Source organism: Acinonyx jubatus, chromosome B2, assembly GCF_027475565.1.
Source record: "Acinonyx jubatus isolate Ajub_Pintada_27869175 chromosome B2, VMU_Ajub_asm_v1.0, whole genome shotgun sequence".
In the NCBI taxonomy this organism is placed as follows: domain Eukaryota; kingdom Metazoa; phylum Chordata; class Mammalia; order Carnivora; family Felidae; genus Acinonyx; species Acinonyx jubatus.
The window spans coordinates 105,550,380-105,683,019 of record NC_069385.1 but is presented as its reverse complement, the minus strand read 5'-3'; the positions used below and the strand labels follow the sequence as shown (position 1 = coordinate 105,683,019).

Genomic DNA, 132,640 nt, shown 5'->3' with positions numbered 1-132,640 from the left:
GTCAGTGTCCCTGGGGACCTGGTCAAAGCACAGATTGAGGGCACCACTGCCAGAGTTTCTGACTCAGTAAGTCAAAGGTGGGTCTAAGAATCTGCACTTCTAGCACATTCCCAGGTGACATTACTGTTACTGGTCCCTGGACGGCACTCGGAACCGCGGCTCTGATGGAAAACGGGTCTGGACGTCAGATACCTTAGACACATCTAACCAGCCGTGCAATTTCAGTAAAGTCACGTAAGCTCTGGGTCTTAATTTCCTCATTTGTCAAACGGAAGTAATAGTGGACCACCTCCTCTCACCCCACTTTAACACATCCCGGGGTGCAGAGTAATAAAGTGGGATCATGGGTCAGAACGTATTTTAGAGTTGAATGCGTGCAGATGTTACCTTTTAGTTTTCAGACCAGATGAGACCCTATCCAGCCACCAGCCTAGACTTCTATCTCCAAAAACCAAATTGAAAATAAACAACTTCCCTATGGGCTTTGCAGCCTACGAACCCACACTGCCTTTCCAGCTAGGCCTGGAGGTCGTTCCCTCCACAACCTTCCAGTGTCTCACCTCAGAAGGGAGCTCCGCGGGGCACCTGGGTGGCGCAGGAGGTTAAGCATCCTACTCTTTATTTCGTCACGATCTCACCTTTGGTGGGTTTGAGCCCTACACTGGGCTCTGTGTTGACAGAGGGGAGCCTGCTTGGGATCCTGCCTCCCTCTCTCTCTCCCCTTACCCACTCACACTCTCTCTATGGCTGTCTCTCAAAAATAAATAAGTAAACATTTTAAAATAACCTCGTCAAAACGACGGTAAGAAGGTACCAGAGTGAGGGTCAAATATTTTGATATTTCTCTGTAGGTTCTCACAACCAGTAGCACACCTACTATATAGGTGCATCTCCATTGATGATTGATGGTCATTTCTATCGGTTAAGAATTGAGTACCTCATGGACTGGACGCGGCATTTAGCTTTTCTTTGAGCCTGAAGTTTTCAATCATTCCAGGAGGGTTGGAAGATATCTTATTCTTCTGAGGTGTTGGGGTGGTGATGGAAAAAATAGGCATTCGTGACAGGCGAGAGAAATGCACATTTCATCACCTCTGGGCAGGATGGGATTTAGACGGGCAAGGTGAGAAGGCAGGAAATTCTCTGTATCTGGGTGCTTGGTTCCTTGGTCTTAGTGGGAAGGAGGCAGAGTAGTTTGAACATCTGAAAATGTCTCGTGCTTCCCCTGGCTTCTCCCATCCCTGGTCCTTTCCCCTTCCCCCAACCGGCTCATTTCCTTCTGTGAAGTGGCCTGGGCCGATCTGGCCATCCACCAATGTCAAGTTCTTCGGTTATATCTGGAGCATGTGGGTGGGAGAAGGGCTCGGGACCTACATGCCTTTACTTCAAATGTTACAATGAAACACGATTCTAAATTCTGTCACACATTAACATATTTGTCATCCATCAAGCCCCACAAAGGTCATCTAACTTGTTTTGTAAATGTAGTGAAGTGTCTGCTCTGTGAAGTTGCTCTCCAACGAGCATCTTAGATTAAAGGTTCATTCTAGGAACGTGCAACCAAATAATTTGAAGGCCAGGAACAGAATCGTCCAGCTCACGATCTCTCACCTGGGCACTACTGACATTTTAAGCTAGATATTCTTTGCTGGGGGCTGTTCCGTGCATTGTAGGATGTCAGCCGTGTCCTAGCCTCTGCTCACTAGACATCGATGCACCACCTTCCCGGTTACAAAGACTGAAAATGTGTCTAGATGTTGCCCAATGTCCCATGGGGGCTAAAATCATCCTGGTGGAGAACCACGGATCTAACTGGATCAGCCAATGGAATATTCCCTCAAGTGAGGAAAATCAGAACCAAATATAGTTGTAATCCGAGATTCTACTCCACATTTAGTTCACTGGGCCTGGCAGAATTTTGTACCTATAAGTGTTTGATAATTCCATTTTATTGATGCAAAGACGAGTTCATCCTTTATACTACACCACCCTCTGGTGTGGTTTGCGATAGCAATATTTAAAAGTTTTTGCCATAGAGGGGCGCCTGGGTGGCTCAGTCGGTTGAGCATCCGACTTTGGCTCAGGTCATGATCTCGTGGTTCGTGAGTTCGAGCCCCACGTCGGGCTCTGGGCTGATGGCTCAGAGCCTGGAGTCTGCTTCCGATTCTGTGTCTCCCTCTCTCTGCGCCCCTCCCCTGCTCGTGCTCTCTCTCTCTCTCAAAAATAAATAAACATTCAAAAATTTAAAAGGAGAAAAGTTTCTACCATATGTATTTCTGCAGTACAGTCTTTTGGTTAGGGCCCTTCAAGGCTAACTACCATGGTAACGTTGCAAAGTACTTTGACAAGCGTCTCACCCCCTCCAGCTGGGGATCACAGGTGACCCGAATACTGTATCCTGTGTAATATGATATCGATGCAGCCCTGCATGCAGGCAAATTACAATCTAACACCTCTTCTCCAGGTCCTCCTTTCTGATGAATTATGTCATCCACTTTACGGCTTGGGGGAAACCTAGGGATCCTGAGGTTCCATTCAGATATGTGAGTAAAGTGGGCCGATTCTAGAGAGAATGAGTGCTCTCGTCGGGTCAAAGATCCCTTTAATCTATTTGTCCCCTTTGGGCTACCAGGGAAACTTAATAAGACCAGTAGTTTGGGGAGGGGTGATGTGTGTGTGTGTGTGTGTGTGTACATGCGTATTAGAGTCTGTAAGAGATACAGCTAAAAGTCAGATGGGAGAAGACAGTGAAGACAAAACCCATCTTTCTCCACCTTTCACAATTTGGCCAAAGGCTGGTTCTGCAGTCCCAGAATGGATTGAGACACGGCCTTGTGTTGGGCACAGATTCCCCTGGGCCTAGACAAATTTAGGACAGTTATAACCAAGTGTGACTCAACAGCTCAGTGGAAATCATCAGGAACATTTAAAGCTTTCTGTCCGGTCAAGAGAGTAAAAGGAGAGTGGAAGCATGGGATCACCACCCTCTATTCCCTAAACTGGCTGTCAATCAGAGCTGAAGACAGCCCAGTGCTCTCACAAATGAATCGGAGAATCCAAATAATTCACTTAGCAAATCAGCAGCTGCTTCAGTCTGCATATCACAGGGGAAATCACGACATAGCCAAGTTTATTCGGACAAATGTCTCAATTCTTCACTTGTGTTTAAACGCCACCTTAAAGTACCTGGGTGGCTCAGTCGGTTAGGCGTCAGACTTCAGCTCGGGTCATGATCGCGTGGTTCGTGAGTTCAAGCCCCGCGTCAGGCTCTGTGCTGACAGCTCAGAGCCTGGAGCCTGCTTCGGATTCTGTGTCTCCCTCTCTCTGTGCCCCCCTCTCAAAAATAAATAAACATTAAAAAAATTTAAACACCACCTTAGAAACATACTTCATTTCTGAGAAATCCTTTTCTTCTGTGTGTTTAAATGGCACCCAACACTCCGAAAGTGCTCGATGGATCTCTGGCAAGAGTAAAACAGCATCGCTGGTGACAGGAACCTCATGGAAGTTTGTCTGAATGAAGCCCAAGATTGAAATGGCTGCTCCATTTGGGAAGTCAACTAGGTGGCTAATGTGAGATCTGCTTTCAATAAAGCAACACGGTGGGAATCCTTTTATGGTCCATCAGAGGCCAAAGAAGGAAGTGGACCAACTCCCAAGTTTGCCAGAACACTGGTCATTGTGTCCTGGGCTGGCTCTGTGTGAAATCATAAGGTAAGATTAAGGTTGGAGACGCCTTCCCTTCTCCAAGCTTTCCATCACTACTGCTCTCTCTCTCTCCCATCTTGTGTACTCGGAACTCTCCCTGCTATTGGACTGTACATGCATCGGGTTGCATGAAGAAGCAACAGAGAGAGGTGGCCAAGTGCACATATTCCAGGTCAGACCCTCTGCATTCGGTACCTGGCTCCACCATTCTTGAGCTGTGTGACCTTGGGCGTTATTAACTTCCCTGTACTTAGTTCATTCATCTGCAGAATAAAAAGAATGTCTACTCAACCCAAGGTTACTGTAGGGCTTAAATGAGATTATATGCATTAAAAGCTCAGGACGGGCACCAAACATGTGCTGAGAACTCAATAAATATTGGCATAGATGGATACTTATCAGCCAATTGCATTGGAGGGTAAATTTTATTTCATTTGCTGTGTACTTCTCTCCCAGAGGTTTTTGCACGGTAAGCCTCATGTCTCCTTGAGATTTGGTTTTCGGTTAGAAGGATGTCCCATAAGGGAGAAGGTGGCAGAGTTATTCTGGAAGGGGGGTGGGGTGGGGGCTGTGTAAGCAACATCCCAAAGCATATGACATTGTCCCATGTTCAGAAGTTGCCTGCTCCCTTACACAAGGCCGGGTCAGCATGTTCCTTTGTGCCAAGGATTAGCCTTCGTAGCAATTGGTACTGTTTACTTCTTCTGGGTTTTCTTGGATCACACTCTGGTTGGCCAAGCCAGCAGCCTCCTCTTGAATGAGTGTCCAGAAACTAGACCAAAACTCACCAGCTGGCCTCAGCAGTGGGCTGCGTGTCAGAAAGCCCTGGGACAGCTGTGGGTCCAGCGTGGGTGGAAAATGAAAACCCAGCTTGGCAGTAATTTCCCATGGATGGAGTAGAATAGGGAATCAGGTCTACCCTAGTTCATCCTTTTGAAGGTGTATTTGTGGGAACAGCGTGAAGGCCCTGTAAAAAACGGAAGGCATCCGTCTGGCTTCCTCAAACTACCTTCCAGACAGACTGCTGTCTGAAAGGGGAAACCAGGTGATTTCTGGGCTTGCCTTTTGGCTTTGGCTTTGCCTTTGCTTGGGTGCAGAAGATTCGGTCAGTAAGGCGGCGCCCCCTCCGAGGACCACAAGGTGGCGATCGAGCCTCAGCAGAAGCCTGTGGGCCCCGCGAGGAAACCCCCGAGCAGGAGGCCAGCTGTCTGTCAACTGCGGAGCCCAGCTGGAGATTCCTGTCGGTTCCGCTTTGACTCGGACAGACAGCTGCGGGAGAGCGCCTCCGGGCCTGGGCCTGGGAACCGCTCACTGTTCCAGAAAAACATTCCTCCTCGGGAAAGCAAAATCGAACACCTCCTTCCACCGCAACCGGGGGGTGTGGAGGCTGGTTGGCAGGATAGAGGAGGAGGACACGGGATGGCACAAAATGGAAATTGCTTCCCAGAAGGCGGGGCCCGCGACGCTCTTGGAGGTGCTGTTCAACGGAGGAAGTGAGCTGCGAGGACCGTCTTCCCGTGACTTGCCCCATCAGTTCCTGTTGCTTTTCGTGCTGAGAAAAAGCCTCTTTTTTTTTTTTTCCTGGGCTCCTGGGTGTGTTATGTGTGGTTTGTAACAGTCTGCGGCCTGCCTCCCTGGGACTTGGCTCTGCATTAAAGAATGAAACCCTGGGGCATGATCCGTCTCACCTCTCCCCTACCCCACCGCCCATTTGTGCAGAGGGGACCCTGGTGACCTTGCAACTCTCTCTCTCTTTTTTAATATAAAGTTTTTTTACTTATTTTAATTTTTTTAAATGTTTGTTCATTTTGAGAGAGAGAGAGAGAGAGGGAGAAAGAGGGGCAGAGAGAGAGGGAGACACAGAATCCGAAGCAGGCTCCAGGCTCTGAGCTCAGCACAGAGCCTGAAGTCAGGCGCCAGCCCACCAACTGTAAGATCGTGACCTGAGCTGGGGTCGGATGCTTTAACCCACTGAGCCACCCAGGTGCCCCATAAAGTTTATTTATTTATTTTTGAGAGACAGAAAGAGAGCGAACGGCGAAGGAGCAGGGAGAAAGAGAGAGAGAGAACTCCAGGCAGGTTCCACACTGGCAGCGCTCCACGTGCGGGGCTCGAATTCACATGACCTGAGCGGGAATCAACGGTGGTCGGACCCTTAACCCCCACAACTGACTGAGGCAGCCAGGCGCCCCGCCCTTGCAAGCCTTCATCCCAGAGTTTAAAGGTCAAAGGTTAAGAACGGGTAGCTAGAAAATCACTTAGAAAGCAGCAAAGGTGATGATAGCTACGTTGTGGGGGACCATGTGTCCCCCCCCCCCCCCCCCCCCCCGCCCCACGGGAAATTGGTGTCTGGAGATAAATGACAGGGGCCTGCTGTGGGATAGGCTTCAGGGGTTGTGCCTTCTCGTTCTGTGTGCTCCACAGTCACTGAGCATAGAAAACTTGTGAAGATGGTTTCCTCTCTAGAAGGTGCTAGAAGATAAACTTAGGTATCTGTACTGGACATAAGGAGAGATGGGGTGGGGCTGCGGGGGAGGCGGCGGGTGAGTGGATAGAACCCTAACCCTTGAGGTTGGTAAATGGGAAGCAATCAGGTGCTTTCTCGCTGCCCCACTCCTTCAGAATCGCTGAGGGGGACCAGAGAGAAGGGGCGGATGCATCACAGGCGTGGCCCAGGGGGCCAGTTCCACTCTCTCAAAGTCCACACTGCTGGGCATCTGGATCCCCGAGGGGTCATTTGATAGGAGCCTCCCCCCGGGGGTCAGGCTGTATTTGGATTTTGCTGCTGCTGCTGGCTGGCCTGGAGGTCTGCCGCGTGGACCCATTTGATGCTGGAAAGCGTTACTCAAAGCAGGCCTTCCCTGGGAACCCACTAATCACACTTAAAAAGCTTTCCCGCTTCCCCAAACTTTCATCCTCCTGGACCATCCGGTCTCCAGGCCCCGGCTCAAGGGCCCAGAAGGAGTTGCAGGGGGAAGTTGATCCACAGGGGAGCCCGGTCCTCAGAGTTCTGAAGGCCCCTGGGGTGGTGGGACAGGCCTGGGCCTCCGGCCATCTTCCCTGTACCGTGGGCGCCTTCTGGGCTGTGTGTGCTGGGGACTGAGCCCTGACCTGTGACCCAGATTCTGAGGCAAGGAAGAGGGCCGGACTCTTCCGGGAAGTGTGGACGGTCTATGTGGAGGTACGTCTGCATATGTGCTTTGGGGCCTCCTAGGAAAAGTCATCTTGTTATGTACAGGATTAGCTTGCAGGAGATCTTTGGAGCCAGTAATTTGTTCAGGACTCATTTCCTCATAGGTACCTCACGAACTGTGACCTAACCTTCCTGATCCAGGGTCCTCCTGATAACCCCCTAGATGCCCAGGGCTTAGAATGCCCCTGGAACCCCATTGGAATCACCAGAACTTAATGCCACTCCTTACAGCTGTCTGTGGGCAGCCTCTATCTGCCTTTCAAAGAGATATTGGGAGTAGTCTTTTGTTTGAATGCTTGACAGGCTTAAGAAATCTGTTTTTATGTAAACGGTGCTTTGTAAGCCTGACCACAGCCTTGGGAGGTAATTAGAATGATCTCCAGGTTTTAGGTGAGCGAACCAAAGACCAGAGAGGTTTAGGGAAGGCTCGGGTGAGCGAGGAATCGTGTGTTTCTGTTCTAGGAGCTGTGTTCTTTCTGCTACATCATACTGACGAGACGGCAAGCTCCTTCCCCAAGAAAGAAGGCTGATGGAGGTTCCAGACACTTCCTCCTTCCTAAGGAAGAGGTGTAACTGTGATTTGTTTTTTCTTTTTTTTTAGTTTATTTATTTATTTATTTGGAGAGACAGGAGTGGGGGAGGGCAGAGAGAGAGAGGGAGAGAGAGAGAGAATCCCAAGCAGCCTCCAAGCTGTCAGTGTGGAGCCTGATCCAGGGCTTGCACTCATGAACCATGGGATCATGACCGGAGCGGAAATCAGGAGTCGGGCACTTAACCGCCTGAGCCGCCCAGGCACCCCAGAGCTGTGATTTTCGGAGGCAAATGCCCCATGCTTGTCACAAGTCTTGGAGGAGAGTTTTGAACGGTGTGGCTTTCAGGCCAACTTGGAGGGGCAGGGGTGGGTGTTTGGGGCCTTATGGAGCTCTGCCCCCTCCCCGCTGCCCCAATGTGTGCCGGGTCTCTGCACAGACCAGCACGGGTGGTGTGGTACAGGTTTTCTTTAAATTCATTCTGCTGCCTTCCTGTTGGCATACACAAGGCAGAATAGCAGAAAGCCTTTGTCTCTGGTTTATGCTCTAAAGCTGCGTTGTCCAATGCAGTAGCCTCTAGAGACGGGTGGCTGTTGAACACTTGAAATATGGCTGAGCCATTTGGTTAGTGTGAGATGCACACTGGCATTTCAACACTTAGTACAAAAAAGAGAGAAAGGAATGTAAAATGTCTCATTAACACATTCACATCAATGGCATCTGGAAACGACAGCGTTTGGGATATACTCAGTAACATAACAGCATTATCGCAGTTAATTTTACCTACTCCCCTTTTGGTAACTGGGCCGCTAAAAGTTCAAAATTCTCACGTTCTAGTTCCTCGAGACAACGCAGCTTACAAGGTGTTGCCGAATAGTTCAAAGGAAGCTGCGTTCATGTTCACATAAGGTGTTCATAGGAAGCCTGCTTTTCTTCCTGTTTATATGAAGAAAGTATAAACGTCGTAAAGCTGGGGTGGGGGGAAATCTTCAAAACACAAAAATAAACAATCTTCCTTCTGAAAGATGTATACATTTTCGTACAAAGGAAAAAACTCGGTGCAAAAGAGCAGGAAACTCCAGACAAGTTGCTGTGACCCGTAAGAGCATATGAGAGATCTGTGGGTTTATGGAGGATGAGATGTTCCCAGTCCTGGGTGTGAACGACAGGCTCCCAGTGTCATCACTGCACGGGGAGCCTTGAAGGACGAGAAAGTGCCCAGCACAGGAGGAGCACTTCGGCTTTATTTTAATTTTTAAAAAATTTTTATGTTGATTTTTGAGAGAGAGAGAGAATGAGTAGGGGAGGGGCAGAGAGAGAGGGAGACACAGAATCTGAAGCAGGCTCCAGGCTCTGAGCTGGCAGCACAGAGTCCGACGCGGGGCTCGAACCCACGAACTGTGAGACCGTGACCTGAGCTGAAGTCAGATGCTCAATTGACTGAGCCACCCAGGTGCCCCGGCATTGAAATACTTGAGTCACAAGAGCCTTATTACTGACACTGCCTGAGAGACCCTTTAAAGTGTGATTACTGTTATGGATAAAGAAACATTTTCAGGTCACGGATCCACAGCTAATGCCTCAGAGAGAATCTACAGGGTGGTGTTGGGTCCTTAATGTTGTTTGCTTGTTTAAACAATCTGATGAAATATCTCGTGTGATACTCCCCCATTAACTGTGAGCAGGACCTGTAAATATGATATCACTCCCACGAGTAGATTCCATTATGTGGCAAAGGTGAAGGGATTTTGCAGAGGTAATCAAGGCCCCTAATCACCTGACTTTGAATTAATCACGAGGGTGATTATCGCGGGTGGGCCTGACCTAATCAGGTGAGTCCTTTAAAAGAGGGTCTAGGATCAGAAACTGAAGGAGGCAGGGAGATTCGAAGCAGTACAGAAGTCCTCCTGCTGACTTTACAGAAGCAAACGACCATGTTGTGGAGAAGGCCATATAGCAGGGAATGGCAGGACACCTCTAGATGCCGAAGGCCTCAATCCTATAACTGTAAAGAACGAATTCCACCGAACAACCGATGAGCTTGGAGGAGAAGCCCAGCTTTCAGATGAATCCACAGCCCCGGCTGACAGCTTGAGGTCAGCCTGGGAAGACCCTGAACAGAGGACCTAGTTAAGCCGTGCCCAGACTTCTGACCCACAGAAACCATGCGATAACAAGGCAAGTGCTGTTTTAAGCCTCTAAGTTTACGGTAACATGTTACACCCCAATAGAATATTAATACAGGGCATATGGACCCATGTTGCAGAAATACCTGTTGCTAACAGAACTCATGGGACGCTGTTTTCAGCTGTCGGTGAAAATTCCAACCAAGCCACACACAACTGGTAGAATAGATATTTGTTTAGTTGGGTGCTGAGAGCTTTTACTTCAAGGTCCCGTGTTTAAGCCCTCTGTAAGCCTCCAGGATTCACACGCTGCATCAGGGTATGGCTGGTGTGATGGGAGACGTCAGGGCTGTCAGCCAATGGAGCTCTGCTGGGAGCTTCTGGGAGCCCCCCACCCCAAGCCTGGAGAATGGAGTTAAATTCTGGTTGGATTTCCGGTGGGGGAGCCTGAGACCGCAGCACTGACCTACTGCAAAAGAGCAGACAATCTGTATAAAGAGAGTTCCAGGAGACCTCGCTGGGTATTTTCCTGTTACAAGCATGGAAAGCCCACATAGAGTTTGCCGACACACTATTGTGACCCGATTTAATATCCCCAGTCATAATATTGGAAACCTATAGCATCTCGTTTCAGAGCTAACGGTTTTCAAATGATGAGACACGATTTCCATGGCCTTTTAAACAATAACACAAGGAAGATAAATCTCCACCGTAAGCCCCTCCTTTATTTTGGACACTCAGGGAATCAGCCTTCCCCTGGCCTGTGTCACCGATGCTCTTTGGGATGCAGAGTGCCCTTTGACATCAACTTCCCACGCCACAGATAAAATGCATTTCACCTACACGGGATTTCTGTGACTAGACTTGTTTCCTTTTTGTCTCCTCAAAATCGGTTGTGACTTTCCTTTCCTCTCACCTCAGAATAACTCCCTCCCCCACTTCTGCATTTACTGGTCACTGTCGGCTTCCTCCTCTCCACGTCACTTTTTTTTTTTTTTTTTAGCCTTCCAACCCTGATCTCTCTGCCGTTCTCTACACAAACCACAAAACGTTCTCTACACAAACCACAAAACGCTATCACTTGCCAGTGTTTCTTTTTTTAAAATTCATTCATTCATTCATTCATTATTGATTTAGAAAGGGAAAGCAGGCATGCACAGGGGAGAGGGAGGGAGAGCATCCCAAGCAGACTCCACACTGTCAGCACAGAGCCCGACATGGGGCTCGATCTCACAAACTGTGAGATCACGACCTGAGCTCAATATCAAGAGTCAGGCACTTAACCGACCAGGCCACCCAGGTGTCCCACTTTGCAGCGTTTCTCACTTTCTTAGCAACTTCTATCCTGAAAACCCCATGGATGTTTATTTACCTCTTTCTCCATATATAAGAGATGGGCGGGGCGGGAAGGGGGGGAGGAGAGTAGCCACATGGGTCATTCAAGGCATGATGTGTTACCAATATTCCCAGAGAATATTTCCATAGTTTATTTTAATTTCTCATTCGCCTTTTTTTTTTTTAAGTTTATTTATTCATTTTGAGAGCGAAGAAGAGAGAGAGAGGCAAAGAGAGAAGGGGAGAGAGAATCCCAAGCAGGCTTTGCACTGTCAGCAGGGCTCGATCTCACACATTGTGAGATCATGACCTGCGTTAGACGCTTAACCAACTGAGCCACGTAGGTGCCCGAATTATTCACAAATAATTGCTATTTGTGACTGCTCTGACCTCACGACCTCTGAAGTATTAGCACAGATCCCTTTGCAAGAAACTGACTTACCAGAAGGCCCTTAATGCAAGCAAGTCCTGGCCCATGGAACTTTACCCACTGAGGGAGGTCAGGAACATGGGAAACACTAGACACTATGGGAGCTGAGTGGACCACACATCCCACTTTGCCCCATCAGAGCCAACATTCCTTCTCCCTCGTCCTCAGAAATCTGCTGCCAAACCCTTGCAATCCTTGCTGACTGAAAACTAGTGAACGCAGGGCCTGGCGGGGCTCCCGCTTCCATAGGCCTTCCAGATTCATGGGCTGCTCTCTCTCACAATTTTGAATTCTATTATTTATTTTAGGATAATCTTGGCAAACCGCAGCGGTTGAACTATGTATCTTGCAGTTGGGCAGAAAACCAGCAAGTATCGCTCTAATTTTTTTTTTATTTTTCATAGGCTTTCTGGAATTTGGATCTGGTACTGTGGCTTGAAAGGTGGAAAGTGCACGCACACACACGTGTGTGTGTTGGGGGTAAGGGAACGTGCTCCAGTGAATGCACGTGGGCAAAGGGACAAAGCCACATCCTATGGAACTCTGCAAAGGTTCCTGCCATTATGGAGGATCCCCCCCATGAACACAATGATTCCCAAGGTTATCCCTGCTGACGTGGGGGGAAGTTCTATGTTTCTTGTCCCGTTGTGTTTTTGAACGCCCCCTGAGTGCTACGCTTTCCTTGGCTGATCATGTCACGATGGCCATGCTCACATGTTGTACTATATAACCAAGCCTCCATCATCCCTGCCATTACTACAGGAACCAGCTCCGGCAAAGCCATTACGATCTCTAATTCTCCTTCCATCCATCCTGGAGCCTAGCCTCCGGCTCTGTCTCCTCAGGACTGAGCTCTGCCCAAAGGTGACCATTCCTGGAGAACTGTATAGCTGAATCATTTCCTTTGTGACCATTTCCAGGCAAGCATGGGAGTAGAGGTCTACACCATTTGGGAACACGTAGAAATGAAGAGCTCATTTACCTGAAACGTGATTGGGACTTCTATTTGTCCCACCTCCTTCTCCCCATGAAGAACAGAGAGGCAGAAGTAAGAGTTTTAAACTACAAATAAGAAGAAGGGATGTCAAAGAGTTAAAATATTAAAAAGAAACCCTCGCAACCCTTGAGTTCCTTTCGGAACTCAATAAATAAACGGTTTCTGTGTCACAGCCTCTTGGTTCCTACCTTCCTGATGGTGAGGCCTGTTTTGGTTCTCAGCCCTTACGAAGACCACGCAGCCCACATTTCCCGAGGAGCCTCACGTTTTTATCGTGTTTTGCTCTCTCTCTGCGATCAGACTTCACTTTGGAACGTATGGTTGCTGTGGCTACAGCCGACTTTAATATGGAGGCGATTTTAATAATAGTTGTATTTTTATGAAATGCACACAGCACGAGAAACACACACACCTGCACCTAATTCATAAACAGTCACCTCCTTGGGAAAAGCTCCACCATCTGCTCATTGAGGTAAAGGGTCATTAGGAGCGTAGACTGAGCCAGCTGTAAAATTTCTTTCCAGAAGATTGCCAAGTGGTCGGAATAAACACAAGTTAGACAATGCAAAACTCTTAACGTATATTGGTCTCGGAACTCAAGCACTTAAAGAGCTAATGCATAGGGAGCTACACAACACACCAAGGGCCACGAAATCCACGGTAGCAACAACAGGAACAATAAACCGTGCCATACGATTATTAAAATCTATTCTATTGTGCCCAGAGAAGTACCTGGTTAAAGCTGTTAAATACAGTATATGACAGGTGGGATCTGTTTTCAGTGCAATATATCACACTTATATCACATTATATCACATTTGGCAAGTGATGGATATAAAAAAATATATTTTTGGCCTTCAAAAAAGTGGAATAAACCAACATGTAAGGCTTTTCCCGATAAACTTTAGAAGATGCAATTAGCCGTTGGGTCTGCTGGGATCTAATAAAGAGCCTCAATCACGCTTCCTCTGCCTACTCGGTCCACTGAGCTCAAACCTTAGCACAAACTAATAGCATCTGTGTGTGTGTTTAGCATCAGGAGAATTACATCTCCTTCCATGCATTTCTTATAAATATTATTATCCACTTGAAAGCATCTTCATGTTACAATTTCCTCCCTGTCTTTTCCCACTGTCCTTTTTTTTTTTTTTTCCTCTCTCTCTGTCCCTCTCTCGTAGCTAAGAAAATACCAGGAAGATACCAGACTTTCCCCCTGGCTTCAGTTTCCGTTTTGAGCCATTTTTGCATTCTCCATGTGGCAGTGTCTGAATAATTACATTAACATGGAAGTAATGTAGTTTTTAATGTTTTTCTCTATCTTTTTCTTTTTTCCTGTTTCCTTCCTTCCTTCCTTCCTTCCTTCCTTCCTTCCTTCCTTCCTTAGAATTCACTGAAGTAGTTCCTAGGTATTAGCCTTGTACCTAGGAAAGCTTATTTTTGTGACCAACGTGTGAAAAGGAACAATGCCTCTTTGAAATTCTATTTTACAATACAGACAGGGAAATTGGGCCTCGGGGGACTTGAGTTTCACTTAAATACTATACACATTTAGTATCACACAAGAGGTGGGGGTGGGGCAGCAAATAAACTTAACAATGACTTTGAGTCCGTCCTTATGAAAGAAAGCTTCTTCCCCTAATGAAACAGTCTCTTCAGCATCCGCTCCAGGAAGCCTGTGGAGAAAACAGTTCACCCGTGGCTTTGGAAGGACTTTTTTCAGAGCGCATCCACTGTCCTTTAAGAAGTCGTATGGGTGGATTTTCCTGTTGTTAGTTGAGCAACGAGTAAGCACTGGATGTATTTTCCAGGGATGAGCTGGTTGTTTCTGGGGTGGAGACATTGTACGTGCCTGAAAAACAGAGCAGCAGCTCGGCCTTAAGGACAAGACTTCCTGATCACTGCGGTGTGAGCCTCTCCTAATGGCCCAGGGGGAGCTCTAGCCCGAGAGCCAGGGAAGCTCGGCCATGCCTGGAAACACACCCATGCCTGCCCTCCTCCCAGGACCCAGAAGTGCCAGAGAACAAAGCTGTTGTTCTCAAGCATGCGCGGCAGCCCACGAGACAAGCGCTAACTGCTTCACATCAAACCAGCAGCCAGATTTCTACAAAGGCCAGGGAGATACGAACTCTGGGCAGCCCTCCACATGCCACCACATGCACGGGCCTGGGGACATCTGTGTGAGGGAACCTCCCTGGCCCCCTGGGGTTGGAGTGACTTGGGAAGGTCTTGGTGGGGGGAGCCAGAGGCTGAGCTGAAAGGTGAGGGCGGCGGTTGGGGGGGGGGGGGGAAGGGGAACAAGAAATGAAAGGAGAAAATTACAAGGGAAGGAAAGACAGGACTGGGAAAGAAGCAGAAGTCAGGGGATGCTAATGAAAGTGTAGCTGAGGGGGCAGCCACGGAGCAACCACAGGGGCTGGTGTCAGCGGGAGGCGGGGACTGAGCACAGGGCGAGTGAGGGTGGTGTTGGGCAAGGAGGGGACACGGTGCCCACCCTACCATCAGACTGGTGAGCTGCCACTGCTAACAAGGTTCCCATCACTGCCTGGGGGGCCCTGCGGGGCTGCCAACAACATAAACCAAAGTTACAGTGATTACGGGACCCTCAGGTAGGCCAGTAGGGCGCTTGCGTTAATGACCTTCGAGGGGTCATTGAATGGCAGTGACTGGAAATCTCAGGCCCTGGGACCTCAGGAGCAGAGCCCCAACTCCACCTTTGAGCGGACTGGTTCAAAATCAAAGAGCACATTTTATCGGCCTTGCATATTGTGTCATTCTGATTCAGTAGAATCATTTCGCAGAGTTTTAACCCGAGCGGGAATGGTCAACACGTTCCAGCGACAGTGCCGGCCAAGTGCAGTGGTTGTACTACAACCCTGAAGATTTGATAATTTCACACCAGCTGCCATCGGTGACTTGCCAGATCGCAAGTGAAGGTCCTCCGGTTTCATGAGTAACGCATCAGGTCGAAGCAAAAAAACACCAAGTCCTCCGGAGTTTTAACAAATGGTAGGCATTCTCAATTGATTTTATAGGAAGAGCCTTAGTCTGGAATAATGACGCTTTTCTAGATGCGGCATTTGTGAGATCTGTTCAGTTTCAAGAAGCTGGAGGGAGTTTTGGTGCTTATTTTCCTGGGGGTAGGGGCATAGCGGGCAGAGGTTTCAACTTGCCCGACTAGCTGAGACCCATTGCTTAAAGTCATTCACATTATTGATTTTATACCTCCAAGGTAGCAATTTAACTGTGCATGTTCCTAACAGAACAGCTAACTTGGGTGATTCCTCCTCTATGCATGCACGGTTTTATACATGCCCATGTGTAAAACAAGCACACTCCCCCCACCCCCCCAAAAAAAGAAAAAAAAGGGAAAAGAAATCCACAGCATGTGATCCTGTAGTAGTTTTCTAAATATATTTTTTTGCCGTACCTTAACCCATAAACATGACCTGCCTATTGTTATTTAACGCGAATAGCAATGAACTCCGCATTTGACAAGGCTAGCAATTTACAGTTCCCACTTTTGTGGTGGATACAGTTTTGACAGCTCTCCACAGGCTTATCTAGATTCTCCAAATCTTATCCATTTTAAGTTATTATCAGTTGCCCGCTGAAGGCAGTTGCTCTCTCTACAACCTGCTGATGGTTTGGGAAATAGAAGCGAGTTCCTGTATTTAACCTCTGGCCCAAATGAGGCTGTTCATGGTAAACGCCACGAAGTGGGCAAGTAGGGGTGTGAGAGTCTGCATCAGGGCAAATTTGCTCAAGTCAACCCAAACTAAGTACCCCAGGGAGTGAGCTAGAGGTCACTACGTACCTGTTTTACCAAACAAATTGTTAAATCTTCTTGATATCGGAGAACTCATAGAAAATACTGGTGTAGATGAACCGAGGGATGTTGACTGAAAAAGAAAAAAAGACAACTAGCAAGCAAATGTTAAACCAAAGCCCTGTTTTGATTCCTCTTTTTTTTAATTTTTTTTTTCTAACGTTTATTTATTCCTGAGAGAGAAAGAGGCAGAACATGAGTTGGGGAGAGTGAGGGAGGCACAGACTCGGAAGCAGGCTCCAGGCTCCGCGCTGTCAGCAAGGAGCCGGACGCGGGGCTCAAACTCACAAACTGTGAGATCATGACTTGAGCCAAAGCCTGACACTCAACTGACTGGGCCACCCAGGTGCTCCACCAAAGCCCTCTTTTGATCTCTCTGATGGTTTGTTTGCTGCCCTCTAGTGGTCACTGCCTGCATCTCTCATTCCGCTTGAAAGTGAGCCTGAAAGAGCATGAATTTCAAGTTCAAACAAATCAAGTAGGAGGGCCACCTTGAAACATCGGACTCTCACCAGAATTAGGAAAATAACTTTCAAATATGTGTTTTACTGTTCTATAGGGTTTAGTGTTTTCTGATGTGTGAAAACAGTCAACTCTGTTTGAGCGCAATCGTTCTTTTCCAAACAGAACTACCAACAATCTCTGCATTATTCCTCACATTCTGTTCTCTATTGTCTTCAATGTCCCCAGAAAACTTCTTGTTTCTCACTGAACTTGGATTTTTGACCTCCAGCTGGTATTGTCTGTGCTACCTGATCCCTACTTAAAGATGTGGGACAGCATCTTAGTGAAAGCTCCGTGGCTGACTTTAATAGGCAGAATCAGGTGAGATGCACAAGCAGTGGAATGATCTATGGTGAATCAGGCTGTGGAGAGGGAAGGGTTTGCCAAAGTCCCTGCAAAGGAAGGACTTGCCTTTGAGTGCTGTGAAGACCATCTTGACAGTGAAAACTTCTTCAGCAAGGCTTCCTGCACCTGCAGTTGTTTAAAGGAAGCCCTCGTAAGTTCAACATGCCACGAACACTGGGCTTTTCTGGGAGCACGAAACTGTGATTGTTCTTACCTTCTGATCCCAGAGGCACCCAAAGAGTAAAATGAATAGCCCCTGAAAAAAGAATTGGCAGGAAGTACATTTTAATCTTATGATTTTATGGTTTAAAATTATGATTATAATTCAATACGATTTTAATCATGTTCTATTGTCCGGCAACATAGGAAGTATTGTTACCCCGGCAATGAATTCGTACTACATCTTCCCACTTCTGTGTTTGTGGAATGGGTCTGGTAGATAATAATGTTCAAAGGGATTCAGTAGGTCCACACCAAGAGACCTTAAATGTTATAATGTTATAAGGATATCATTCTATTTCCTTATCCCCGCCCCTTTGTGAACTGGAGGTCCTATTGGCTATGCTGTTAAGTACATCTCTTACGTTTCCGTAGGGTTCACATAATTGTGATGAGGACCTGGGGCATGGGGTGACATTACCAGTCCCTTGTAGTCAAGCCATACTATAAACTTCATTAGATATGAGCCATATAGTTTGAGGCCGCGGGCCTAGCAGAAGTTAGGATCTGGCATGAGCATCGGGGCAATGTCTCAACTTCACCTCCAGACCCACTGACCCCTCACCAGCTCGTGAGGACCTATGCTTACCACCCACCTACTGGTTGAATCAGAATTAAGCATTCCCTTCCCTGTGCTCCAAACGCTTGTTGTCTGTACCTCTACTAAAGTTCTTCTAACAATTGGACTTATTTTATAGTTATTTATGTGCTATGTGCTATGTGCTATGGGAGAGCAAAGAGTGTGTCTTTTTTTTTTTTTTAAAGTTTATTTATTTATTTTGGGAGAGACAGAGACAGCACGAGTGGGGGGAGGGGCAGAGAGAGAGGGAGACAGAGAATCCTAAGCGGGCTCTGCTCTCAATGTGGGGCTCAAACTTACGAAACTGTGAGATCGTGACCTGAGCTGAAACCAAGAGTTGGACGTCTAACTGACTGAGCCACCCAGGCACCCCAAGAGTGTGTCTTTTTCATTTTAGTATAATACAGCAGAATGTCTACCTTACATAGGACATTCATTCTTCCTTCTTTAGCAAATGTTTCTAGGGAACTTACTATGTGGTACATAGCACTCATTTTATTTAGCAGATGGTTATCGAGCACCTACTCTGGGTCAAGTTCTTTTTTAGGTACTACTAGGGATACAGCGATAAGTGAGATAGATGTTATCCCTGACCCCACAAAGATAGAGTTCATTTAATGCTTGTAGAAATTTAACTGGAGAGATTACTTGGTTTTATAGTGGTATTTTCAATTAGGAGATAATAGGTGGCATCCTGATAATGTTGGATAAATAGCAAAATCCTGTGTAGGGAAGGGACTTTCCTCTTACGTGTATTATCAGGGCTTTTCAAAGAGAGTCATGCATGCAACTAAGTTATAATACCAGTGATAAGAGGTATGAGGTTCCATGGGAGCTGAGGAATGTGTCCATTCTATATCACCGAGTGCTTGTAATTACTTCTCTTTAGGGCTCTGAACTAAAATCCTTCCCCATTCCTACCCTTGTTTGTGTTGCTATCATTAATTTGTCCCACCAGTACAGATACTTCCTGAGAGCCCTGTAGAGTGGAACTTACCTGAAAGGCATTGAGGAGAGTGAATATGATATGGAACACAGCATTGCTTCCTTGGAACACAGTGGCAAGACCAAATCCCCAGGTGAGCCCCAAGAGCGGCGTGAGGACCCCAATGCTCTTGCTGATCTGAAACAGACTACTCTTCTCCTGCTTGCTTGGCTTGTCCCCGATGGAAGGTCTCAGGATCTTGGAGATGACCACAATCATGATGGTCATGTTCACCACCACGATGATCAGTGCTGGGATGACGAAGGCCAGCAGGGCCTTGGTATCCTCCCAGTTGAGCCAGCAGGCATTCTTCCTCGTGTAGACTTCTTGGGGCTGGGTGGCCCCCACTGTGATGACCGAGATGACCAGAGGGCAGCCATAGCCAAGAGAAAAGGCAATAGTCTTCTGAATGGACTTGCTTGCGTCATGCAGGATGAAAACCAGGCGGTAAAAGAGCATGAGGCCCAGAGTCAGCATCCAGAAAAAGACACTGAGGTAGAAGAAATGGATAAAGAAGGTGGCGGCCACACAGGCTGTCTTGTTGAGTGGGTGATAATGGTTATGAATGGCAGCGGCTACAATGAACCAGCTGTCAGCCACCAGAAGGGAGGCGGCGATGTTCACTATGCAGATGTGGCGCATATAGGAAGTCCGGTTCTTGGTCACTGATTTCCACACCACGGCTTCCACGACTAGACAGGCTGCCAAGCTCAAGATGGAAAAGCACAACCCAATGTAGGAAATGATGTCCAGTAGTATTTCCAGGAGAGAACCAGGGTACGGAGAGTCAGGGGACATGAGGATGGAGAACGACGTTAGGTGGTCACAGACGCAGGAGACGCTGTCCTCATCGACTTTGTTCACGTAACACCCACTGCTGTCCCACCCCCCTGTGTGGTTGGCGAGGTCGAAATTCCAGAAGACACATCGCGGTACCGCACCTGAAGGGTTGATGTTCTTAAAAGTCATTGAGATACTGAATGGCAAGGTTATATTGTGGCTGACGGTGGTTGTCATCACTAAGCTGTTGGCAAAATTCTTTCCTGGAACATCTTGGGCGAGGATGGTTTTGAGAGTTGGAAAAGCCACAGTGACAATAGATGAATCTCGCTGCAGGTTTCCCAGCTGGCAGTTTTCAATGGCCACATTACCCCACAGGTCTGAGTCTGAGAAAACAAAGCTCTGTTTGTAGGCTTTTGGATGGCCAGGTTTTATCACCATGCTCCTCATCTGCACATTAGTTTGGTTGATGGACAAAACAGTGCTATCTTCTGGCCGTAATGCTCGGGAAAATCTTTCCACTGAATCCAGTAGCTGTGAGCTCTGGTTGGTCTGTTGCTGTTGTACCACCTTCCATGTACTCAAGACGGGCTTGCTGAGAATGGTGTTAACCGTAGACAGAACGTGCTGTAATTGACATGGCATGGGGTCAGACCAATCAAATTCTTTCAATCATAAAAGGGAGAAAAAAGAACATCTCCCTGGAAACTGGTTGCATGGGTACAGGTAAGAGGAAAAGAGAAGAGAAAAATGAGGCCTCGCAGGCTGTAGGGACCTGTGTCCCACCTTCTTACGGCAGGGAGTTAGCAGAGGATGTGTCCCCAAAGCTATGCGACTTTGTTAAATATTTACCAAGAGTCAGCCCCAACACACACCCACTGAGACCAATTTAGCAGGCTGGGAGAGATTTATTAGTGGTTTTATTTTCCTTTAAATCCCAAGCCTGTAAAGGGTGATAGTTTACCGGCAAGGGCAAAGTAGTTTCAAAAAACCCTCTCCAATGCTGAGCACCAAATTGTTGGCAGAGGCATCATTCTTTTTTTTTTTTTCCTGAACATTTTGATGTTCTCTCCTATGAACTCGGGCTTGTCATTTTCCATTTGTGCTTTCTCTCAATATAATTTCTTTGCCCTTCTTTGCCTCGTTCTGTTCAATCTGAAACTATGAGCCTTGTAGTTCGTCGAATGGTGGCTGCCCGAATAATCTGTCCCAATACCCAGACCCTGTGAATGTGACTTTCTTTGGGGGAAGGGTCTTTGCAGATGTAATTAAGGATCTTGAGAGGAAATCATCCCAGATTAGCTAGGTGGGCCCTAACTCCAAGGTCAAGTATCCTTTTGAGAGACAGAAGAGGAGAAGACAAATGGGGAAGAGGAGAAGGCCATGTGAAGACAAACTCGGAGGGTGTAATGAGGCAGCTGCAAGCCAAAGAATGCTGGAACTACTCGGAGCTGGAGGAGGCAGGGAAAGACTCCCCACTGGAGACTTCAGAAAGAACGTGGTCTGGCAGACAACTTGATTTCGGACTGCTAGCTTTGAGATCTGTGAGAGAATAAGTTCCTGTTCATGGTGAGCCACCCAGTTTTTGGCTACAAGGAGCCCCAGGAGGTCCACATAACCTCCTTGGACCCTTGTTACCCAAGCTGCTTTCTAGATGCCTCTGGCTGGGTTGCACATCACGGAGCACTGGCAGGAGATGGGATGGTGGGAGAAGAAAGAGGCGGAAATATATTTTCCCACTACCCACCGCAGCCACTCCCTCGCCCCTACACACATGCTGTCCTCAATGCGTCTGTGGTGCTGGTTCTGTTGCTACCGCTCGTGATCCCTCCTCTAAGGCTTAGTTTTTCCTCTGCTGTAGCTACACTCTTTCCCCTCCTTTCCCCTTTAGTCCTCAGGGTAGTACTGTCTTCCATTCTTTTTGTATCCCCGGTTTTACCTCTTTAAGTATTTTTTTTCATTAAAGCCTCTTCATTTGAACTCTTCACTTGAATCCTGGGTGAATTTTCTTTCCTCTCGGAACCTTGACTGCTTCAAAGTTCATGTTCAGTGCTAGACCGCTGAGACGCCCACTTTGTACATAGTCTGAAAACCTTTAATGACTGGTTTTCTTAGGAAGCAGATACGGATTCATTCTATTTTCATGAAGAAACTAAGATGGGGATTCACTAAAGAAATCTTCTTAAGTGCCCCAAATGAATACTAGAAACACTCCCTGTGACCCTAACAGCCACGGCTGGCAGAGCATGCTACCTGACCCTAATATCCAGTGTATGTCTCCGGAGAAGACAAAGAAGGGGCTGCAGTGGGGGAGGGGTAGTTATGTTTCTTGACTACACGTCCCAGGGGGTGAAAAGATGAGACTCAAAGCTCCTGTAAGGCCCCAAACAAACTCACCGTCATCATTTCTGAATTCACTTGGGTTGGAACCGTTGAGAGCAAATCAAGGATGTTAATGATGGCTCCCAGGCTCCCAGGAAATGAGCTGACTTCGTGTTTCACCTTGCCTGTGCTAACAGAAAGATCCTTTAGGTACGTCGGGAGTTTCGCATCCTGATAGGGGCTCTTGATCAAAGCCTAGTAAAACAAAAGCCAACACAGACAAAGGGAAAACTTGCCGGTTGGTCTGGTCATCAAATCCTGCTGATCTATCATCCATGATGAAAATCTCTTACACCCGTGGTTTCCTTTTCTCCATTCCTAGAAGTACATCCTATAAGGTAATTTACTTATCTCTTAATTTAATCTGTGTGCCATTCAGACTAGAATATTACGTAAGTCCTCACACATAGAAAGGGAACAGTAAAGTGCATGTTAACCTGATGACTAGTTTTTTTTTTTTTTTTTTTTTAAAGGAGAGTAGATGTGATTGCTAGACAACTAGATTAAAATTGAGTAAATCGTCACTTGGTGGTCTGTATGGAAGCCACGTTGCCACTCTGCTTTTTCTCATCGCTTACCTTGCTGGCCATTGGAGGGGTGACTGTCCATCCCAATTTTCCTGGGACAGTTCTGTTTTATATCTGCTGTCCCGGTGTAATGATTACTAGTGCCCTCTTTTGTTTTCAAAATGCATCCTGGTTTGGATGATAAATTATATGGTCACCCTATCTATAATGATCACACTTCTGTTTTCTAATTAGCTAACTACCTATATTATAATGACACAATTAATTAAACTACTTATAATTAAAGATTTCAAATTCTACCTCCTCCACAAAGAACTTTGATGAGTATTCCAACGTAAGGGAGTTTCTTCCTCTGAATGCATAAGTGTTTGTTATTTTACATACTTCACATTTGTGACATTTCTGTTTGTGACAATGTCATCTTGTGTTTTAATTTCAATATCTCTCCAATTAAATTATAAGCTCCTTAATATTATGAAATGTGTTATATTCCTTCTGATATCCTATAATGCTTCACATAGCATAAGCCATATAGGTTGGTGCATAGTAGGTATTCCATAAATATATATGGAATGGATAAATCAAATAAAGCATGATAGACCAACATGCCCCTTTTCCATTGAAAATGTATCTAGGTATCTAGAATTGGGACCAGGGCCCAACAGGGAGTTCAAGTTATAATATGTCTATCTTTCTTGATTAGGAAAATTTATATCACTGATGTATCCTTCATCAAGGCCCAAATCAGATGCCAAGTTTTTCAAGCAGACCTTTCCCGATTATCCTAAGCAAAATTAGTGTGTATATAACTACTCAACTGGATTATGTTCTCTAGAAAATCAGAGACCAAGTTCTGATTTGGTCTCTTTACCCTGATAGCACCTACAATAATGCTTTGCACCTAGTAGGTATTTTAATGAATTTAGTGTCAGACAAGAAAAGAGACAGAAGATGATCAGAGGAGACACAAATCAATATTACCCCTTTTCCTTAATTCGTCTTCCAATGGTGAGAGCATTTGGAACCAATTGGTTAATGATATCATTAATTATAACCACTAAGTATAACTCTACTAGTTGCCTCATCAATGTTGACTTATTGTAATTCATTAGGATTTGCATTTTAGGAGTCTCTACTCTAAGCAACTTCAGTATGAGGTCACATTTATTTTGATGAAAAGAAATTTTTCCCTACCATATGGCAGTAACCTCTCTTCTAGTTAAGAGAGGCAGGCTAGTTACATCTCCCATTACTATAGGGTTACCTCTAAGATTGAGGAAATCTCAGACCTGTAAAAACATAAAGCCCAAGTATATATATTTTTTGCACCAATGAACCTTATTTTTTAAGTTTCTCCTTTTTCTGAAAAGATTAGAGCTACTTGCTTGATATCAAGATTATTCAAAGGGGATCGATAAGAGAGGATAATTCTACCTGCACCTTCAAGGTAATAGAAACAAGGCACTGAGAAGTCAAGGTAAAAAAGTATACAGCTGGTCCTAGGGCAGAATGCATATTTTGTTGTCTCCATATTTGTATGTAAGAAAAATGTAAAGCATTTCTAGGTTTGTATCTTCTTTGGAAATAAACAAGTAAAAGTCACTTTGGGAGCAACACAAACCAGCCCAAGGCCCATTTGCTGAGAAATGAGATAAGCTAGAAATATCTCCCCAACAAGAGCTCGGAGTCAAATATTTAAGGATCACCTTGGCCAGCTGGAGAAGACTATTTATTGGGGCAGAGATGCAGTCATTCTTCTTCACCTTCCACTGGGAGCCTACACATTTGTATGTTATGATCCCACCAGTGGGACTTCCAGGGCTGCTGGGAACACTTGAGAACTGGCACAGTTTCTGGATGACTTTCCCAGGCTCCCCAACACCTATTATGGGATCTTGGCACATGATGTTCTCTCCTGCATTAGGAACATGGAAATAAAAGGGACTGTTTGAAAAGGAGGAGAAAAGGTAGTCGAAAATAGGGTCAGGCCTAGGTAGAATATTGATGTTTGAATTCATTTTTTTCTTTGCTTTCAATGACCTTTCCAGAGTTACCCACTTTTTTTATTTTGCACCTGACTTTTCAAAACCCCTCTTTGTGCTTTCAACACAAATCCGACTTTAATCTGCGCTTGCTTTTCCTAACAGAACTTATTTCCTCTATGCCTCATCACCATCTCCAGTCTGCAGGAATCTTCTCTCCGCTGCCTGTAAAATCTAAAGCATGGAAAAATGAGAGCTTAATGTGTGCTCATCTAGATAAGAGATAATCAAGTTACTAGGAATCTTCAGGAACATAATGCCTAATCCAAGGGATTCTCAACTTTGGCATATTAGAATCACCTGGGGATCTTGGAAAATACCAATGTCCAGTCTCACTCCTGCTCAAATATAGGAAACTCTTGGGCTGGGATTTAGACATTGGCAGTTTTTTAACTTTCCCCGGTGATTCCAGTGTGCAGTCAAGGTTGAGAGGCACTGCCTTCATTCAAATATGTAATTAATGGTCGGAATTCCAGGCACCCATGACCTAAATATTCTAAGCAATATTTGTAAACATTTGTTCCTTCTGGCTTCCCTTAGTGGTGACTCCATTTCACGTCTACTCAAGACCAGACTTGCATGGGAAAATGACATTTGTTGAAGAACCTCTAATCTCCAGGGGACCTTGATTCTCTGATGAGCAGATCCCTTTCTCACGAACTTACAAATTTAGCATTAAGTTCTCAGTCATTGTATAAAGTCTTGAAATACTAAGTAGTTTCTACTAGGAAAAGGAAGTGGAATCACACCTGGGATGAGGAAAGAGGAGAAGAACAAGGATAAGTCAATAAAACATGTCAATGCCTGGGTGAAGATGCGGCATGGGGGACAGTGAAGAAGTGGCCTTGGTTACCCCCCCAAGAAGAGGTGTGCTTAGTAGGGTCAGGGGACAGTGACTCAGAGAGATGGGGAATTCTAAATTCCTACTTTGATGTCCAGGGCTCAGTCACCAATACACGTGAAAATGACCACAAATCACTAAGTAAACCCAAACATGATTTGTGATAGAGCTATGAATCCCTTGGATATCAGAGGTGCTGTTACAGAGAAGGGTTCTGGGGGAGGGGATTGCTTCTTGCAGAAGCCCAGGACCATCCTTTATTCACTTGCCTCTCTGCTGCTCCTGAGGAGAGCTGTTGGTCATGGGCCATTACAGAAATGGCCACAACCCATGACCTTCAACCTTGAAAATATGTGGGGTGATATTGGCCCAGTGATGACAAAGGATGACAAAGATGGTTGCCTATTTTTTAGATTGATTCTTTTCATGTAGCCCTAATAGGGACACTTTTCCTTTGCTGAAAGTTCAAAGATACTGTGCACTTCCCAGTACAGTGCTTAGCCTCCCAGACTCCACTGAAATAGGGCTTCGTCCACAAGGTTTTCTTGATTGTTTGCTCCCTACCATCACTAGGAGAGTTAAACCTGGAAGCCTCTTTGGACTGCCCACAGCATCTGGAGTTCAGCCCTTACTGCATTAGATGTAATAACATTTTTTATCACATCCATCTTTTCCCTATGCCTGAGGCTAGTCAACATGGCTTAGTTCTTTTCAAATCCCCCACCCTTAGCCCAAGGCCTGCCCCATGAAGGTGCTTAATACATATTTATTGAATGGATGAATGAAGGAATGAATGACTAAATGAATACCTTGCTCATGACTATAATATTTTAAAATAATTTAAAATGCTCTTACCAGGAACCAGGTTAAGCTTCATAGAGGGGCTCTGGACTGAATTATTAGCAGCATTGGTAAAGTGACAAAATATGTTGAGCTTTTTTGGACACCAGGAAACTGAGCTTGCCATGAAATTATATTTGTAGCACACTTGCTTTCCATTAACTTCTTTTTCTGAGATAGAATTATAGAAAGAATTAAGTCACAAGATGAGTCTCCAAAGCACACATTTTTTTTCAGATAATCCAATATGGATATGTGTGTCCAGACTTTTCCAAGGAATGTGCCACATTCATTTTTTGATATGGGTTTAAAAATGGTCCTAGCGTAGAAGTAAGTCAGCCCACATTTACACTGTGCTCACCTCACCTTTACCTCTACCATTCATGACTCCAAATCTGTGCCCGTACAGTTTGGACAATCAGAATGCCTTTCAGCTTCTCTCTCCTCCTTCTGCCTGTCCAAATCCCAGCATGTCCTGTGCATTTATTCTGTCTTGCCTTCACCACATTGGTTTAGAGTCACCTCTTTATGGACCTGTCTCCTCCATTAGACCATAAAGTCTTGGAGAGAAGGTATCTGGTCTTACTTATTGCATCTCCCAATGTCTAGCTGAGTATTTGGCACACAGAGAGCCTTGAATGCACGCATGTTAAACATAGAATGTTGAAATGTTTAAATACTTCAGTATCCAGATTGATTCTAGACCCTCCTACCATACAACCTTCTCTAAATTCTCATCTTAATTGGGTCCTGCTTTTCTGAACTTCCAGTGTTCTTTTGATCTGAGTTGCTCATTTTAGAAATGTATTGCTATACCCATTGTCTTTTTTGACATGAACACTTCCAGCTAGATATTAATATATGTGCCCCACCTTCTTTTGTCTTCTTTTAATTGACTACTATAGTGTTTTGCATTGGGCATGTCTCTATGAATTGTTGTTTAATGAATGAATGAATGAGCTTGTAAGTCCTTCAAGAAGGTGTCTGTGTTTTGAGATTTGGGGTTGTGAGCTCATATTTGGTTGACCTTAATCTGTAGGAATCCTGAGGTCCATGGATTGAGGGTACATCCTACCTTAGAGGATTTGAATTTTTTTGGCAGGTACCATTGGGTGCTACCAGTAGGCCACTTTAAATTAGTCACTCTTCAGTGTGGAGTTCCTGGACCCCATAGGTAGTATAAATTCAAACCCCAAACCTGAGTGGGGGCAAGACAGTTATAATTCTTAGGGGAAATTTTTGCCCACCCAGAAATGAGGCTAAGCTCTTAACTCTGGCAGACAAATTTTGTTTTTCTGCTTGTCCTCTTACTGAGTGAGCATCTCACCCTTTGAGGGTTCTGACTTTGTGCTGGTGATGTAGGGTGCCTTAAGTTACTGCCTAGAGAGTAAGGCCTTTTCTGGAATGTCCTTCAGAGCCTTAAAACCCAAGGTGCTGTGTTTCTGACACTGGCAGATGCCTTCAGAGAAGGCCCAGCAGTACTAAAACATTTCTATTTTTTTTTTCTTTATGCTCTTGGCCTCTTACTTTCTTGAATGCTCAACTGTGCATAGTTAAAAGGATTTTTGAGGTACTTTTGAAGCATGCTGATTCATAGCGTGGGGGGAGGGACTACCAGAATTTCTAGTCTGATGTACTGAGGAAGTAGAAGGCCTGTGAAAGTATTCTAGCACTGTCCTCGACAGCTCCCAGTAAAACCAATGGGCTTCCTTCACCCTCACAGACCCTCAAGATTTTGCCACAAACCAACAAGCCATGGGTCACACAGCAAAACAGAAGGTATTAAGGTTTCGTGGGGTTCTCTCTGTTACGTTCTGTCTCTGATGCAGTCTTCATATCTCTTTACCTCTCTTTTTTTTTTTTTAATTTTTTTTTCAACGTTTTTTATTTATTTTTGGGACAGAGAGAGACAGAGCATGAATGGGGGAGGGGCAGAGAGCGAGGGAGACACAGAATCGGAAACAGGCTCCAGGCTCCGAGCCATCAGCCCAGAGCCTGACACGGGGCTCGAACTCACGGACCGCGAGATCGTGACCTGGCTGAAGTCAGACGCTTAACCCACTGAGCCACCCAGGCGCCCCTCTTTACCTCTCTTTTAAGATGAGATGTTTAGACTCCACATGAAGGAGGTGTGCCTCACAATGCAGCAATTACTGTCTTACCTGCAAGAAAGGATAGGGAGTCCATTTGGAAAGTGACTTTGTAGTCTTCATTCTCCTCAATGCAACACTTGAAGTGATGGGAACCTTTACACGGAATTGTAGCTTCCAAGGGATCAACCATGATGTTTGGCTCCAGAGGCAGCGGGTAAACAGTCACATCTTTTGTAGCGACACTGTATGAATTCTTATATCTAAATATGCAGTGATAGGTTCCTGAGTAGAAGGAAACAAAAATGAGATGGAGTGTAGTCACTGCTCCAAAATAGCGTTTGCTGGGAAGGTTAAGAAGAGGATTAAATTTCCCTGTCAAGCACGGGCAAGGGCACATCATACCTTCCTCTGGACATTGGACAAGGGAATGTTTGATCACCTCTCCTCCTGGGTTCTCTATGTATTTGAAGGACCAACCAATAGCCTACATAAAACTCCAAATAAAATTAAGTGGCTTATCCAAAGTTATACAGCCTGTTGGCTGTGGAATTGCATTTGAAGCCAGGTTCTTTCCCAATACCTACTCCCAAAGTTATTTTATTAACCCAAGGGGAAAGATGGGAGTTTTGGTGTGTGCTGAGATGGGGTGTTCTTTGAGGGGAGTTGTCAGCCAGATGGAGCACTGAGGTGTTGTGATGTCTCCTCTCCCCATCTCTGAGTGAGTGGTTTCCTTAGGTTCCAGGGCACCATGACGCCACTAAAGAGTGTGGAAGGGGCAGGGTAGGCTAAAATTCTTGAGAGAGCTTCATCTGTGGGCTCTGGAGTTAGATGTATGATGCCTGACTCCTATCTAGAAAAGTCTAAAGATGAGAGGCTGGCTGGCTTTGCCAGAGTACAGAAGGAAGGCTACAGCGGGAGTAGCCTGTGACCCTGTGCTTGGTGAGGCAGAATAGACTGTGCACAGTACTTGGGTTGAGCTTCTGGAGAGGATCTTTTCCCAGTGGACTTTATGGCAGAGCCCATCAGAGGATGAACCACCACCTGAACAGGTGCCATGAAGACAGTGCAGGAAGATTATAACAGTACCTATAGCTCAGCGAGACCCTTTGATTTTCTTTACATTCCCTCTCTTTGCCCCAACTCTGGGGTGGCCAGAGCAGCAACTAGCCAGAGGAAAAACAGCTAGAACAAAGACCGAGAACAAAGCCCTTTCAATTTCTGTTGGGAGGAAGGGAAGCTTAAACTCAACATAAAATAAAAGTGTAGTCAGTTCAGACGACAATAGATTTTTTTTTTTTAGTACCTGAGTATAGGACTGCTAAATAGTTTATGTGACTGGAAAAGCTATAACTTCTTCTCAGTTATGGCTTCTCAGTAGGAACGAGCAGTTGGACAGAGTAGATATAAGTCCAGCGTGGGAGAAAAATACTCCCATTTCCTGACTGTATTCTACCAAGGCCAGCCAAACAATGACTAGCTCTTTCTACGATGTTGCCCAGGCCTTCTATGGACAAATAGAGATGACCTGGGACTTGGAGGACCTGGACTGATTATGGTTAAGGAAAGGCTTCAGAGTAGAGCGGTCAGTCGAGAGTTGACCACTGGAGCCAGTCAGTCTCAGTTTCACCCTGGATCTGCCATTTATCAGAGGTATAACCTTGGGTATTTTACTTATACTCACTGGGCCTCAGTTCCTTCATTTTTAAAGTGGGGACACTAATACCACTATCCTCTAGGTTTATTGTTTTAATTTAACTAACCCACTTAAATACTTAGCACTGTGCCTATCACATACTAAGGACTCATTAAATGTCAGCTCTTATTACAACCATTCTATCAAATTCTCTTTTTTCCCCTCCAAATATTTGCATTTCTTTCCAACATGAATAATGTGTAGCGATAAATAGGAAATAATGCTCCCTTCTTTGGAACCAGGCATATAAATCCTTTACCTAGATTTTTTTTTTTTTACATCACGATTGGGTGAAAAACTCTAAAAGTCTGGTGAAACTACTTTTAAAAGCAGTCCTCTTAACTTCATGGCAAGAGCACAGGCTCTTGAATTGGAGACGAGTTCCAATCCTGTCTCTGCAACTTAAGATGTAGAAGCCTAGGTGTATTTGTTAATCTCTCTGAGCCTCAGTTTCCACATCTGTAAAATGGAGATAGTGACATCTTCCCCTAAAAGGCTCTTGCATGAAACGTGATGACATAGGCCCTCCAGGGGCCTCTCATAGGGTGTTTCCGGGGGTCCCGGCAGCAGAGTGGGGTCCAGGGTCTTTCACTCACCATTCCACTCCCGGGTCACGGTCTTCACTGTGAGTACTGACTCTGCTCCATCAGCATACCTCTTCGTGGTATAAAACTTTGGGTATATTTTAATTCCAGCAGAAGTGTTCCAGTATACCTCATCATAGTTACTCACATCGCTGATGCACTTTATGGAAAAGTTTTGCCCCTCAGAAACAGAAATTGGGTCCCGGGTTATTGTTAGGTTGGCTGAAAGAATGCAAACAAAACAGACAAAAGAAAAACCAACAACAGGCACAATGTTTAGTCTTGCTGGTGACATTGACACGCGAGTGAAATTTCAGACAGAGACAGAAAGTGTGGGCCGTCCTCACTCTACTTGTGTCAATGCGGGACTGGTACCTTGCCGTTCCTGGGCTTTACTGGTTTCTAGGCTGTTCCCGTTGGTGCTCTGAACTGTACTCATTTCCATCACATGCCTTAGGAGCTCGTGCACTTTCCCATTGTGGCTGGAATTATTTCCTGATGATCAGCAGGGCAAAAGGTTGCAAACTTAGGGGTGTTGACTTAACCCATGTGTTCATGAGGAATTCTTCAACAAAAATGTTAACCGGACCCTTAACAAATGTAAGAGCTTACATGAACATTCCACTGTGTTTGCCCCTGCTTCTCTCTTTCCATTCCTCTTTGAGCGTGTCATTGACATTTCAAAATGCCATTCACTTTGATCTTCTATAAGCGAACTGTTTCATGCCTTGAGCCCACTGATGCCAGCTTGCTTTTTCAATCAGTGTAAAATCATACTCTTGGTCACAATCAAAAGAAATCAGGGCTCCCCATTGTGCCCTTTAGAAGCTGGGATCCCAACGTTCAGATACAGTCCCTCAGTTCCATAAGCATGGATTGCTGTGTCCCTCCCCCTGCCCTGATTGGCTGTAGGGATCTCAGGTAGAGATGCCTTTCTACAGTTTGGTGGTTTCTGAGAATGGAAAGGTAGGAACCATGGATCCACGGAACCATGAATCTGTTCCTCTTGATTCTCAGGTGAGCTCCAAACTACCGGACCAGTGGTTTTCCGTGAAGTCTAAATACGTTTCTAAGACAGCCTGAACCGCACATGATCAATACAACTCAGAGTCAGAACTGGAAGTGTATAACTGCTCCCACTATAGACAATTGCAAATCATTGCTCAAAAGACCCCCGAACTCATCCATGGCAGTAATGTTTTCAGATAAACATAGTCTTGATCTTTGTAAAAATGCTAAGTCATAAGAGCAGAAAATGTGAATGAGACTAATAAGTATTGTTCATATGAACCTTTCTCCAAATTGTTCAAAGGGGTCTGATGATTGACCTAAGTAGTTTTTCGGGTTTTTTTTGTGTGTGTGTGTTTTTTGTTTTTGTGAGATGGGTGGAAAAACAAGTTTGACCGCCCCTTTTTTTGCCGATAGGGGTGAAGTTATCATGTTTTATTGTATGGGGAGAAGAAATGACACTTTTAAGAGGCCTAACTCAGTCAAAAGGCTAAAAACGACTCATGACGACTGTAAAATAACCACAAAGTATCAGATTTTTAAAGCTTTCTGCAGCATCCTCTCTAGAACAGGTGGAGTGGGAGAGAAGGATGCCAGAGCAGGCGAAGGGTGGTAGGCAGTGAGCCAGGCTACTGGAAGGGAGGGAGGATAGGATTATGGGGGGAAAGGGGAAAATTAGGGGCGCTACCCTCATTAGAAATTCAGGGATTAAACAGAACTAATCCACTCCTGAAACTGTATTTCCCAGTTCACACTCTGCTTTATCAGCACGATGCAGGCCTTGGCCTTCCCTGCAGCCATGTCTTCACAGCCCCATCCTCCTTTCTTTTAAAGACTCCATCTGAATTTAGTTTTTATTTTTTTTAAATATAACTTATTGTCAAGTTAGCTAACATACGGTGTATACAGTGTGCTCTTGGTTTCGGGAGGAGATTCCCATGACTCATCGCTTACATACGACACCCAGTGCTCATCCCAACAAGGTGCCCTCCCCAGCACCCATCACCCATTTTCCCTTCTCCCCATACCCGCCCCCCCCATCAACCCTCAGTTTGTTCTCTGTATTTAAGAATCTCTTATGGTTTGCCTCCCTCCCTCTCTGTTTGAAACTGTTTTTTCCCCTTCCCTTCCCTTCCCCCATGGTCTTTGTTAAGTTTCGCAAGTTTCACGTAAGAGTGGAAACATGACTTCATCTGCATTTAAATGGTAGACAGGGAAATCCTCTTCTGTCTCCCGTTAGTGATTTACCCCTACCACACCCCCACTACCAGGGGAGGCCCTGTTTGATTGCTCCTCGATATTCCCAGGGGATTCATGGCCCTTGGCTTGAGGGGCAAAGCCAAAGATCCCAGTGAAGGAGTCCTTACCCACAGAGGTGAACGTCACTTCTATGCTCTTACTGCCTCTGGCTCCGTGCTCGCTGATGAACTCACACACATAGGTGACCCTCATGCCACCCAGGCTGCTTGGACACTGTCTCCCGTCGGCCTTGAGGGTGTATCTGCTGCAGCCGGAATCTGTGTCTGTTTCAGGGTTTCCTGCAACGACACAAGCATTTTGTTTGTTTGTTTGTTTGTTTTGCTATCATCGCTGGGTGACTATTTGATTTAGGAGCAAAGAGGCCAAATCAGTGCCGAGGAGTTATTATTTAAGTCAGCTTTCTTCTTTTTGGAGAAGGAGGATTGTTACGATGGTGACCACTTACAAGCAGGGTAGTGTTGAGAAAGTCACTAGACTGCTCTGGGCAGAGAGAGAGAGAAGCAAGGTGTTTGGATATGATTTCAACGGCAAGGAAAAAAGATGTCAGATTATTTAGACTATTATTATTGAAAGGAGAAAGAAGCCTGGAGCCTGTGATATTTGTCTCGTTGGAGAAATGTTTCATCATGACGTGTACCCTCTTACTAGTCTGTATGTTTCCGTGGAAGTTGCAACTTCATGCTTTCTCAGGTTACCAGCTGTTTCCCCTTCAAAATACCTCCCCTGCCTGAGGCATCTGGGTGGCTCTGTTGGTTAAGCGTCTGACTTCAGCTCAGGTCACGATCTCATGGTTTGTGGGTTCGAGCCCTGTGTCCAGCTGACAGGTCCGAACCTGCTTCGGATTCCGTGTCTCCTCTCTCTGTCCCTCCCTGGTTTGCACTCTCTCTCTCTCAAATATAAATAAGCATTAAAAAAAATACCTCCTCTTTCACATTTTCCTTTCCGTTCCCAAGTTGCCATCCCCGCCATCTTTACTTCCTGTTAACGACTCTCTAACTCCCTCCCTCCTTCCATCCCTCTCCTCCCACCCTGCCTGCCACCACATCCTCATCAGGCTTCTTCAAATACTGTCCAATCTTCCAACAACCAAGGAAAACGATAAGCTTTCTGATAAGCTCCAGCATAAATGCATCTTTTCCAGCCTTGATTGGATGACCACTGATGTTTGAAATGCTCTGATTAATACATAACCAGCTTTCATCCCCAGTCCCCCAAATGTTCCGAACTCCAAATCGATCTCCATCTTCCCCCACTTGATTGGATGAGCTCCAAGCTCAGAGGCACAAGCGTCAGCTCTAAGGCTCACCTCTCCACTTGGCCCTTGAAAACCCACTTCTCCCAACTCTCCCAGGACCTCATCCTATCCTTTATCTTTTTCCCCCTCCCTTGTGACTTGAATTTTCCCTCCTGTTCTTTCACATCAACCAACAGATCTATGTAAGCCCACGATTCCTATTTTAGATTCTATATGTGGATGGCTCTCGACTCTATCTGTAAGAGAAACGCTCTTGTTGGAAACTCTAGAAACAGATTCCCAAGCATCGATTTCACATCTTAGGTACCTCCAACTCAACATGTTCAGTTAAGAGCTGACCTTTCTTCTCCTGGACAAAACCTGCACATATTCTGTTTCTTCTCTTGCCATTGGCAGCTCCCAGAATTAAAGGTCTTAAAGCCATCTTTAATTACTTGCATTTCCTCACATTCCACTCCCACTCACTTGTAAACATCTTCTGGCTTATTCCTCTGAAACATCTCAGAACTGTCTTACATACTCCAAACATGGTCACTTGCCCAGGCCCCATTTTCTGTTATCTGCCAATGACATCTGATTATAACTGGATCTCCATTTTCAGTTATTTGCCCCTTCAATCCATTGGCTACACTACCTTAAAATTGTTTTTCTTTTTTTTTTTTTAATTTTTTTAATGTTTATTTATTTTTGAGAGAGAGACAGACAGACCACAAGTAGGGGAGGGGCAGAGAGAGAGGGAGACCGAGAATCTGAAGCAGGCTCCAGGCTCTGAGCTGTCACCACAGAGCCCGATGCACGGCTCGAACTCACGGACCGCGAGATCATGACCTGAGCCGAAGCCAGACGCTTAACTGACTGAGCCCCCAGGCGCCCCCAGAGACAGGTTTGATTGTTACAACTGGGGGCGCTACTGGTATCTAGTGAGTGGCGGCCAAGGATGCTGATAAACACAGTACAATGCACAGAACAGCTCCCCTCAGCAAAGAATTATCCGGCCTCCAATGTCACGAGTGCCGTGGTTGAGAAATCCTGCGTCACGCAACCAAACAAGATTTTCCTTGAAGAAAGATTCTACCGTTAACTCAGAAAACCACTGCTGTCAACCAAAAACCCAAAAGCAGCTGCTTGCTGTTCAGGGGGTGGGGAGGAGCAGGGAGAGACACAGCATTCGTGAGGCTGACACAAGTAGGTACAGAGAGAGCAGAGACAAGGCTCCGAGGAGATGGTAAACCCAGAAAACACAAGCAGGACCTCTGACCAGCAGCCTTCATGCTGTGTGTCATCCAATACCCCGAGCTCTGCCCCTCAGGGTCCTGCTCGGAAGGTACTGAATGCGGCAAGTTGGTGCTGGGTTTTCTGGAGAACCGATGGCATCCAATTACAAGTTAGCATCTCAAGGCTAGCTGCTTCCCACCGAAGAATCCCGCCGCACGGAGGAAAAGTGAGGGCCTGGGTTTTAGAGCGATCGTTGTTATCAGACCATAGCTCTTGTGGCAGATTCGGTGTATTCGACTCTGTTTTAAATATTTACATTTATCATCTGGGTTTTTCTCCCCACAAAGTTTTGTAAAAATGGGTAGCGTCATCACTATTTAACAGATGAAAGTGTGATCAGTGAGGTGACCTGACTTGCCTGGCGTCAGGAAGAGGGCACGCGGCAGAGACGGGATTGCAGCTTTCTGGGAGTAGGTTATAATCGTCCTGGAAAGCACGGGTCATAAGGAGGATTTTTTCAGGACAGACGACTTGGCTCAAGTTCTCTCTTTTTCTTGTACTCAATTCTGTGGGCGTTCCCACAAGCAGAGGAATCACTATTGAAAATCGGATTTGAGGGGCTCAGTCGGTTAAGCGTCCGACTTCGGCTCAGGCCATGATCTCACGGTTTGTGATTTTGAGCCCCACGTCGGGCTCTGTGCTGACAGCTCGGAGCCCGGAGCCTGCTTTGGACTCTGTGTCTCCCTCTCTCTCTCTGCCCCTCTCCTGCTCACGCTCTGTCTCTCTCTGTCTCAAAAATAAATTTTAAAAACATGAAAAAAATTAAAAATAAAATAAAATCGGATTTGTCCATGGCATCTGTAGGAACACATAGAGAAACACAGAGGAGGAGAAAGAGTAGTTGCTGAGATGGGGCATCCCTTGCTACTCTTGGGGAGACACGGGGCAGCACACAGAAAGCCTCCGTTTCTCATGTGCAAAATGAGGAACTAGGCTAAAGACACGGTCCTCACTCCCCTATGCCCAACAAAAGTTCCTGCAAAATTCAAGAAAATATGCCACTGCCTGGATCCCAAACCCAGAGATCCTGACACGATTGCTCTAGGGTAGAGCCCTGACAGCTGGTCTTTTTCATAGACACCTGGGGTGACCCCACGTGCAGAGGAACGGAGAACACAGCCACCCATGATGCTATCTGCTACTTCCAGCTGCTTCTCTACATAGGTCTTGCCTCAGACCCTGAAGCCAGCCTACCTCCAGTGGCACGTCATGAAGGGACTCCAAAGCCACAAGACTGATTTCTACTCAGTAAAGAAAAACAACCAGCCTCCCTTCTTTCTCTCTCACTGATGCCCTGTTTGGGTGCGAAAACAAAACAACACAAACAAAACACACAACCCCAAATAAAATCCATTTGGGGCAGCACACAAGCACACAGAATAATACATGCTTAAACATTTCAGCAGAGCAATCAGAAGAAAAGACACAAGGAAGGGGACTGTGGAGTTTAAAGCTGTTCCCTCTAACGTCATCCAATGTCTGTCAGCCAAGAGGGAGCTGGCTCTTATAAAGATTCAGTTTTTTTCTGAATACTCCGCATGGTGATGGGCCACTGGATGTGGCAGGCAAGGCCATGAAGAAGTTTATGAACTCATTTGGGAACGGCTGTAACTTGTGAGCCAGGAGGGAATTAAGGCTCCCATTTTTTTTTAATGTTCATTTATTTTTGCGAGACGGAGAGACAGAGTGCGAGCAGGGGAGGGGCAGAGACAGAGGGAGACACAGAATCGGAAGGGCGGCTCCAGGCTCCGAGCTGTCAGCACAGAGTCCGACGCGGGGCTCGAACTCACAAGCGGCGAGATCATGAATGAGCCAAGGTTGGACGCTCAACCGACTGAGCCACCCACGTGCCCCATGGCTCCATTATTTTTTTATCATCACACCACATAAGAGCCACAGTGAGGCTACCAGGTCTGTTGCTCGTCACTTCCCCCAGCCTGTCAATCCGTTTCCATGCAGGCCATACAGGCCGCCTAGACGCTGCACTAATAACAATAACTGTGAGTACCTTTACTATTACCAGCGGCAGGAGCAGTATTGATGCTCTTACCTCTGTACCGTTACCATTTATATCATCAGTTGCTGCCTGATGAGTTGAAAAGCTCCAAAAAGCCCTCCGCATTCTACGAAGACCCCCTTCTTAACGCTAGAAATTCTACCAGGCTGATCACTGTCTTGCTGTCTTATCCCTTGGGTTTTGAAAATGAAATGCACCTGTTTCTGACATGAGGCAGTACTTTCAGTCCCACCTGCGTTCCAGTGAATTATTTTGCTTGACTGTTTCCTACTGACCTTGACAGATGGGTGCTGACGACCTCGTGGAATTTGGAGACAGAGAGAGAGAGAGAGAGGGAGAACTTCAGGAGCGGGGCACGGGGAGGGAGGCAAGGTGCTGAGGGCAGAGGCTAAGTTCATCAGAGAACAGACAGTACAGGTCCCCAGGTGGCCAGCCCCGTGGCAGGAAAGCCATTGTTCTGCAGTCGGACCGGCACTGGGTATCAGGAATGTCTGAAGCAGTGGCGGCCACAGAGAGGTCCCTGTGCATCTGTACCACAGGCTTCCTGGTTCCTCTGCCAGAGGGCAAGGTTTTTCACCTCTCAGAGTTGAAAGCTTATGAAGTCAGCACCAAGGGAACTTTGCAAGGTCTTTCTCCCATCTGGCAATTCCTCCAGGGTGCCTGCCTGCACCTCCTCTTCCTGAAAAATCAAGGAAGTGACTAAACGTATCATGTGTCAACATTTTCAGCAGTCACCAGATGCCTTTCCCATTCTTGGGAGTATTTAAAGTGAAATACAAATGGGGCAGGTGAAATGTGCTTTGCAAATAGATGTGCTCAGGAAAAGGTGCATGGAAATTCATCATCGTTTTGTCTTTTTTTTTTTATAACTTAATATCGTCTGGTAGCAAAGGCTTTGTAAAATAGAGCCTTGCCATGCTGATGGGTAAAACCACATTTTACTTTAATGATTTTTTTTAGTTTAAAAAGGAACACATAAAACTGTCATTTCTTAAGGGAAGGACTGGATCTTGTTACATGAAGTTTCTAGACCAAAAGCAATCTTCTGCTTCAGAACAAACTCTGCCAGATCAGCCGACTCCAGCACTGGCTCATCAGGCATGGGAAAAATAGTTTTGCCAAGGTAAACACTGGTCTTGTGAAATCAGACCTGAGGTGAATCTTTTCCTTCTTTCTTTCTTTCTTTCTCTTTCTTTCTTTCTTTCTTTCTTTCTTTCTTCCTTCCTTCCTTCCTTCCTTCCTTCCTTCTTTCTTTCTTTCTTTCTTTCTCTTTCTTTCTTTCTTTCTTTCTTTTCTTTCTTTCTTTCTTTCTTTCTCTTTCTTTCTTTCTTTCTTCCTTTTCTTTCTCTTTCTTTTCTTTCTTTCTTCCTTTTATTCCTTTTCTTTCTTTCTTTCTTTCCTTTTTCTTTCTTTCTTCCTTTTCTTTCTCTTTCTTTCTTTCTTTCTTCCTTTTCTTTCTCTTTCTTTCTTTCTTTTCTTTCTTTCTTTCTTTCCTTTTTCTTTCTTCCTTTTCTTTCTCTTTCTTTCTTTCTTTCTTTCTTTCTTTCTTCCTTTTCTTTCTTTTCTTTCTTTCTTTCTTTCTTTCTTTCTTTCTTTCTTTCCTTTTTCTTTCTTTCTTCCTTTTCTTTCTCTTTCTTTTCTTTCTTTCTTTCTTTCTTTCTTTCTTTCTTTCTTTCTTCCTTTTCTTTCTTCTTTCTTTCTTTCTTTCTTTCTTTCTTTCTTTCTTTCTTTCTTTCCTATTGTGACAAACTTGAATAAGTCATTGTAGACCTCAATTTCCTTATTTGCAAAGTGGAGGCAAAAAAAGCCAGCGTCAAGTGTGTGATCAAGGTTAAATACGATTAAAAGTGATAACAGATTTTCAAAACTGGTTAATCATAAAGTGTTATACAAAACAGAGTCTGTGTAGGGTATCAGAAATTGACGTGGAACAATTGACAGACACACAGGTCTACACAGAGAGATTTTAAAAAGAGAGAGAGAGAGAGAGAGAATTAGGTAATACTGAAGGATCTGAATACAGAGGTGGAGGCATGAGAAGGACAGACACCAGGAGAAGAGACACAGAAAAGAGAAATTCCAAGTCAGGCTCCAAAGCAAAGCCAGTGACCTCATCCTAAGGTCTTTGCTGAAGATGAAGAGGAGAAAAAGGTGGGGCAAACTTTTGTACAAGTGGGAGATACTATGGTCCAAAGTCATCAGGTCTTCTCTGCCAGGATCTTGTCTACAACCCAAGCATGACAGTTATATGCATATATTTTTGGAATGTTCTAGAATAGCGAAGCTGGAGCTGGCATCAAGCCTAGTACTTTTTCACAGTGTGAAGTTTGGGAAAAAACAGCCGTCTGACATTTCCTCTTCTACCCAGTGCCTCTCCCATTTTTACTTGGCCAAGAGGCAAAAATGTATATGCACAAGGGCATCTAACATCCTTACCTGGAATGTTTATTTTCCCCTGCTGCTTCCATTCTACCGTGCTCCAATTAACGTTAATCTCGCTGCAGCAGTTCAAAGATACAGGATTGTTATCACACGTCACCTTCATTTCTTCAGTTGCCAAAATTCGGATGGGTGTAACATCCATTTTTTTTCTGGACTCATATTCAAAAATATCTAATGTCAGCTTGCAAATATATTCACCTGCATAGAATATACAAATGCATTTTTTAGGGCCATGTATATGTATTTCCTTAGAAGAATGATAGCCTCGTCTCGTGTGTCATGACAGTATTTCGCCAAACATCGTTTGCAAAAGCATCCAAGGCTTGCTCTAAACAACCCTGAAGACACATTCAGGAAGTGCAGAAAGTCAATGCAGATCATTTCTGATGCCGCAAGTTAAATGAGTAGAGAGATATTCTAAGGAAGGAGCAGAAATCTCAGTCTTTGCTGGTAAGAAAAAAAATGTGTGGGGATGGAAGAGGTAGCAAGGAGAGTTAGAAGACTGTGGATGATTTGGGTGTTCTATTTAACTCTGCGGCAAAATCAGAATCAATAAAGATGAACAGGACCCGTGGGTCTGCAACCCAACTTCTCAGTCAGCGAAAAAGAGGTGCCCGCCCCCACTGCCCCATTCACATCTGGGTTACAACGGGGTTATTAAATTCTAGAATGTCAGGTTTCAGACTTCTGCTTCTGTTGTTTTGGGGGAAGGAGAGATTACAACAGAATGCAAGAAAACTGGGCAGGGGGTGATGGAGGGCGATGGTCCTGACGAGGGTGGTAGTTTCACAGGTCTATACATATGTCAAAACTTGTTAAACTGTTAAACTGTACAAGTTTTGAGTATGTACAGCTTATTGTATGTCTCAACAAAGCTCTTTAAAAGTTTTTGAAAATTAAAAACAAAAGTCAGCTTTTCCTCTCACTTTCTAACTCATAAGCCCTTGGTAAATGTGGAAACCGGTTTTTGTCTCCAATGCTATCTATATTCGCTTACGCATATGCCATGGGATTCATTTTTAATTTTGAAAAGTTGAGCCTGGTGACTTCTTTCCAGAGAGGAAAACACCATATACACATTCCACGCCTTGTTTCTTTATGAGTTTTTTTTTCCTTTCCCTGCACCAGTTATTGGATGAAATCCCACCTGCGTCCCCCTGAGTGATGTTGTAAATAGTGAGGCGCGATATCGAGGTCATGTTGTTGAGCACGAAGGTGTAAACCGAGAATCTGCTGTTGTTCTGGATGTCGGAGTGCCTTTCGACATGGTGCCAGGACACGTTAGAGGACAAAACTTCAGTTTCACACATCAGAGTTACCGTGTCCCCTTCAAAAATGATTTCTGGCACGATGGTGAACTTAGTTTCATCTGGAAACCCAAAGAAAAGGTAGTAAGATGCCAAGGCAAATGAATGTAATTCACGCTACCCACCGGACGCCCCCACCACATGGGTCCGTAGTGCTGTCTGGAATGAGGCAACACATCTTCCTCATTCCATGCCCGGATAGCTGGTGTCTGAGGCCCAGAGACTTACCAGCTGCCAGATACCGGGGACATGGCTTCCAGTTTGGAATCTTTGCACAATGGTAGTAATGGAAATGGTAGTAAGAACCCTCAATGGTAGTAACAGGAATTTCAAAGCTCTTTTCAAAATTTCAAAGAGTCTGGTGGAAAATTGCTCGTTTGCTGCTAAAAAAGCCACCCCAGCTAATTTAAACATCAAGCTTCTTTGCTACTGACTCAATAATATCAACAGCTTCCTGCTGATAACAAATACCCCACACCACTGAATGCTCTGTCCTATGTCTTTGATGAATTATAAACAGGGAAAAAATAATTTCTTGCAATAGTCTGTTAAGTTTTTTTTTTTTTTTTTTAAAGACTCAATACCCACAAGCCCGTAAGAAAGAGAGCTTGTTAGACATACAGGTCCAGATTTGAATTTTGGTTCTGTGCCACACATAGCTGTGTGGCCCTAGGGAATTTACTAAGCCTCTCTGAGCCGCAGCTCCCTTGTCTGGGAAACGGTAGCAGCAAAAGCTATCATGGGAGGTGATCTGGGGGAATGGTACCTATTACTGTTTTCACAGTAAAATTCTGGAGAACGATGGCATGAAGTCATTTTACGGGTAGAAATAAAACACAACATTTACTATTTTTGTGCGTGTGTTTTATGGCTGTCCTTTGCTCACACAACATGCAGTTTATGCCCTGTAAGCCGTGTTTCTTATTCTATGTCCTTCATGAATTCCACGTGTTGAGGGAATCAGAGGGGCTGGATAAAGAAGCTGTATGAGGCCTCTTTTACACAGGCGTCAGGCTCAGGCCAGACCCTTTCCATATTGTAAACATGGGACCAAAACACCGTAAAATTAATTTGGGGAGCTATGATGTTCCAGTCAAAATGTCAAGGTATCTAAATATTTCTTATCTCTTTTTTTAGGCTCCTGAATTAAATAAGATTTTAAAATATCACATTGAACTGTTAAGAAGCCAGGCCTTCTGTGAATATTGAATGTAGTGAACGGACTCTGAAGTCATACAAACTTATGTTACTTACTCTGTGTTCTTGAGCACATTCTTTACCCTCTCTCAGCTTCCATTTCCTCACCTATAAAATGGAGATAATAGTACCTGTCTCACAGGATATATGAAGACAAAATATGTGTAACCCTCTGGGCTTAACACAGGAAAGACACAATAACAATGTCTCTCTTCATTATCATTGTCGCCAATAATAATGATTAGTAAGACTGCTAGTGGAATGTGGTTATGTGGAATTGACCATAAATCTATCGGCAGTGATTAAAGGAGCATTCTGGTTAAGTAATTAACCAAACATTAATTATATTGAAGATTAATATACCACCAAATAAATGGAAATGTTCTGAACATTGCCCTGTGCCCTTTGTAGTTCATAAAGGTTTAAAATAAGTTCCTGATACTCATTCGTTTGGCTCTTTTTCTTTCTGGTTCTGTTCCTCTCCTCTGCCTCCAAATATAACTATAAGTTAAAAACAAACACCCAGTCACTTGACCTTCTGGATATTTGTATTCTAGGTAAATACCACCAACACTATGGAAAGCAGGATGATGTCTGAGCTCTCCCGTGGAATTGCACATGACATAAGTTCGTGTTTCTTGGTCTGAGTCCGTGCACATCCCAGGATCATCCTGGATGTAAACCCTCTGTAGAAGCAGGGTCAAGTGCCGTTCACAATGGCTTCATTGCTCTTTGGAAGAATAAGGCACAAACTCCAAAGTGCCTTTGTGAACTGCATTGTCAACACCATGTTTCTGGACTGGCAGTCAGCCACCAACCAGTAAAACTCATTTAAGTGGCTGACTAACCTCAACACAACTGAAATTTGGAGGAGAGAGTAATCATAACCAAAGCTTACCTCTGCGAGAGGCCGATATTGTCCTCGGCCCTCAGAACCATAAATACAGGGACTTGTTCAAGGCAAAACCTGTGTGGGTTGGGGGGGTGGTGTTGGGAGTCAGGCAGGGGTGGCATGGCTGGCTGCCTTCCATGGGAGTCTGAATTTTAGGCCACTCACTCCCCTTCCTTCAGTTTTCCAGTTTTCACCTGTGTCGTTGCCGCCTTATTTATTCCAATTGCTATTTTTCTTTTCTCCTTGCTTAGGTTGCAGCACTTTCTTACCACTGTGCATATCTCTTTTAACATTTTGTTTTTGAAAATGACCTGGCATCTAAAACTACCGGAGAATGTAAAGACGAGCAGTGTAAATCTGTTGTGGGGATGGCCTAACCCCTGTGCCCTGTCTCCCAGAGGCGCCTGCAACTGACCTTTCAGAGTCCTCCCCGAATGGACCCAGCGTGGTTCTGAAGAGGCATAGACTTTATTCTGGAACCATGTACCAGAATTATCTAGAACATCTGCCTCCAAATTCCTGCCTGTCGAATCTCTGCCCAGCTGGCTCTCTCCTTTCTATTTCCCAAGTGACAATAGGTCCACCCACCTGGTAACACACCAGAACACAACTCTGTACCCATTTGTAAAATGGGGGAAAGCATCTGAAAATCCCAGGATTTTCACCACTGCTCTATGGGATCCAAAGCAGAGGTTCTCAAACTTTCCCACACGTTAGAATCACTTGAAGGGCTTGTGGAAACACAGATCACCCTGGTTGGTTGCGGTGGCCCTAGGAATTTGTATTTCTAACAAGTTCCAGGGGATGTTGATGCTGCTGGTTTGGGGGGGGGGGCATACTTTAAGAACTACTTCTCTAAAATAACAGTAGCAATTGTTTAATATCAATGCATTTCATGAATGTCCCAACCCCACTCCAATGTTCGTTTTGGGATGTTTTGGGACTTTTTTTTTTTTTTTTGAGAGCAAGAGAGAGAGTGGGGGAGGAGCAGAGAGAGAGAGAGAGAGAGAGAGAGAGAATCCCAAGCAGGCTCCATGCTTTCAGGGCTCTGTCCTGATTACATGAACCACGAGATCATAACCTGAGCCTAAATCAAGAGTTGGCTGCTTAACCGACTGAGCCACGCAGGCGCCCAGATGATGTGGGACTTCCGATTATGTGTTTATTTTTTTATTTTTAATTTTTTTTAACATTTATTTATTTTTGAGAGACAGAGCATTTTTGAGTAGGGGAGGGGCAGAGAGAGAGAGGGAGAGACAGCATCTCAAGCAGGCTCTGGGCTCCGAGCTGTCAGCACAGAGCCCAACGCAGGGCTCGAACTCACAGACTGTGAGATCATGACCTGAGCTGAAGTGGGACGCCCAACCGACTGAGCCACCCAGGCGCCCCCAGACTTCTGACTAAAAACGAAATGAAACAAAACAAAGCCCTCCATCGACCCGGATGGCTCTGGGACCCTCCTGCAAAATCTCTCCCCACTGCAACCCCTTTCCCAACTGCAGTGACATTAGCCTGGTTGGCAGGATCTGTAACGGTGCCTCAGACGGGAAGCCTCTGTGCCAGGAACCAGACAGCCTCTCCCCATGGAGACACTGTAATGTAATTTCCTGGTTTTAAGCATAATGATAAATACCATTGCTATAGCTAAATAGAATCCATGTATAGGAAAAACGTGGAGATGTCCTACTTACTGCTAGTAACTACTTGAAAGGAATTGTAGTCCATTTTGTAGGTCTGATTAAGGTTCCGCATTACTTGATCATTTGCTTTACGCATCAATTCAGGTGATGGTGTTGTAGTCTTGACCTCGTATGTCACAACCACACTTCCGGGCCTGCATGGAGACCACTCAGTTCAGTAAGGCAGTAACTGACCTGGAAGAGTCTAGATCCTTATGGTTTATTTACATGGGAAAACAAAATGGCAAGCACAGCCTGGGTACTTTTTATCTTCAAAGGTTCACTCAAATCAACCCGGTTTCAGGCTCTAGCTGAAAGCCTGCGACAAAGGCTTGCACACTCAAATGTCTGCAGACAGGTAACATAAGTGAGCAAAACGGCTGGATGGGAATGAGTGAAGTGAATCACACAAGTTGGTCATAGGGTCACAGCCACAGTGCAGAGACTGTTGTCACACAGCCATGCTGGCCCGAGGTTACCAGATATGCTGAATGTCAACTGAAGCAGAATCCCGAATGTTTCTGTGAACATTCTTCGTTGTTAAAATTGGCATCTAACTTTTTGAAACACTGTGCATACCTCCTTAGGGCTGCCGTGGAGCCCAACTCCAGGCGGAGCCATTTACATAGCAGCGTGCAACTCTGTGCCCGTGGCTGGCTGGACAACTTTTCTTGAATAAAGGCATCATGCATGACATTCTTTCACTTTTATATTTTGGAACTCCCTAGTCTGTGGACTTATCCCTTATCTGTTTGCAAAACCCCTGCAGGCACAGAATAAACACAAGTCTTGGGCTCATTTTCCATTTAAGCAGGTATATCTGTGAGGAGCGAGTTTCCGTTCTCAGTATTGCCTCCCTCTTTGCGCCCTACCAATCGAGCATTGTCTCCACCTCTACCAAACTGCTCTAGATGATGCCCCTCTAATGGGTTGTTTCTTCTTCACTAATGTAGTGGTCTCTGCCGTTGGGTAGGAATGACCCGATTACAGCTTCTTACCTGAACCCTGTCACAGTCACCAATTTGAAGCCTGGTAAAATACTGTAACCTTTCCAGAACTGGAAAACAAAGAAAGACAAGTGTCATGTATCAAGGTCCAGTGAGAGATAAGTCAAAAGGTTGAAAGCAGAGTAAAAAGCACATATTTTTTTCTTATTATCCCAGGTAAAACTTTCTCCTGTATATTTTGTTAAGGCTAACACTGACAGAACTTTGAAGAAGTAATTCCTCTTGACCTATGTCAGCCTGGGTTCTCCAAGAAGCAAACAAACACCAGATTTAACGTGCCAAAAATTTTGCTCAGGGAAATGCCTGGCAGAGAAAATGGGGAGGTTTCTCTGAACACCCATCCCAGGGAATTCATTTTGATTCAAGTCACATTTACGAGTAGATGCAACATGCAAAGCACTGTGGGTGCAGAGCACCGTGCCAGGAAGCTGAGTTGGTAGGATCCAAAGATGAATATGCAACTCTCTCTTCCCTCAAAAGCATATAATTGAGGGCGCAGTGTGTGCGGAAGGTTCTCACGCTGTGTAGTGCTATCACATGCCAGATATGCACATCGGCTGTCCCAGAGCCCTTTGGCGCTTCAGCATGGCACCCACAGAAAACGAAACCTCATTCATGTGGTTTCCAAGGGTAAGCTGAGGCTGCTCCTGGACTGAGGCAGGGGCTTGGCTGCCCAGAGAGTTAAGGGAAGTCATTATCTCAGCCCCCCTGTAATAATTTGTACCACACCAACTGGGACGCTCTATCGCAAATGAGTTCGCTCAACCAAAGCCTTTAGGTTCAGATGAATTAATCCAGTGTAAATCACTTAGAGTAGTGTCTGGCACTCAGTTAATACTACGGGAATATTCTCTATTTTTATATGAGTAAATTGAAATCTGTCTTAAGTGAGAATGCCTCATGACCTTTAATGTGGAATGATTTGAAATCACGGTGCCAGCCTTGGGCTGATCTACCCAAAAGACGTTAGGGCTTCATCCGTGAAGTGTGGGAAGACAAATAGAAATGCGCTTCTAGACCTGAATTGGATTCAGTGGGTTGATGACACCAAGTCTTCTCTGAATCAATTCTACCCTGGGTGGAAGTTCCACCTATAGGTCGAGATGACGTAAAATCATCCCCTGCACACTGTTGGGTTTGAACACTCCGTAATTCATCATCCCAGATATCTAGAAATATTTTTGATGCCCATATTCATAAACTCTGACAGAATTTATCCTTGGTGAATGCAACAGATTCAGTCCAGCCCAAAGAACTTGTTGGCTAAGACGTTCTTGGGGTCAAAACCTACCGCTGTTTCCAAGTCAGTCTTGTAGGACCTATAGAGAGCAGAGGAACAGTTCTTGAGGTCTTGTTGAAAGCCTACATTGAGTCGGACTGACATTCTCAGGGTAACATCTGCTGAAAGAATCACAGGGCAGTATTTCAAAATCTCATGTTAGCGTTTGAATACACACAGGACCGAGAAACATTTGCTTGAGTTGATATCGGTCACTCAACAAACAAACAAACAAACAAACAAACAAACACTTAATCAACAGTTACTTACCTCCCTGGAGCTGGCAAAAAGGTCCCTTGGGAGGTAGTCCTTTAAGGCAACTGCAACGATGCCCTGCAGGGAAGCCATCATGCTCTTGACAAGTGAGATTGTGGAGACACCTTTCTTGAGGCCACCTATAGCCTGTCTCACACGAGCACCAGATTTCATTTCCGGTAGGTCTGCAGACTATCAACAACCAGAACAGTGAGGAGAGAGAAGGTGCTCGCCACCTTTACATGTATAGACTGTAAGTATTTATACTCTGTAGAAAATTCTAACTTGACTCCACATTGCCCTTTGGGAAGTTCGACAGTACTATGTTGAGATTCGTGTGATTCCCGTACACATCACCACGCTATTAGGTATGGCTGTCTGAAGGATGACTGCTCCGACTGTTACAGCGGATGCCTACAATAATAATGTGATAGACAGATTTCTGGGCACAAAGTGTATGGTAGCCAGCTTCCAAGGCAGCCCCTGACCACCTCTGTTTCTGGATATTAACACTGTTTTGTCACTCACTCTCATGTTGCCCTAGACTTAGTCTGTGTGACCAACAGAATATGGCAGAAGTGATGATATATCACTCGTGAGATTAGGATATGAGATGCTGTGGCTTCCTTCGGTGATGTCTGTCTCTCACCGCTTGCTCCGGGGGGGAAGCCAGCTGCCATTGCATGAGGACGTGTCATGGAGAGGCCAACATGGTGAGAAGCAAGTCTCCGGTCAACAGCTAGTGAGGAGCTGAGTCCTGCCAACAACCATGTGAGTGGGCTTCAGAGGATTTTCTAGCTGCAGTGGAGCCTTCACAGAACTGCTGCCCGAAGCTTGACTGCGCCCTTATAAGAGACCCTGAGCCAGGGTCACCCAGCTAAGCTCCTTCTGAATTCTTAGCCCTCAGAAGCTGTACGGTACGATAAATGTGTGTTGTTTTAGGATGCTAAGTTTTGGGGTAATTTGTTAAACAGCAAATACAGAGTACAAATAAAATTGTGCCTGTTACATTTCTAGTCACACGTAAACAAACCAAATACTTTCTAATCCCCCTGGGGACACTGGAAAATGCTCTGAAAACAGAGGGCTTTGAATTTATTTCTAAAACTCGATCAAAGTCATGTCATGGGGAGCTGTCTATTCTAAGAGTGACTACCCAAAGGAAAGTCATCAGATCACTGCTCCTGAAATAGGAGAGGCACCCAAGCTCTAGTGAATCTGTGGACACTGATGCAGTCCTTTACTACAGCATAGGTGGGAAGGGCATCCAGAGGGAGCTAGGAAGCAGCCATTTCGGGTTCAGCTAGCATATATTAAGAATAAAAAATTGGATTGGGGTGCTTGGTGGCTCAGTTGGTGACCTGGGTGGCTCCACCGAGTGTGGAGCCTGCTTAAGACTCTCTCTCTCCCTCTCTGCCTCTCTCCCCCATTCACATGCTCTTTCTCTCTCTCTCAAAATCAAAGGAATAAACATTGGAATGCATAGACTGATGCTGATGAACTATTTGAAATATAATTCAAAAAATTCTTGAAAGACAAGAATTTTATTCTTGCCTCCATTTTAGAATCATGAAACCCCAAATCTGTTAGTGTTTGCAAGGCAATACCTTTGTTTGGGACAAGGGGGACTCCCATATCATAGCTTCCCAGGTGATGGTGCCTGAGAAATAGGACAGCTCGCATAACCTCAAAAAGGAGGCAGCGACCAGAAAATCCCGTCGCACGGCCTTAGAGTTTCTGTATTATGTCTTGCTTCCAAATCCAGGTGTGTACCTGGTTCCCATTTCCTGACCTATGCTCCCAAAATGAAGGGAACTTGCTCCTTATTAATACCTGAACCAGCCCTTGCCATACCCACTGACTACCCAGACGGATGGGACCAAGTAGCCTGTTGTGAAGGACCTGGAAGTATCTTGGGACCATTTTGTGACAACCAATACACAAACCACCAAGCAAACATTTGGCTCCCATTTGAGATAAGGAACTGGCTTATGGAGTCTGCCAAGAGGGGCTGCATTCTGGAAGGCCGTGAAGTCATAAAATCACACATCAGGCCTTTTTGAGTCACGTCACTTGCCTACGAATTGCAATTTGCTGTGACAGTAAGGAGCTCGGACAGCTTCTCTCCTGATATTCCCAACCCTCCATTCTATAGCAACGGGCCTTTGACTCACCTGTGGTCACCTCAATGCTTAAAATGGTGGTGGTGGCTTGGTCAGTGCTGTTCCCTTGAATTGGGAAACTGAGGCTGTTCAAGTAAGTTTTGATAGGCTCCAGGAAGGAGGCGCTTTCAAAACTGATCTCAACATCAACAGTGTACTCTTCAGCCGCAACTCTGCTTGAGGCAACTGAAAGGAAAGCATAGGAACCTGTGAGAATTCACCACGGGGCGGGGGGGGGGGTGGGGGGTGGGGGGGGTGGGGGCGGGGGGTTGGAGGGCAGAGAGGGAGCATGGCGGACAGTTCCACATTTAAAGGCAATAACAGGACTATGTGGATGCTGGCACATCAGCCTTGCCCCCTTCATGGTGCTCCCTGTCTATGACTTTACCATTTAAAGAAGGAAGGCAACTGATTTTTCTGGTCTAAGTGTAGTGGCCTCTGGCCATTTGAGAGATTCACAGGCTAAGCTCAGGACCTGTCTAGAACAGAAGCAGGGAGATCTAGCAGGGGGCCTTGGCAACATCCAGACAATAAAGCCACGGTCCTGACTCAGAGAAATGAGTCAGGGTGTTTCCAACACCATTCAACTGACATGTGTATATTTTGAGATCTGAACTATGCATAGCTTGAAGGCCTCCAGGAAGAGTCATCCTGTTAATTCCCTTTGCCCTTAGCCTACACACATAGCATGGGCTCTTAGTTCTCGCTGTGTACCTCTGGTGTCCTGAACATGATGGGTACTCAACAAAAGTAAAATTTGCCCAGGAGAACGTAAAATCAGAGATATCTCCAGCTCTTCATCGCCCTTCCAAATGGCCTCCAGGCTGTTTCTGTGTCTGGCATCCTAGATGCATTTGGTCCAACACATACCCACCCACCAGCAAGCCAGACAATATATAAACTGGAATGTCCTTTCATAATTTCCTGTATTACAGCATGTCTGGTTCACTAGTTGTAAGCTTCTCAAGGGCAGGAACTGTTTCTTTCACTTCGCATGGCTTGACTCCATCTGGCATGGAGCTCACCCCATAATAAACATGTGCCCAATTAGCTCTTATTAAAATTGTGACCCTCTAAGAGAGCCACACATTCACCTCCCCATCACTGCCCGAATCTTTGGCTCATTCTTGGCTGAAATACATAAGAGGAGCAGAAGCCAAGGGCAAGTTTCATAGCTAATGATGAACCTTCAAAGATTAGGAGAAATTTTTACACAGATGCGTTGAGAAGACAAATTGTGGCTTATTTGATCTTGTCAGTCAAAGAAGGAAAAGGTTAGAGAATACTTGCAAAAGTATTACTTGAAAATTTAAGTCAAATCTGATGTATATTTTGCATGATGTATATTTTGCCAAAAAAATCAATTCTATGTTTTCTAAAAGGGCAAAAATTTTTCCCATAATATTGCCAGATTTGTTTAAAACTTTCCAAGGAATATTGATGTGAAGGACTAAAAATGAGTTAAGTTCATTGTGGGAAACTCCAGTAAATAAGTTTTTATTACAGAAAGCTGTAATATTTGTAAACTGATAGTTATAAACTATGCCTTGGAAGGTTGATTGTAGAATCACTCACTAAATTCTACTCCTAAAACCAATGCTACACTACATGTAACTAATTTGAATTTACACAAAATCTTGGAAGAAAATAGGCAAACAAACAAACAAACAAATAAGAAGAAGTTGGGTTTTACTCATCAGCCTTGTTGAGAAGTATTTCATTTTGGCATCCGTCCTGCAACTTGCTGTAATTAACTCAAACTGTGAAAAAAGTCTTTGTCTATCTCTCAAAATTAAGACTGCATCTTAAGGTATATTTCCTCCTTATAAAAATGTATTTACAAGCAGAGCAAAAAGGCTTTTAAAACCCGACGCAGAGTCACAGGCTGTCATGATACCACAGCGATGCCTAAAATTTCCTGTTTTCTGTCTGATTCTCTGATGGTTCTGTGATGAAAACAGGCTTCCCGGAAGAGTTGCTAACCTTAATCTGTGTGAGCCTAACTCTAGACACGGTGGGTTGCCCACAGGGAACATTTGAGAGGAGGGCGGCTGCATAATATTTATAAAGTCTGCCTTGGAGCATATTCTTTTTCCTGAAAAGTAATGCAATGTTTATACCCTCCAGCGCATTCCTAGCTCCAGGATTCTCTTTGTCCGTGGGCAGTCTATCTCCTCCCTTGAATGTAAACAGGATATCCTAGACGGTAGGGTTTTTTAGCGGAGTGAAGTCAATAACAATCCCACATCCCCCACTTCCTCATCTGCGTTGTTGTACCCCAGGGTCTGACCCCCACCATAGCCTCAATGCCTGCCGGCTCACCATTCCTCCCGCTCATCCCTGAGCCCACCTCTCTGTGCCCTTTCCAGACACAGTTGCAGAACAAGCGAATGCCTGGAAAGCACATGGTGATTCATCAATGGCATCATTCCCCACTGAAACCAAGGTGGTCCTTCCAGTGAGATCTTGCAGGGAACTGAGCCACAAGCTTAGAATATGAAGAGGAAAGTTCCTATGGTTTTAGCAAATTCTCGTCCATGGGATTTGTGCAACTGTAATTAAAGCACTAGCCTCTAAGTTCCTCTCCCCTCATCTGCTTTTTATGTTCTTCAACAACTTCTAAAGGAGTTTCAGAACTCCTGAGTGCCACTTCTCCCTAGAGGCTGATAAAGATGGGGACCTCTACTAGAGAAGGAAATGCCATCAGCATGGAAATAATTCTTTAAAACAAGCTCAGCAACCCAATAGTAACTCAAAAAGCTAGGGGCTTGCCCTTGGAAGTCGTCTATTCCAGTGGTCTGCACTTGACTGATGATTATGTACATCTAGGGAATTCAACACACATGAATACTTTGGAGTCTCAACCCAGGTGAGTCAAAGTAAAATCTTCATGGATTAGGTCCAGAAATGTGTGTGTGTGTGTGTGTGTGTATGTGTGTGTGTGTGTGTTTCAATTCCCACTGGTGATTCTGGATCAGGCAGGTTTAGGATTTAATGTTCTAATCCAAGTGAGGAAACCAAGAAAGTAATCCTGGAGAGCCAATATTAGCGCCTAAACTTGTTTTTTTTACATGTGTGTGTTTTGTTGTTTGTTTGTTTTGTTTTTGCTTTTGCTTTGTTTGTTGTTGTTGTTGTTGTTTTCAGACACCCCCTGCTTCTGGTCCCATGGAGACAGTCAGGTGGCCTCCAAGTGCATTTATGCACATCTTTCTTCAGTCATACCAGATGGATCAAAAGTGATCATAACAAAAGTAACAATAATAATAGCAGCTGCCATTTATTCATTGGCCAGCAGGGTCTGAGGTCATGAGGAGAGTATGCATATACCCATTTTGCAGATGATAAAACTGAGGCTTGATGGGTTAAAGCCACATAAATAGCAAATGTTAAAGCTGGGATTTGAAACCATATTTTCTTAACTCCAAAGTTCATTTTACTTTTTTTCCCTTAAATGTTTTATTTAATTTTGAGAGAGAGAGAGAGAGAGAGAGAGAACATGAGTGGGGGAGGGGCAGGGAGAGAGAGAGACAGAGGATCTGAAGCGGGCTAAGCACTGACAGCAGAGAGCCTGTTGTGGGGCTGAAACTCACAAACTGTGAGATCATGGCCTGAGCTGAAGTCAGACGATCAACCCACTGAGTCATCCAGGCGCCCCAAAGTCTATTTTTTCTTTTTAAAAAATTTTTTTATGTTTATTTATTTTTGAGAGGGAGAGAGACAGTGCAAAGAGGGGAGGGTCAGAGACAGAGGGAGACACAGAATCTGCAGCAGGCTCCAGTCTCCAAGCTGTCAGCACAGAGCCCGATGCACGGTTGAACTCATGGACCACGAGCTGAAGTCTGATAGTTAACTGACTGAGCCACCCAGGCACCCCAAGTCCATTTTCTTTTAACCACTCCTTGTCACAACTCTAATGGAAGAAGATAATGAAAGTGACCACTTTGTAAACCCTAATGTACTCTAAAAGACAAAGAAGGCATTATTATGAAATGTGTCTTTAGAACTAGTGTGCAATTCTCAAAGTCAATTTCAAAATAAAAGCATATCCAAGAGCAAAATTATTAATAATAAATGGAAGAATTATCTAAAACATTGTTCTATTTGTTTCAGCATCATAAATGTCTTAGAAATCCACACTGAGGAAAAACACACTGTGACCCCTCATTGACACTCATGGATTTTGATCTTAAGTCTAGCTAGGTTTATTCATTTGTGCCCTAGTTTTTTGACTTATCAATTCATAAGTAACTTTACTGTTGGCTGAGTGCCTACTTCCCAGGCACGACGCTAGGTGCTGGGGACCTGGCGTAAATAAGAGAGGCAAAGCTCTACCTACTTCCATGGGTCTCCTGCACCCGTGCGGGAGGTAAAAGTAGGCTGAAACTTCAGTGTCAGGCAGTTCTGGAGGGCAAGGAGATACTAAAGCAGGGTCAAAAAACAGAGTGGCAGGCAGAGTGAGGGCAGAGTGGCATTTTAACCATCTAGAATGGTTAGAAAAGACCTTTCTAAAGCCATAAACGTTGAGCAAAGATGCAAGTGAGAGGAGGAGATTGCCATGTGCATATTCGGGGCTTCTTACTCCAGGAAGAAAAAATCAGGACCAAAGCCCCGAGAGTGATTTCCATGGCCTGCCTGAGGAACAGAAGATGCCCTCGGGATCTGGGTCATTCCTGTCCCTGTATGGCCCTGGGGGAGTGAGTGTCTGATTTGATGTGCAGGTGTCATTGTGACCCACAGGTGGGTGGGACCAGAGGCACACTGTACTCACAGCCCTGAGGCAGACCCACAGTTTGGGATGGAAATGCCAACTCCTGCTTGCCTCGCCTCTCCCAAATCTGAGGACTTTGGAGCTGGGGAGAGTGATGTTCCTTGATCTGCCCCAGGCTACAAGGGGGCTCAGGAGGAACAGGGGATGGTTTTCCCACCTCTGTGTCATTGTGTGTCCTTTTAGAGCCCCTTAAGCTCTTCTCTGCTGCCTCTGGACCATCTGATTCCAGAGTTTAATGTGTTTGCTTTTTCTTGGGCTCCTGTGGCCTCCTGCCGTTTGCCTGAACTTTCCTGACTCAACCGATGCCCCAAGTGGAAGGTAGCACATTCCAGGTGTCATCAGTGTCACAGATGGAGGCCTATCGGGCAGGCCCAGAGGTACGACACCACCAGGATTTCCCTTCTCCTTTCCCATAAATCGCTGCCCGACACGCAGCACTTAAAGAGACATTTCTGGAAAGTTGGCCACAAAGTGCGACAAGTAGTTCTGGGTCTTAATCTCAGCTGTTTAAACAAACAATATTATTTTTGCCTGGCAACTCTAATGGGAATTGTGGCTTCTCAGAAGGTGGAGACTTGAGTATGCCTAAATCAATCTCCCAAGAGAAAGGAGGTTGGTGTAATCTTTCTCTTGACCAAAAAGGGACGATGCTTTGTGATCACTGAAGACTTGGCTCCCTTGTTTCTCACCCTGGAGCAGGTAAATATTAACAAACGCCTGTCTTTCTGCTTGTTTCTTACTATGTTCTAATAGGTAGCAATTTGGCTACACATCTGTCTCTGATTGCACCATTGTCAACAGATAGACCAAGGATCCTGTTCTCCATTTGGATTTTAGAAAGGTTTGTTCACGCAGGGGAAAACCACCAGAGCCCCAGGCTATGGCTCACTGGCAGGTGTGGATGGGAGAGAGGGTGAGCATCCCCGCATGTCATAGAACGCTGGGCTGTAAAGTCTGGAGAAATGAATCGTTTCTACTAGTTTGTCACATACCCAGGTCAGACCCGTAGAAAGCTCTTTTCCCACTAAGTTGAAGACGGTGCTCTGTACTCCTTACCCTGTGAAGCTGCTCTAATAACCATGGAATGGAATCTAATGGGCAGGAGCCAGAAACACATGTTGAAAATTATTAACTCTGCACTATGAGCATGGACTGTGGAGCCAGCGAGAGGGGCAGCGGAATACCTTCCAAAAAAATTTTTTTTAATGTTTTATTTATTTCTGAGACAGAGAGAGACAGAGCGTGAGCAGGGGAGGGGCAGAGAGAGAGGGAGACACAGAATCCAAAGCAGGCTCCGGGCTCCGAGCTGTCAGCACAGAGCCCGATGCGGGGCTCGAACTCACGAACCGTGAGATCGTGACCTGAGCCAAAGTTGGACACTTAACCAACTGACCCACTCAGGCGCCCCCGGAATACCTTCTTACCTGGACAGGCCATTTAGCCTCTGTGAGTCACACTTTGCCATGTGTAAAAAAGGAGTGATGTCTTCTCTGCAGAATTGCTAAGAAGTTGGTATGAGGGCCCCTAGCAAATTGTCTGGCCTATAGTAGCCCTTTTGAAACAGCAGGTAGAAAGAATAATATTAATGATAGTAAGTGTGATGATGATATTATAGGCAGATGCCCCCTGGTAGGTCAAGAAAAGCTAATGCTACTCCGATGGTCTCACCTTTGAGACTGTTACACAAACAAACGACACTAATCAGAGATTAAAAGGGGGGTGCCTGGGTGGCTCAGTCAGTTAAGCGTCTGACTCTTGATTTTGGTTCAGGTTATGATGAGATCGAGCCGTGCATCGGGCTCCATGCTGAGTGTAGTGTGGAGCCTGTTCAAGATTCTCTCTCCCTCTCTCTTTGCTCTTCTCCCCTGCTCATGCTCTTTCTCTTTCTCTCTCTCTCAAAAAAATTATTTTAATTAAAAAAAAAAAAAAAAGAAATTGGGGCACCTGGATGGCTCAGTTGGTTGAGCGTCCGACTTCGGCTCAGGTCATGATCTCACAGTTCGTGGGTTCGAGCCCCGTGTCGGGCTCTGTGCTGACAGCTCGGAGCCTAGAGCCTGCTTCGGATTCTGTGTCTCCTTCTCTCTGCCCCCACCCCCCCTGCTCACGCTTTGTCTCACTCCGTTTCTCAAAAATAAATAAATGTAGGGGCGCCTGGGTGGCGCAGTCAGTTGAGCGTCCGACTTCAGCTGGGTCACGATCTTGCGGTCCATGGGTTCGAGCCCCGTGTCGGGCTCGCTCTGGGCTGATGGCTCAGAGCCTGGAGCCTGTTTCCGATTCTGTGTCTCCCTCTCTCTCTGCCCCTCCCCCGTTCATGCTCTGTCTCTCTCTGTCCCAAAAATAAATAAAAAACGTTGAAAAAAAAAATAAATGTAAAATAAAAAGAAAAGAAATTAAAAGGAAAAAGCATTCCCAACACATGGAACAATCAACCCTAAAACCAACCCCAGACCTTGGGCTGAGAGTGCTTCATTCTTGCCATCTCACTCTGCCACCACCTCCACTTGCTCAGTGCACTAAATGCCGTGTGTTATCCTAAGAAAGACAAAAACATAACCCCCGCTCCCCGAAATACGTTCCTCATCCTAGACAATGCACAGCATTTCCTGGACCCAGATGAAGGGCGAGCACACACTGGGGCCGCCAGGTCTGCAGAAAGATTGAGATTCCCACACCAGCAGTCAACAGCCCAATTTCCTCACTAGGTAGGTACTTAAATGTGAGCCCTTCCTGCACGGGGCTAGGACACCCTGGGTCTCCTTTTCTTGAAAAGGTGTCTATTCTCAGTCATTCCTTCTGAAACCAAAGAAGAACCCACGAGGACTTTTCAGCCCAGGACCCAAGAACATTCCCCAATCGGGCTCAGAAACCTGGCAGAGAGCACTTCCACACTGACACGGAGAACACATGCGTGTTACTTCTAACCAATAAAGACACGGCCACTCGCACTCCCCTGAGAAGATTGCCCTTAAGAGTAACTTTGGAGCTTCTTGGCAAACCTCCGAGACAAGATTCCCATTCCAGCTGTGGTTCTCCCTGTGGCCTCCACATCCCTCAGACACCCAGGTCTGTGTGCTCCTACCGTATCACGTGGATCACCGCTACCCTTCACCCTATGTCAAGTCTGTCTCCACGTCTTCTTGACCCGCTCTTTGTAAGGTCTTTCACAAATGTTCCCCTTTCTCCTTCCCCATTTCACTCGAGGAACCAGGACCAGTGATGATCCATGCTGCTGAGCCTCCTCGCTGGTCTCCCGAGCACTGACTTCTTCCTCTAATTCGTTCAGCCATAACCATCTGGCTAATTTTCACTTCAGGTGGCTTCCATCGGTCCCTTCTGTGTGCCAGCCTCTCAGCCGATCTAGAATCCACTTCCTGGTTTCATCGGGACGTAACTCTGGATGCTCTGTCCTATTCTGATTTTCCCCCTGCCCCCCAGTAGCCTCTCTGCTCTAACTGGCAGATCCACCCTTCTTCTGATCCTCTGGCCTCTAAGTGTTTGTGCAGACTCCTCTTCCCCAACAGGGCTCTGAATTCGTTTTCCTAAAACACTACTTTATGCCATGGCTTCCCTTCTCCTGCCTTCAGTGGTTATACGGGAACTTCTTTGCACCAGGGATTTCAGGCTCTTTCAAATGCAATATTATTTCTATAAATAAATCTTTGTTTTTAATGAAAAAAACACACAAATAAATCCCTAGATAATACTAGTAACATTTAAATAAAATGTACATAATATTATTTAATCGTCTCAACAACTCTGAAATGTAATAACTCATATATATACTTGCATGCAATTATATGTCTGTGTTTGTATGATGTATGTAATATACATACACATACACATATATGTACCTGTGTGTGCATATCAGGGTCCAGTGAAGAGATATAACTGACCAGAGTAACTGAGGAAGAAGCCCAGAGTGCTCTGAGCATAAAAGTGAGTGCTGATCCTACTTTTAAAGATGATTCTATCTATCCCAAACCCTAAAGCTTTGATCCAGTGCCTCAAAAGGAAATGCCTGTCGACAATTCTCTTTTCTTGGAAACTTTGTTTGCCTCCTGTTGGTTTCTTTCATTGTTTTCCTCGAGAATGGTGCTCTCCATCGCAATTTATATTTCAGCTCTCTGAGGTCTAGCCCCTGAGTCTTTCCATAGCCACTCCTTACATTGGTGATTTTGTAGAAGCCCCAAGGTCAAACTGTCTTCTGCAGATGATGGGTTGAGTCCTTATCACCTTCCAAAACGACTCTAAAAGCCTAAGCGCACAGAGGATCATGTATAATAAACGGAAAATATATTTTTATGGTAATTTATTATCATCATGATTGTTTTCAATGAAAGCACATCTGGAAAATTTTGGAATGTCAAATCCTTAGACGCAGACGTGGCTTCCTTCCAAAAGGCTAACCTCTCACGATGTCACCATGGGTCACAGACAGCCAGGCCCGGAAGCGCAGGAAGACGCTACTTTTACAGCTGTATGGTCACCGACTGTCCCCGAGGAGGCTGGCAGCCTGGGCCTTACAGGAACCTGGGAGAAACCTGGAGCTGGAACTCACCCGCAAGTACTTTGGTTCTTAAAAAGAAAATCGTTCAAAGTACCGAATGGGGACATCTCCAGCTCCGCTCCTGTCACAGGGTGCCAGGGGGCTCAGGGGATGGGAGTGCCTGCACTGATGCTTTGTTTAAACGCACAGAAAGTGCCACTTGTGTGCTTCGGACTGCTTCAGGGAAGGAGGGGAGTGGGAGAGTGAGGGTGTATAAGGATATAAAACAAAGCCGAAACAGAAAAGGAAGGAAAGAAAGGCAAAGGAAGAAAAAATGAAGGTATGACCTTCCAGCGAACATTTTGAGTCCTTAATAAAATATGATCGAATTGTCATTTCAAGCACTGGGCAGAGGTCGATCTGGTTGGTGCTCTGAGAAGCTCCAACAGACACCTTTATCCTGGCCCCCGCGAAAGCCCACCCCCTTTGGTGGCTTTATGACTCCTGCAGATGACAAGGCCAAACAGACCAAACCACGGCATGTCTGGGTGTGATTCAGTCATAATCCTGAAGGTTAAGAAGTTCTACCTTCTCCAGAATTGGTACAGACACTGGGCCAGCAGCTTTGGCGGTAGGAACCCACCCTCGACTCACAAAGGGGCAGCTGCGACAGGGACATACGCTCTCTATTTGTTCACTCATTTACTGAGAAACTGGGCTCAGTGCCAGGCTACAGAGATGAGGAGGGTTCAAGGGAACTCATGTCTACTGGGGATGACAAACGGGAAGTAAAGTTATTACAAAGCATTGGGACGCATCTTGTGCTATGGGAATGTGACAAGAGCAGTGGGAACCCAGGAAAACGGCCCCTCCCTGTCTGGGGAATCAATGGAAAGCCTTCCGTGGCAGGAGCCCATGTGAATGGAGTCTCTCCGACAAACAAAGGAGGGTGGTGGGTGGGCAGCGACCATGTGAAAGGAAACAGAAGGAGAATAAGTGGGAAAATCACATGGGGTCTGCTAAGAATCCAGCAGGTGATTGGATTTGAGAAAATCCTTGGAGAGATCCAAGGCATTTGGGAGCCCATGAAAGATTTTATATGGGGAATCAGTTTGGTGTTTTTGAAAGGCAAGGAAGTGGGAGTTGAGGAGAGAGCCACTGGGGACAGACTCTTCAGGATCTCGGGAGCAGAGAGGGGGGAGGTGAGGGGCTTGTAACGTGCTGCTAAAATCCATTTAATATCATTAGGTAGAGGAGGGAATGGAGTTCCCTTGTAATTGCTTCTAGAAATTGAACCCTGATACACTCGGAGACTGCATTATAGGGATCACAGGGTTTGAAAAGTTACAGCAAATGTCATTTGATCGGGCTTACTAGAAGAGGCTGCCAAGCAAAGGCTTTACGTACCTGCTCGTTTTTGCCTTAGTGGCTCCTTCCCCGCTAGTTCATGTTCACGGAGAATCTGAAAGAACATTTTAGGAGACTGTCAGTGAGGGTTACAGACGTCTTATCTCCTTGGCTTCCTGCTCATGTGCTCTGAAACGTAGGAGCTGAGCGTAGGGCTGCGGATTCCGGGTGAGCACCTTGTACCCCGCGGATGGTGGGAACTCTATGAATGTGAGCTGGCGCTCACTTTTCATAGACCAGTCTCTGGGCCCAGGAGCGGAACCAATCACCACATCTGAGTTTCTCCGAGTCCCCGTAGTTTGAGTCGGGTCAAGAAATACAAATTATGGTGTTTTTAACTTGTGCCCTCTGCCTAAGACTTGAACCCTGAGTCATTCCGGTGATGAGTCTTAGACAAGTCTGAGACATGACCTCTCCTCAGCACTCAGCTTGTCCCCACCCCAATCTTTCTGCTGCGTTAGGGCTGTTTACATTATGCATGCTTAGAAATCATCTTCTCCTCCTTTGTTCCTTTTTCTCCTGGATGGTTCTATTGTTGCTTTCTGTGGCAGGGGCTGTGAGAGCTAGCTCTGGAGTCAGGCTGCCCGGGCACAAGGTTGTGCTGCTTACTAGTTATGTGACCTGGGGGAACTTACTTACCCTCTCTGAGCCTCAGTCTTCTTTTCTGTAAAATGGAATAATAATATTTCCGACCTCATAGAACTGTTATAAGAATTACATCAACTGCATGTGACACATAGTAAGCCCTTAATAAAGTTGAATTATACCATAGACTATAATAGTTAAGAGCAAAGACCCTACGGACATTGAGTTCAAATCCTAGCTCTGCTGTTAAGTGGCTGTGTGAACTTGGGCAAGTTATTTAACCTCTCTGTGCCTCCGTACTCATCTATAGTATAGGAATAAAAATAGTCTGCCTCGTGAGGTTGTCATAAGGATCAAATGATTACCAAATGTAAGGCACCGAGAATAGTTTGGTGACGTTGTAAGAGCTATTCTGGGACAAAGCGTCACGCTCTTCTAGAAGCACCATTGCCATGGACCCTTTCATCCACACATTGACACTCACTTCGTCTCTATAAAGCTCTTCTCCTGTCGTCATGCAGCTTTCTTTAAGAGTTGACTTTGATTGGCTTTGTTGGGATCACTGCCAATTCTGCGGCTGGTAACCACACCTTGACCTGACCTGGGTTTCCTAGTTCATCCCTGCTAGGCTGTGCTTCCCAATCCAGACTCCCTTCAAGGCTCAACAGGAGAGCCATACGGCCCCTACCCTCTGTGGTGTGTCCTTTCCCATGAGCTCAACACATCCATGAACGCCACCCCAGGCAAAGCTCATTATACCATCTATGGTATCTCTCATTATTTTCTAGTTATCTCCCGTCATAACAATTATAAAAATATGAATGCCTAAGATATATCCAACACTCCTGTGTCGGGCACTGTTGAGTACTTGATGCGTGCTTAGGTATTTAATCCCCACGACAATCTAAGGCATAGGTACTATGATTATTCACATTTCCCTGATGAGAAAGCACAGGTGCAGAGAGGTCAAATGACTTGCCTAAGGTCACACAGCCTTTAAAGGGCAGAACCAGGACTCCAACCGGGCTAGCCTGGCTCCAGAGTCTGCACGTGTCCATACGGGCATTGAATGATTTTATCAGGAGATACCCCGGGAAACTGTGGGTCTGTCTCCGTGACCTCGGCTCTCTTACCTAGCACCCTTTCTTTCTCTGTCACCTCCTCCTATCCCCTCCTTCTTTTCGATGACAGTGTTAACAGCCATGAGGATCTGTACAGGAGTGGTGTGCCTGACAGTTCATAAATGTTCTTGAAGAAACAAGTAGAGGAACGATGCATGACGATTGGAATGTCAGAAGCCCAAATGCTCTTTTGTTTGCAGCGGGCTTATCTTAGCTGTACCTAAATGCACAGCAACCAAGAGGGAGCAAAGTCAGTGCATAGGGCTGGTTCCTGTCTAGCTTCTCCCGGAGACTGCTTTGGCTCTGTGCCCAGGCAGAAGGGAAGGGGCTTCTGCTGTATTCCTGCCTGCATCCTCTCTGGGGGGCTAGGGGTAGGGAGTGGGGAGCCACCAGGAAGGCTTCTCCATCCACTCTTCATGGGCTGTGGTTGGGGGACTCGGCCCAGGAGAAGGTGATCCCTGGCAATCACCTTCGGGAAGCTCTCCAAGGTCTCGATTTCATTTGCTCCATTTTCTGGAGGGGCTAAAGGCTTGAGGTTAAAACAATTCAGGTGCAGTCAATTCCCTCGTAGATAGCATTTCAATCTGTGACCGTAAGGATCACTTCCCTTGGCTCCCCCCAGTCCAGGTTAGCAGGTCTGGGGTGCGGTGACAAAAACTGTCTTTTTAATGGGCACATCTCTGGACATGAGGCCATCTTTTGAGAAACACTACTTTTGAACTATTTCCTGCATTCTTATGGTGAGTATCGGGAACTGTCAGGGGACATCTCTGCAAAGCACCGCCTCTGTAGCTCTGTCACCTACTGCCTCTGTCGTCCTTCCAGCGAGGATGCACAGCCTCTTGTGAGAATAACCCATTTTTTGTTTTAAGTCCCGCAATCATTGGGGCAAATGCGGCAAAAATACTGAAAGCAATAAAGTCTTTGAGGAGTCCCCTGCGGGGGTGGTGGTGAATACCCTTGGCTCTCCCAGATTTGAGAAGGTACAAAGAGATGGGTTGCAAGGTCAGGAAAGGGTTGCAAGAGATGGGTTGCAAGGTCAGGGGGGCCTGGATTTCAACAAGGCAAACGTTAGAATCGCACCAAGCGAATCCCACCACCTCCCCCTCTTCCTGGTTGGAAAAGTCACTCACTCATTCTGAGGCTCAGTTTCTCATGTCGTGGAAAGCAATGTTCTCAGGCACACCAGCTGCTCGTACGGTTTCTGTCAGTGGAATGTGTCTGTGTGTCAGGCTGGCTTGGGACTCACCAGAGGCCATCCTTGCCCTCCTGAGTCCTCGTGTCACCCCCATTCAGGGACCACTGTGACTCTGGCACTTGCCTTTTCTCTTAAACATTGGGTACTGAGGAGAACTCTTAGGGGAGCATAGATCTTCTCAGATGAGTCTTTACTTCGGAGAAGAAAACAGAACCTCCAGAGGACTTCCTCCTGCTTGTCCATGTAGAGGTACCCAGATGAGTCTCTGAGGACAATGGCCATCCCCATCCAAAGGGGATTTCCTGATGGCCAAGTCTCAGCCAGAAGACACAAGGTCACCAAATCCAGGAAATGCCCCACCTCTTGGACATGATGACTTTAAAATAATTGTGTATGGGTTTGGGTGGGGGAAGGGGTGGCCTGGAGTGATCATGGGCGATCAGTCAGGAATGAGAGGTGGCATTTTATGTGGGAAAAAAAAAAAAATCCCAGGGAACAGGATGATAAATAAGGTGGTGACTAAAGGCTCCAGGGTCGTCAGATCTCTCTTCTCGCCAAGGCCCTGTCCCTCACTCCTCTTTTTCTTGAGCTGGACTCCCCAGCTTGACATCTTTGCCTCCAGTTAGATAATTATCACCTCGCAAAGGCATCCTAGCACGGGTTTACGTGTGCTAGCAAAGTAAAAGTAAATAACTCTGTACCAAATCTTAAGTGTTGGCCCTGTGCTGGTATGAGAGCGTCTGACCCTCACAACAAAGCAATGGAGGAGATGCTATTTATTCTCATGCTATGTAGAGGAAACAGGTTCAGGGAGACGGAGAAAAGATGAAATTTCCCAGGCTGACCAGAGCTGGGTTTCACACTCAGCGATGATGCGGGCGGGGGCTGTGTGTCTACAGTCTTGAGGCTCAAAGCACAGCCACCGGAGCAGGCACGACGTCAACTTGTCAGAAATGCAACATCCGGGCCCCACCCCAGACTTCCTGAGTTGAGATCTGCACTTTAATCAGGTGCGCCGGTGGGTTCATATGCACGTTGAAGTTTGAGGGGCTCCGTTGCCACACTTTGAAAGCCCACCACCCCACTTTGCACACGCAGGCTCGCTGTGGCATTACTCAGAATAGCCTAGACATAAAAGCAGCCCAAGTGTCCATGAATGGGTAGACGGATAAAGAAAATGTGGGATATACGTCCAACGGATCATTATTCAGACTTAAGCAAGGAAGGAAATTCTGACGCATGTCACAACGTAGGTAAATTTTGAGGACATTATGCTAAGTGAAATAAGTTAGTCACGAAAAGGCAAATACTGGATGACTCCACTTATGTGAGGTACCTAAAGTAGTGGAAATCATAAAAAGAGAGTAATAATAGTCATTGCCAGGAGCTGGACGAAAGGGGGGAATGGGAAGTTCTTGTTTAACGGGGTTAGGTCTTCAGTTTTGCAAGGTGAAAAATTCTGCACACTTGTTGCATGGCAATGTGGATCTACTTAACGCCACTGAACTTAAAAATGGTTAAGGTAGAGCGCCTGGGTGGCTCAGTCGGTTGAGCGTCTGACTTGGCCCGGGTCATAATTTCGCAGTTCGTGAGTTCGAGCCCCACGTCGGGCTCTGTGCTGAGAGCTCAGGGCCTGGAGCCTGCTTGGGATTCTGTGTCTCCCTCTCTTTCTGCCCCTCCCCCTCTTGTGCTCTGTCTTTCTCTCAAAAATAAACATCATGGGCGCCTGGGTGGCTCAGTTGGTTGGGCGTCCGACTTCGGCTCAAGTCATGATCTCACGGTCTGTGGGTTTGAGCCCCGCGTGGGGCTCTGTGCTGACAGCTCAGAGCCTGGAGCCTGCTTCGGATTCTGTGTCTCCCTCTCTCTCTGCCCCTCCCCCACTCAAGCTCTGTCTCTGTCTCTCTCAAAAATACATAAACATTAAAAAAATTAAAAAAAAATAAACATTAGATTTTTTTAAATGGTTAAGATGGTAAATGGTATGTATGTTACCACAATATTTTTTTAAAGCTCATCAGCACAGGGCTGCATTTGAAATGGTAGAAGGTCAGCCTTGGGAACGGATGAGCATCTTAGGGCAGTACAGGCTGATGAGGCAGGTTCAGGTGTATCTCTCCAATGAGATGGTCTTTGGCCTTTGGGTTGTGTGAAGATATTATATCTCAAAGGCAGATCTAGAGAGGAAAAGTGGAGACCTCTGGGATAGTGGTGGGAGTTTCTAGAAAGATGGAATTTGAACACAACCAGAAGCCTTGGGAAGTCACTGGCTTATCCTCCGACCAGCCAATGCCCCCAGATGGATGGAGGGGCATTGTTGGGGCCACAGCAACGGAGGCCATCCTGGTCTAGGGGGAGGACACAGCTGAAGCCAGGAGGCCAGGAGTGCTAGGAAATTCTGGAATAAAGGTCAAGCTGACTGTATTGCTGAGATCACTTCAGCCTCGGGCTTTCTGCCCACACGTCTGAGTAACTAGAGCTCTGCACTGACCCCGTGAAGTCACAGGAGGTGTGAATGTTTGTCTCCCATTTACCTGGGCAAACTGCTGCCTATGATCACACAAGGGGAACCTCACACTGGAGTTTGGGAGAAGAGACACATAATGCACACCTCCCAAGTCATGACAGAAATAATGAAAAAGACAAAACAAACCTAGGTCAAATGAAAGACACAAAAACAGAAAAGAGGAATTAAGTGTATCAAGTTCTAAAACACAACCCTGAAAGTAAGATCAAGCATCTTCTATATGACATTAAATGTGAATAAACTATGCTCCCCCAAGCAAAGTCAGATTTACTCAGATTATGTTGAAAAGAAAAAACAAGACGAAACTTCAAACACATGTTGTTTATAACAGGACTTCCAACACAAAGTGGTCCGTTAAAGGCTAAACAAAAAACAAAGAACAAAGATTGGGCAAACATGAATATAAAAACAAATTTGATAACGGAAACAGGGGACAAAGAATTGAAATTAAAAAGTACCAAGCAGAGGGGCGCCTGGGTGGCTCAACTGGTTGAGTGCCTGACTCTCAATCTCGGCTCAGGTCATGATCTCACAGTTTGTGGGGTCAAGCCCCGTGTCAGGCTTGTGCTGACAGCACGGAGCCTGCTTGGGACTCTTTCTCTCCCTCTCTCTCTGTCCCTTCCCTGGTTATGCTGTCTCTGTCTTTCTCAAAAATAAATACATAATTTTTTTTAAGTACTAAGAAGACCGAAAGAGACCGTCTATAATGCCACAAAGTACCAGTGAAACTCTAACAGTAGTGACAGACTGAATACAACAGTGCTAAAATACCTTTTAAAAAAATCAGTAGCAAAAAATGCCATTACAGTAGAGAAATAGCAGCAGAAACAACACCACAGCTTTTATTATGTGCCAGGCACTGTTCTAAGGCATCTCACACATATTAACTGACCTAATTCTCGTAGCAAGCAGGAAATTGGTACTATTCTCATTATGAGACAGGTGAAGAAATTGAACCACAGAGAGAATTACATCGGTTTCCCAAGGTTTCAAAACCAGTAATGTTCCCTGTCTCTGGTGCACAAAGTGGCCTAAGGAAGGAATAACTAATAATTTCCATAAGGAAGGAGGGAGTATTTATTATCCTCTGTCTTGTCTTCCCAAAGACAAGACAAAACCACCTGGATAATTTGTGAGCAAAGAGTTTAAATGACGTCGACAGCCCTTTCAGCTATATCAATCTGTGATTCTCACACACACACACACACACACACACACACACATTTTGAAATGTGTTCTAGTCTGATGCTCACGTTAAAATAAATGCTTTGAGAACGTATCCTGCCCCCAGTCCTCAAAATCTGCCTTCTGGTCATTGTTGTCAGTTTCAGAGTAGAGTTTCAGGCCTCAAAGTGGCCATTTACTTAGGGAGGGAAGCCTGAGGGATGTTCCCTTGACCACCACTAATGGCGGAGTATGGTAAGTTGTAGCCAGGTAGACAAACGAACATCCACGTATGTCTACCACCCCCTCCTCGCATTTGCAACATTTTTTCAAAGGCCCAAAAAAACATTTTTTAAAGCAATTTCCATCTGCAAAAGTCCCAGGAAGTCAGAAAAATTTGACAGGGAAAAATATAGCACACATGGATGTACTCACCAAGGGATGAACAATAGACTCTAAATTCAAGTTCGGTGTAGCTTGGGAAAAATAAATCACAATAATCATACAGCACAGCGTGGTTCTCCTTGGGGATTTCATTTCTTTACGTTTGAGGTGCTTTGCCTGAAATGTAAATATGATGGTTTAGAAATGGGAGAATTTGTTTATTACACATAGAAAGAACTAGCAAACCCTGTTTCGAGCGTCACACTACCAAAGGACCTTTGCAAACAGACAGGAGAACAGAAGGAGCATGAAAATATCAACTATAGAGGACAGTCCTTGCTTCAGACCCAGGGATGAGGATATGATCATATCAGGATGGATGAGGGTTGGGGCGGGTTGTGGAGGGACCTGTACATAGGACAGGTAGCGGATGTTTGGGTACCCTTCCTATATACATAGAGAAGGAGACAGAGAATAAAGGAGAAAGGAGAAAGGGGGGAGGGAGGGAACAAAGCAAGAAAAAAGGAAAGAAAAAATTTCTTCTTCTCAGCAAGAAATACTTTAAACATTGTGATCCAGTATACCTAACATACGAACAAAAGGATTCAGAGAACATTACTTGCCTTTGTTACATACAACACACTGTGATATTTCCAATTGTATTCTATCCTATCTTACCTTATTTTTCCTTTTAATTCTGGTAGCAACCCATTAAATTGACTTCATGATGCATAATAATGGGCGAGGGACCCATTAGTATGAAAAATCTTGGATTTAGCCATAAAAATATAACCTGTAATTTATAGTCTTTTATAGTATTACAGTAAATAACATAGAATATTAATACAATATGTCCCATCTTATGCATTGATTTTTGATATCAACCTCTTTATAATACTGGTGATTAAGATGAAGTTTTTGGTGACCAGATTAATCATCTATGCATTTAAAAGGTAGAATACACAGGGGCACCTGGGTGGCTCAGTCGGTTAAGCATCTGACTTCAGCTTGGGTCACGATCTCGCAGTCTGTGAGTTCGAGCCCCACGTCGGGCTCTGTGCCGACAGCTCAGAGCCTGGAACCTGCTTCAGATTCTGTGTCTCCCTCTCTCTCTGCCTCTCCCTCACTTGTGTGCTCTCTCTCTGTCTCTCAAAAATAAATAAACATTAAAAAATTTTTTTTAATTTTTTTTTAACGTTTATTTATTTTTGAGACAGAGAGAGACAGAGCATGAACGGGGGAGGGGCAGAGAGAGAGGGAGACACAGAATCGGAAGCAGGCTCCAGGCTCTGAGCCATCAGCCCAGAGCCCGATGCGGGGCTCGAACTCACGGACCGTGAGATTGTGACCTGAGCTGAAGTCGGACGCTTAACCGACTGAGCCACCCAGGCGCCCCTAAAAAAATTTTTTTAAAGAGGAATATCACATTGCATAATCCCAATCCAATGAAGTGGACCCAGACAAACCACTTCGTACAGATTCCCTTCCTTACCAACTTTTTTACAGCCATGTATTTTCATGAAAAGAACACTAGACCGAGAGACAGAAGATATGGGTTAAGATGCAGAATCACCATAAACTGTGTATCCTTGAGTAAAGTCACTCACTTTCACTGAGCCCAATATTCCCCATCTATGAAATGGGGATAATTATACCTCCTCTAATTTTCTCACAGACTTTCCTGAGGCTCAGATGATTAAAAGCCATGGGGGGGTCTCGGTGGCTCAGTCAGTTAAGCGTCTGATTCTTGGTTTCAGTTCAGGTCATGAACTCACGGTTCATAGGAGCGAGCCCCGAGCCAGGCTAGGTGTTAGTGCCCAGCCTGGTTGGGATTCTCTCCCTCCCTCTCTCCGCCCCTCTCCCATTCTCCCTCCCTCTAAAAATAAATAAGCTAAATAAAAGTTTGGGGGCGCCTGGGTGGCTCTGTCAGTTAAGCATCTGACTTTGGCTCAGGTCACAGTCTCATGGTTGAGCCCCATGTCGGGCTCTGTGCTGACAGCACGGAACCTGTCTGGGATTTTCTCTTTCCCTCTACTTCTCTGCTTCTCTGTCTCTTCTGTCTCTCAAAAATAAATAAACTTTTTTTTTTTAAGTTAATCTGTTAAAAGCCATGAAGAGCAGCAGGGGTGCAGGCTGCCGTGGTTTCACCCTGATTGTTAGTGGAATCCAGAGGGCAGTCATCAGGAAGGGCAGGCCCTGGCCCAGGCATTCGAGGGAGTGCCAGGGGATCGTGGCCAGGATAACACACAGATGGTAGCCAAGACCTACGTGCCAGGGAGAATTGTGTTTCAATCACCAGCTGCTGACTGCCTCCTTTTCCTTTTCCCCCGTGGAAAAGGGGGAAGCAGAAGGCCCTGGAAAAGTGACCCAATTTGCAGATCTGGCAATCAAATACATTTCTAAAATTCTGCAACCCAATGGCTTTTGGAAAATGCTTTGCAATTTAGGTTGCGAGAATAGATATCTAAACCAGATGCATCTGCTGTAGGGCAATTGTAGCAACTGATTCTTTGTTCAAAGGGAACAGGCTTTTGTGGGTATTGAGCAGACTGAGCGGGGTGATACCAACTGCTCCCGGGATGAATTGGGTATTCAGGAGGTGATGTAACCTTTTCGTGCCCCACCTTCGTGCACTATGCTAGCTGGTTCTGGATTGAGACAGTTAATCAAAAGGATGAGATTTAGTCACTGAACGGTTAATGAGCCTCCCTTGACTCATGACAGCCAGGGAGGGATCCAGGTGTTAGAGGGACTGGAGCTGACTCTATATCCTTTTTACCATTCCCCAGAGGTGGCTTTTCTGTCAGAATTAGCAAGAATTATAATGTCTCCAAGTGGTCATATGTGGTCCTTTTGTATAGGCCACTGGCCAATCCTGCCCATTGTCCCCATCTTCTCCCAGCTCCCTAGAGACAGGTATTGATTAAATTAACACTCTCTATTGACCTATTTGGTGACAACAAAATCACAAGCCAATAGAGGTGTCGAAAGGACCCCACTGTGGGGAAGCGAATGTTCCCTGGATGCAGGGGCATGAGAATAGGTACATAGCCATTGCTTACCCAGTAAGGGTGAGAGGTGGGTTCTCCACTTGAGAGAAGAATGCCACCACTTTGAAGGAAAGGTAATGTTAAAAGTATTTGACAACCAGTTGTGTATGGGCCTGGCCAATCAGAACAGTGATACCAGCTAAAGATCAGTTCAGCTTTTGGGGTTCCTACATTTTGGGAGATATCTGAAGACAAACTTCCTTTACCTATATCAATAATTTTTCGGTAACTCTCCAGCTCACAGCTGATTTTCATCTGTGAGAAGGCCAGTGGAGACTGTGGGGGCTACTTAGCACGGCTAATGGGCAGAAAAATCCAAATTCACCCAATCAAAAGCATGAAGTAGAACCCCAGATTCAAGGCAATATATCTTCACCAGAATCTCTTTAATTGTAAATCCCCTAGAGGTTCTTATGCATTCTATATTCCTGGATTAAATGGCGGACAACAACCAAGAAACACAGAGACAAACGGAGGCAGAGAAGAAAGAAAATTATCTGATGTTCTCAATTTCATTCTCTTTTTAAATTATAAATCTGGGATACTGTCTACTAAAAACTCACCAACCTGAATGAGCTGGCTGTGTCTCAGAACCAACTGGGAACTATGATCTCATACTCAGTACAAACCCTGGGGTGATGAGCAACTTCCAGATCTTCTCTGGCCCTATTTTCCTGTCTATGAAGTTAAGGAACAGGGAGAGGGAAATCAAGCACCCTGACATCATATGCCAGGAATAGGTCCTCAGGATTCCCAGAAGCCCTGCACTTGCAGGATGAGGGTCTGGCTTCCTTGAAGCAGTCTATAATGACATTCTCTTGCAGAGTGATTATGCATCAGGAACTGCCACTGTGAGACTGGCCTGAAACACATTAGGGAATTATTCTCCCAAACCTTAAAATCACCCACTTTCCTGGAAACCCTTCATCAGCCCTGACTGGCCCATACTTTATCGGGGGAGTGGGAGGAGAAGTAAATGGCCTTGCATGCCTTTGCAAGGTTAGAAGCATGTTCACGAAATGGCCACATCTGTGAGGCTCGATGCCCCAATGTCACCACGTTGTGTTTCCACACTCTGTCTAAGTAGGGCAAGAGTGAGATTCATTCTGGAAATGATTTATTTCCTAAGCCCTACACAGCTCTGCCTTTTCAGGCTCTCTGGTATCCTCAACCCCTGTCCTCTGGGGACCCTAGCCCAGATACTCTCCTGGTTCCTTCTGGAGAGGAGGAAGGTAAGATGACAATGTGAGCCCACACTTGCTCAGCCTCTGTGACCAGGGCTCTGCTCCCCACTCTAGTCCCACACACATTGCCTCCCTTAGCATTGCCTAGGGGAAAAAGTTCCCTGGAGTATTTGTACATCATCTGCTTCAGTGGTTCTTCGCCCTGGCTGTGCATCAGAAGCATCACCTGGGGAGTTTCTTATTTTCCTTTTTCCATTTGTTTGTTATTTTAAAATCACCCTAGACCACTTGAGTTGGAATGTCTAAGGGGTGGAAGCTGAAATTCTCCACCTACCAGAGCTGTTTCTGATGCAAGGGAGGTTTGAGGTCTACAGATCCATATTTTCGGCCACCTATTGTCCTTTCTACATTTCCTTGCACGTTGGTACCTTCTATCACCAGCCTATAGCGCTCTCTACTAAAGAACTTACATAGAAACAGAAGTTTGAGAGGATGCATTTAGGAAGCAGTCAATTATGAATGAATGAATGAATGAATGAATGGAAGTGTGGGCTCCAACGTGATCTTCCCACCAGTTTTTGATACAATCCAATAGCCAAGGCCGTTAATTGAGATTGTGTTCAACGTCTCATACAGTTATCAAATGTGTTGCACACTTGTGCACTGGCAAATACAGAGTGTTTTCTGCAGTCCCCAAATTGTGCTCTGCCTGCATAAATTGAAGTGAGCCATGGTCCTTACCTCCAGGAAGTTCCCAGTCTCATTGGGAAGGCACGCAACATAGACTGAAAAAATATCAACGTAAAAACCACTATGTGCTGAAGGTCTACTACGTTCCAGGCACACTGCTAAGTGCAGTAAATAGGTGAGCTCACTTTGTTTCCCTGTCACGATGACCCTGTGAGGTAGGTACTTTTATCCTAATTCATAGATGAGAAAATGAAGGCCCAGAGAGGCTGCAGAATTCACCCAGGCCACCCAGCTAGTTGAGTAACAGAGCCAGATCCGCCCCCACGAGGGCCTATCTCCCAAGTGAGCTGCACTGTGCGAGTGATAAGCATGCCTGGAACTGAAGATGGGGGAAAGCTGGGTGAGTTTGGGAGTGATTAGGGTCAGTGGCCAGACTTTGAAGGATGGGTGATGCTTTCACGTGTAACAAGGAAAGAAAAGAGAGTCTCAGGTGAAGGAGAACAGCATACGCAGAGAAACAAGAGCCCAAAGGGGGAGATTTAGTAGTCCCTTGAGCCCCTCCTGGAGGTTCCCTTGAGCAGCTTGCCCGGCCGCTGTGCAGTAGGCTCAGCCTCCTTAGGAGGGCTTTGTTCTCCTGAACAATTACTGGCACCAAAGAAGGCAGATCTATTTTTGCTCTAACTTGGAAGGAGAATTTGGTGGCATTACAGTTCAGGCGATTTCCCTTTTTCCTGTAGTAGCCTACAGTGGAAAAAGCACCAGTTTGGAAGCGAAACAGGGTTGTATTCTGACTCAAGCTCCACCGCTCGGTAACCATGGTGAGACACTCACCCCCACCGAGCCTCAGTTTGCTGATATGAATGGCAAGGATCCCAGCGCTCGCCTTGCGGCACCGCTGTGGAGATTAGAGATCATGCCCACAAAGCACAAAAGGGCCTGGTCTTCGTTGCAACTTGTTCTGGGCTGTGTTGTATCCCTCCAAAATTAGTATGTTGAAGTCTAACCCCCAATCCCTCGGAATGTGACCTTTAATTGAAGATAGGGTCTTTAAAAAGGTAACTAAGTTAAAACGAGGTCATTAGAGTGGGTCCTCATCCAGTGCGGCCAGTGGCTTTATGAGAAGAGGAGATTAGGACACAAACAGATACAGAGGAAAGACCACGTGAAGACCCCGAAAGATGATGACCATCTACCAGCCCAGGAGAGAGGCCTCTGAAGAAATCAACCCTGCTGACATGTTGATCTCCAATTCTAAGCTCCAGAGCTGTGAGAAAAGAGATTTCTGTTGTGTAAACCACCCACAGCCCTGGAAAACTGATTCGAATTCAGTAAAAATGATACCATTCTTTTTTTATTTAAAAAGGGTAAGTGTGGCCCTCTGGTCTGTTGCTTAATATTTACTGAGTGTTTATTTTGAGTATGTTTTTGATGAACATTGAAAAATGGATTATCGGTGTGTCTGAACAGAGCATAAGAACACACACAATCTGAATTAGAAGACAAATTAGAATTTATCTCTAGTTCCAGCACTGCCTCCATGGAAGTGTGGGCTCCCCTTAGTTTTTCAGATGAGAAAACGAAGGCCTAGAAAGGACTATGTGGCTCAGGAGACCCCACCAAACATTCTTACATTCTAGATGACAATATCGTCCTACAGTCGGGCAAACCATTTATGATAGAATTGTGGATAGTGACTGTCATCAAAGATGATGATGAGAAGTATAGATCTCTGTAATTTATTAGGTGCTCACTGAAGTTTGCCTCTGAAGTCCCATTACTATTCAAAGAGTCTAAAATTTCTCACATTTATTTCAAATCCAAGGTAAACCTCACGTAGGCTTCTGAGCCTAACCATGATGATCTCTTGTATTTATCCAACCCACCTCTGACTTACTAGGCAGTTCAGGCCTTCACCGCCTCTCTCGTGCACCATTGCAATAGCTTGCATTCTTTCCCTCTCCGCCCCATTGTCTACATGGACGCAAGATTAACCTTCCAGAAGTGCCCTTCTCACATGTTATTCCCTGTTCAGCTCCCCATTGCTTTTTGAGTAAAGGCAGTTGCTTTCATTGATACTCAAGGCCTTCCATGACCTAGATTGTATATTCCAGAGCAAGTATATGTAATAAGCATCTATTAGATTTTCACCACTGACGGTGGCTGATTTTTCATAATTGAAAATAGAGTGAGAGGTTTTCTGGGGTTCACGCCAAAGTAAAAATGCAAAAGCTAATCTTTGAGAATCAATCCTGGCGGTGGAGAGGAGCAGTTATTATTGTCAAACTATTTTTGAATGTTTGGTAAAACCAAATGAATCCTACCATTTACTTGGTTTGTTAATCTCCATCTTTCCCCGCCCTTTGGCCTCGGGATAATCACTGCATACTCCAGTTCAATCCATCCTTCAATGACAAGGCAAAAGGCTGCCTCCTGGCTGGAGGTTCCTTGATCTGCCTAGCTATAAATAGTCTCTACTTCCTCTTAATCGAGGTCCTTAACCTTCCTCCTTGTATTATATTTGTTGTCGTAAGCATAGCATGAAGCAAATCTATTTATTCCCTTACTCATGTATCCATTTCTGTATTCATTCACTGGGAAAACATTTATTAAGTCCTGCTAAGTTCCAGGTGCTCTGCTAGGTGCAGAGAAAGGAGCAGAAAACAAGCAAATGATCCCTGTCTCCATGGAGCTTAGAGTCTAATGGAGTAGATGAGCATCATTAAAGGATCAGTCACTCAATTCACTGTTTGACCATGACCATGAAAGTGTGACCAAGGAAAATAATCATGACACTAATATGTTGTTGAGCACTTACTATGTGCCAGGCGCAGAGCTGAGCATTGACTGTATTAAATCTTTTAATCCTCATTGCAATTCCAGTATAGGGATTTTAGTATAGTATCTACTTAACAGTATGATATCAAATGAACTGAGCCACAGAATGGTTAAATAATTTTCCCTAAATTACACAAGACGGTAAGTGGCAGAGCCAGAATGTGAACCGAAAAAGCTTAATTCCAGAGACCATATTTTTAACCACTGTGCTGAATTTTCTAATAAAGTCTATTAACAGAGGGACATGACCTAGTCCTGGGGATCTGTGGAAGGTATCCTGAAAGAAGTATTTAGTTGAGCTGAAATCTGAAGTGTGAGTTGGAATTAGCTAAAAACAAAAGGGAGCTCAGAGGGGGAGGAGGTTGAGAGTTCCAGGTAGGACAAAGATCATGTGCAAAGGCCCTGAGGCAGAAAAATGCATGGTACATTCAAGGAGCTGCAAATAGGCCAGAGTGGCTGGAACACCAAAAGGAGCAGGGGATGTATACGGGAGGGCTTGTGAGGTGAGCAGGAGCCAGGACAGGCAGGGTAATTGCAACCACAGGAGTGTTAAGATTGATTAGGAAGACAGTAGAGAGAGTAGAGATGACAGCCAAGAACTGAGGCCCAGAGAATTCCAGCAACCAGAGGTCCTGTCAAGGAAGATGATGGAGCGAAGATGTTTGCGAATGAGAGACCAGAGAGGCAGGAAGGAAACAAGGTTAGAAGAGAGTCTGGAACCAGGGAAAGCCAGGTTTCAAGAAGCAGACTGTCACAACTGTGTCCAGTGGTGCTGAAAGGCCCACACGGAGGGGGCTGATTTTGCCCATGGGATTTGGAGACATGATATGTTCTCAGCAAGGGCAATGTACTCGTGATATGTGCTCAGCTCTCCTTGGGGTGAGTAGGGAGGAAATCACATTGTGGGTAGCTGTAGACTATGTGCAAGATGAGTGAGTGTATACAACTTAGGAGATTTGCAAGGTGGAAGAGAGAGTGGAGATGCCTCCCATTTGTAACCTGCTTGGCTCTCATGTCGCATGGAGTAGTGATATTATATGTGTGACTTTCTTTTTTTTTTTTATTAATTTTTTAAATGTCTATTTACTTTTGAGAGAGAGAGAGAAAGAATGCCAGTGGGGGAGAGGAAGAGAAAAAAGGAGACACAGAACCCAAGGCAGGCTCCAGGCTCTGAGCTGCCAGCACAGAGCCCCACATGGGGCTCAAACTCATGAACGGTGAGATCATGACCTGAGCTAAAGTTGGACACCCAACCAACTGAGCCACCCAGGAGCCCCATGTGACTTTCTTTTTAAGAAAAGAACTCAATGTATTGCACGTGAGGACTGTATCAAGGGAAGCCATGCCTCTTACTCAACCTTGGCCTGTGGCTGGCCAACTAGACAAGTTACTGTCCCCTTTGAGAGAGGCCACATGCATATCTCCCCGTGTCCTGCTTTGCACGTTCTGGGGAACAGCCTAGATGTTCAGGTAGTTATTTTTTAAACACGTACTTCTGATCAACATAGTAGGTGAGAGACTGAACATAGATCGGCACATACATCATTCTACTCCTGGAGAATAATTCAGAGCAGATTGCTTTTGATGACAGGTGCTAAATTATAACACCAAATTCCAGGAGGGCTTCAACTGCAAATTCTGCTGTGATTATTACTCATCTCCACGAGGCACAGGGTATCAGCCATAACCTCCCTCCTGAACTTGAGGATTAAAAATCTTCACGTATAACCTTAAGAGCCTGCCTTCATAGATCTGTATTTTCCACGGCAGAGGTGACAAGACTTATCTTTGCCGACATTATTTAATTAGATGATTCATCCCTCACACATGCAGAAGTATAAGCTAAATATTTATTTAACACAAACACGAAACACAATACCAATTAAAGGACTGCCTTGAACATTTTTTTTTTCTATTTAATTTTCCCTTGCCTTGAAATAAGGTCCCGCAACAGCATTGTGTCAGGGCGGCTCGGTACCATCAGATTACAGAAGAACATTTGTTTGTACACAATGGGGTCAAGTTTTCCAAAACACACTGCCCGTGTGTGCAGCATTGATAACCTTTTACACTTCTTTCCCTGTTATAAATCCCTGGAGAATTTGAGCCTTTAAGCAAGAGATTGCCATCTTTACGAAAACATTAAGTTCCTCACTCTGCTCTTATCTCATCGATCTTCCTACTTTCAATTACTGTGTGGAAGGGGTTCCCTAGGTCCCAGCAAAACAATGCCGGGGCTGTGCTCCAGCTATGATGGAGGGTAGCCCTGTGGTTGGCTGTAGGGATGCACTGAGCAGCAGAGGGCTTGGGTGTGGGGCCAAGCCTTACAGATCTGTGGTCCTACCCTCCATCGGGTATTCAAAAGAATACTGGAGTGTTAATCATAAAAGTAATGGACCATTTGGAGCAGTCTCTGGTCACTATGCAGGAGCAGGGCCCGGGGGCCCTCATTCTGGATGGTACGGAGGTCTGCGGGAGGGTCCGAAGGCTGGGTGGCTGAGGCAGAGGTGGGTGGAGGGCATTTGGACACTCCAGGGGCTTGAGGGGCAGCAGTTATTTACAACATGGTTTAAAATATTCCAACATTTTAGGGGTGCCTGGGTGGCTCGGTCGGTTGAGCGGCCGGCTCTTAGTTTTTGCTCAGGTCATGATCTCATGGTTCGTCAGTTGGAGCCCTGTGTCAGGATTGGCGCACTGTGGAGCCTGCTTGGGATTCTCTCTCTCCCTCTCTTTCTCTGCCCTTCCCATGCTCTCTTTCTCAAAACAAACAAACATTTAAAAAATTATTCCAACGTTTTAATGATTGGCAGGGCCACTTTAGCCCTCTGTGTCTCCCGCTTTCAGAGACCTCATCGTCTCTGTCTCCTGAGACCAGGCATGGCTGTCCTTGGCCCATGACTTCATTTCTCTGAAATTTTCATTTTCCCTTCTAGGGATTTTGTTAAACTTTAAGAATAAGGTGTGTGTACTACTCAAAATGAAAAAAAAAAAAGTATTATTTCCCCCCAAATACAGTTCCCTGAGAAGTCATGAATATTCCAAGATTTCTTTAATCTGGAGCGTCTGATATTAGCCAGTGCCATTCTTCACTAGTCCTCGTCCTCCCTGGTTTCTTGGTTTCTGATGCCCTTAGTGCCTCCTCATTCACGGGGCCCCCTTTCCTCTTCCATCACTCTCCCCTTCCTCTCCCATCACTCCAGCTTTTGCTCCTTTCCCTCCTCCTCCCAACTGCCCCACTGTGGACCTGGGTCCTTGGCTCATCCCCCCGACACCCTTTCTCTTAGAGAGCTTGTCCACTTCCATAGTTTTCATTATCAAGTTACATGAGAATTCCAAAACTTTATTTCCACCCTGATCTCTCTGCTACGTATTAGGTGCATCTCCCCAACCACACTCTTTCCTCTGGGTGGAAAAGTCAGCTCCCCAAAGACTGAATGTCATTCTTCTCTCCCACTGCTACCTCATAACCCATCCCTTTCAAGATTTCCCAACAGCTGGCTTCATCGTCCAGTTCCCCAGGCTCACCACCGCACGGGTATTCCTCACACAAGAATCCAGGGCAGGAGAGGGAGCCACAATGCGACCAGCCACCAAGTCCTGTCACTGCCTCTGCTGCTGTTTTCTTTCCCTCGGCTGCCACCCTGGTTTGGACACGATCACCTCGCACCTGGATGATTGCAGCAATCTCCTGGATGGGCTTCCTCCCCACCCCACCCCCACTGCCCTGCTCAATAATCCAACACACCATCGGCAGATTCATTTGCCTAGAACGCGATTTCTCATAGATTGCTGTCTACCGCATTCAAATTCTTCAAACATTCTCAAGTGACCAGGCAATATTTGGGCTACTTCACCTGGCACACACAACCTAAATATAAACCCAGTTCTGCCATGGTTTTCTTCCATAAAACTTGCCTGCAAAATAGGCTGACCACTCCCAAGTTTTCACCGTGCTTTCTTTGGCAAAATGTGTCATAAATACTAACAGCAAGTTTTGGTTGAATGAATGGCTGCCTCTCAGTTTCTTCTCAAACCATTCCTGGCCACTGAAATGTCCCATTCCTCCTTCCTGAGCTGTCTTTTGGGGTCTCGCTATTCACTTAGTAATGGCAATAATTGCTATCATTTATCAAGACTCGGCTACATGCCAGGAATTAGACTAAACACCCTGCATGAACTAGGCTCATCTAATCCTTAGGTCCTACCTTGGTAGAACTATCATCGTCCCCATTTTATAGACGAAGGAACTGAGGCATGGGGAAATTAAACAACACACCCCGGTCACACGGTAAAGTAGTCGAGTCTGTTGCCAAGGCTGGAGCTCTTAATCTTTACAGCATCCTGCCTCTTTTCTTATCGCCTCCAGAGATGCATCTTTCTCCTGAACACACTGCATGTATCTGCCGTGTGGACCTTTCTGCAGTGCCCTGTGAGGTTTGCAGCATCACATAGTAATTAGGCATGACTCATAAGTCAGACTGCCTGGGCTGGAGTCCCGACTTCATCCATTGCTGGCTTTGTGTGCCTCGGGCAACTTACTTAAAACTGTGTGTTTCTTCATCAGTAAAACGGCTACTATAAAAGCACCAGACATATAAGATTATTGGAATAACTACACGAGCTAACAATCTTTGGAAAACCCTGAGCCGAGTGGCACATAATAAACACTCAGTAAATATTGTCAGGTACTATTAAAACACTCAATGCCTGTGTTTGGCCCTCTATTAAGAATCTACGGTAATTAAAGGAAAGGATTCTCTGCCTGGGTAACCCCATAGCACTTAGCAAGTCTATGCAGCACAGACGCTTTCACCACACTGTGACTTCAAAGGTTTCACTTTGGGGATTATTTTTAGGAAATAGGCAAGATTTCAGTTATTGAACCTTTATGACTAGAATCACACCATGTGGGCTGAAATGCTGTGTTGGTAAATTACTTGTGAATTCATAGTGTACCCACAGCCAATGCAGACATTTCAGTCAACAAGCCGCGCGGTGGTACTTACTATGTGCTGAAACCCAGGGGCACCCTGGACTCTGACGTAAAGCTGGCAGAGCCCCTCCTAACGCTCTCCATTCACACACACACATGACAGCCACGAGCGATTCTAGCTTGAACTGTATTGAGAGATCTTGGAGGGGATAGTTCTAGGAGCACATTTTATGATTAAAAAATAACCCTGATTTATTGTCTATCCATACCTAGCTCAATCCACAAAGCGGCAGATCACGCAAAGGATAAGTAGTATTTCTTTCTTCCCTTTTTTCTGGACATGGGGACACACATGTCAACGTGCCGTTGGATAAGATATATGACCCCCATAATCATTTGGCACCAGAAGAGCACATCCTGTTTACCTTGAACATTTAATCTGTGTTCGTAAAATTCGCAAGGAACAAGGGAGCCAGTCTATCTGCAGTGAAGTCAGGGGTGTGGCCGGGCCCTTGGTGGGGGAACTGGAAATCTCTGCATTCTCACACGTGGGTGTGAGATGGGTCCGTTTCTCTCACGGGCAGACAGCAGCAGCCAGAATCCTAATGCACATTGCTCACATGCTCACAGCTGCTGGCCCTTCCGGCCCCAAATGCTTGGCCACATGAACACGTGTTGGTTCTGCTTCTCCATCTGGCAACTTTCTCTCTTACAGTTGGGACTCCATGGTTCCCAACCCTAGCTATATAAAAGAATCGTTTCGGAGAGAAAGAAAGAAAGAAAGAAAGAAAGAAAGAAAGAAAGAAAGAAAGAAGAAAGAAAGAAGGAAGGAAAGAAAGAGAAAGAAAGAAAGAAAGAAAGAAAGAAAGAAAGAAAGAAAGAAAGAAGGAAAGAAAGAAAGAAAGAAAGAAAGAAAGAAAGAAAAAAGAAGGAAAGAAAGAAAGAAAGAAAGAAAGAAAGAAAGAAAGAAAGAAAGAAAGAAAAGAAAAAAAGGCCCTGCCCAGATCTCTTTCCCAGAGATTCTGATCTAGCTGTTCCAGGGAAGTACCTGGGCATTGTTTTCTTTTTGTTAAGTTTCGACGGTGATGCTAATGGACAAGTGTTGGAATCTGCTAAAATCTGGCCCAGGCAATAGCTTGATCTGTCTGTAGATTCCCAGCAAAACTGGGAACCCATGTTGCTAGGAAGCTGACAGAATCCAGCCACACACGTTAATTCTCTCCTCTGCATGACTTTTATTCTCACCTTGCTGACCCCAAGAGGGGCTGGGAAGCCAGAGACCTCGGTCTTTTTCTTATCTTGGTGCCCCAAAAAGATCCATTGTGTGATGCTGGGCAAACCGCTTAATCTCCGAACCTTTCATTTTTGTATTCCATAAAATGAGATAGGATATGTGTTTCCCCTGAGGTGGGGTGGAAGAAGCAGCAGTCCCTGCATGGGGACATGGTGACGTGATTGCTCTGATTAGCCCAGGAGAAGGGATCCAGGCTGAAGGAGCACGGCAGAATGTCCAAAATCAGCAGGGCCAAATGGCCTTCTAGTTTTGGATAGGGAAACTTTGGAAAGGCCAAGAAAATACCAAATAGCAACTGAAAGTATTTTGTAATTATTCTCGGGTTTGACATTGTAACTTCTTTCCAAACGGTCTCTCCATGACCCATATCGACTGGTTCATAGGGAATTTTTCTTATTCACTTGTCTCATGACATCGTGCAGGGGGGAGAAATAGATGGTTACCTTTTCACAGAGGGCCAAAAGAGGTAGAAACTGAATTTACCTGTTTTTTTTTAAAATCTATTATCCATTAAATAAAAAGGGAATCTCTCCTACCCTCATCCTATCTTCCCTGAACCAACCACTTAATCTAACTAGCTTCTAGCTAGTTAGCTGGCTAGCTAATCATTCATCTATCTATCCAAGTTCATTTTCCTTTGCTTTCCTTTCCTTTGCTTCCTTTCCTTTCCTTTCCTTTCCTTTCCTTTCCTTTCCTTTCCTTTCCTTTCCTTCTTTTCCTCTTTTTTCTTTCTTTTTCTTCCCCCTTTCATTTCTAAAACAAGGCTGCCTTTGATGGCCTTCAAAGAAAGAAGGCCAAACCTCCAGAAAATCCAGAGTTTAATCTGTGGGATGCTCTTCTTTTTAAAAAATATTTATTTATTTATTTTGAGAGAGAGCATTGCACACATGAGCAGGGGAAAGGGGCAGAGTGAGAGGGAGAATCTCAAGCAGGTCCCACAATCAGTGTGAAGCCCAGTGTGGGGGTCAATCCCACGACCATGAAATCAAGATCTGAGCTGAAATCAAGGGTTGGACACTTAACCAACTGAGCCACCCAGCCGCCTATGGGAAGCCATTATTAATAGTGATTGCCAAAGCCAAAATCAATGCAAAAGTAATAATGGCAAAAATGAAAAACACTCTTTTGGACTTTTCTAAGAGTCAAAAGAGCCGTCAACACCTCCAGGTATCATTTTATCTTTCAGTGAGAAAAGGTCTTGTTAAAGATCGATAAATGAATCTGACAATGAGGATTTATTGTGCTCTGTGCCTTGGCTTGTCCTGAGAGCAGAGAAGACAGAAAACAACTGACAAGATACACAGCAAATTATTGATGGGATAATTTGGGGGAGGAGAAAGACATAGTGGGTACTGGAGGGTGTTAGAAATATTCTATTACAGGAGGAATATATTCATGTGCTACTTATATAATTCAGAAATGAAAGACCAAAAACATCAGCCCTTTATGGAAGGAAAAACGGAGTGGTGGTGAAATGGCAGGGCCTGGCTCTCTGCAAAGCATAAGAAAACATGGTTTAAGCAAGCCACACATCAAAGAGCTTTTCCTCCTTCTAGAATGCTCAAGGCCAAGTCTGCTGAGCTCTTAAACTCAGCACTTTTCTTGACTTCCTTCCCAGCACTGACTGTAAATGCTTTCCTCTCCATCATGGGCGGGAGGTGACAGTTTAACATTTTGGAGATCACCCGTTACCCCAAGGACTGCCTGGGAGCTGAGAGATTAGCTGGTGCTCCCCCTCCTATACACAGTATAGCCTCTTGGCAGCATGGCCATGGAAATGCTCATGGCGGCCTTCATGCATGCTCTGGTCTTTATGGTATTTTCTGGCTCAGGGATGGGAAAATTGATTTTAAAAAGAAAGAAGAAAAAAGAAAAAAAAAAAAAGGAAAACTCTCTTCATTATAGAGGAAACCCTTAAAAGATGCCATCTAATTGCTGACATTCAGTCTTCCTAAGCACAGCCTTGTCAACTTGGCCAACAGCCTGAACAATGCTCTTGAGCAGATATGCTTTATGCTGGCAACATACATGTGACAGCTATACAAAAGGAAGTCAGGCAAAGAGGATCATAACTGGACCGAGGCGCCCCCAGGGTCTTGCTACAAAGGGAGACGAACCACAGTAGAATGCCTGTTACCTGTTCAGCACCGCAGTCCCCAGGCTGGCTTCTGCTCTGATCAGATGTCTAAAATCATCCAGGTTTCCACTATGAGGCCATTGGCCCCATGCTCTCCAAGGAAATCTACACCCGATGAAGGGAAAACCAAGCAGGATTCATTGTGAGGGCTCCGTGCCGAGCTCTGCCTCACCCCTCTCCCGTGCCTCCCCTGCAGTGATCCTCCAAGCCTCACAGAGCCATCCGTTGAGAGACTCGCTTCTGTTTGAAAAACAAGAAGCGATTTCCTGGTCCTCTTCCCCGGATGGCGTGCTCAATTTCCCTTACGCCCATGGGAAGTCCTTCAGATCCTTCTTATCTAGAAACCTCTCCACTGAGTGGCCAGACTTGTTTGGCCAATGCCCCTAGCTCTTGCTTTTCTTTCACCAAAGGAAAAAAATCAGAAAAATGAAACCAAAGCAAACTCCAAAGGGGTTAGAGCTAAGGAATGGTGTAGGATGCACTGTTTCAACCTTTGAAAGATGTTCACTAAATCAGACTGTGTTTTCAGAGTGGAAGGAAAGTAGAATTATCGATGAGTTCTTATTTCTGGTAGCATCAAGAAGTCAGAGAATTTTTTTTAAAATCCCCAGAAGATGAAAAGACCTAAAGATACTCTTAGCCCCAGCGCTGGGAGAGCTGTGCTTCAAATCTGCCACATTAAGGGGACAACTGTGGGCACCTGGCTGGCTCAGTCGGCTAAGCGTCCGACTCTTGATCTCGGCGCAGGTCGTGATCTCACAGTTCCTGAGTTCGAGTCCCACATCATCAGGCCCCGTGCTGATGGCCCCGAGTCTGGTTGGGTTTCTGTCTCTCCTTCTCTCTTCCCCTCCCCTCCTTGTGCTCTCCCTCTCTCTCAAAGTAAATACATTAATTTTTAAAAAAGATTTAAAAAAAGGGGACAACTAGTTCTCTCGGATTTCCAGGAACACTCTGGATGCTTATGCATCCAATGCTGCGATGCTTCAAATATCATCTTGATAACAGCGCTAATATTTAAAGATAAGGAGATACATGGAAAAGGGCTGGTTGGAAGGCTGTATTCAGGTTGTTGTGTTTAAAGACGAATTATAATCAGAGTTTTGAGCTGGAAGTGACCTACCCATCCTCATTTTACAAGTCAGGCACCTGTGAGCCGGGGAGAAACAGCGACTTGCCCGCGGCCAGAACACAGATGAGATGTGATAGATTACCACTCTTGTTCTCATGCTTTAGTGTGGGGAATGTTGTTCAGGTAGCCCTCCTCTGGACCCCTTCCCGTGGAAAGGCTGAGGCACGAGGCCTGGGCTGGGCTCAGGCAGTGTCAGACTGTAGGGATTCAGACTGTATTCCCATGGGTTTCTATTTATGTGGCCTCATACACATGACAGCACGTTGCTGAGACTTGGTTTTATTGTGTGTGAAAGTGGCTAACACCACCGCTGAACGTACAGGCTCCCGTGAGAGCCTGGTATAGAGGAAGAGAACTGTTACTAATTAGAGACCCGGGCTCTAATCCTACAAGCTCATACTCTTTTCCTATCCCACACCATCTCTCTCTCCTTCTCGCCCACCTTCCCATCTGGTCAAAGCTATCCCCGGGGCGCCTGCGTGGCTCAGTCTGTCGGGCATCCGACTCTTGGTCTCGGCTGAGGTCATGACTTCGTGGTGCGTGAGTCTGAGCCCCGCATCAGTCTCTGTGCTGACAGCGTGGAGCCTGCTTGGGATTCTCTTTCTGCCTCTCTCTCTCTCTGCCCCTCCCCTGCTTGCTCTCTCTGTCTCTCTCAAAAAGTAAGTAAATACGCTTAGAAAAAGCTATCACCCGTAGGCATGTTGACACCTACCAGTAGTAATCAGCCCTGAGACAAAAGTGAACAATTTTGACCAAAAAAGAGGATAGACTTGCTACGATGAGCACTGGGGCTTGTATGGAAGTGCTGAATCACTGAATCATGCCCCCTGAAACTAATATCACACTGTATATTAACTAACTGGAATTTCAATAAAACCTTAAAAAGAAACAAACAAGGAAATACCGGACATCCCAATACAGTTGTGACTCTCACTTGCAAAAACAAAAGATGAACCGTCACAATATTACTCTACCTCTCGGTAGTGATTCTCAGTTGTATTCTCCAGTTAGCTTCACGTCGTCGTGGGCGGACTTGGAGTTTGCCCGCCACAGTCAACCCTCCACTTCCTCCTTGCTGCCAGCCCAGGCTGGCTGGGGAACTCAGGGAAGGCAACCTGGCTGTCTCGGGCCAGGTGGGCATCGTGATTGGTCTAAAGCATGCGGATCTCATTCTCCTTGCCGGACATTGGGGCATGCTTGGACACGAAGCCGAGTGAGGACGCACATTACCTCTGGATTCACCCTTAGTGGGGCAATAAAAGCCCTTATTATTTAATCCGGTTCCAGTGGGTTTTCCATTATTTGTAGCTAAAAGCTAAAAATCGTAACCTGGTGAATCACAATGAAGAATAGATCTTTTGGGCCTATCTGTAATACTACTCTTGGCCTAAAAAATATTAGGAAGAGTATTAAAACACATACACACAGAGTCAAATGGCTTCAAATCATATCCTAAAATATTCCAAATTAATTTCCTATGCTAAATATACGAAGTATTGACTTTTTCTGTAAGGAATGGATAGAGATACTCTAGATTCTTTATTACACTAAAAATCCAGAATACTAAATGTACGTAGTGGAAAAGCGCCCAGGTCTTGAGAGCCCAGAGTAGGATGGCGGTGAGAGTGCCGACCCCAGATTTGCTAATAGCTCTGGGCAACCTCAACAGGTTATTAGTCCTTCTGCACCTCAGTTTCCTCATTTATAGAATCGGAGTAATAATAATACCTACCTAAGGGTTGCTGTGAAGATTAAAATGCTTGCAAGAGTGCCTGGCGCATAGAGAGATGGTGTAAGTGTTGGCTACTGTTATCTTTACTGAAAAGAAATTTTTGTTGTAATAATAGTTGCGCATGTGGATTTGGTATTCTCCTTTGCTTTCTGCTAGCGTTGATTTCTTCCTTCCTTCCTTCCTTTCTTCCTTCCTTCCTTCCTTCCTTCCTTCCTTCCTTCCTTCCTTCCTTCCTTCCTTCCTTCCTTTCTTTCTTTCTTTCTTTCTTTCTTTCTTTCTTTCTTTCTTTCTTTCTTTCTTTTTTCCTTTCTTTCTAGAGCACAAGCAAGGGAGAGAGGCAGAAGGAGAGGGAGAAAGAATCTTAAGCAAGCTCTACACTCAGCACGGAGCCTGACGTGATGTTCGATCTTACGACCCTGGGATCATGACCTGAGCAGAAATCAAGAGTCAGAGACTCAACTGACTGAGCCACCCAAGGCGCCCAGAGATTGGCACTTTGAAGAGGACTTTGGTATACATCTTGTTTTCATCATGATATTTGGTTCCTTTGGGGGCGACTTGAATGTAGATTAGGATAAATGTAGGTGTGTTGGAGAAGAATGAAGAAACAATAGGAGGAAACTGGACGTGGATGTGGTAGTTATAAAGGATGCTGAAAGAATTTTACTGGCTGACCGCTTTGGAAAAGGATTGCAGGCTAGAAGTAAATGTCAGGTGGCCCGTTAGCCCACTCCAGGTGAAAGGGAAGTTTGCAGACCTCAGACTTACAAAACAAGTAATGATACCAGGGAGCTTGACTTGCATCCATCTTACCTTAAGAAACACCCTGCTGTTGGGGTGCCTGGGTGGTTCAGTCGGTTAAACATCCTAGTCTTGACTTCGGCTCAGGTCATGACCTCATGGCTCATGAGTTCAAGCCCTGCATTCAGCTTCAGGCTGGCAGTGTGGACCCTGCTTGGGACTCTTTCTCCCTCCCTGCCCCTCTATGATTGCTTGTGTATACACACACTCTCTCTCTCTCTCTTTCTCTCTCTCTCTCTCTCTCTCTCAAAATAAATAAACTAAAAACAACACACAAATTTAAAAAACACCCGCTGTCAGAGTGAGCTCCCAGTAAATGCTTCTTTTAAAATGCTCCAAGACTTCCTGCTTTGGGTGGGTTGGGAGCGGGCTGTGGGCACAGTTGGCTCTCTGACATGGAACGGGGCATTGTCAAGGTGGCTGTTCCTTTGCTTCCCTGAGGAGCAATTCCTCTCTCACCCACAGTCCCGTTTGTTGCTAGGAACACTCTGTGCTTGTCCCCACTCACTTTACAATGAAAACAAAGACAAATAAAAAATGGAACCACCATATGGTCTCGGCTGCAACCCAGAATCAGCTGCCGATGGGGAGACTTTGCCCTGTCACAGCTAAGGATTCAAGTGGCTGTGACAGAAGCCCTTCTCCTGAATTCTAAGATGTTGGAGTTGGTGGAAAGATGAACCCAAGCTTCTTCAACCATCCTTCAGTGGTGCAGCCAGAGTAACTAACTCACCAGTCATGTTATATATGTTTGTTGGCATGACATGTCTCTTAGGACTTGAGGGTATAACCTCATTCCGTACAGAGCTGTTTTCTCAGGCAGAAATGTCAGCCCCAAATTAATGCACATTCCCAGCAGGCTCCAGGCTGTTTCACTGCTCTGCCCTTCCCTCTTGCTCACCTGGGTAACTTTCAGTCTCCTTTTAAGTTATAGGTGTTATTTATTCCAAGGACCCTCCTTGCCCTCCCAGCCTGGGACACATGTTCCTTCTCCCTGGACCCATAATACCAGGTACATGTCTTTTTGCAATTACCTCACTGCATCCAAATGATTATTTTGATGGATTGACTTTAAGCAGCCTGAGGGCAGAGACTAGTATTATTTATTGTATGCCTAGAAACCAGTCTAGTGCTGGCATATAGTAGATGATCAATAAAAGCAAAAAGAAAATGAAACTTCCCCACCTCGGTTTCCATTGCTGGTTGCCCCTGTTAACACTGGCGTGTTCCATGACCCTGTCTTTGCAACTCTTCTGTGTTGACACTTATTCCCCACGTGATCTCCAGCAGTTTTATGGTTTAAATCTTTGTGCTGATGACTTTCAAATGCATATCTCTATCACGGACTTCTCTCCTGATTTCCGGACCCATATATCCAACTGCCTACTTTGTATCTGGATATCCAGTGGGATCTCAAACTGAACATGACCAAACTAAAGTCCCGATCTGCCCTCCCAAACTAGCATTTCCAACAGTCTCTCCCATCTTAGTAAAGGACATGGCCATCCTTCCAGGTTGTCCAGACCACAACTCTAAGAGTCATCCTTAAGCTCCCCCTCGTACACTCTCTATAATTTGTCATCAAATCCTATCATCTCTACCTTCCAAATATCCACATCACTGGGCACTTCTTACCTTTTGCATTACTATCATTCTCATCGAGCCATCATTGTCTCTTGACTGCATTATTATCACTGCCTTTAATTGGTGTCTGTGCAAGAATGCAGTTAGAATGGTCCTCACAAAAAGTACGTTATATGATGCCCAGCGACACTCAGCAATCCTGTGCTCCCATCTCTCACGGTCAAACTGAAAGTTCCTTCAGTGGCCTGCAATGCCTACACCCCCCACATCTGTGGGCCTCCCACTGTTTCTTCCTTTAATTCCTCTCCTACTTCTCTCCCCTTGGTCACATTGCTCCGGCCATGCTGGCCTCCTTGCGAGCCAGGCACAATTCCGTCTCAGAGTCTTGGCACTGGCTGTACTCTTTGCCTGGAATGCTCTTTGCCTAGATATCCTCACATCTCCCTCCTCGACCTCATTCCCACCTTTGTCCAAACAGAGCTTTCGTAGTGGGGCCTCTGCCAATTGTCATAGCTCATAGTTCAGCCTTTCTGATCCTCCCGCCCGGATCAACTTTTTCCCACATCACATATCACCTCTCGCGCATTCTAACGTAGTTATTTGTTGTGTTTATTGTCTGTTTCCATCTTTCATCACCCTCTCTAGCATGTAAGCTCCTTGAGGGCAGGGATGCTTATTTTGTTCATTAAAACAGAGTACTTGAAAGGGTCACACACAAAGTCATGAATGCCACAGCATTACTATATACACAGCAGAAGTACGTCCAAAAGTACATAATGGTTCAACTTGCAAAACACTCCCACCTTCATGTCTTGGCAGGGTAAGCCCTGGTTTTTTAATCTACAACCAGATGTTGGTAACACTTTTGACCCCGTGTGGCCCGGGGTCAGCTCTCTTTTGGTGTTTCTATATCAAGGCCAGGAAAATTCCCCTCTGGCACTGACCTGTCCTTATGCAAGGAAGGAACCAACAAATAATCGGTCAGTTTTATAGTATACAAATGGTCTTATTCTTATCTTTTGTGTGTGTATCTTGGCAGAGTCTCTGCTAATTGGAGTTGGTCAGATTTACAGTCAGCTGGGACTCTCAGGTTTAATCTGCACGTGCTGTTACTGGGTCCATTCCACCAATAGAGTTATTACACCTTCTTTGTGTTCGTGTCTTTCAGATGCTTAGATTAGTTTGCTATGGAAGATCCCAAAGCTTCCATCTTTTGAACCAATTAGATACGGTTGACAGCTCCATTGGACCCACCTGCTTATGCTTCCAGTGATGGCTCTGGCTTCTGTCAGAAATGCAAAGCCCAAAGGCACACTCCAGATGGAACCCTGTTTTGCACTCCACACCCATCATTACTTTCTCTACATTTTCCCAGAAGAGGGAAGGGTAGCATATGGGGGACGTGGAGGCAGATTTAGGACATGGCTCCATAGAGATGTCATCAACAGCCCTCCTTTGACCTTTATTGACCATTGCTTGGAGAGGGGTGACCACCAATGGAGAGGATGAGCCATCCCCAGCCTTCAGATTCCACCTTCAGTTCCCATAGGTGACATGTGATTCATAGAGCAGAAAGTCCTTGCAGATGCCCACAGCATGACATATGTCACCCACATGCTGCAGCTGTGATACACATGACATCAGTTATTGATTGACCAAATTTGTCATTGACTCCTCTCCCTTCAGTCCTTCCCTCAACGCTTCTGTCAGCATCACGCCAAAGAGCGGGTTATTTGAGGACACGGGGATTCTTTCTTCCATTGGTCTTAGAAGGAATCTATTTAGAAAGCAGCTGCATTTACTAGAAAGTGCACATGTTCTGTCCATGCTCACTCCTGTTCTAACCTCTGCTTCTTCACTGTGTATCTGGGGAGCACATGCTCTGCTCTGCATCAGCAGGCAGCGTAGACCTCAGGTAACAGAGAGGGCCACCTGCAAACAGGTGGAAGGCCCGAGTTTGGGCCTGCAAAATCTTGTCCCCATAAGGGCAACTCCTATCCAGATTCCATTGCTCTCTACTGTTTTCAGGGTCTCAGCACTCCTGACCCCAAAAGAAAATTTCCCTCATTTTTGCCTCTGATTGCAGAGGTAATTTCCTCAGACTTTATCAAGTTGATTAGCAGACAGCTATGATGCCAAAACTACTAGATAAATATGAGTTGAAGAGTTATCCAGGTGAGGATAAAAGTAAGAATCAAAGAATGTCATAGTAAAAGGAGTCCAGTGATCATTATTCCAGCTGTCTGATGTCAGAGGGACATTGAGGGGCGACCAAGGTCATAACACCCAGTAGTGTCAGAGCCGGAACTGGAGTTTAGGCCTTCTGTCTCCCCATACAGGACTCTCAACATTGTGCCCTGGTGCCTGCCCCTCCCCTGACCCCAACTAGATACTGTACAGATATCTTTCCTCTTACGTCTAAATTGGGACAATTGCACGATACAGGATGGAGTAATGATTCCTGAGTAGAGAGAGAGACGATATTAAACTTGTGTTAAACTTGCAGACTTTTCTTTAGGGTGTTTGGTTCACGTCATAATGAGTGCCTGACATGGTGCCTGAAATAAATCAGCCCAATTTTTCCAGCGCCTATATTCTCTCATGGAAGAAAGTTCAATGTTGAAAGTTAAATGTTCTTTTTAACAAACTGGAATGCAGCTGCACTGAGAGTGTAGTGAATGGCACCGTAGTGGTCTGGAATATATGGGGCCGGGTGACATCAGTAGTATAGGCTGTCACGACTGTGGCAGGATTGGAGAAGCAACAGAAAAATCTCCAGTGAGTTGTATAGAAGCTTGAATTAGTGTAGGTCATCGAGGAAACTTTCATATGGGGGAGACTCAAGATACCAGAGGGGGATGAAGCTAGAGAGAAGTGGGGAACACAGAGGTTGTATTTCAGACAGCGGTTCTTATCTGCATCTGGGGGCAGACTTATAACATCAGGACAACCTCCTGCTAATTGTTGGTGGAATTGCTACAGTCACATAGCCTGACAATCCCAGTATTTATGTTACTTTTCTCACTCCCCAAAATGGCCGTTTCATACCTTCTCTTCTGTCCCCACTCTTTGCAGGAGCCTTGCCTCATACTTCATTGAGAAAACAGAATCAATCAAATGGGAATGTTCATCCCCCCACACACAAACTTTCAGCCCTCTTGCACCTGCACTGCCCTCTCTGGCCTTCCCTCCGGGGTGAGAGGATGTGTCCCTGCTCCTCCTGATGGCTTGCCTCTTCCTCCACTTGGCTCTGGGTCCCATTTCCTCTTCCTCAGCACTGGATCAGTCCCAACGGCACACAAACATGCTCCAGAATCTCTCTTCATATGTCTCTCTCTCTCTCTCTGTCGCCATTGACCGCAGCGTTTTCCTGCTCACCATTATAGCAAATTTTGAGCAGAGAGCTGAGTACATAGATTTTGTCTCCACATTCCCACTCTTCTTCGCTGGCCCCAAATTCAATCAAATCAATCTTCCTCCGCTGGCACAGCTGACCTTTTACAATGTAGAGGTTTAGGGGCATTGACCCCCTGGTCAGCTGAAAATCTGCAAATAACTTCTGACTCCCCCAGAATTTAACTACTAATAACCTACTCTTGACTGGAAGCCTTCCTGTAACAGAAACAGTTGGTTAACACATATTCTGTATGCTATATGTAGTATTTATTGTGTTCTTACAATAAAGTAAACCAGAGAAAAGAAAACGTTCTTTAAAAAGTCATGTGGAGAAGGAAATGTACTTATAGTAATGTACTGTATTTCTCAAAAAAAAATCCATGTATAAATGGACTTGTGCAGTTCAAATCCCTGTTGTTCAAGGGTCAACTGTACTGCACAAAGTGGCTTTCACGGTGTTCACCATGGCTTCCACGTCACCATAGTCAATGGTCCATTGGCCGGTCTCACCTTCCTTGACCTGCAACACCATTTGACAGAGTTGGCCAGTCCCTCCTTGAAACCCAGTATTCTGGCTTCTGTGACACCCACCCTTCTGGCGTTCTTCCTACTTCATTGGTTCCTCCTCTCAATCTCCTTCGTGGCCTTTCTTCCTCTATCTGATGTTTAAAAGTTGGTGTGCCCCAGATTTGGTCCAGGGTCCCACTGTCCCTTCTCACCTGTGCTTTCTTCCAGGCAACCTCATCTGGCTCCATACTGGGAAGAACATTCATGCACAAGAGCAAAATAAAGATCTTTTCAGACATATAAAGACTGAAAAAGTTTGCATCTCATGACTCTGGCTGAAAGTACTACAAAAATAGGGTGAAAATATTTTTTTGCGCCATGGACTCCTTTGGGCATCTGGTCAGGACTATCGATCCTTCTTGGGATTATGTTTTTAAATGTGTTAAAACAACAACTACAAAAATAAAAAAATAAATGCATAAAACAAAATACATAGGGTTACAAAGGAAAATAATTACCTTGCAATGTGCTTATCAAGATATTAAAACATAATGTGACTTAGTAATACACTGACTTCTTTGTTAATATATTCAACTAAAAGATTTCATGGTGCAAGTTTAATAACTACACAATTTTAAGTGGTAATGAAAATAAACTGGAGTTTAAGGACCTGCAACCTAGTGACGTGATGTAAAATTATCTGGAATTTTTATTGGTGACAAAGTCGTACGTACAGCAAATACTACAGTGATTTGCTGTCTATGTTTCTAATTAAAGGAAGTCCTAGATTTCAATCAAGGGTTAGTGAAAATAAAGGTACTTTCTCATTCAAGTTCACAGACTCCCTCAATCTTACTCATATGGCATCCATGTACCTAGGTTAAGGATGTATTTAAGAAAGAGGGAAATTGAACACTCAAGAACTGAAAGTTTAAGAACTATCTTTAAACTATTAGTTTTAAAAATTATTAGTTAAAAATGACTAACTTACAGATGGGATTATAAAAGAAAATATGAACTAAAATACTAGGTAACTGTGAAAAGGAACATGGTAGGTGTTCAATTAATATTTGCTTAATGAACAAATCGACAAAGAGGAGATTGGTTTTATCATCCTGTCTTTTTCAGCTGGCCAGACACACACCATCAGGGGATTCAGTACTTCCAAAGGCAAGGTCACAGCATGGTTTTGCTAATACACTGTGCACACTAATGCCCCCTGCATGACTCCCTGCTTGTTAATAGGGTTACAGGAGCCCATCTACACGAAAGGGAAGGTACTCCATCATCTTAGCCAAACAGTGGAAGTAATTTCTGAGGTAGGGCTAGAAATCCCTGGCACATAACAGATGCTCAATAAAATGTCCAAGACCCGCAATATGAAGGTAACACTAATAGGCCAATAGCAGCTCTGGTCAACCAGAGAAGGCCACTCTGTGGCAGAAGTTGCCACCCCTCCCCCCAAGTATACATCTCACCTCCTCCAGAGTCACTGCTCTCAGCTTCTGCTTCACATCTAACAGTTATGGCTCTGAACTAACACTTCTCTCAATTCTTCAAAAGAATAACGCATCCTTTTTAAATGCCCTTTCAAGAATATATAATATGTCAGGCACAATGACAGTGTTTGCTTGAGAAAGAAATCGGAAAGAGACTGGTTGACGCCTGTGTCTGTGAAGAACAACGAAGACTCTGAAATTCAGCCCCGTTGAGGAGAAGCATAAAATTGGGGGCAGCAGTGTTGAGAATGGAAAATGAATCACAAATGAAAATTAATCAGAGCTTCTTAAGTTAAACTCCCTGGGGAAAGGAAGAATGTGCCTTTTAAAAGCATAGAGATGCAGAACGCTGAAAAATGACAGAGCTCATGAGCTCCGGGAAACCTAAATATTCCATAGTTAGCAAGATCTTGTTAGACCAAGAACACCATGTTTTATGTCACCTGTAGTGAATTACTTTTAACGAAAATGGTAAGGACACATAATTTCCAGATATCACCCCTACTACTCAGTCAAATGGCTCCTGTTCAAAACAACTTGTTTGTTTTAATGTTGGGAAAACCATCAGTTGTTCACTTCGAGTGGCTTAAAAGTAGATTTATTAAATTCCCCATGTCCCCGAGTCTAAGCCATGGATATGGCATCGCTTTGGCACCCTGTTTACTCACCAATCTGTTCCCATTTCATACCATTATGGCAAACCGAGAGTCTGTCTGACCTTCTAGTTGGCCCGGTAGTTGAGTTGCTCTGGGTTCCAGCCTGCACTCTTTGGGTTTTTTCAGAAATAGATGGGTAAGACATTAGGGGAAAGGTGCTCATGGAGGCTGCTACTGCCCTTTGAAGTGGCCTACCATCGGGCACATTGTCACCCTAATTCATGGAAGCTGCCCATCTCTCCACAGCTCCATGGTCCATCCCAGGACAATGCGGGGTCTAGGTTTCCAAGTTCAAGTCATCTCCTAAATACCTTGCCTTCTGTAAGTCAGAATATGCCTCTAGGCACCACGAAACTATTTTTAGACCTCATACATAGCACACAGAACACAGCTACATATCAACAAGGACATGATTATTCCAGGTCCTCACCCCTTATGTTTGCTTCATTTGACTTGGAACGTTAAGAGAGGGAAAACCACATATTATTCTTAGTCTTTTCCTGAATTCCTCTAATGTTCAATTTTCCATTTTTAGGGCCATTGAGATCTGAGCTTTGTGCTTTACGTGACAGCATGTATACACAGTTAGGGTGCACTTCTGTCTGGGACTCTCTATTTGAACCTGCTGGGCTCTCACCAAATATGGGCCCTCTTATGAATGACCTCTGGTCTTTGGATCACTTACTAGTAAGTTAGAAATGCTCCCGCACTGTCCCTTCTTAAGTACCAGAGCCACCTTATACATCAGGTGCCTGTCCCGGGATTATTTATGTGCACTACCGGGAATAATATTTGAGTATATTTCTATGTTTAAAGCAAAATTTTCCAGGAACCAAGAAATGACCAAGAGAGAATTGGTTCCCTAAACCCACTAATACACAAACACACACGCACACACACGTATACCCATGCCACACTCCTCCTTCTCCGCATTGCGAAACCAGAGAGAAGAGGTAGCAGCCAGCTCAGGGCATTCTGGACCCTGGGCACATCCAGCATGTTTGATTTCCGGACCAGATCTTTCACTGGCCCCTCCCTCTTTTAGAGGAGAATGTTATTTTCAGTAATAATCCGTACTTTCTTGATTAAATTATTCAGATTTAAAGCAACCAAGAAAACGTTTCACTTGAAAATATTAAAATTCAATACAACATTTCAAGGGGAACTAAAATTTGTATCTGCCAGATGAAAAGAGTGCAATCTGAAGTCTGCACTCAGCTTCACTGTTTTAAGTTTTAAACGCAAATAAAAACTCAGTGTGGTCCCGTAGAGTAACAGAATTGAAGCGACTCCCACTCAGTTTCTTTGTCTATACAACCACCCCGTTAACCTTGTTCATTTTTTTAAGGTTTGTTTATTTTTGAGAGAGAGAGTGAACGCAGGGGAGGAGGCAGAGAGAGACGGGGACAGAGGATCCAAAGCAGGCTCTATGCTGACAGCAGAAAGCCCGATATGGGGCTCGAACTCAAGAACCGTGAAATCATGAGCTGAGCTAAAGTTGGAAGCTCAACCGACTGAGCCACCCAGGCACCCCATAACCTTGTTCATGGTTTATTTTTGAAAGAGAGAGAGAGAGACAGAGGATAAGCAGTGGAGGGGCAGAGAAGGACACGCAGAATCTGAAGCAGGATCCAGGCTCTGAGCTGTCAGCACAAGCCTGACGCGGGGCTCGAACCCAAGAGCTGTGAGATCGTGACCTGAGCCAAAGTCGGACGCTCAACCAACTGAGCCACCCAGGCGCCCCAACCTTGTTCACTTTTAATCTCTGTTCAAAGACAAGGACATGTCATGTCCAGGGGCCAGAGACACTTCAAACAAGCTCAGACAGTTACAAGGAAGTTATTTTGAAAGAAGCACATGTAGCTGAGTCCCTTTGTGTCAGGAGTCACTCTCTTACAGAGTTTTCTAAAGTAGGTTCTATGTAGAATACAATCTTTATTGAAAAAGTAAGGAATGAAAATATAATTAGGAGCTTATATTGCTGAAATTCACCAGGGATGGTGGCCATTGTTCAGAACTTAGACCAACAGAAGACCTTTTAGGAAGAGTATTTCGTCACTGACATCGTTTGAAATCGCTGGTATGTGTTGATAGCTTTTTTAAAGGCTTTTCGTTGGTTTCGTTAATGATTTTAAATTCTCTACAGATAGTGTGCCACCTTGCTGCCTACAGCCAGGGGGGCCTGTCACCACGTCCCGCCCTCGGGGGCTACCCATTCCAGAGGGTTTCTTGTAAGTTCGTCACGCAAGCCCCGGGAGACCCGGCGTCAGAGGGTCGCCCGTTCTCTCTTCGTTCACTAGCCTCATCTGTTTGAACTTGAAGCAGCCCTGTCGGGGATACAGACCCACAGGGGGTGGAGGAAGCCACGAGCGAACGGAAGTGGAGGAGAGCTGGAGAGGGAAGGCCATGTGAATCCCAGGATGCCTGTCCCAAGGCCTCAACCTGCTCCTCACTTCAGCTCCATCTGGAAACCTCTCCCTGAGCAGAGGAAGGAAGAGCTGCACCCTCCTCTTTCTCAATACAGTTCTAAGGCCCCCAGGCCACCTGAAAAAAAAAAAAAAAAAAAGGTAGTGTGTGGCTCTGATCAGGGGTCAGAGGGAAACCAGCTTCAGCTTCATTTGACTTAAAGGAAGGAAGCAGGAAGCCCTGCTTGAGGACAGGGGTGAAGCCGTCCTCTGGGACCGGCTGTCCTATTACCTCCTGACCCCCTGTCTCTAATCAAGAACACGCACAGAGAGCAGAGCGTCTGCAGCACTTTCCACACCTCTCTCAAGATTAGAGACCACGTCTTGCACAAGAATCGATCCTTCTGGTTACTACTAAGTGTTTACACCCTGTCAGGCAGTGGGTCGAGCCCCGAGAGAGCCTCACAACTGCCTAAGGGAGGAGCCACTGTTGTCCTATTTTGGAGGCAAGAAACTCAGTCTCCGAGCTGAGTTGGAGAGGATGGAACGCACAGCGGCCTCATGGCCGAGGCTCCGTGTCCTGCCTCGGGTGGGGTTGAGCCCTCCCGGGACTCTAGCATCTGCGGGGCCTGGAGCACGACCCTCAGAACATCGTGGTTGTGCTGCTGGATGGACAGCGCTGGGGCCTATCTGTTGTTAGTCAAACCTAGCTGCCCGTAGAGCAAGATTTAGAAACGCATAAAGTGAACTTCAGGATAACTTACTACTATGATACGTGTGGGATCAGATGCCAGGTATCCTTCTCATTCTGTTCTTCTGGGTCTGCTGCCTGTGGCACCTGCCCCTCAGAATATCCCTTCCCACAGAAGCATTACATGCAAGGACGGATTTAAATATGGTAATGGCGACGTTGTGTGGATTCGCATCACGCACTCTACGTCATGGCCGAAACCCTCTTTTCGTATGTCTCTTCTTCTAAGTCATGCGTCGTTCATTCATTCATTCATTCATTCAGCAAATATGTATGAAAACCAGACACTAACCTAGACCCTGGAGTCAAGCGTAGAAAAGATAACTAAAACAGCTGTCCCTGAGTTCGCATTCTAGTTGGGGAAGAGTGCTGACAAGCCTCCAGGTCCCCCTCTGCCCTTTGCTGCCCTGCTGTGTGCCCCAGAGGCCGACCCCACACCTCGTGGTGGCTTGTCATCTCAGAAGGGGATGGCAGGACCAGGAGGGTGGGAAATCCCAGCAGAAGGCTGCAGGATGGAAAGAAAGGGGAGCCAGCTACTTGCTCCCTCCTTTCCTTGCCGGGCTGCAGTTTTGGCAAGAGGCTGTGTTCCTCCACCCTCAGCCCAATTCTGGGGAGCTCCCTCCGCCCCAGCCACAGATGTCGCCAGTCTCCTGTGACACCCCAACATTAACCTTCTTGCCCCTTCGTGCCCCAGGGGAGGCAACCAAGGTCTTCTTGATGCTGCTGGTGCCCTGTTGACTTAACTGCCTCTACTTCTTTCAAGTAGCCTTTGACAATGTCATTTCTTTTTAATATAGACCAAAAAAAAAAAAAAATAAGTTATATATCAGAGGAGCAAAAACGCTATGTAGAAACATAGAGCCCAGCGCAATAAAGTGTGTGTGTGGTGGGGGGTGGGGGAGGGGGCGCCTGGGTGGCTCAGTCGGTTGGGCGGCCGACTACAGCTCAGGTCATGATCTCACGGTTCGTGAGTTCGAGCCCCTCGTCGGGCTCTGGGCTGATGGCTCAGAGCCTGGAGCCTGTTTCCGATTCTGTGTCTCCCTCTCTCTCTGCCCCTTCCCTGCTTGAGCCTCTCTCTCTCTCTCAAAAATAAGAAGCAGTAAAAAAGTTTTTTAAAAATGTGCGTGTGTGCACGCACGTGTATGCACATGCACACGAGCTTGTGTGTTGGTGGGGGTGGCATCACGCCCCTCTTTCTCCCATGTTATTGAAAATCCCTTTTCGGACCCTTATCCCACCCTTACCTAGCCTCAGAGACTCAGACCTCTTGCTTTTGGGTTTCCTGCTGTGTCCTTTTTCCTTATGTGTCTTAAACAGAGCAGTTCAGACCAATCACAGCTTCTACTTCCGAGCATGTGTCCCAGTCTTCCCAAGCAAAGTGCCCTCCATCGGTTACCATCCTACTTCCAAAGTGATGTTAGGAGGTATTGACAACCGTAAATGTTTTCTAGAACATGTAGTTTCTGAATACACACGACTTACAGTTTACATGATTTAACACGATTTCTAGTTTTGTGTGTTTGGGAGGCATGTAGGCTCTTTAACCATGGAAAGCCTGCCGGACAAGTTCCAATGTTCTCTCAGCACGTTCTTGCTGGAAGAATGATGATGCTCTGGGTGCCTTCTAAAGCACCGTGCTCTCTTTCCCTGCCTTTCTGGTGGCCTCATCCCACCTCCCACATGCCATTTCATGAGCAGAAAATCAGAGCTGAGCCTGATGGCTTCCCTCCCTCCCACATTCTGAGAGCCCTTGATGAATACTGTTGACTGGAAAATAATTTTTGTGTATTTCTGTAAGTTTTTGTTCTTTCAAACATCTAGGAGGCTGATGATAGTGAGCAACTTGTGAGGTTGCTGCCAAAGTAGATGAGGCCTCGGGAGGGGAGTTGTTCTTTGATGGAGTTCAGGACTCAGTACCCTCCAAATATGGCATCTTGGCATATTGAATATTTTAAGCTGAAGGAATGTGAGAAAGTGGCAGAAGCAGGAAGATCCCCTTGATTTTCCCCAGCCCTTCTCCCCTGGAGCAGATGAGAAGACCCTCATGGAAGAGGTACACCCTACCCTCCATACCCAAGATGGAAGGACACTGAGAAGACTGAGCAAGAAGGCCCTGCTGAGTCTCCGCCTTTAACTATACTTGGCTCATACTCTGTCCTACTACATCTTTCCATGGCTCTCCATCCACCACCATACCTGGCTCAAAGGCCCTCAGTTCTGTTTCTTCAGGCCCTCATTTCTTTAGAAAGGCTTCCATATCATCTAAAACTTATGTTAAATAAATGTATATGCTTTATCCTGTTGTCTTTGTCAGTGTAATTTTCACACTCAGCCAGGGACCCATTTTTCTCCCCTACATTCCCAAGCCATGGATGAAACCTTGGAGCATACCTGCTCTTCTCACCATAAGAGGGAGCATCTTGGTGGATGTGAACCAGCACCTGAGACTAGGTCCTGGTGATTCTCATGGGGAGAGTACTTGATAAGCTCTTGGGGGTCTACTGACCAGGGCTTCCAGACCCTGCATGTGACCTTCTCCAGTGTCTCAGGATAGAGTCCAGAATCTTCATCATTAACAAGCTCTCTAGGTGGCTCTCGTATAAGATCAACTCTGAACACTTCTCTTCTAGGGACAACCAGCTATGTTCAACCACAAAGAGCTCCACAGTAAGCCCTCTCCTCTCCCCAAAGTTCACCTTATTTTTCTCCATTTTTCAGATCACATCAAAGCACAAGTCTGAGGGACTCATTGCTCCCTCCTTTAATTAGGGGATCTTTTCTGCCTGTAGGTGTGGGAGTCTTGCTTGAACAGGGCAGTTGAGTGGTCAAGCTCTAGGTATCTGGATGGCGTCTAGGCAGGGATTAGAACTCAGGCAGCTCAAAGGTGTGGTGACGACATCGAGCAATGGGAGAGCACTGGCTGCCCCGTGAGTTTGCGGAGGCTCAGGGCAACTATCTAAGCAGACAACCAAATCGATATATTTGGGAGACTTTGACTAAAATCCTTATGTGAAAATTAAATAAATGAGGGGATAGAGCACTCTGGTGCAAGCGTATCGCTTCTTGGGCTCAATGAAAGCCATTTTCTGCTTATTTCCTTTTTATATAGTTACTGTTAATTTCAATTATTTTTAGTAACTTCCCTTTGAGCTCATTGTGTATAACTCAAAAGTGATTTTCAGTGAATGCTGACTTTTGTTGTGAGGATGTAGAATGCAGAGCTCTGGTAACTAATTTCGCTGGTAAACTAAGGGGCAAAATGGGGTAGTATAAAAAAAAATCTTAAAATGGGTATTTAGCCCATTTCTTCCATTTGCAACTGAGATTGTCAATGGAATTGAATCTACTTTGGATGGATGAGGATGTCCAGATGCTTCCAAATATTCAGAATGGTAATTGCATTTTAATATTATAGATAGAGGAATTTAAGCTACTGGGCTGGTAATAAAACCCTCACAGAAACTTGGTTTTCTGTGATTTGTCTTTATTTCTGCTCTTGGGAGCCTCACTTTGATTCATCACTCATTTATGTTAATGATTGTTCATTTGGCCACTGGCTATTGTTCACATCAACCTTTTTCTTCTAGATCTTTGGTGTAAAAATTTAGTTTGTGACCATGACAGTAAAAAATGTACCTTTTTTTTTTTATTGTAAGTAAAAGGAAACATTAAACTTCCAGGATCCTTTCCTCTCCATCCACCCTTTCACCCCTCCTTTGTTTGGGGTGATTCTGGGTTTCCCAGCCTCTTCCTGTTATATCTTTCGAGGAGGAAATAACAACCTTTGGGACATATGTTGGCCTTAGCCAGCTGGCCATACTCAAAGACACCAATCACCTATTTCCACTGTTCACAGGCCATTCCGTAAAGACTCAGATTCAAACTGTTTTCAAAGGTAGAGAAACTTGCTTAAAAGCTGAGGCTGTAAAGCCCTCCAAAGGGACAAACCCTTGACTTAAGTGTTTGCTTGGGGCAACAAGTGACTTCCTGCTTTGCAAACAGAAGTTTCAAAGGGTTGATTGTTGAAATTCCAAAGAAATCTACAAGTCACCATATTTTGAACCATTTACAGAGCAAAAGGAGCCTGAATATGGGGAATATTTGGATTAAATTTTCTTCAACTACAGAAATATTTAGAAGTTAAAGGAGCATTATAGCAAAGAAAGTAAGAGACTTAGTCATGCATCCTGGCAGGAGTTTTCAAATTTTAATGCGGCTTAAGAATGACCCAAATAATTTTGTGTAAGTTCTTGGCTATATGATCAGAGATTCTTCCCAGTAGCAGCACGAACACCACCCAGGACTTTGTTAGAAATGCCAATTCTTGAGACTACTCAGACCTTCAGATTCTAAAATTCTGGGGGATAGACCCAGTGATTGGTGTTTAAACAAGCTCCCCAGAGGTGATTTTCAGGCACACAAAAGTTTAATAACCACTGAGATACAGCATGATCTCTCTCTCTCTCTCTCTCTCTCTCTTTTTATCATAGTGGTTCTCACTTTGAGAAAAACACTGTTGCCTGGTTCCCAGGCCTAGGCCTGTCGTATCAAAACATTCAGAGAAACACTGAGGTACAGGTGTCACTTGCCTGACGCCCCCACGTGGTCCTTGAAGGCCCAAGTCAAGGTCATTCCCTCCAAGAACCTGCCTCTGACTCCCCCTGGTTGCATGTATACCTCTGCCCCTCACTACTCTGTCAAAGCACTTCCTGAACTGCACTGTAATGGTCTATTTGTGGGTTCTTCCTCTGTCCTGTGATCCCTCTTTCCCCTACTCTCACCCCGAAGGCCGGACCTTGTCTGTCTCCTGTTGTGCGCCTGGGACCCAGCACAGTGTCGCACATAGAGTAGGCTGGTGCTCAATCAGCGTTTGTTATGAATGAATTCTCCAGGCGGCACATGATTAGAGGTGCTTATAAGAGGTTAAGAGCAGGGGCTCTGGCACCAGAGTACCTAGGCTCAAGTCCCAGCTCTCCCATTGACTAGCTATGTAAGTTTAATCTTCCTGTTCCTCAGGGGTTGGCATTGATGATATTTTGTTGTTATTATTAATCACCGCTCTGGCAGAGAAGCAACTCCACCACAGGGTATGTGCTGAGTGCCTTTCAAAAAATCGTTCCTGCACAATGTCACTTAATTGTCACCACAATCTGTGAACTACTTGGCGATTCCCATTTGAGAGAGGGAGGCTTAGAAAAGGTAATCAATTTGCCAAGCCTCCTTGAAAAACTCTATAGATTGGAGGGGTGCCTGGGTGGCTCAGTCGGTTAAGTGTCCACCTCTTGATTTCAGCTCAGGATCATGATTCTGGGGTCGTGGGATTGAGCCCTCCATCAGGCTCTGCACTGAGCATGGAGCCTGCTGAAGATTCTCTCCCTCTGGGGGCCTGGGTGGCTCAGTCGGCTGAGCGTCCGACTGTGGCTCAGGTCATGATCTCACAGTTCGTGAGTTCGAGCCCCCACGTCAGGCTCTGTGCTGACAGCTCAGAGCCTGGAGCCTGTTTCAGATTCTGTGTCTCCCTCTCTCTGCCCCTCCCCCACTCACGCTTTGTCTCTCTCTGTCTCAAAAAATAAATAAAAACATTAAAAAAAATAAAGATTCTTTCCCTCTGCCCCTCTCCCCTGCTTGCATGTGTGCTCTCTTTCAAATCAAATATAATAAATAAATAAATAAATAAATAAATAAATAAATAAAATGGGTTCTGGAGGACAAGTAGTTTACTTGACAGAGAAGGGAGAAAAGAGGACTCTAGACAGAGGAATGGAGTGCAGCAGGGAGGTGGTATAGATGGAGGGGAGAAGGTGGTCCAGATCATGGCCATCAGGAAGGTGTAGGGAGAGCAGACCGAAAGGAACCTACAAAGAAGACTGGGAAGGCCCAGCGAGGGAAGGAAGAGTGAGACTGTAGTGTCCTAGCAGGCAGGGACCAGACTGAGGGAGGTGGTCGTCAACAAGTGCTGTGGGCAACAAAGTGAGATGTGTCTGGGGACACTGAGGTCAGAGAGAATCCTGGCAAGAGCATTCCTCAAGGTGCACGGGGGGAGGGCACATGGGAAGACAGAACAGAGCAGTTTTCAAGGTGCGTGGTTGGTGACGACTTGAAGACAGGCACATCCAAAATTCTTCAAAAATTTATTTGGCAAGAGAAATGGAAGATGAACGAGGAGTGTGGGGTGGGGAAGATATGCTGTTCCTGTAGTTTTGAATTAAGAAGGACCTGAGTAGGGACATCTGGGTGGCTCGGTCGATGGCTCAGTTCATGAGTTTGAGCCCCACATCGGGGTCTGTGCTGACGGCTCAGAGCCCAAAGCCCACTTCGGATTCTGTGTCTCCCTCTCTCTCCCTGCTCTTCCCCCACTCGTGCTCTGTCTCTCTCTCCTTCAAAAATAAATAAAAAAAGAAGAAAGACCTGAGTAGAACTCAATAATAATGGGAAAGAGCCAATCACAGAGGAGAGTACCGAGGCCACTGGAGGTGCCTGGGAGGGAGAGGAGAGATGGCCTCTGGACGCAGGGAAAGGTCATCTCTTCTCTTGAGACAGGAAAGGAGGAGGAAGAGTTGAGTGTTGAAAACGATCCTTTCATGGAATTAGTGGTGAGAAAGCAAGGGAGTTATTTCCTTTGGGAAAGCAGAGCTGTCCCCTGGGAGTGATGTGCGTGTGTATGTAGGCACCCATTTGTGTCTACCTGCACTCACGCACTTGGCTTGGAGATTTGTGGACAGAGGAGTCACCGTGAAAATAGTGATAATTAGAGGCTCCAGCTGGGCGAGGGTTCATGTATCTCTTTTGATTGCCCTAGACTTAGACTATACAGTCACCTGGATTCTTTGCATCCTCACTTATAACATATGAGTGTGTGTATGTGTGTGTGCGTGTGTGCATGTGTGTGTGTATGTGTAACTGTCATATATTCTTGAAGTTTCTTGCCGGCAGAACTTCTGCTTTCCCTGGGTGCCTAGTAGGGTTTAAGTATGTAGTAAATGCTCAATAAATAACTTAGTTGATTGGACGATTTCAACTCATGGTGCCCTGCATGAGCCAGTAAGCAGACTCCAAACAAGAACAGCAGCTGTCATGCTAGGCGGGTCCTACCCTGGGGTCAGGGAACTGAAATCGGGTCAGCATTTTTCTGTAAGGCATATATGGTAAAGAAAACAGACATTTCCCCGGGTCTGAACAACGACTGCATGCACACTGTGATACTGAATGAAAGCTTTTCAGATAAGATGTTTTGTGCTTTATCACCCATTTCCTCCACCCCCACACATGCACACTGACGCACACACACACATACACACACACACACACACACACCTGCAGGTGCACACACACCCCCCCAAGTATGAAATCTTTCTTCTTCTTCGAAGGCTGGAAACGTGACTCTTCTGTGATGCGGGGACACAGGAGTGGTGGGCAGGAGAAAGGGTTAAGTAAGGATCTCTAGTAATGCTTCCACTTGTTCTCTGAGGATTAACAAAGAGAGGAAGCACAGCCTTTGTAGAAGGAAATTCCCAGGCCCCACTTCGGACATTCGCAACCTGCCCTGTGAACCCCTGAGGGGGTGTCTGATAATAAACACTCGCAAACAAAACAATCCATAAAGGCGTTTTTGACAACATTCTTGCATTTTCACCAAAGAGTTAGAACACCTTTTCCTGCCTCTGCGGGCCTGGAGGGGGCCTGGACATCCACCTACTGGCTGAGCCCAAGGATCCCTGCCCAGGACTACTATTCGTACGTGCGGGTCTCCTTGCCCCTCGGGCCTGATTGTACAGGGGCCTCGTCCCCACACGGGGCTGCTAGCATGCAGGTCACAGACCCCACACAGAGTGGCCATGGACCGCCCTGCACAGACCTGAGACCTACTCCTTCATCTTCCCTAGTGACCCCCAGACACGACTTTTGAGTGTTGCAACCTTGAGTACTAATGCAGTGACCTTCTCCAGCTGTGGAGACAGCCTGACAAGAGATAAAAACTCTACTAGCAAAATGTGTCAATGAAGTAAGAAACCTAATGGCTTCTCTCTCTGTAGTGGCAAAAAAGATAATAAAAGAATAAAACAAACAAAAACTAAACAGCGACCTCCAAAACAGCAACAACAAAAAGCCCTCCAGACTTGATGGTCAATAGTTTTAGTCATTTCTTGACAGGAGCTCAAAGCATATTAGGCCCTGAATGCAAAACCTTGAGCCAGAGTCTACTTTGAGTCAGTTTATTCGTGATATTGCACCTTATTCCTCCCCAAACTAATAGGATGTGAGGTTTGTTGCATCCATTTTGTACATGAATAAATCAAGGAACAGAAACTGACCCTAGGATAATAGCAAAGATCCCGGTGATTCAGATAGATTTCTGATCACCTGCTCTCTGTACGTGTGTTTGTGTATGTAGCTGTATGTATGTACATGGATGCTTTTTTTCAAAATATCTTCTTTTTTTAAATTTTTTAATGTTTATTTATTTTAGAGACAGAGAGAGAGAGAGAGAGAGAGAGAGAGAGACGGAGACAGAGTGTGAGATGGAGCTGAGCAGAGAGAAGGAGACGCGGAACCCAAAGCAGGTTCCAGGCTCTGAGCTGTCAGCACAGAGCCTGACGCAGGGCTTGAACTCACCAAGTGTGAGATCATGACCTGAGCTGAAGTCGGACACTTAACCGGCTGAGCCACCCAGGTGCCCCAACTTTTTTTTACTATAATGTGCTTGACAACCCCTTTACTAAATGCAGTCAAATGCAGGATCTTTGAATGACATCCGTTTCTGGGCTAGACCAGAATCCACTTCATGGCATGGGTGAGGATTAGATCCTCAGCTGCCAATAGAAAGCTGAGTCTTTATTTCTGAAATGCCATCACTGATCTCTGGGGTATTTTTAGATGAAATAATCATACATGTCTATTCATTTGCATCTGCCCAGAGCTGGCGGGCGACCTCCATGTTGACCCCGGCATTCAGGACCATGTAGACGAAGGGAATGACAGGTTCCAGATCTCTCTCTGGGCGGGGTTACCATGAGCCTTCCACTCGGGCCTCCTGCCCTTTGTACTGTAACAATGCACGGAAACACAGCCTTGTTAGAGGAAATTCCCAGGGCCATAGCTTGGACATTAGACAGTTGCTTTGCTATGCTGGCCAGGCTGATGTGCATCTAAAAATAAACACACTGGTCTGCATGGGTTTCTATGATTTTGCCATGCACAGTTGATTATATTTCAAAGAGTTCTATTTTTCACTTGGCTTTTAAGAAAGCAAACCTTTAGGTAAACCTGGAGAATAAAATATATCACGGTTTCATCTTGATTTGACAAAACGTTAGCATTTTCTGACACCCATTTCTGTTGGAAGGACCACTGTCCTTTTGTTCTGTGACTCCACGACAAGACGGAAGAAGCATAGCATACTGAGTTGCTGCATAAGTGACTGCAGAAGATGTGAGGGTTCAAAACCACATGTCAGCCAGTTCTGAGTGCAGGAAGGGTAAAGTATTAGCAAAGAAGCCTCGGGCCACCCAGCCATAGATGATGCAAACACACAGGACCCACCTAAGCGAAATTCTCCCTGCCCTAAGTCTCGGGGTCCTTCACTGGCAGAGAGGCTGTTATCAGCTGTGGCTCGTTTAGCAAAAGAAAGATGGGTGGAAAGATGGGCTAAAGACCTCAACTCAGAGCAGGCAGACAGCCCCAGCCAGTTCTCCTCTCTTCCTAAGAGTATTCTGCTTGTGGTCCCCGAAATTTAGAGGAGAGTAGAAGCACTTAGTTTGCACTTAAAATTAGATTTCTGAATAGCTAAGAATACATATTCATAGAGTAGTGTTTCTATTTTATAGATAAAGCAGAGATCGGAGACAAAGCCCTGAGTCTTGCTGTTACTTGCCTGATCCTAGTTTGGCGGGAAAAGTACCAGAATGTGGCAATTTTCCATCAAATAAGAATGTGTTTGCAGCCCAAGAAGTAACCCACAATCTAGTTACCGAGTAACCCAAGAAGAGCGGTTTGAGGTGAACTTTTCCCACCTCATTGTTCTCATTTCTTTTTTTGTTTTTTTCCTGGACGTCCACCGTAGCTCTATTGTTGTGGCAAAGGCCCTATTTAGAAACGATCGTTGCAGATGTGTAGAGCTAACTAATGAAAATGCAGCTAAGATCACTCTCCAGCCTGATGATTTTTTTTTTTTTTTTTTTTGCAACCCTCCTTTGGTGGTTTGGGCTGGGGCCCTGACATCACAAGACTCCTGGTGGCTTTGAGCAGGAAGCACCGAGAGGTCATCACCCGGACTCCACCCAGTGCGGGCATCCCTTTGGGAACACCCCGGCCGTGGGCCTCCAGGGTGCTGGCATACTGCCTGGGACAGGGCGTTCACCGCACCGCAAGGCAGCCAGCCCACCCTGTTTCAGACAGTCCTGATGGTGGGTAAGCCCTTCCACACGTGGAACTAAACCTCGTGGCCCTATAATTTCCACTCGTCAGTCTTCCGTTGACTTCTTTTCGCACACAGAGCGATCTTTAAGGATTTGAAGGCAACCTTCACATGCTGCAAGGGCAACTTTGTACTTCGAATATCTCCTGGTTCCTTCAACCAATCTGCAAATGACAATTTTCTCACTCTCCCCATCTTGGCCAGCCTCCTCTTTCAAGATCTGATGTACTTCTCGAGGCAACATATTCGATACTGAGGCCGATGCATCTCTACAACCTTGTGTGCCAAAGATTATCTGCATTTTCAGAAACAAAACTAAGCCTTGACAAGATACAGCCACTTATTTTAAAAAGTGGCAGAGGGGGGACCCAAAACCCGGGCCGCCTCTCTGTAGCCCACCACATGCCTCTGATTAAACAAGAAATGTTGACCAGGTATGGCCAGGGTTGATCTCAGGCACGTTGTAAGACTGCTGGCAGGTCATTAGGAATCTCGTATGTAGGTTGATATCCCTTTTGTTGCAAATAAGTAACTTGTGTTTACTACTAGAGAGTCAAGTTCCCTGGAGAGGTTAGGAAATGACCAGCAGAAAACACTCTAGCTCCTGAAAGGCAACTGCAGACAAGGTGCGTGTGCACGTGTGCGTGTGTGTGTGTGTGTGTGTGTGTGTGTGTGTGTGCAGGGAGTATGGAAGCAAAGAGGTGCATGAGTGACAAGAAGCAAGAAGGAATTCAGAAAGTCTGGGCGGCCTTTCCTTTGGAAGCTCCAGATGATGATGGAGCAAGACAAGAAGGCTTGAAGAAGGAAAGAGTCATTACCCGAGATTACCCAAGCGGTTTGCTTCAGACGGTGGTTGTGTCTGCGGCACAAAGAGGAGGTATTTCTTTCCTCCCAGCTGTCCACGCATCCCGTGGAAGCGCAAACTATGGGGACAAAGGCTACGATGTCCTGCACAACATCTGATTCTAGGTGAAATATGGTTAAGACATACATCTTTGGGTGGAAAAAAAGAAAAAGGGAATCCTTGTAGCTGTGCCACAGTGGGGGTCAGGGATGGGCTGTCTTTAAGCTTTTAGATTTTTCCTTCACTGCTTGATAGAACTACAGTCTTCCCGTCTTCTGGCTGCTTTCCAAAAAGAGAGATTGCCTGAGGATGATATGGCCCCCTTCCTCAGCTGCCCTACTTCAACCAGCTCTATACCCAGCAACTAATGCCAAAGGGGTTTCTTTAAGCTGCAGGGCACTGCTCCCTAGGAACTATTGCCACACTGTGCCTGATGGCCGAGCACATGGCACAGTAATGCAATGACTCCCTTAAGATCTCTTCTTTGTCAGCGTTGCCCTTCAAATAACCATGCAGCATGAGAGAAGATGAGTGCATAGGCTCCCTGGATCCTCTCATGAAAGCAAGAGCTTCTCCTCCTTAGAGCTCTGTGCCCTGTTCACCGTTTGAGAAAATCAAGTTTCAGGGAATGGATGTGGCCCCACCTGAGTTCATATGGTAAGTGAGTTACAGGTGCAGGACTAAATCAGGACTAACTAAAGCCCAGCCCGGCTTTCTTTCTGCTAAATCACACTGCCTTCTGGTGCCCAATGCCTTCACCTGCATATGCCAATATTTATTACAGATCGGACTTTCAGTTTTTCTTAATCCCTTTCAGGAAGAAGTGGGATAGAGAATAATAAAGACCGTGTCCTCTGTACGGGGAGCTTCATGGTGGCAGTATTCGCATCCGTGTCGTTTGCCATCGTATCCTTATCACATAGCGCAGTGCCTGATATGTGGAAGGTGCTCAGCACATAGTTGCTGAAAACCGAGTAAGTCTCTGACTTGGAGTGGTGGAGGAGGAGGGGCACAGGTAGAGAAACACCTAATGGGAGAGCCTGCCCACAGAGACGTAAAGAAATAGATTCCGAAAGGTATGGCACATAGTAGGTACTCAAAATCCTTGGTGGAAAAAACGAATTCAGCAAAATCTCGTAAAAGATAGCAGGGCAAAATGTTGTGGGGCTTGGCACTCTCCTTGGAAAACCGCACACTTTAGACCTCAGTCTGGTAACTAATTTGGGTTCTTCAAACAATATATCCATTTATTTGTTCATTCATTTGTTCGCGAATTCAGTAAACATTCATTGAACACACGGTATACACCTGGCATGGTTTCAAGGGCTATAGCTTCAGAAATAAAAGACCAATAACCCCTCATGGATGAAAATAAGCACAGCAACCATAATTTAGTGTGCTAAGGGCTATGACAGAAGCATTTCACCAAGTGCCATAAAGGCATAGACTTGAGAGACACTTGGTCTGCGGTGGACTGGATGAGGGGTAGGAAGGGGTAACTAATCAGGCCGCAATGGTAGCTGGGTAGAGGGGATTAATGGCAGCCTCCTGGACACACAGCACACAGAAATGTAAGTAGGCTTTAGAGCTCTCACATATTGGGGAAACAGAAGGTGTTCAGTACAACCAGAAAGACTAATGGACGGGATGAAAAGCAACAAACTTTGAAGGTCTTCTCTGCTTTCCTTAGGTCGGGGCTTCTCAGACTGTAATGTGCCTATCACATCACCCAGGAACCTGGTTAAAATAGAGATTCACTAAGTCTGGGGAAGGAATGGAGAATTTGCATCTCTAACGAGCTCCCAAGTGATGTGTGATGCAGCTGGTCCCAGAATGGACTACCCCTTAGGTAGCAAGGAGATAAGCAATGGGGTGCAAAGGAAACATTTCACTGAGGAGAGTGACATTGTCAGAACTGCATTTCCCAAAGACCTCTGTGGCAGGATATGCAGGATGGAATGGAGAGAGACTGTGCTGAGGTAGAATTCCTAAGTGCAAGAAATTACGAGCATCTGAACTAAAGAAGCTTTGGGAAGAACAGTTAACGTTGGCTGATATTCTGTGAAGTCACCATAATTTATTTCTCCCAGAGGAAGGGCTGGTTGTGATGACAAAAATGAAACACTAAAAACATAAAAAAAGCAAAAAAAAAAAAAATCCAGAGAAATATGTAGTGTTATTTGAATAAAACTTGACCCTTCTCCAAGTCTCAGTTCACACATCATCTTGATTCTCAGTAGTGACCAGCAAAAGCAACCAGTTAAGGGGTGAGCACTATCCTTGCAGACAATTATCACAACGGAGTCAGTAAAATCAGCCTCTCGGCCATCACTTGACAGACACTGTCACTGCTTGCATCTAATTTCAGGAGACCACAGAGAGAGCAATTGTTTCATAGCAAAATCTGGAAAATAACAGGGAAGTCCACCAGATCTGAACAAAATGCTTATTCATTTACTTATGACTTACAGATACCCTAAATTAGAAACATCTATTTCTATTTCTGTCAGAAAATCCTCTGTAAACTCTGGTACATTTTTAACACCCCCCCCCCCACCAATAAAACCCCCAAAACTCAGAAAGAAGTAAAAACAACAACAACAACAACAACAAAACATGGTAGGGGTCTATGATTTGAAAAGAAAAGGCAGGCGGTAAGCTTTTCCCCTTTATGTGGAAGCCAAAACAATGCAACTTCTAATGAGATGTGCCCTCCAAAGAAAATAAGAATCAGCTTCATGTTTTCTGTCTCGTGCTAGTTGGCATTCTTTATCCAAATGTGTTCACATTCAAAACAAAAACCAAAAAACCAAGAAACCCAAATGTCATCTCCCCACTCACAATTTTTTCTCACGGTCCAGTCATCAGGCAGTCTCAGCAAGACCCACATGTTGAAAACACACAGCCAGCTAGAGAAGCAATATGGACATACATATCTACTTCAGAGCACCTTGATTCACGTCAAGACAGAGCAAAATAATTCAGGGACCTACCTTTCTCTTCTGTGGCTTGCAGGCTCCTGAAATTTGACCCTGTACTGGAGATCTTCCTGGGAACCTCTTAAGTGAGGTGTAACTCAAGGGTGAGTTCACACAACCACAGGAGGGTGGGGTTTCACAAGACCAGACTTCAGATCCTCGGGACTCACACAGACCTTAGGGAGCAGAGGTGAACTGCCTTCTGTCCTCCTGCTGCAGGAAAAAGCTGGAAGACTGAGTATGGCTGGAGGTGGGGGCGGAGGCTGGGGGAGGGGAAGTAATATGGGAACCATAATAAATAAGAGATCCTCTCCACATGATTTCCTGTATTTGGTGCCTGTTGCCTTTCTTCAGGCTCCCTAGAGGAAATAAGAAATTTAAACTTGTCCTTTGGCCACTGGGAAGAGGAGAATAAACATGCTAAGACCCAAGAAAAGTGTGAATGAGCAGAGCAACAGGCAGGGAGCTGAGGGGCCAGCTAGCTTTACCTTTTACCAAGTGCTTTCTTCCTGAAGTTTCTCCAAGTGTTTAACTCTGAAAAAGTCAAGAATGCCCTCATCCTCTCCCACTGAGCCGAAGCATTTTCTGGCCACGGTCCAGATGTGTTCCAGAGCCACTGAAGGAAGACAGTTCAGAGCAGGCCTGGAAGAGTCTGTTTGCCAGCATAGGGGAAGACGCTCTCCTTTCTGTCTTTGGAAATGCTGGTGACATTCTGTGTCTAATCATGGGACAACTCCCAAAGTCCCAGGCCGTTTTGCCTCAGGGTTTAAAGAATTATCTGAAGGCTGCCATCCCCAGACTGCTGGAAGCAGAACACCCTCTGCTAATAATTTGAGGGGCTCAATGCAAAAATGAAACCACGAGGCCATTTATCCAAAAATTAAGGGTTTCAAGACAGTGGGGCACCTGGGTGGCTCAGTCCGTTAAGTATCTGACTCTTGACTTTGGCTCAGGTCGTGATCTCATGGTTCATGATTCGAGAGCCCATGTCGGGCTCTGACAGCGCAGAGGCTGCTTGGGATTCTCTCTCTCCCTCTCTGTCTCTCTCTGACCCTCCCCTGCTTGTACCCCCCCCCCAAAAAAAAATAAATAAACAAATAAACTTTAAAAAAAAAGGATTTCAAGATAGTGACAGCAGAACATAGAGCCAAATACAAGGACCCTTTTGATAGGGGCTCTATGCAACTCTACAGCTTGTATGCCCACGAAGCCAGTCCTGGCTACGGAAAGAAGGTTGAAACTGCGTGTGTTGGTTTTTACCAGCTGAGCTACCAAGAGGCCTGGGCTGTAGACATGTTTTCCCGAGGGGTGACAGTCAGCCCTCGAATGCCGTGCACCCGGAGACTGGTACCGGGGGTGATGGAGAATGCATCACTGAGTTAAACCCACACCAGCGGTCTACTTGCAGACCTTTGATTCCCCTCCAATCTGTTCTCCACCTCGCAGTCAGAGAAATTTCCCTCAAGTGCAGTCCTCAGGATAGGATTCACATGCTTAAAATTTCTCTGTAGCCTAGGACCTAAGGCCAAACACTTCGGCCTAGCTTTCGGCCCCTTCCGCACTAACCTCTCTTACTTCACCTCAGCGCCCACCGCCACCACACTCTCCCCCTACTCCTTCCCTCCTGCCCTACCTTTCCTCACTGCTGGGAAACCTATGAAGAATGTCCTCCCCGGACCCCCAACCCTTCAAATCTCACGTCCTCCAGGTAACATTTTTCTGCTTCCTGGGCCCCCTTGGTTTTCCGCCTCAGTAAACCATGCTTCTCACAAAGTGCCAAAGACCCGCCCGGTGTCCACCCACCCCCCACCCCCGCAGCTGCACTAGAAACTGCAAGGTTGTAGACTCTGTCTGTTTTATCCTAGACCCGGGGCCCAGGAGGGGGGAATTTGTGTACGTTGAGTATGGGCAGGAGCATTATTCATTATGGTTGTCCCCCTTTAGGGAGAGGGAAAAACATAGACTCAGAAGAAAACGTAAGGTTGTCGTTAAGGTTTTATTTACGGTTTAAACTCCTGCAGAGCAGAGCAATTTCACATGTGCTGTGGTTCAGCATTCATTAAGACGCCTGTTTGTCATGTGCTGGCCATCCCCGTTCTCACAGGGACTATGTTATGGGGTGGAAATGACCTCTGTTGAGAAAATGAAGCTTTGGACAGGTCAGCCATGAGGATCAAAGTTGGTAAGGGTGAAGGAAAATGGGAAGATGCTGGGTAGAGGTGAGGAAAAAGGTAGTGAAGGCCACACAGGTGGGAAAATGGAGAGGACAGGGGACAGGAGGGGAATGCGGGAGGAAGAGAGAGGAAGGCAGGGAAAGACGGATGAGGTGGCAAGAAGCACAAGGATCCAGCAAAGGCTGGAAAACAGAGGGGTGGAGGGGACGACAGGAAAATGACTGGCCAGGCCAGTGTTTCATCCAGAAACACAGCACCCAAGGCGGGCTCCGTGGTCCCTTCCTGATGCCCATGCCTTTCTTAGCTCCCTAACAAATCAAACCATGTTTTCTAAACATCAGAAGACATCCAGCTGACCTGTACCTCCCTTTTCTGAGACCCAACCTCCCATCCGCAGAGATGGACGCCTCCATCCATGCATGTGCCCGTGACCCTGCTCCACCCCTTCACGCTGCCCTGCTGTGGCCACACGGATTGGAGCAAGGGGGACACTGACCCCGCGGAGGCAGTTACACTACCTCCTATAAGAATCTGAACTTAGGGTTGAGCCTCGGTGGCTCCATCAGCTAAGCGTTCAACTTCTGCCCAGGTCATGATCTCACAGTTCGTAGGTTCAAGCCCCGTGTCAGGCTGTGTGCTGACAGCTCAGGGCCCGGAGCCTGCTTCGGATTCTGTGTCTCCCTCTCTCTACCCTTTCCCTGTTCACACGCTGTCTTGCTCTCTCTCTCTCAAGAATGAATGCAACATTAAAATTTTTTTTTAAAGAATCTGAACTTAGGTCAAACGGGTACAAGTCAGTCTTTGTTGGTCACTTGAAACAAGGAAGTAAAATTTCCACACACTTTGCACAGGATCTTTGCTTCACAACCCCCAAATCTTCATGGATCTGGGGGGACTGAGGGGAGCAGAGAACAAGAGCAAGAGAGAGGAGAGTGGAGAGAGACAGAGAGTGAGGGGAGCTCTCCCATGAGAGGACATGAAGTCCCTGCAGGGGAGGGACGGGCATGGGGCCCAAACTCCATCCCAGGAGCCAGGGTTCCATGAGGTCCATCCTCCTACAGCCCAAATAAAATTGGACTTTTTTGGCTCCTGTTTTATTATGAGGACACACTGAAAAAGACAAAACTCACATATCTAAACACCAAAAGGCCCAAAGGTGAACCATAGCTCCCGACTGAAATATTCTTGAGGATTAGGGGGACGAGGAGGCTGTGCCTAACAGTACCAGCAACATTGCTAAAAACATTTTTAATGATTTCTCTTCTGAGTCCCCGACCTCAAGGTTGCTGCTCAGATCTCTCCACCCTCCCTCCTTCTCCCTCTACCAATGCTTCCAGGAGACATCTTGTGAAACATCATGCCCTCGTTCTTGCGAAAGCCACCAGCTGTCTCTCCCGTCCCTGCCAAACACACATGTGCAAAACAGTGACTCATCCATGGTCCCACGCACAGTGAGCGACTGTCGCCTGTAGGACCTGCTCGCGGGCAAGACACAGGCAAGGCACGTTACCATCTAAGAAGACTTGTAACTTAACACTTGGGTCCCTGTCAGACATAGCTATGACCAAGTCCCCACTTTTTACAGAACCGAGGTAAGTGATCTTCTGTTACAATCAACCCAAAGTGCCTTGCTCAAAAAAAAAAAAAAAAAAAAAAAATCCCTGAAAGCTGGCCACGCCTTAGCCTTTGCTGCACCCATGGGAAACAGCATGAGATTTGGGGCCAAACAGACATGAGGCACATGTCAACTTCTTTAAAAAAAAAAAAAAGGGGAAACGACGAAGGTCACATTTCTCCATTCAGCAGGATGCTGCTGTGGGTTTGGGGTAAGCAGCCTTTCCAGAGTGAGCAAGTTCCCCTTCATTCCTAATTTCCTGAGAAATTTCTTATATTGGTGATGGTTGTTATGAGTGAGTATTGAATTTCATTGCTTTTATTAGTATCCTTATAAATAGGTACTGAACTTCAAGAAAAGCCTTTTTGCAAAATAAATAAATAAATAAATAAATAAATAAATAAATAAATACATAAATATCAAAGCAAAAGGTAGAGGGGGTCAAGGAACATGCCACAGTGATGCTGTTACAACACAAATTAAGTTCTGAGGTTTGTTTGGATTTGGAAACATTGATTGTCATGGTTTTGAACACTTCCATGACAGTATGATTTTTTTTTAATATTTATTTATTTTTGAGAGAGAGAGAGAGAGACAGAGTGCAAGAGAGAGAGGGAGACACAGAATCTGAAACAGGCTCCAGGCTCTGAGCTGTCAGCACAGAGCCTGAGGCAGGGCTCAAACTCATGGACCACGAGACCATGAGCTGAGCCAGAGTCAGAAGTTTAACCGACTGAGCCACCCAGGCGCCCTACCCATGACAATGTTACTACTAGAATTGTTAAGCGTGTAATCTGGCTGCTTCTCGTGGTTCCTCTGAACCAACAGGTTACCTGATGCATGTAAAAGGGTTGCATTTGTCTGAGAAGCCCCTGTTGAGGTTGTCTGATTAAAATATAAACTATAGTAACAGAGCCATAATCTAGCAGCTATAAAAACAGTCTAGGTATGCGTGATTCTGAATATCTTGCTTGGGGCAATTAATTATAACTTAATATACACATGTATCTATAATAAAGCAAAGATTTATTAAACCAATAGTTTGAATTTTCTTCATAGCATCTCAATTTTGTTTCTAATTAATGTCTGTTACTGACATTTAAAATAGAAATGTCAATGGGCACCTGAGTGGCTCAGTCAGTTAAGCGTTTGACTTCAGCTCAGGTCATGATCTAGGGGCTCATGAGTTTGAGCCCCACTTCAGGCTCTGTGCTGACAGTTCCCAAACGAGGGATGGACAGAGAGAGAGGGAGACACAGAATCTAAAGTAGGCTCCAGGCTCTGAGCTGTCAGCACAGAGCCTGATACAGGGTTCGAACTCTGGAGCTGCAAGATCATGACCTGAGCCACTCAGATGCTTATCTGACTGTGCAACCTGGGTGTTCCCATCCATAATATTTTTAAATAGAAATGTCAACGGGCACCTGAGTGGCTCAGTCGGTTGAGCTACTGACTCTTGATTTCGGCACAAGTCATGATCCCGGGGTCATCGAGCCCCACATCAGGCTCCTCACTGAATGTGGAGCCTTCTTAGGATTCTCTCTCTCTCTCCCTCTGCCCCTTTCCTGCATTCTCTCATTCTTCCAAAAAAAAAAAAAAACAAAAAACGGGGGGGGTGATTGCAATGGCAGAATTCTGTTTTCTTCAATATTTTGCTTAATTGTATATGTTCCCTGAATATGTAAAATATAAACAGGGAGTAAGTGAAGCATGTTGACTATCAGAGTAAATAACAGAACTGTCTCAGCAGAACAATTGGGAGAGGATAGGCTCCAGGTTGGCTCAGTCAGTTAAGCATCCAACTCTTGGTTTCGACTCAAGTCGTGATCTCGCCGTTCTTGAATTTGACCCCCTGTCGGGCTCTGTGTTGACAGTCCGGAGTCTGCTTGAGATTCTCTCTCCCCCTCTCTCTCTCTGCCCCTCCCCTGATCACTCTCTCCCTTTCTCAAAATATATAAACTTTAAAAAGAATTTAAAAAATTTTTTTTTCACATTTATTTATTTCAGAGACAGAGAGAGACAGAGCATGAGCAGGGGAGGGGCTGAGAGAGAGGGAGACACAGAATCCGAAACAGGAACCAGGCTCCGAGCTGTCAGCACAGAGCCCGACATGGGGCTCGAACTCACGGACTGTGAGATCATGACCTGAGCTGAAGTCGGTCGTTCAACTGACTGAGCCACCCAGGTGCCCCAGAAAGAATTTTTTTTTAAAAGAACAATTAGGAGGATACAGCATCTCAATTGGGGAAGAAGTATAAGCAAAGTCCAAAATGAGACTGTACAGAGTCGCAACTGGACCCAGGTTCACCAGGTAGAATAAAAGTGCCAAGGTTTGGGCTCATTTGAAACTCGTACCTTCTCACCTTGGCGGTGAGAAGACCTTCATGAGCAAAGGACACATATCTCAGGTATTTGATCGTTTTTTAAAACAGTATTTTCAGTAACTCCGGCTGCCTAGACAGCCATCCAGAAATACCCTACTGTCAATCAGCTATAGCAAAGCCTTCAACAAAGGGGTCAAGTGGCACTTTGCCAGGAAGAGACCAGAAAATATTAATATATCTGTGTGATTTAGTTTCTCTTTAATTTTGATATTTGTTGCATTTTTAGTGGATGTAACCTGCAATATGTACTTGTAATATCAAAGGCAGACAATAACTTCTCTTTAAGGAGTGATCTGGTCAATCAGTTCAGTCTGCTCCCTAAAGTCCTACTTTCAGGTATGCAAGTAAACATAAAAGTGTCTTGCTTTGTTTTGTTCTTTAGTTTTGAAATGAATTCGTTATTTGTTCTATTATTTGGAGGGGAAATAAATAACACCCGTAGCAGCCCAACGTGGAAGTTCGGATGTTTTCCTGAGAAGAGTGATTCTTGATTTGGAAGGAATCATGAGAGGTATACACACAGTCGTGGCAAGTAATAAATAGGACACATGTGATCTGTTGGGTGCTCAGACATCACTTACTGCACTCACGTAGCTCTTTCTTCAAGAGCTCTAAGCGCCTCTGGGAGGGAGAATCCGTCCTGTCCTGACAGCTTTGGCTCCGCCAAAAGGTGGAGGCTAGTCTTGTTTCATTAGCTGTTTTTCTCTTCGCCAACTACCAACATCACATCGGTCTTTGAGGATGGAACGCTATAGTCAGGAGTTCTGTGACCTTCAGTATTTCATGGAGAGATAAAAAGGAAATGTGTATTCCCTAATACCAAACTTGTCAAAGAGGGAGCATGTGCAAGAGACATCAGTGGGATTGTTCTTTGAAAAAAAGAAAGTTTGCCTGAAGTAAGGCCAACATCAGAATCCTCCCCGGAAAATAAAAATGTTGGAAGAAAGAAAGGAAGAAAGACGTAAATCCAAGTATTCGGGAGAACTAGGAATTCTCATACACTGATTGTTTTGTGGGGAATTAGGAACTCTCACAATGCTGAGGTTATTTGGTAAATCACTTTGGAAAGCAGCTTGGCAGATCCGCGAAAGTTTAAAATTCTGATCACTATATGCATTCTAGAAAAGTCTTTGTCGATATATGCAAAGCAGAAAACACAAACATATTCAAATGTATTGCTCTTTATTGTTAATAGTTAGACTCCAAAGAAACACATATACATAATCAGTTAGGAAATGGATAAAAAAATTAGCATTACTATAAGAATAGTGCTCTAAATCAACATGGATGGATAATATTTTAAAAAGTGGGGGATGGGGGGAAGCCAGAGTGAAAAAAGTCAGTTGCAGGAATGTATGTACAAAATGATACATAATGAAAAATTACCCAATGGTATCCAGGAGAAGGAAGGTATGGAATAGGACTAAGCAGGGAATAAACAAGATTTTTCATGTTATTCCACGTCTTTGGTATAAAAACAAAAACAAAAATGGCAAAATATCTGTCCTTTAACTCCATATGGCACACAGTACAGTTGATTCTTTTTCTCCATAGCTTGTCTTTCAAAAAGAGACGAAAGCAAAGTCACTAAAATATTATTTTAAAAAAGAGACATTTGAGTCATAGATTAAACACATTCTTTTCACATCCTCCACCTGCAATTGTGGTAGAAAAAAAGTTGCTAGGAAAAGAACTCTAGGGAACATCATAATTGTGTTTAATCTTGATGAATGGCATCGTTATCCTTGGCTGGAGGTCAGATTCACTGACTTCCTCTATGTGAAATGAAACCTGGTCTCCTCAGGGACCCCTCCAGGTGCCGTATTTTCCAGGGTCCTGCACGTTGACTGACATCTCAGCATCCTTGACTGCACACGATCCTCCACACAAGAGAACCTACGGAAACTCAGTGAATAGATCTAAAAACTTTCCCCACACAAGTGGCTTTAAAAATGTATGTATCTTAGAAAGTTTGAAAAAGGAATGATTTTCTGTGGATGATGTAAAGCAGAATTTGTCTTAAAAGTTAAACTAAGGCATTCTACATCTGATTGTAAATCCTGTTTTGTGTGGTTGGAGGAATTTTATTTATTATTTATTTTTAATGTTTATTTATGTTTGGGGCGGGGAGGGCAGAGAGAGAGGGAGAGAGAAGAAGACCGGGGTCCAAAGTGGGTTCCGTGCTGACAGGAGAGAGCCGGATGTGGAGCTTGAACTCACAAACCAAGAGATCATGACCTGAGCCAAAGTCGGTCGCTTAACCGACTGAGCCACTCGGGCACCCTGGTTGGCAGAATTTTAGCAACAGACCGATGTGAGTTGAGAATACACCAAGAAATTTGTTCCTAGTTCCAGAGGTAGAGGAGACAACTATGGCTTTGTGGAAAAGTCCTAAATTTCTCTAACCTCTGGCTTTCCCATTAGTTAAGGGATGGTCCTTGTTTCAGACTCACTCCCAGCCTTGCCATTCCACATCTCAGAAGGAACAGAGAACAAACAGAGACCATGTCTCTTTAAAGATGGGAAGAAGGGAAGTCACCTGGTGGTCCAGGTGACCTGACTGTGATGACATCACAGCCCCTGGCAAGGCACGTCTTCCTGGATCTCCACCCCCTTACCTTCAAGGAAAATGTGAGGGAGAGTTGAGTTCTTCTGAGACATCCTTGCTACACTGGAACCAACACCAAGTGTTTTACCGCCAAGCCATTACTCTTGGTTCCTGCCTTTGAACCCCACATCCTTCATTTCCCAAAAACCCCATTAGCATAAGGCTTTTGGGTCCAGCGGATTTTTTGAAGGTCTGAGAAAACGGAGAGGGTAATTACATCGAAGCCCAGAAAACAGCTTACACTGATTACTGGAGCCATGGTCTTCAAGTCCATGAAAAAGAGTCCCTCTGCCACGGCTCCGCAGGGGATTTTTCTAGCCAATGTTCTCCCGAGGCCTCCGTCTATATCATGTGCTTGGACTCTCCTTCCTTTCCAGGACCTCCTGGCAGCTCCCTCTTCCCTTTCCCCTGGGTCCCATCCTCTCACTGCTGTGGAAATTTCTAATGCGTCTCAATCCACTAATCAGAGCAGTGTATCTCTCTTAGTTTTGCACCCACTCATCCAGAAGCGCCCCCCCCCCAGGGGGAGGGTTCAGTTTTCACCTCCAAACTGAGCCAAGGGAGTTATCTTCTAAAATAAGCATCCACTTTTATGCTACCCCCTTCGAAGACTATAGTACTTATATCAATTTAAATAACAACATTTTCTTTTTCTTCTTCACCCGTGCCTAGCTGATCTTCCTGGATATGCATGGCTTAGCTTTTATACTATATTTTAAGCATCTCGATTGTATCTTTTATCAGCTCTGTATCCCTCTTTGTGCCACCTATTTACTGAATAAATAAATAAGACAAAGAATGATAGAAGGCGTGAGATCAGAGGGTCTTTACGAAAGGATATAGAGAAGGGAAGATTGATTTCTATTAATGATGAGAAAAACGTAAAGGCCTCTTTTTCATGGTTGCAGATGACCCAAAGCTGGGAAATAGAAAAGTACACAGAAGTGAAATTCAGCAAGCTCTTGAAAATTCTATATGATTTCCAGAATGCGCTGCCTCTTTATTTGGCCTAGATTATGAAATGTGTTCTGTAAATACTGAATGTGTTAGGAAATGACGTGAGGTATTCCCCCTCGGCCTCCCTTTTATTTCTGGAATGAGAAAGGAAGAAAAATAAGCTTCTGCCATGGTCCCTCTGGACTGAACCGTCACACCAGGGTGTGTGGGCAGCACTTGGTTGAAACCACTTCCTTTGGTTTATCATTGTTGACATGGCCCCAAAGCTAACGTCTCAGTTCATTCCCGAAGGATGACTCCCATTCTCTCTGCCTCAACAAGCTGTCATATCTTCTCACAGAAACAATGATTTTCCCAGCTATCAATTCTTTAAATCAACCAGAATTTATAAAAACATGTTCTTTATTCCTCTCTGAGAGTCACAAAGAATTTTCACTTAATGTGGTTTGTTCCTCATCATCCCCAGCTACCTTAGAGGGAAAAATCTGTCAACACCACCAAAGATTTGACCGTCTTATCACAGTTTCCATGTTTGGTTTTATCCCCAGCACTAGAGACTCAAGCAGCTCACAGTCTTAGTAGTTAAATAATTTCATAACTCTTTAAGTTTAGAAACACCTAAACTTCAGAACATCGACCACGTTGAGAGTTTGAATACAACTTTAACGTAATTTAGAAAGAATTACTGTCTACTATTACCTCAACTGGCTTGCCCATATTCCCATGTCTGATGAAAATAGGATAGAAATGTGGGTACAATGGTTTAGAAGTCACAACGTTTTATTCCAAAACCTAGTCATTTATTTGTATATGCAGAATGTTTTTTTTAAACAAAAAACATCATGTCTAAAATAACAACAATAATTGCTATCATGTCTTGAGTACTTACCATGTACCAGAAGTGATGCTAGGTTGAATGATACCTCACTTAATTCTGATAACCACTCTGAAAGTTGGGGATGAGGACTTCCATCTTTGATAGGAAACTAAAGCTCAGAAAGGTGTTGTAACTTACTCATAGTCACTTAGCTGTGCTTTAAAAATGTAGTTATTTTTTGGCTTTCATAGAAAATATTGAATAAATAATTGAAAGAAAGAATTACTAAATATATGAACCAATGGCTTCCTGAAATGGCCCACACTGCCATTGTTATTGTTCTTATGCAAAGAAAAATAAGCACAAAAAGTTACAATATTAATAATAAAATGATCCAGAAAATCAGCGAGGTAGGATGAAACAGATTTTTACATTGAAGTATGATATTTGGGAGAAGCTGGTCCAAATAGAGGGGAGAGATGAACACTTTCGGGAGATAATTCTAGTCCTTTTAACTTTTACTTGAAAAGTTTGGCTTCGCTTTTCCTTGATACTAGTATTTCTCTTTACTACTATTATCTTGACCATCACGACAAGTTTCCTTTTAGTTGTCATATGGAAGAAAATGAAACATCCCTAATTACAGGTGGCAGAAATTCCAGGGCAGTGACTCTCCACATTTTATATCTTAACATCTCTTGTCATTATTAGAGACTCTGGATCAAAATCTGACTGGAACAAAATTCTCAGCCATCCCCTTTCCCCTCGCCCTCTATATCTACTAAGGACAGCGATGTGTCCATAAATACTGATGTTTATTAATCTTTCATTTTAAGTGTATACAATTTCAAAAATATTATATTAAACATATTAATACAAATATTATATAAAAATAAAAATATCATCTTAAACATTGCTATTAAACAGAGCACCAAAAATCATAAACATAGAAAAATAAATTCATTAGTAGCTGAAATAATAATTCTATTATTTAAAAAGGATAATAGTGCTATTTTTAAAAATGTATATTATTCTGACTGAAACACAAGCAAACTTTCCTTTAGGTTATCAAAAATAGGACTGATGATGTTCCAGGTATATGTGGAGTTTGAGGAAATATTAATTTATTAATGTTACTGAACATGCTTATCTGACCTAGTCTTTCTGCAGTCCCTTCACCACGTCTCGAAAGGAGCCCATGAAGAATCAAGACTTGGAAGCTGGAGGCATGGCGCTGGGTAGGGCAGGTGCAGACTGAAGGCCCGATAAAAAACAGAAACCATGAGGGCCTAGGTCTGGAGAACAGACCCAAGGCCCATCAGGCATTCAAAAACTGATGAGGTAGGTTAGTGGTCAAAGGTCTGCCAAAGACCCAGTTCCGAGAGAGTTCGCCTGAATTAAGGGAACATGTTGGTAAGACAATGAACAGGCCCCCAGCATCAACCACAGAGTCCTGCGTACCTGGGGGAGGTGGGCCCTTTGAGTTTTAGCAGCCTTTATTGCCTCCCCCAGCTCCATATGGAAGTGGCCTGAAGGTGCCCAGCTCGAGGCTGCTACATCAAAGAAAGGAGAAGGACCAATTCTTCAAATGTCATTGGAAAAGAATTGGTAGAAAGGAACACAAAATAGTATTCGAAGCTGAATGGTTATGGATGAACAGGAAGAGCTTAACTGTTCGTCTCTAGTTTACAAGTGAGAAATGAAATTAGTTTGTGAGATGATTTGCTGCACCCCCCCCACCCCATCATTCATGTCTGAGGAGCATTTGTTCTGGACTATTGGCCGCTGGGCTCACTCGAGTAGTGGGTAGAGCTGAACGGTGTTGGAGGTCAGAGGAAGAGCTTGAGATATGTAGAATACCAATGGAATGGTCAAAATCCTGCTGCTGGGCAAAAAAAGACCAGATACAGCAAAGAGAAGATAAGGAAAGAGAAAAAGTAGCTATTGCAATTCTGCAATTCAAATTTGGAGAAGACATTTTGAGAAGGGCCAAGCTTTCAGGCCTTGGGCCTGCTCTCCAGACCTAGGCTCTCATAGTTTTTGTTTTTTATCAGGCCGTCAGTCTGCACCTGCCCTACCCAGCGCCATGCCTCAAGGCTTGTGTTTACGCTTGTAGGACTGAACAAGAGTACACTTAGAGAGCCACATCCTCTATGTTCCTATATCGAAAGATTATAAACGAAGCTAACTCTATCAATCAGGGCTCCACCAGCAAAACAGAGCTAGATGGAGATACGTATTAAGAGCTTTATTGCAAAAATTGGTTTATGCATTTGTGGGAGCTGGCTAGGCAAGTCTGAGATCTGTAGGGCAGGTGGTCAGGAAGAATAGGCTGAACTCTGGGGCACGCTCCGATGCTGCAGTCCACAGGCAAAATTTCTTCTTCCTCAGGAGACCTCAGTTCTGTTCTAAGGGCCTTTCAAGTCATATAATCAGGTCCACCCAGATTATCAAGGATAATCTCCTTAAGATCAGTGGATGATGGGGGTACCTGGGTGGCTCAATCGGTTAAGTGCCCGACTTCGGCTCAGGTCATGATCTCACAGTTCGTGAGTTCAAGCCCCACGCAGGGCTCCGTGCTGACAGTTCAGAGCCTGGAGCCTGCTTCAGATTCTGTGTCCCTCCCCTGCTCATGCTCTGTCTGTCTCTGTCTCAAAAAAATAAATAAATAAATAAACATTAAAAAAAAAAGATCAGCTGATGATAGATATAAATCGTATCTATAAAATACCTTCAGGGCAACACTTAGATTACTATTAAATTGAACAACGCTTTTGCTCTGTGGGGAAGATAATGCTGGAATTATTTAAAAATGCCTTAAATAAATATTTAGATTGAGAAATAACCATGAACTTTACATTCCTTTTTCAAATATTATTATATAATCACATATAATAAATTAGCATTATCATAGAAAATACTATAAAATATTTTAATTTTAGTATATAAATTTAATCATATCACATATTGTGATTTTAACGATCTCACAAACCAAAATTTAGATATATATGATATCTAGATAGATAGATACAGATATAGATATATAGATCTATCTATATATATCATATAGATCTATGTATTTATATATCTATATAATATAGATCTAATTAACGTGAGTATAAGATATATATATCTATATATACATAAAACTATATATATATATATATATATATATATAATTAACATACAGTGTAGCCTTGGCTTCAGGAGTGAAACCCAGGGATTCATCTGTTACATATGACACCCAGTGCTCATCCCAAAAAGTGCCCTCCTTAATGCCTGTCATCCATTTAACCCACCTTTCCCTCTCCAGCAACCCTCAGTTTGTTCTCTGTATGCAAGAATCTCTTATGGTTTGCTTCCCTCTCTGTGTTTATCTTATTTTTCCTTCCCTTCCCCTATGTTCATCTATTGAGTTTCTCAAACTCTACATATGAGTGAAATCATATTCGTCTTTCTCTGACTGACTTATTTCGCTTCACATAATACGCTCTAGTTCCGTCCATGTTGCTGCAAATGGCAACATTTCATTCTTTTTGATCACCGAGTAATATTCCATCGTATGTGTATACACATCTTCTTTACCCATTTGTCAGTCGATGGACATTTGGACTCTTTCCATAATTTGGCTATTCTTGCTAGTGCTGCTATAAACATATGATATTTTTACATTTTGTTTTCTTTCAAGTTTTTCAAAGCTGAGGTAGTGCAGAGAAAACTAAAAGTAGCATTATGTTGCTTCATTTGTTCAAATCTCTCTTCAGAAGGGAGCACACCTTGATCCACAATGGCAAGAAAATCATCCTTACAGAAATTTCTTTGGGGATTATTTGTACATGAATCTTCTTTATATTCGTGTACACATTTTTGTATCCTTGTTTAATTAACTTATATTTTATTGGAATGTCCCTTTGCTGTGCAGGTCACATGCAGTTTCTTTTGATTCACAAAAACACTTTTCCTTTAAAAATTAAAAGCAAAAACAAAAACATTTTTACCTCTTTTGTAAGTGAAGTAGCCAAATTCTCATCTTCTCTTTTCATAAGATTTTGCCTAAGTATTTATACCAAATAAACAAAGTTCACTCCCAATAACAAAATAAGGGGGCAGCTAATGTTCAAAATTAATTGCATTTTCTGTGGAAGACCACAGTTTGCTATTTATTTGAAGCTCTTTTGTTGTGTCACTTAACTCCCCTAATCATCTGATATTTGGTCTAAATTAAATCTTATTGCCTAACAACATTCAGTCAGCCTTGCCCTGAGGTGTCTGTGGATGATTGTGTGGTAAAATTTGATATTGATTTCTTCCATTTTCCATCTTTCGGACATGGATACAGACAATAACATATAATTTTTCAATTGTTCCATAGAATGCCAATTGTTATCCACAAGCTGATGCTTTGTGTCCTGGTAACAAACTCAAACCACATTGAATACTCTGGCTGATGTGTTTTTTCTTCACCTGAATACAATTCTCAACAAATGTTTAAGTCAATGCCTAAAATTGAAAGTTGTCCTTTCAGCTTTTCATAAAAGCCAGAACTTATTACACCAGATGTAAAAACCAAGAAGGCACTTGTAAATTTTGACTTCTTTACTTCTTCATCTAGTGTTTTTTTTGTCATTTGTCTGATAAATGTAGGTGTACAAGAAGACTTTTATCATCATATAATCTAGTTGACCAGAAATATGCATACTTTAAAATTTTATGTGTTAAATATTCTTATTTTATTATTCATGATTTGCAATCCCTTTAAAAATTTTCCATTCCAGATAGTGGTCATTTAATTTTTTTTTTATCTGTGGTTTTATCTGTGTGTCCAGTTTAGCCTCAAATTTCAAAATCACTTCTGCTTAACCGAAAAATTTTCCAGTGTTTTCTGTAAATATTGTTCTATTATTGTCACAAAACATCAATGTGCTTGGATGAATATTGGACACAACATTATTCTTTTAATAATCTCACCCAATTCCTCATGGTCTATTTCAGTGATTAAATACTAGTAATTGTTTTCCATTTATTCAGCCTTTTTTTTTTTTTTTTAGTTCTGATAATTGCCATTTACTTTGGGAGGGGGGGTTACATTGTTTATGTTCTGTTTTTTTGAAAGCCTAAGAACTTCCAGTCACTAATATCTTCATTGGCCAAAGCTGACCTTGAAAATGGATTGTGCAACATGCATTAGTAGTCTCAAAACACTGGCTTTGAACTTGCATTATAAAAACCAATTAGATTGTTAGAAGGCAGAGGTTTTATCGGTTTTGTTAAAGTATCCAGAAACTTTCAGGCAAGGAAACCTTTAAATTAAAAATTTAAAGGACATCCTTAATTGAGTACATTAGCATCTGTTCCGGTATTTGTATCTATAAATAAATATGTTTGGGAGACAACAGCCATTTTATCATACCACTCAAATTATCAGGAAGGACTAAGGCAAAAGTTAGAAGCTTCTGCAATGGTAGTTCTATTTATTTGCAGACCAAAAGTCCTCCTTTAAAATTATTCTGCCTGCAATGCTGAAGTTTCGGCCTATTCCAAATGTGTTAATGAAACCAACTCCTCTGAGGTTAGCCCTTCCTAATAGCACGGCTATGCCTCCAGTCCTTCAGCTGTACAGTTAGGGCTGTCTTTAACTCATTCCTCTCCTTCACCTCATGGTGAATGTCAATTACCAAATCCTGGCAGTCGTTACCTCAGCAATGTGTCTCTTGTCTCCTGCCTTTTGGCATCTGCTAACACTCTCCTAGTTTGGGCCATCATTACCTCAGGCCCAGACTTCTAAATAGATTCTTAAGTCCTCTCCTAGGCTCTTTCCTGCTCAAGTCAAACCGCACACTGGTGCCACATTCGTTCTTCCAAATCTCAGCCTGATTTTCGCTTGTAGATATCCTCCTCGTACCTTGTTCAAAATCAAGCTCATTTGCCTCTTCTTTCACGAAGCTTTAGCTGATCCTTTCAACCAGAGGATGAACCTCCTTCTTGAACCTCCTAGTGTCCTCTGGGAAGGACAGTCTTCTTGCTTTGGTGTTGTCTGATTACTTCTCTTATTCCCCTTACTAAACCATGAGTTTCTTGTGGTCAAAGTCCTGGTATTTCTTTCTTTTTTTTTTTTTTTTTAAGTTTATTTATTTATTTAGAGAGTGGCAGAAACAGAGTGAGCAGGGCAGGGTAAGAAAGAGAGGAAGAAGAGAGAGAATCTCGATCAGGCTCTGTGCTGTCAGCACAGAGCCCGACGCAGGGCTCAAACCCACAAAGCTGGAGATTGTGACCTAAGCCAAAACTGAAAGTTGGATGCTTAACCAACTGAGCCACCCAGGCACCCCAAAGTCTTGGTCTTTCTATTCTTTGTCTCCCCTGTATCCTTCACATGATACTATATATACAAATATTATCACTAAAAATTTGCTGAATTAAATTAAATGGAGATTTATAGACGCTTCCTTTTCTAAATGAGCCAGTTTTAATATCTACTCAGATTAAATTTTTTATGAAGACATTTTCTTTTTCTTGAGTAACCAGAAATTTATGGCTCTAATTTCCTTCTTCTGAGGAATTAAAGTAATAATCTCTTTTCACAGCTCCCCATTGTATGAGTAATGTTTCCAATTCTAGATCTGTGGACAAACTCATTTCAGCCTAATGTTTTGGGCTTGTTGTAAGTTTTAAGCAGAAATGACTTGGAGTTGTCTTTTCTTCAGCGTTACAAAAAGTGGAAAAGAAGTGGAAATGAAATCCTACCGATTTCCCCTAACAGGGTTCCTCAGTCCTCCAAATCTGAGGGCAAGCTAACAGTAATACCTTATAATTCTATCTCATTCAAGAGATCCCAGGATTGGCAAATGACATAGCCAATAAAGAATAAGCATCCAAAATCTATAAAGAACTGATAAGTCTCAATACCTCAAAAACAAATAGTCCATTTTAAAAATGGGTGGAGGACATGAACAGACACTTTTCCAAAGAAGACATCCCAATGACCAACAGATCCATGAAAAGGTATTCATAATCACTAACCATCAGGGAAATGCAAATCAAAACCACAGTGAGATACCACCTCACACCTGTCAGAATGGCTCAAATTAATGACTCAGGCTAAAATTAATGACTCATACATCTCAGGATGTGGAGAAAAAGGAACCCTCTTGCCCTGTTGGTGGGAACGCAAGCTGGTGTGGCCACTGTGGAAAACTGTATGGAGGTTCCTCAAAAAGTTAAAAAATAGAACTGCCCTACGGTCCAGCAATCACACTACTGAGTATATACCCAAAGAATACAATTCAACACTATAATTGAATACACTATTCAAAATAATTTAAACACTCATTCAAAGGGATACATGCTTCCCTGTGTTTATAGCAGCACTTTTTACAATAACCAAGAAAGATGTGGAAGCAGCCCAAGTGTCCATTGAGAGATAAATGGATAAGGAAAATATGGTATAGATACACATGGAATATTATTCAGTCATAAAAAAAGAAATCTTGCCATTTGCAACGACATGAATGGAGCTAGAGAGTATAATGCTAAGCGAAATAAGTCAGAGAATGACGAATACTGTACAATTTTGCTCATATGTGGAATTTAAGAAACAAAACAAACTCTACAGCAGCAGCTGCCCATAGCATTTAACTGAGAAGGACTGTAATACAAAGTCAAGGCTAAGTGGCAATGATCCGTGATGGGCTGGCTGTATCTGCCAAGGATAGAGGAGAAGGGACAGCATGCGTGCAGTACATTCGATGAGCCTAATCTGGTTCAACTCTTTGGTTTTATAGGTGGAGAGATTGGACCTCAGAAAGTTGGAATGACTGGTGTTAAGCCACATTGCTCCCTAAGGCCAGAAACTGGGCTAGATCGCAGAATTTTGAATGTCAGCGAAGTTTCACGTCTATTCCTGCCCCCTGTCCATATTCATGTAAACAGTTATGCCAGATGTCACTGACTGCTAGCATCACCAAATTAGGGAGACAATGACCAATGACTCCTAAAAACACATACAGGGATAACAATCTAATTGCTGCTCCAGGAAAAGATCTCAGTTTTTATGGGCATGAAAACACCTGCAGAGAAAGGAATGACTACTGCTTTAGAGGGGTGGGAGATTGTGAAGTCGATTTGTTTTCATAACTTCTGTTTGAAAAATCTCAACGGGAACTCCAACATCAAACAAGAGAAAACCTTTCTAAGGATGTTTGTTCCTGTTTTTTTAAATGAGAATATTCTAAGATATTTTGGCTACCTGGTCTGCTTGTTTCCATGCTGAGGGACATTCTGTCCTCTAGAAAGAGAAAAGAAAGAACAAAGCCTGAGCCTGGGAAAAGTGGAAGTAATATTTTTCCCTAAAGATAATTGTCTTGCAAAGCCATAAATATGACATGTTGTTAATGGAGGATAATTAATTCATTCCTCATAAATATCATTCTTATTTCACCTATGTGGGTATTTTCTCCAATGTTCTTCTTTTCCTCAAAAGTACAGACACCTCCTGATAAGACGTGGATCATCTGACAAAACTGAGAAGTCCCTGCATTAAGAAAGCAAACATTTTGAGATTTACTAGGGCAATTCACATAGAAGGCAAGAGATACATTTATTTCAACACTTTACTCCTACCCCTCTGAAACATTAAGACAAATATTTACCCAAGCTGTCAGGATATATGGCTGTGACCAACACAAAATTGATTTTTCACATACATATCAGTCTCAGAAAAGTAAGTTATAAAAGAGCAGGTTCACAAATACTTTGGAGACTTTGTAAAAATGTCAAAAGGAAAGCTGTTTTTTTCTTACACAACATTCTTAGTTTGAGGGAAGAGGGCTTTGAGACAACATGACATGTAATTTTAAAACCTTATATAAAATGAAAAACCTTGAGTGTCTGCAGTCCATTATTATTTTGTGTGCGTTACGCATGATTCCATCACACAGAGTTCTGACATAATACAAAATATTTGCAGAATCAACAGTATAATACACCTGTAAAGGACCATGGAACAAAGCAAGAACATTACAACCTTGAACTGTTCTCCAATCCTTGGCCACTTTGGAGGCTGCTAGTAAGGCCCAGACCTCACAGTGAAGACGTGGGGCTTAAACCATGCCCTGCTTTGTACCTTCAGCTCCCAGGCCCTTCTCTGAACTGGTGGGTGCAGTGCAGATAAAAAGGAGGGGGCAGATGGTGAGAAATATTTAGGAGGCAAGAAGGCTTTGCTAGTAGACCATGGTGAGGAAGAGGAAGGGACTGAAGACCAGGCCCAAGGTGGCCAGAGGGACTAAGGAGACCAATGATGGAGACATTTCCTGAGAAGGGGAAGATGAGAGAAGGATCTTGTTTGGTGTCTGAGATAAGGAAAGAATCACAGATGCGTGGACTCACTACCAGTTTTCCCGCATAGGATGTGATGGTAGAAGTCATTCCCCTAGAGTCTGGAAGTAAAGAGAGACCTCATTCCTCCCAGTCAGAAGATGGAAGCTTCCCTATACCTCAGAGTCCACCTGCACCACTACCTGTGCCCTCAGCCCAATCAGGTGGGTCTCCAGAGCACATCTAACTATTAAAGTTATACTGAATTAACTACACGCCGTCAGTAGAGGAATAAAAAAATAAAGACAGAACTGATCAAATAGTTGAGGGGATTCGAACTGCCACCCCTCTCAATCAACAGAGGCCTCCTAGCAAGTCAGAGGGGCATGGGGCCCCCAGATCTGAGCAGGGTTAGGCCCCCGACCTAACCCTCCTGGCCCCCTCCTGCTCCACAAGGTGTCTCACACATAATAGGTATGAACATCCAGGTTAGCACAGCGCCACTGTAACCTCACACTCTTGGTTATCCTGTGGGGTTAGAGACGCGCACACCAATGGTACAATCCATCTGGGGGGGTGGGGAGCTTACAAGAAAACAAGATTGAGGTCTTTGGCAGGGAGTTCCAGGATCCTGGGTTGCTGTAGTGAAGTCTAGAGACTATAGGGTCATGGGCTCTGGATGCGCTTGTCCCTTTGGCCCTACGAGGAGACATGTGGCTGGAGGA

General features: G+C 44.8%; 1 protein-coding gene and 1 long non-coding RNA gene across 9 annotated transcripts; one reads left to right on the top strand and one right to left on the bottom strand.

Moving 5' to 3' along the window:
* The first annotated feature begins 6,050 nt into the window (after positions 1-6,050).
* On the top strand, positions 6,051-8,455 carry LOC128315623 (uncharacterized). 2 transcript variants are annotated; one of them, XR_008298574.1, is made up of 3 exons: positions 6,051-6,197; positions 7,364-7,468; positions 8,269-8,455. It is a non-coding gene; the product is annotated as an uncharacterized LOC128315623 (long non-coding RNA). The 2 variants fall into 2 exon arrangements; XR_008298573.1 differs by lacking the exon at positions 6,051-6,197 and adding an exon at positions 6,513-6,889.
* A 4,424-nt stretch (positions 8,456-12,879) lies between these two features.
* On the bottom strand, positions 12,880-112,290 carry ADGRF5 (adhesion G protein-coupled receptor F5). 7 transcript variants are annotated; one of them, XM_053222710.1, is made up of 23 exons: positions 83,356-83,852; positions 67,284-67,409; positions 60,257-60,311; positions 49,608-49,781; positions 47,449-47,625; positions 47,191-47,300; positions 45,891-45,949; positions 44,905-45,047; positions 40,965-41,186; positions 39,812-40,015; positions 32,936-33,106; positions 30,936-31,055; positions 30,573-30,782; positions 28,353-28,565; positions 26,206-26,361; positions 24,174-24,382; positions 21,956-22,135; positions 18,791-20,185; positions 17,209-17,250; positions 17,061-17,120; positions 16,134-16,218; positions 14,816-14,879; positions 12,880-14,168 (listed from the first exon to the last, which is right to left on the bottom strand). In XM_053222710.1, exons 2-22 carry the CDS (start codon positions 67,383-67,385, stop codon positions 14,818-14,820), a joined length of 4,149 nt encoding a protein of 1,382 aa, XP_053078685.1. In that variant the 5' UTR covers positions 67,386-67,409; positions 83,356-83,852; the 3' UTR covers positions 12,880-14,168; positions 14,816-14,817. The 7 variants fall into 7 exon arrangements, with proteins under 7 accessions (XP_053078685.1, XP_014926649.3, XP_026913409.2 ...); XM_015071163.3 differs by lacking the exons at positions 14,816-14,879; positions 83,356-83,852 and adding an exon at positions 112,067-112,290; XM_027057608.2 differs by lacking the exons at positions 14,816-14,879; positions 83,356-83,852 and adding an exon at positions 111,915-111,936.
* Positions 112,291-132,640: the final 20,350 nt, after the last annotated feature.

Excerpts from the sequence above, each read along its gene's own strand:
- ADGRF5 (XM_015071163.3), bottom strand. The coding sequence starts at position 67,385 with ATGAAATCCCCAAGGAGAACCACGCTGTGCTGTATGATTATTGTGATT. Across the intron at positions 17,121-17,208 it reads GGTGCCTCTGGGATCAGAAG|GTGCAGGAAGCCTTGCTGAA; the intron begins GTAAGAACAATC and ends AAACAACTGCAG. Across the intron at positions 16,219-17,060 it reads GGTCTTCACAGCACTCAAAG|TCAACATCCCTCGGTTCATC; the intron begins GCAAGTCCTTCC and ends TTTCTTTTTCAG.